The sequence below is a fragment of the Symphalangus syndactylus genome, chromosome 12 (genome assembly GCF_028878055.3).
Source record: "Symphalangus syndactylus isolate Jambi chromosome 12, NHGRI_mSymSyn1-v2.1_pri, whole genome shotgun sequence".
NCBI classification, from domain to species: Eukaryota; Metazoa; Chordata; class Mammalia; order Primates; family Hylobatidae; genus Symphalangus; species Symphalangus syndactylus.
In genome coordinates this window covers 137,180,433-137,313,552 of record NC_072441.2, presented here as the reverse complement: position 1 = coordinate 137,313,552, position 133,120 = coordinate 137,180,433, and the positions used below count along the sequence as shown (strand labels likewise).

Here is a 133,120-nt window from a genome sequence, read left to right as displayed (position 1 = left end):
CATAGTGGCATAATCTCAGCTGACTGCAACCTCCACCTCCTGGGCTCATGCAATCCTCCCACCTCAGCTTCCCAAGTAGCTGGGACTATAGGCATGTGCCACCATGCCCAACTAATTTTTGGTATTATTAGTAGAGAGGAGATTTCTGCCGTGTTGCCCAGGCTGGCCTCAAACTCTTGGACTCAAGTGATCCACTCACCACAGCCTCCTGAAGTGCTGGGATTAAAAGTGTGAGCCACCACACCCGGCCTCAACCACTTCTTTTTTTTTTTTTTTTGAGACAGAGTTTTGCTCCTGTTGTCCAGGCTGTAGTGCAATGGTGCGATCTCAGCTCACTGCAACCTCTGCCTCCCGGATTCAAGCAATTCTTCTGCTTCAGCCTCCCAAGTAGCTGTGATTACAGGCATGCCCCACCATGCCCTGCTAAATTTTTGTATTTTTAGTAGAGACTGGGTTTCTCTATGTTGATCAGACTGGTCTCGAACTCCTGGCCTCAGGTGATTCACCTGCGTCGACCTCCCAAAGAGCAGGGATTACAGGTATGGGACACCATGCCCGGCTGTCAACAACTTCTTTAACAACCCATTCAACAGCCTGCGTTCTCAGTTTCTTGACTACTTCATTTCTAGTGACCATCTCCTCAACTCTTCTTCAGCAGTATTTTTAAAGAAGGCTACGCCTGGGGTTTGGTTTCCTCCAGAAGTGTCTTACCTCTGAAATATTAAAATCAAACAAGAGCCACTATGTAAGACATCTGACAGCTGTGTCGGGGAAACCACATGGAGAGGCCCTGAGACTACATGGAGAGGGAGAGAGGCCAAGCTGAGCCCTGCCTTCCAGCTGTCCCCACCAAGGCACTAGCCATTTGACTAAAGCCATTTTGAACCTTCCTGACCAGCTGCATCACCAGCTAAATACCTCCGAAAGCCTGAGTTGACACCAAATGGAGAGAAAGGATCGCCCAGCCAAACCTTGCCTAAATTCCTGATCCACAGAATAGTGAGGTATTAAAAAATGTTTTTAAGTTTTTATTTTGAACTAATTATAGATTCATAGGAAGTTTCAAAAATAGTACAGAAAGGTGCTACAGAGCTTTTATCCAATTTGTCTCAGTGATAGCTTCTTTCATAACTGTAGAGCAATTACAAAACCAGGAAATTGACAATACAATCCACAGATGGTATTCAGATGTCACCAGTGTTCCATGCATTCGTATGTGCTCGCATGCATGTACAGTTCTAAGCAATTTTATCACATGTGACATTAGTATAGCCACCACCACAATCAAGACACAAAACTATTCCATTTCCACAAAGATCCCCCATGCTACCTTTTTCTGGTGGCAACTCTTTCTCCCCCACTTGCCCCTTAAACCTTGGTGACCACTACTTTGTTTCTATCTCTATAATTTTGTCCACTATGATAATATTACAGAGATGGAACTGTACAGTACACATCCTTTAGAAATTGGCTTTTTTCACTCACCATACTTCCGTTGAGAAACACCTAACTGTCGAGTGTATCAATAGTTTGTACCTGTTTACTGCTGAGTAGTATTCCATGGTATGGATGTACCACAGTCTGTTTAACCATTCACCCACTGAAGGATATTTGGGTTGTTTCCAATTTGGGGCTATTAAGAATCAAGTTGCTATGAACATTCATGTACATATTTTTGTGTGGACCTAAATTTTCATTTCTCTGGAATAAATGCCTGAAAGTACGATTGTTGGATCATATGGTAAGTGTATATTAAGTTTTTTGTTTTTGTTTTGTTTTGTTTTGTTTTGTTTTGTTTTAGACAGGGTCTTGCTCTGTCACCCAGGTTGGAGTGCAGTGGTGCAAACACAGCTCACTGCAACCTTGACCTCGCAGGCTCAAACAATCCTCTCACCTCAGCTTCCTGAATAGCCGAGACCACAGGCATGCACCATCATGCCTGACTAATTTTTTTTATTTTTTCTGTAGAGACATGGTCTCACCATGTTGCCTAGGCTGGTCTTGAACTCCTGGGCTCAAGTGATCCTCCAGACTAGTCTTGAATTGCTGGGCTCAAGTGATCCTCCAGCCTTGGCCTCCCAAAGTGAAAATGCTGGGATTATAGGCATAAGCCACCATGCCCAGCCTATATTGTTTTTGTTTTTTTGTTTTTTTTCTTTTGAGATGGAGTCTCACTCTGTCACCCAGGCTGGAGTGCAGTGGTGAGATTTTGACTCACTGCAACCTCCGGCTCCCAGGTTAAAGTGATTCTCCTGCCTCAGCCTCCCAAGTAGCTGGGATTACAGGCCTGTGCCACTACGTCCACCTAATTTTTGTAGTTTTAGTAGGGACGGGGTTTCACCATGTTGGCCAGGCTGGTCTTGAACTCCCAACCTTAGGTGATCTGCTCACCTTGGCCTCCCAAAGTGCTGGGATTACAGGTGTGAGCCACCGTGCCTGGCCTATAGTAAGTTTGTAAAGAAACTGCCAAAATGTTTTTCAGAGTAGTTGTGTTATTTTATATTCCCACCAATGATGTATAAGAGATCCAGTTTCTCCATATATTTGCCAGCATTTGTTGTTCTTACTATTTTTATTTTAGCTGTTCTATTCTTTTATTTTATTTTTGAGACAGGGTCTGGCTCTGTCACCCTGGCTGGAGTGCGGTAGTGTGATCTTGGCTCACTGCAACCTCTGTCTCCTGTGTTCAAGCTATTCTCCTGTGTTCAAGCTATTCTCCTGCCTCAGCTTCCCAAGTAGCTGGGACTACCGGCACGCGCCACCACGCCCAGCTGATTTTTGTATTTTTAGTAGAGATGGGGTTTCACAATGTTGGCCAGGCTGGTCTCGAACTCCTGACCTCAGGTGATCCACCCGCCTTGGCCTCCCAAAGTGCTGGGATTACAGGCATGAGCCACTGTGCCTGGCCTCGTTCTATTGTTTTAAATGTGTGATAATATCTTGCCATGATTTGAACTTGCATTCTCCTAATGGCTATTAATACTAAACATCTTTACAAGTGCTTATTTTCCATCTGTATATCCTCTTTGTTTGAAATGTCTGTTTATGTCTTTGCCTATTTTCTAATTGGATGCATTTGTGACTTCTTTATATATTCTAGATATGAGTCCTTTGTTAGATGTATAGTTTGCAAATATTTTCTCCTATTCTGTCACTTGGCTTTTTATACTCTTAAAATCAGGCCTTTGGCAAAGCAAAAGATTTTAATCTTGATGAAGCTCAATTTATTGATTTTTTTCTTTTACATATTTTGGTTTTGGTATCATGTCTAAGAACTTGCTGAGCCCTATGTCCAGAAGATGCTCTCTGTCTTAATAATTTATAGTTTTAGGCCGGGCGCAGTAGCTCACACCTGTAATCCCAGCACTTTGGGAGGCCGAGGCAGGAGGATCACCTGAGGTCAGGAGTTCGAGATCAGCCTGGCCAACACAGGGAAACCCCGCCTCTACTAAAAATACAAACATTAGCCAGGCATGGTGGCGGACGCTTATAGTGCCAGCTACTTTGGGAGGCTGAGGCATGAGAATCACTTAAACCTGGGAGGCAGAGGTTGCAGTGAGCCTAGATCGTGCCACTGCACTCCAGGCTGGGTGACAGAGTGGGACCCTGTCTCAAAAAACAACAACAATAAGCAATGGTTATATATATGGGGAATATCATCTAGTCTGTGGCTTGTCTTTGTGTGCTATCTTTTTAAACTTGTTATATAGAAGTAACACATTTTAATACAGTCAAATCTAAATATTTTCCCTTATGGTTTGTGCTTTTCTGGTCTATTAAGAAATTCTTAGCCGGGCGCGGTGGCTCACGCCTGTAATCCCAGCACTTTGGGAGGCTGAGGCAGGCGTATCACCTGGGGTCAGGAGTTCGAGACCAGCCTGATCAACATGGAGAAACCCCGTCTCTACTAAAAATACAAAATTAGCCAGGCATGGCGGCGCATGCTGGTAATCTCAGCTACTCAGGTGACTGAGGCAGGAGAATCACTTGAACCAGGGAGGCGGAGGTTGAGGTGAGCTGAGATCGCACCATTGCACTCCAGCCTAGGCAACAAGAGCAAAACTTCGTCTCAAAAAATAATACTACTAATAACAATTTATAGTTTTACGCTTTACATTTGAATTATGATCCTTTTGGGGTAAATTTTGTATAAAATATGAGGTTTATGCCATGGTTCATTTTTTTGCCTATGGATATCCAATTATCCTTCAATCACTAAATTATTTTTCAATTTAAATGGACCCAGTGGTAGATGGATCTCAAGGTAGGCAATTCCTCCCACTTTATCATTTTCCAACTGGCTTTAGATATTCTTTTTTTAATTATTCTTTTTTTTTTTTGGTTTTAGATATTCTAGTTCCTTTTTGCCTTCCTATATAAATTTTAGAAAAACCTTGTCTGTTTACAAAAAAAATCTTGTCTTGATTTTTTGATAGGAATTGTGTTAAACCTGTAGCTCAACTGGTATCTTTACTATATTGAGTCTTCCAATTCATGGACATGGTAGATCTCTCTATTTATTTAGATTTTCTTTGATTTCCCTCACCAGCATTTTGTAGTTTTCAACATATCAGTCCTGGACATTTTTTTGTTAGTTTTGTCCCTAAGTATAGCATTTTCAGTGACTATGATGGTATTTTAAATTTTGTTTTCCACGTGTTCATTGCTAATATACAGCAATAAAATTGATTTTTGTATGTTGATCTTGTGAGGTTTTTGTTTTGTTTTGTTTTGCTTTGCTTTTTTTTTGAGACAGGGTCTCATTCTGTCATGCAGACTGGAGTGCAGTGGTGCAATCACAGCTCACTGCAGCCTCAACTTTCCAGGCTCAGGTAGTCCTCCCACCTCAGCCTCCCAGGTAGCTGGGATTACAGGCGAGCACCACCATGTCCAGCTATTTTTTTTTTTTTTTGTATTTTTAGTAGAAATGGGGTCTCACTATGTTGCCTAGGGTAGTCTCGAACTCCTGGGCTCAAGCGATCCATCCACCTCGGCCTCCCAAAATGCTGGGCTAACAGGTGTGAGCCACCACACCTGGCCATTTTCTGTTTTTTTGATAACAGCCATCCTAATGGGTGTGAGATGGTGTGTCATCATAGTTTTGATTTACATTTCCCTGACAGTCTACCTAGAAGTAATATTATGTCACCTGATACATAATGTAAGAACCTTCCAACAGTACTATTCCATTGCCACCCCTCGTTCATTGCACTGTTTCGGTCATATATTTTATTTCTCTATGTGCTTTCGAGCCTACAATACAGTATTAATATTTCTGCTTTAAAGAGTCCATTGACTATTTTTAAAAAGAAATAAACAAAAATGCTTTATTTTTACAGGAACCTATAACATTAGTATTTTTAGAATTAAATCCCAATAACACATTTCATACTGTCTTCTATTCCCATTTCAGCATGGCTACTATTGGTTTTGTGCTTGCCTGGAATACCATGATTCCTTAAGTTGTTTCTGGAGTCCTCATAACGGCTTTTTGGACTATATGTTGTTGTTAACTCAGTATCTCTATGGGAGAATGAAGTCTGGGGCTTCCTATTCCACCATCTTGCTGACATTATGCCCCAAGAGTCCACTGACTTTTAAAGAATTTAAGAAAGTAAAGAATAGCATCTTTCACATCAACCTATGTACTATTTTCAGTGTTCTTCTTTCCTGGAAATCCAAAGTGCTATTTGGTGTAATTTTCCTTTAAACTGAAGTCCTTTCTTCATCATTTCATACATTTGGTTCTGCTGGTGACAAATTCAACTTTAATTTATTTGAAATTTCTTCATTTTGTCTTCATTTTTGAAATACATTTTCACTGGATATTAAGTTCTAGGTTTGTAGGTTTTTGTGTTTGTGTGTGTGTGTTATGTTTTTACTTGAGCACTTTATTTTATTTTGTTTTATTTTTTGAGAAAGAGTCTCACTGTGTCACCCGGACTGGAGTGCTGTGGTGCAATCTTGGCTCACTGCAGCCTCTACCTCCCAAATTCCAGCAATTCTCATGCCTCTGCCTCCTGAGTAGCTGGGATTACAGATGTGCACCACCATGCCCAGCTTGTTTTTGTATATTTAGTAGAGACAGGGTTTTGTCATGTTGGCCAGGCTGGTCTTAAACTCCTGGTCTCAAGTGATCCTCCTGCCTCAGCCTTCCAAAGTGCTGAGATTACAGGTGTGAGCCACTGTGCCCAGCCTACTTGAGCACTTTAAAGAAGTTGTTCCAGTGTTGGCTGGGCTCCACTGTTTCTAGTGACAAGTCAGCTATTATTCATATGTTTGGTTCCCTGTAGGTCTTCTATCTCTGGCCACTTTAAGGTTTTTCTTTTTTTTTTTTTTTTTTTTGAGACAGTCTTGTTCTGTTACTCAGGCTGGAGTGCTGTGGCACAATCTCGGCCCACTGCAACCTCCACCTCCTGGATTCAAGCAATTCTCCTGCCTCAGCCTCCTGAGTAGCTGGGATTACAGGCACACACCACCACGCCTGGCTAATTTTTGTATTTTTAGTAGAGACAGGGTTTCACCATGTTGGTCAGGCTGGTCTCAAACTCCTGACCTCGTGATCCACCCGCCTCAGCCTTCCAAAGTGCTAGGATTACAGGCATGAGCCACCGCACCCAGCCTAAAGTTTTTCTTTATCCATAACAGTTTGACTATTATGTATCCCAATATGGTGTTATTTGTACTTATCAAATTGTGGGTTTCTGATCTTCTGGTCTATAGATTGCTGCTTAGAAAAAATCAAAATTGGAAAATTTCAGCTAGTATTTCCTCAAATATTTGTTGTTCTCCACAATCTCTTTCTCTTTTATCTTTGTGGAACTCCAATTATACATATATTAGATCTTTTAACAGTGTCCAATAGGCCATAAAGATTGTGATCTCTTTTTTTTTTCTTCAATTTTTTTCTCCCTCTGTGCTTCAGTTTGGTTGATCCTATTAACTTGTATTTACACTTATGGGTTATTTCTTCAATTATGTCAAATCTACCCTTAATACATCCAACACATTTTAAATTTCAGATATTGGCTGAGTGTGGTGGCTCATGCCTGTAATTCCAGCACTTTGGGAGGCTGAGGTGGGTAGATCACAAGGTCAGGAGATTGAGAACAGCCTGGCAAACATGGTGAAACCTTGTCTCTACTAAAAATACAAAAATTAGCTGGGTGTGGTGGTGTGTGCCTGCAATCCCAGCTACTTGGGAGGCCGAGGCAGGAGAATCATTTGAACCCGGGAAGTGGAGGTTGCAGTGAGCCGAGATTGTGCTATTGCACTCCAGCCTGGGCGACAGGGTGAGACTCCGTCTAAAAATAAATAAATAAATAAATACATAAATAAATAAATTGTAGATATTATATTTTTCCTTTTTAGGATTTTCATTTGGTTCTTTTCTACTACTTTCAACTCTCTTGATAGTCTTCATTTTTTTTATTTTTGTAAATTATTTTATTTCTTCCTTGATGATTTAGAGGCACTATCTTCAAACCAGTACAAATATTTCATACATAATACCTGGCCATTTTCTAACCAATTGAGTAATTTGTTGCACAATAAGCTACCTCACGTCTTTCAGCAAGAAATACATTAAATTTGAATAGTAAAGACATTGCATAATGAATTAGGACACAATTAAAATTTGCTTTAAATATTTCTTTGGGGGAGAGGACACCACACTTCTGCTCAGTGAAGAGAAACATTTTTACAGTCCAGAGGTCTTCTATTTTATTTAACTCCTATTATGCCATGAATTCATAGGGAATAGTTTCCAGCAGCTCAGGCTCCTTCTCATTGGTTCTCACAAAGTGTGCTCCTCTGGGTGGAGCAGGCTGGCGCTTCAGTTGAACCCAGGTACCTTTCTCTTTGGCTTCTTTCTTTTTCTGACCATTTCCCTTCAAGCGTTTCAGGAAAGCTATCTCGGCTTTTAGAGTGTTTAGTGTGCTCAATACACACATTAATTCCCTTGGTAAGAATCTTGCCCTTAACGTGTTTGTTTACAACAATGCCAACAGCCTGCTAGGGAACATTGCAGACTCTTCAAGTTTTGCCACAGTAACACTTGTGGGACATTCCTTTTTGAATAGTACCCATTCCCTTGATGTCTACAATATCACCTTTCTTATAGATTTGCATATACGTGGCCAAAGGAACAACTCCATGTTTTCTCAAAGGCCTAGAGAACATACAGCCAGTGCCTCTCCTCTTTCCCTTTGTGTTCGTCATTTTGGCGAATTACTGGAAGATGGCGGTTCCAGCAGAAAGGCTTGTAGTCTTCATTTTTTAAACCCAATATAACCATCCTTTCCTGTAGACTCTTGACATTTGTCATGGTTACTTTAAACTTTTTGATTCCGAATTCTGATATTTGAATTGTCTGTGGCTCTGTTTCTACTGACTTTTTTTCTCTTGTCTATGGAACACATTTTTTTTTTTTTGTGGTGGTTGTTGTTTTGCATGTCTAATAGTTTTTATTGCACATTGACCATGAGTGATACGTTACAGAGATTCTGAATTCTGTTATACTCCTCTGAATAGTGTCTTTTTGTTTTTTTTTTTTTTGCCAGCAGTTAAATTACTGGTGGATCATCTCAAACTTGTGGGTGTTTGATTTTACTCTTTGTTAGAATAAGTCTACTTTATTTATTTATTTATTTATTTTGAGACAGAGTTTCACGCTTGTTACCCAGACTGAAGTGCAATGGCGCGATCTCGGCTCAGGGCAACCCCCATCCCCTGGGTTCAAGCGATTCTCCTGCCTCAGCCTCCTGAGTAGCTGGGATTACAGGCGCCCAACACCATTCCCTGGCTAATTTTGTATTTTTAGTAGAGATGGGGTTTCACCATGTTGGCCAGGCTGGTCTCGAACTCCAGACCTCAGGTGAACCACCCGCCTTGGCCTCCCAAAGTGCTAGGATTATAGGAGTGAGACACTGCGCCCGGCCTAAGTCTAGTTTTTATTTTGCTCCTAGTCATAGCCTATATCTCTTAATCTCAGGATACAGGGTTTTCTCCTTAGGTATAGTCCTTTTGGGGTTTTGATGGACTGTCTTTTACCAAGCCCTGATAATGTGGCAGAATTTCAACTTCAAATTGTCTTCCTTGCAGTGAGCAGCAGCTAAAATCTTTGCTTAGTATTTTCATCCTTCCAGCTATTCGTTTCCCCGCTGAGTGACTTGGAGTCTTATTTGTGCATGTGCGATTCAAGGCTTAGCTCAGGATTTGAGGAAGTTTGTGTGCAGATTTTTGGTTATTTTCTCTGGATCTTTTGTTTCTGGGGTTTCTCCCTCAATTTTCAGTCACTGTAACGGCCTGAACTCTATCCTCTGATTTAATTGACAAATTAAGTTCTGAATTTCTGCTCGAATTCTAGCTTTCTGTGCTGTGAAAACTGAAGAATTTTCCTTGGTGGAAAACCCATATAAATGTGGATCATACCCAGTGTGGTTCCCTTATTTGAAACACTGAATCTACTTCCAGCTTATGCCTGGTTTTCATCTCTTTACTATTTCTTAATTCAGTTTTTATTTTTTATCATTGCCAAATATTTTTAGCAGAATTTATAGTTGTTATCTATGGGAGGGTTAGTCAGATACAATCTACTCTGCCATTACCAGAACTAGAACTCAGCCCAATTTAGGAACTAACGAAATTTAGTGAGCACCTTCTTTGTACTAAATATGTACAACATTGGTCAAAATAGATACAGCCCCTAGCTTCACAGAGTTCACGCTTGGGGTAGGGGTTCAGATAAGACAGAAGTGTGCTGACAGCTACATTAGAGGAAACCTGTGGGACTGTCGGGATCTAAAGTATATTGATATCACCTCTCTAAGAAACATTTTGGGCCAGGTGCGGTGGCTCACGCCTGTAATCCCAGCACTTTGGGAGGCTGAGTTGGGTGGATCACCTGAGGTCAGGAGTTCAAGACCAGCCTGGTCAACACAGTGAAACCCCGTCTTTACTAAAAATACAAAAATTAGCTGGGTGTGGTAGTGCACACCTGTAATCCTAGCTATTCAGGAGGCCAAGGCAGGAGAATCGCTTGAACCTGGGAGGTTGTGGTGAGACGAGATTGCGCCATTGCACTCCAGCCTGGACAACAAGAGCGAAACTCTGTCTCAAAAAACAAACAAACAAAAAAAACACGTCTTGCTAGAAATCCTATTTGTAGCCTGTCTCAGAGATCCTTAGCTCAAATTTAAAACCTCCTTGATGAGTTTCAAGTGAAGGCTAAGTTTTAAAGGAAAAAATCTTAAGGTTTTTGTTGTTGTTTTGTGTCTTTTTTTTTTTTTTTTTTTTTTTGTAGAGATAAGGCCCCACTATGTTGCTCAGGCTGGTCTTGAACTCCTGGGTTCATGTGATTCTCCTGCCTTGGCCTCCCAAAATGTGGGGATTACAGGCGAGCGTGAGCCACTGTGTCAGGCCCTTCTTGAGCTTTTCTTTCACTCCTCTTTTCTTCCTCTTCCTTCTTTTCTCTCTTCTCCCTTTCCTTTCTTCCTCTTTCCCTTTCTTCTTTCCAAAATGTTTACCGAACACTTTCTCTGTATCTAGGCACTGTTCCGTTTAATATAGAAGGTGCAATTATCCTCAGCAAACTCCTGTTGATCCTTAAAGACACCACCTCCAGAAAGTCTCCCCAGGATCAACAAGCTGAATTAACAGAGAACATGACTGAAAACTATTTTTATTTTTTTATCCTACAAATATTTGTTGAGGACGTTATGTGTCAGACCTGTAGTGTCAGAAGATAATTAAATGATGTCATCATGAAGGCGGCAGCTAAGAACTACCATTTATTATTATTACTACTATTATTTTCATTATTTGGGGACCAAATCTCACTCTGTTGCCCAGGCAGGAGGGCAATGGCACGATCTCGGCTCACTGCAACCTCCACCTCCTGGGTTCAAGCGATTCTCTGCCTTAGCTTCCCAAGTAGTTGGGACTACAGGCCTGCACCACTATGCCTGGATAATTTTTGTATTTTTAATAGAGATGGGGTTTCACCATGTTGACCAGGCTGGTCTTGAACTCCTGATCTCAGGTGATCCACCCGCCTTGGCCTCCCAAAGTATTGGGATTAGAGGTGTGAGCCACTGTGCCTGGTCGAGAACTACCATTTATTATTAATGGTGATCATTAATTTTTTTTTTTTGAGACGGTGTCTTGCTTTTGTTGCCCAGGCTGGAGTGCAATGGCGCGATCTCGGCTCACTGCAACCTCTGCCTCCTGGGTTCAAGCAATTCTCCTGCCTCAGCCTCCCGAGTATCTGGGACTACAGGTGTGTGCCACCAAGCCCGGCTAATTTTTTGTATTTTTAGTAGTGATAGGGTTTCACCATGTTAGCCAGGATGATCTGGATCCCCTGACCTCGTGATCCGCCTGCCTCAGCCTCCCAAAGTGCTGGGATTACAGGTGTGAACCACCGCACCTGGCCTATCTTCAGAACTTCTATCAGATTATTTTGAAGATGCGTGAACATATTTTTGTTTGTTTGTTAAAACTTGAGGGTGGATTGGATTTGAGAAATAGCTACTAGTTGTTCAAGACCAAGTTGGGTGAAAGATAATGGGTCAGAAATTATAATCTGGCAGTCCTCAATTTTCTTTGATTTGCTTATAATGTTTTTTGAGATGGAGTCTGTTGCCCAGGCTGGAGTGCACTGGTGCGATCTTGGCTCACTGCAACCTCTGCCTCCTGGGTTCAAGTGATTCTCCTGCCACAGCCTCCAGAAGAGCTGGGGTTACAGGCACCCACCACCGTGCCTGGCTAATTTTTTTTGTATTTTTCGTGGAGACGGGGTTTCCCCATGTTGGCCAGGCTGGTCTTGAACTCCTGACCTCAGGTGATCCTCCCGCCTCAGCCTCCCAAAGTTTTGGGATTACAGGTGTGAGCCACCACGCCTGGCAGTGACTGTTAATTTTGTGTACTGATTTTACCTGTCATCTTGACTGGACTAAGGGATGTTAACTGGTAGAACATTATTTCTGGGTGTGCCTTTGAGGGCGTTTCTGGAAGAGTTAACATTTGAATCAGTAGACTGAGAGCAAAGAAGATCCACCTTCATTTGTGTGAGTGAGCAGCATCCAATCCGTTGAGGGCTTGAATAAAAAGGCAGAGGAAGGGGGAATTCTCTCTGTCCTTGAGCTGGAACATCTATTTTCTCCTCCCCTTGGACGTCAGAGCTCCTGGTTCTTGAACCAGTTTCCCTCCCCAACCCCACTCTCAGGCCTTCCACTGGGGACTAAATTACACTACCGGCTTTCCTGGTTCTCAGCTTGCAGACGGTTTATCATTGGACTTCTTGGCCTTTGTAATCACATGAGCCAACACCCATAATAAATTTCCTCTTACGTATCTATATATATCCTATTGGTTCTGTTTCTCTGGAGAATCCTGACAAATACAACAACGTTTATCACTTAAATATTTATATTATCATAATTATTGTGTTTATAACAATATTAAGCACTTGCTATATGACAGATATTGTATCAGTGTGGTACATGCATTTTGTCTTTAACTCCTCACAACCACTCAACAAAGTAGGTCCCTTGATTATCCTCATTTTATTTATTTATTTAATTAATTAATTTATTTTTAATAGAGAAGAGATCTCACTATGTTGTCCAGGCTGGTCTTGAACTCCCACCTTGGCCTCCCAAAGTGCTGGGATTACAGGCGTGAACCACCGTGCCAGGCCTATCCTCATTTTATTTACAAGAAGACTGAAGCTTAGAGGCGTGAAGTGATTTCCCCAAGGACACACACCCGTTTTCCCACAGTTTCCAGCTCTGGATAGGTCTCAGTAACATACAAGTCCCCCATTTTCCACTAAGGCCACAGCGTAGGGTTGTGTATTTTAGGATCTGCACAAAAAGGGAGGACAGAGGAGTGGGGCTGAGACTCAGCCTGGTGACGTTTGCCACAATATTTTATTTTGCTGGTTGTAGCCTTTCTCAGAGAAGTCTTAGGATCTTCTGTTTGACTTGAGCCCTGGGCTGCTCCAGTTTACACGCCTCAGATCTCTAAATTTATTTATCTACTTACTTATTTATTTATTTACTTTTGAGACCAGCTCTGACTGTTGCCCAGGCTGGAGTTCAGTGGTGCCATCTCGACTCACTGCAACCTCTGCCTTCTAGGTTCATACCTCAGCTCCTGCCTCAGCCTCCTGAGTAGCTGGGATTATAGATGTGCACCACCACGCCCGGCTAATTTTTGTGTTTTTAGTAGAGACGGGGTTTCACCATGTTGGCCAGGCTGATCTCCAACTCCAGGCCTCATGTGATCCACCTGCCTCTGCCTCCCAAAGTGTTGGGATTACAGGCGTGAGCCACCACGCCCGGCCAGATCTCTAATTTCTAACCTTCCAATATTCCAATCGTTTCTTCCCACCTCCGATAGGAAGGAGAGGTGGGCTGGAGGGCAAGAAGAAAAGGCCCGGCTCCCTTCCCCACCAGTTGCTCCTTTAGACCGACTCCAGGTGAGCAGTAAATCAGGCTGGCTGGTGCTCTGGCGGCACCTAGTGGTCCTCTGCGGCAGCACACCATGATGACAGCTTGACAAGACGAATTAAAAGCCCCGTTCTCCAGGAGCTCCTAGCCAGATGAAACAGGGATAGAGGCAGATAAAGCACTGTGGGAACCCAGCGAGGGAGCAATCGTGGTTTCTGGGGAATTCGAATTTGGATTCAGCTAGGCTTGGATCCTGGTTCTACCACATACTGACTGTGACCTTGGGCAAGTCATTTCATCTCTTTAAGCCTCAGTTTCCTCAGTTGTAAGATGGGAAGAATGTCAGTGCCTCTTGATGGCCATGAAGTACTTAGCACAGTGCCCAGAACGCTTTGGATATTTGTTTTTGGCAGAAGGAACTTTGTTTTGTTTGTTTGTTTGAGACATAGTTTCGCTCTTTCGCCCAGGCTGGAGTGCAGTGTCGCAATCTCTGCTCACTTCAACATCTGCCTTCTGGTTTCAAGCGATTCTTCTGCCTCAGCCTCCCGAGTAGCTGGGATTACAGGCGCCCGCCACTACACCCGGTTAATTGGCAGAAGGAACTTTGTAAGAAAGGCAGGGAGTGGAATGAATGTTCAGAAAACAGAGTAGGTGACAGATGATCCCCCTTCCCTGCTAGAGAAGAGCAAACACAGCTGGTCAGTCCCGTGGAGCAAGTTGGGGCAGGGGCTCAGTCTCTTAATTACAGCACAGTGAGAGGACCTGGAACCCCTTCCTGGGAACAGCTGCCCATTCTGGGCTGAGCCGGATCCCTAAACAGGTTTGTTCACCTGGCCTCTGGCTACCCTCATATGCCTGGCAGAAAATACCAACCATCAGCTTCCCACAGGTGCTTCTCTCTCCAGCTAGAACAAAGTGCCTCCAAACTCCTCAGAACTGCCAATCCTGACCCTGGTTTCATCTGACCTCTCACTTGTTCCATCTGCTTCCTTCCCAGTGCTGGTCCAACACTGATAAGCTTTAGTGTCCGCTTACATGAGCTACACTCTCCTGGCTTTCCTCCTACCTCTCCAGCTGTTCTTTCTCAGGCCCCTTGCAGATTTCTTTTCTCTGCACACCCTTACTTAGCACTCTACAAGGTCCTGTCCTATCTCCTTATTCTTCATACTCTTCCCGGGCCATCTTATCCATCGGGTTGACTCTAACTACTACTTATATGTTTTCCCGAGTCTCAGACCTGCTTATCCAACTGCTTCTCAGATGTTCCACAGGCACCATCAACCTGACATGTCCCAAATGAAATTATCTTCTTGCCCACAAACCTGTTCCTCTTCCTGTGTGGCCTACAAAGCCAGTGGTCCCACCCTCTGCCCTATTGCATAAGCCAAAACTGTGGATGTCATCCTGGAGAAGAGACTTCCCTCTCTCCTCCCTGAGAAATATTATCTCCTCGTCCCAGTGACTATACCTTATAGGTGTTTAATCCATCCACCTCTCTCCATCCCCACTGCACCCACCTTATTCAGCATACCATCCTCTTTTGCTTGGGGTATTGCAACTGCCTCTTATTTTAACTCCTTGCTTCCAGTTTTGCTGCATTGTTTTTCCTCTGTGTTCATTTCTGGAGGCTCAAGGAGATAATTCATTGCACAGCCTTTCCCACCTTCTAGAGGCTTCCCACATTTCTTGGCTTCCCCTTCCTCCATCTTCAAAACCAACAAAGTTACATCTAACTGACCATACTATAGTAAAATCTCCATGTGCTTCTCTCTTCTGTCTTCCCCTTCCACTTTTTTTTTTTTTTTTCTTTTTTTGACGGAGTTTCACTCTTGTTGCCCAGGCTGAAGTACAATGGCATGATCTCAGCTCACTGCAACCTCCGCCTCCCAGATTCAAGCGATTCCCCTGCCTCAGCCTCCTGAGTAGCTGGGATTACAGGTGCTTGCCACCACGTGTCTGGATAATTTTGTATTTTTAGTAGAGATGGGGTTTCACCATGTTGGCCAGGCTGGTCTTGAAATCCTGACCTCAAGTGATCTGCCTGCGTCAGCCTCCCAAAGTGCTGGGATTACAGGCATGAGCCACCGCGCCCGGCCCCCTTTTCCACTTTTAAGGACGCTTGTGATTATATTGGGCCTATTAGGTAATGTAGGATAATCTCCCTGTCTCATAATCCTTAATCAATTCTTCAAAGTCCCTTTTTGCCATGTAATGTAACAGATTCACAGGTTCTGGAGGCATCTTTGGTGGGTCATTATTCTGCCTACCACAGACCATTCTCTGGCCCCAGTATTCATACCTGTCTCACAAACAAAATGCATTCACCTTATTCCAAGGTCCCTAAAAGTCTCAGCCCATTAAAGTATCAACTCAAAGTTCAAAGTCTCATTTAAATCTCATTAGCTCAAGAGTTTCAAATTTATCATGGATATTATCTAAATTAGGTACTGAATGAGACTCAGCATAATCTATCCTGGGGCAAAGTTTCTCTCCATCTGTGGACGTGCAAAACTAGAAAATAAGCTTCTGCTTCCAAAATACGATACTGGGTCTAGCATAGGATAACACTAATAGACATTCCCATGTAAAACGAGAGAAAGGAAGAAATAGAGGGGTCACCAGTCCCAAGCAGTTTCAAAATTAAGTTAGACAAACTCTATTAGGTTTCAAAGCCTGGAAATAATACTTTGTGGCTCAAGGCTCTGCCCTGTGGGCTCCCAGCTCAGTCCTCTGAGTCATTCTTCCTTTTTCATGAAAGGTTCAGCACATGGCTGCAGCCGGGTGGTTTTATCAACTTGTTTCCTGCCTGTAGAACTTGGCAGGATCTTATAGCCTTCTTTCATTTCATACCCTCTCTATCCTGTTCAGTCCAAGCTGTAGTGTTTCTGCTGGTATAAAATTCTCAAGAACCCTATGGGTCTGTCATGTATGTCACTCCATTAGACAAAATGCTCCTTTGCAGATCTTCGCTTGATAAGCCCGTTTCTATTTCTGTCTTCTGTTGAGGTAGCTGAGGGGATATATGAGTCTCACACTTAATCTCTTCAAAAAACCTCTTATGTGACAGAATACTCTGAACTTTTTTTTTTTTTTTTTGACAGTGTCTTGCTCTATTGCCCAGGCTGGAATTCAGTGGTGCAATCACAGTTCACTGCAGCCTCGACTCTCCAGGCTCAAACAATCCTCCCACCTCAAGCTCCCAAATAGCTGAGACTACAGGCACGCACCACCTACCCAGCTAATTTTTTTTGTTGTTGTTGTTATCTGTAGAAATGAGGTCTCCCTATGTTTCCCCAGGCTGATCTTGAGCTCCTGGGCTCCAGCAATCCTCCCTTCTCAACCTCCTAAATTGCTGGGATTACAGGCCTGATACTCTGACCTTTTGATCTTTCTGAGGTATTAGCAAAAGGTTGTCCAGCCACGTCCTTGGCTTTTTCTCTAAAGCACACTTTCCTGACAGTGAATTTCATCATTTTAACATCTTTTGCCATCTGAATAGGCTGAGAATTCCCCCAGTCATCAAGTTCTGGTTCATTTTTTATTGAACATTTCTCTCAAATTATCTATTTCCTCTCACATTTTACTATAAGCAGCAAGAAGAAACCAGACCACACCCTGCAACTCTGCCTGGAAATCTCCTTAGCTAACTACCCAACTTCACTGTTTTTTTGTTGTTGTTGTTTTCTTTTGTTTTGTTTTTGAGACAGGGCCCCACTCTGTCACCCAGGTTGGAGTGCAGTGGCATGATCTCGGCTCACTGCAACCTCCACCTCCGGGGTCCAAGCAGTTCTCCTGCCTCAGCCTCTCTAATAGCTGGAACTACAGGTTCCTGCCACCATGCCTAGCTAATTTTGTATTTTTAGTAGAGATGGGGTTTCTCCATGTTGGCCAGGCTAGTCTTGAGCTCCTGACCTCAGGTGATCCACCCGCCTCAGCCTCCCAAAGTGCTGGGATTACAGGCGTGAGTCACCGTGCCTGGCCTCAAGTTCATTGTTTATAAGTTCTGTGTTTCATATAACTTCAAGGAACTGGCTAAGCTTTTTGTCACTATGTACCAAGGATCCTCTTTCCTCCAGTTTCCCCTAACATATTCCCCATTTCCTTCTCAGCCGTCACCCATAGCACCTTTAACAGCCATATTTCTTCCAAGTCCGTTCATGTTCTCCAAATTGGTTGATATATTCTTGACTCTGCTCATTACTGATTTCGGAGTCCTCACTGTCCAAGCTGTTAGCATTCACATTTCTCCCAGCGGTCTGATCAAGGCCATACAGGCTTTTCCCATCATGCTCCTCAGTGTTTTTCCTGCCTCTTCCCAAAGTTCAGTTCCAAAGCCACTTCTACATGTTTAGGTATTTATTACAGCAGTAACATCATCTGTATTTGTTTTCTGTTACTCCTGTAAGACATTACCACAAACTTAGTGGCTTAAAACAATACAAATTTCTGGCCAGGTGTGGTGGCTCACACCTGTAATCCCGGCACTTTGGGAGGCCAAGGCAGGTGGATCACAAGGTCAAGAGATCAAGACCATCCTGGCCAACATGTTGAAACCCGTCTCTACTAAATATACAAAAATTAGCTTGGCGTAGTGGTGGGCACCTGTAATCCCAGCTACTCGGGAGGCTGAGGCAGGAGAATCGCTTGAAACTGGGAGGCAGAGGTTGCAGTGAGCCGAGTGCAATCTGAATAGGCTGAGAATTCCCCCAGTCATCAAGTTCTGCCACTGCACTCCAGCCTGGTAACAGAGCGAGACTCCGTCTCAAAAACAAAACAAAACAAAACAAACAAAAACAAACCAACCAACCAAAAAAAAAAAAACCCACAATACGAATTTGTTACTTCTAGCTCAGTAGGTAAGAAGTCCGAATGACACAGGGCTAAAATCAAGATGTGAGCAGGGATGCATCCCTTTCCTGAGGCTCTAGAGAAGAGTCTGTTTCCTTTCCTTTTCTCTTTTCTAGAGGATTTCTGCATTCCTTGGCTTGTGGCTCCCTTCCTCCATCTTCAAAGTTAGCAATCTGACATCTCCTTGATCACTCTTCCACAGTAAAATCTCCTTTGCCTCTCTCTTCTGTCCCCACATTCCACTTTAAAGGACCTTTGTGATTACATGGGGCCCATCTAGTTAATTCAGGATAAACACCTCATCTCAAAATTCTTAATGACACCTGCAAAATCTCCTTTGCCATGTAAAGTAGCATATTCATAGGTTCCAGGGATTAGGATGTGGTCATCTTTGGGGGGTCATATTTCTGCTTACCACACCCCTCTAAATCTTGTAGCCAATGTGGTCTGTCCAAGCAAACTCAGTCTTGTTAGCCTACCGCTCAAAACTCTCCAGTGGCTTTCCATGGACTCTAGGATGCAGAACAAATTCCTACCATGGCTGTTATGAAGCAACGTTTGTGAGTTGGCCCTTCTTTCCTGTGGAGCATCATGTCTCTCCTTTCTCCTCTCTGCTGCCTCCAGCATCCTGCATTGCAGGCATACTAAACTGCCTGCAGCCTCACGGTGTCAAGGCTGCCATCACCTCTCCTTTCTAATATTGCCCCTACTTGCTCTTCATCTAGTTCTCTCTTACTTGTTCTTAGATGACATCTAAACTAGACATCTAAGCTAGACATCTAAACTCTTCTGGAATCCTGCCCTGTCACTCTCCCCCCGAGCCCTCTGGTCCCAGTCTGGCTATGTGCCCCCTCCAATGTGCTCCTGTCAGGGTGTATTGTATGCTACTGGAACGACCCATTTATTTTTCAGTCTCATCTACTAGATTATAAACTTTAAGAGGGCAGGGACTGTATCTGCCTCACTGCTGTATCCTCAGTTGCTTAGCAAGGGTCCAGTATGAAATAGAAGCTGAGTATTTGCTGAGAAAATAAATGGGCAAGATTCCTTCAAGTTCACACAGTCTCTTCTGTGAACCCTCATTGCATGATTTGCTGGAGGGTTATGGCAGAGACGTCCAATGCAATCATGATAGAGGAAGTGACTTGGAGCTCAGGGTGGGGGCGGCAGAGGGAGAGAGTCGAGCAGCCAGACCATTGCCTCACTAGTGAACGGCAGTGATTCCAGTTCATTCCTAGCTCAGAAAGCAACGTTTTGAGCCACAACTGTCACAACTCCAGGTTAGTCCCTAAGGAGATTTCTTTCTTTCTTTTCTTTCTTTCTTTTCTTTCTTTCTTTTCTTTCTTTCTTTTCTTTCTTTCTTTCTTTCTTTCTTTCTTTCTTTCTTTCTTTCTTTCTTTCTTTTCTTTCTTCTTTCTTTCTTTCTTTCTTTCTTTTCTTTCTTCTTTCTTTCTTTCTTTCTTTCTTTCTTTCTTTTCTTTCTTTTTTCTTTCTTTCTTTCTTTCTTTCTCTTTCTTTCCTTCTTTCTTTTCTTTCTTTCTTTCATCAGGTGTGGTTGTGAGAGGAGTCCTTTCTATTGATGCAAAAGAGACAACTCAGCTCTAAAGACTGACATTTATTTGCTTTTATTTTTTGTTGTCATTTGTAAAAAGCAAAATAAGGGCTAGGCATAGTGGTTCACACCTGTAATCCTAGTGCTTTGGGAGGCCAAGGCGGGAGGATCACTTGAGACCAGGAGTTTAACACCAGCCTGGGCAACATAGCAAGCTCCATCTCTACAAAAAATTAAAAAATATATCTGGGCATGGTGGCACACACCTGTAGTCCTAGCTACTCCCTGGAGGCTGAGGAGGGTGGAACAGTTTGAGGCTGCAGTGAGCCATGATTGTGCCACTGCACTCCAGCCTAGGCAACAGCAAGACCTTGTCTATAAGGAAAAAAAAAAAAAGTAAACAGCATCTACACTTCCATCTCTTAAGAACATTCTATCAATTCATCCACACACACCTCCACCACACACATGCACAATTTTCATTTTTCTTTTCTTTTCTTTTTTTTTTTTTTGAGATAGGGTCTCACTATGTTGCCCAATGCCCAGGCTGGTTTTGAACTCCTGGGCTCAAGCAGTCCTCCCACCTCAGCCTCCCAAAGTGCTAGGATTATAAGCATGAGCCACTGCACCCACCATTTTATTTTCATTTTTAAATCTTTTTTCACAATTTTCTTTTCTTCAAACATATCGTGAATTTATTTCCTGATCAGCATATAAAGATCTCTCTCATTGTTTTTTAATATTTTATTTTAGAATACGTCTATTGTGTATTATAATATAATGTTAAATTTGCATCTGGCTGGAGGAGAAAGGAGGGGAAAGTATTATCCTGGAGTTTCTTTTCTATATTATATTATATTATATTATATTATATTATATTATATTATATTAAAGTAGTCTTCAGACCTGGTATTTCTATCACCTTTTTTTTTTAAGAGATAGGTCTTGCTATGTTGAGACCCAGGCTGGTCTCAAATTCCTGAACTCAAGCAATCCCACCTAGGCCTTCCAAAGTGCTGAAATTGCAGATGTGAGTCACTGCACCTGGCCACAATATACTTTTAAAGTCACTTTTATGTCTGTTAGTAGCTGATATGCCCACCAGAGTCAATGAGCTAGATGATGATGAAAATGCAATTGGTTTCCCTGCTCTCACCCTTCACCCCTATATAAATACATTATTTAACCAGCCCCTTTGTTTACAAAAATATGTATAATGCTGTGAAGAAAGTTACTACACATAATGCATTGGGCATTTATTAAATTGTGTCCTTTGGACACTGCTAGAATACGTTCTCAAAGACAAGAATAGGATTTTTTTTTTTTTTTGAAACAAAGTCTAACTTTGTTGCCCAGACTGGAGTGCAGTGGCATGATGACAGCTCACTGCAGGCTCAACCTCCCGGCCTCAAGTGATCTTCCTGCCTCAGTCTCCTGAGTAGCTGGGACTACAGGTGTGCACGACCACACCTGGCAAACTTTTTAATTTTTTTGTAGCCATGGGGTCTTGCTATGTTGCCCAGGCTAGTCTCAAACTCCTGGCTTCAAGAGATCCTCCAGTCTCAGCCTCCCAGAGTGCTGGGATTACAGGCATGAGCCACTGCACATAACCAAAAGTGTGATTTTTTAAAAAAAATCATTTAATATATTGCTGGTGTTTTTCAGAAAAAAAAAATTTTAACCAATTTAAACTTCAAAGTATATGAAAATGCATAGTTCCCTGTATACTCAACAACATTAGGTATTATAACTAAACTTCTTTTGCTGGTTTGATAAGTTTTTTAAAATCTTGTTTCATTTATTTTTAATTTTTTTAAAGAGACAAACTGTTGCTCTGTTGCCCAGGCTGGAGTGCACAATCATAGCTCACTGCAGCCTGGGACACCTGGGCTCAAGTGATCCTCCCGTCTCAACCTCCCAAAGTGCTGAGACTACAGGCGTGAGCCACCTGGCCTGGCTTAAAAATCTCTTTATTTATTTATTTATTTATTTATTTTTGAGACACAGTCTCACTCTGTTGCCCAGGCCGGAGTGCAGTGGCACTTTGGGATCTAGCTAACCTGGATCTAGAGTCTGTTCTGAGTATAAATTTATTCTGGTGATGAATGCAGAATACAATGATTAACTCCTTGACTCCTTAAAGAAATGATTCTTTCATTTTTATTTATTTATTTATTTTTCGAGATAGAGTTTCACTCTTGTTGTCCAGGCTGGAGTGCGATGGCACGATCTTGGCTCACTGCAACCTCTGCCTCCCGAGTTCAAGCGATTCTCATGCCTCAGCCTCCGGAGTAGCTGGGATTGCAGGCATGCACCATCACGCCCAGCTAATTTTGTATTTTTAGAAGAGATGGGGTTTTACCGTGTTGGTCAGGCTTGTCTTGAACTCCTAACCTCAGGTGATCCACCCACCTTGGCCTCTCAAATTGTTGGGAGTACAGGGGTGAGCCACCGCGCTCAGCCTATTTTTTTTTTTTTTTTTAATAGAGACATGGCTTTACCATGTTGGCCAGGCTGGTCTCGAACACTTGGCCTCAAGTGATCTGCCCGCCTCGGCCTCCCAAAGTGCTGGAATTACAGGTGTGAGCCAGCGCACCCAGCCAGATTCTTAAGCTTCTTTGGGTTATGCACATCCTTGCAAATCTGGGGGCCCTCTCTCCCCAAGACTGCACACACTCACACATCCATGAATTTTTTTTTTCTTTTTGTAAAGTGAAAGCAAGTTTATTAAGAAAGTAAAGAAACTAAAGAATGGTTACTCCATAGGCAGAGCAGCTCCATGAAATTTTCCTTACAATTTCAGGGGGTTGATATTATAAATGATGTTTAAAATAAATAGTGTTGGTAAGGTGCCAAAGTCCATCTGTGGACCCAGGATAAGATGCCCTCCAAGCTTTAATGATATTAGGAAAAGGGTGGAGTTCAACCTTCTCAGCACAGCATACAAGGCCTTTCATGATCTGGCCCTCACCCTCTGTCCAGCTTCTGCCAATGCTTACCACATGTAACCTCTCTAGCAGCTCACAGTTCTTTCTCACTTCCGCATTTTCATGCATATTAATCTCTCTGTAATGTTCTCCTTGATTGCTCGGAAAAGAACTCAACTCTGTCAAGGCAGACTTCGTCACTTCTTTCTCTTCTTCCTTCTTTGTTGTTTCCCTTGCTCATTTTTAAATATTTTAATTAAAAAGATTTTATTTTTATTTTTTTTTACTTTTAAAGACAGGATCTTGCTCTGTCATCCAAGCTGGAGTGCAGTGGCATGATCATAGCTCACTGCAACCTTGAACTCCCAGGCTCAAGCAATCCTCCCACCTTAGCTAGGACTACAGCAGCAAGCCACCATTCTCTGCTAATTTTTAAAAAAGTTTGTAGAGACAATGCCTCGCTATGTTGCCCAGGCTGGTCTCAAACTCCTGGCCTCAAGCAGTCCTCCCTCCTTGGCCTCCTAAAGCTCTAAGATTACAGGTGTGAGCCACCACGCACAGCGCCTCCTGCTCATTTTTGATGGGAAAGGATTCTTTCAGCATGATGAGTAATGATCTCGACCACAATTGATAGATATTAACAACAATGAAATTTCTATGTCTACGTACTCCCATCTGAAGAATCTGAAAGTTCTAAGACTATGTTTGCAGATGGAGTCAGGCATGATGTTTTCCATGGTCCTGACCACCATGGATTCTATGGCAGACATTGTCCGGGGCTGCCCACAGCCATGTCCGGCACCCATCTCTCTTGCTGCCTCCTGCCATAGGGGCTTTCCTGGTGTCTTTTGCAGTTAGAGGCTGAGCCATGCAACCTGGTTTTGGTCAAGGAGTCTTAAGGGAAAGACTGCTGTGAGCTTCTGGGAAAACTTAGGTTTTCCTGATAAAAGAAACAGCTAAGACTGGGGACATTCCTTTTCTCTTCTTCCTTCATTGGAAGATGACGCGATGTTTAGAGCTGTGGTGACCGTCTTGTGACCATGAGGTGATCTGCATGAGCAGCAGTTCTCAAACTTGAATGTGCACCAGAATAATCACCCAGAGGGCTGCTTTATTTTTTTGAGGCAGAGTTTTGCTGTTGTTGCCCAGGCTGGAGTGCAAAGGCATGATCTTGGCTCACAGCAACCTCCGCCTCCCGGGTTCAAGCGATTCTTCTGCCTCAGCCTCCTGAGTAGCTGGGACTACAGGCATTTGCCACCATGCCTGGCTAATTTTTTGTATTTTTAGTAAAGATGGGTTTTCACCATGCTGGCCAGGCTAGTCTCGAGTCCCTGATTTCAAGTGATCCACCCTCCTTGGCCTCCCAAAGTGCTGGGATTACAGGTCACCACGCCTGGCCCAGAAGGCTTCTTAAAAGAGACTGCTGAGCCCTATCCTCAGAGGTTCTGATTTATACATCTAGAGTGGGCTGGGAATTTGCATTTCTCTCTTTCTTTTTTTTTTTTTTTAACAGACAAGTATCTTGCTATTTTGGCCAGGGTGGTCTTGAACATCTGACCTCAAGCAATCCTCCCGCCTCAGCCTCCCAGAGTGCTGGGATTACACGTGTGAGCCAGTGTGCCTGGCCAGAATGTGCATTTCTAACAAGTTGCCACGTGACACTGATGCTGCTTGTCTGGGGACCACACTTTGAGAACCATAAAACATCAGGATAAAAATACAATAGTTGAGGATGGCAAAGCAGAATGATAAAGCCTGGGTGTTGATGGCCTTGTCCAGTAGCTGAATCAATGTAAACCACTACCTTGCCTCTGGATTTCTTGTTCAGTGATAAAATAAACCACTCTTTAAGCTACCATTAGTTGGGTTTCTCTTGATTCTCATTCAAAGGCCTTCTGAACTTACAGAGAGCTGGGCTCTGTAGGAAGGGCACGAGCAGAGAAAAATCAAGAGGGATGCTCATCCAAGGGTGACTTCAAATGGAATAAAGCCTGCCTCAACAGGAAATGTCTCAAATTATCTCCTAGAGTCCATGGGTGTTGATAATAGTAAGATTGTGAGTTTTTTTTTTTTTTTTTTGAGACGGAGTCTGGCTCTGTCGCCCAGGCTGGAGTGCAGTGGCGCAATCTCGGCTCACTGCAAGCTCCGCCGCCCGGGTTCACGCCATTCTCCTGCCTCAGCCTCTCCGAGTAGCTGGGACTACAGGCGCCCGCCACCATGCCCGGCCAATTTTTTGTATTTTTAGTAGAGACAGTGTTTCACCATGGTCTCGATCTCCTGACCTCGTGATCCGCCCGCCTCGGCCTCCCAAAGTGCTGGCATTACAAGCGTGAGCCACCGTGCCCAGCCTAGATTGTGAGTTTTTGTTTGTTTGTTTGTTTTGTTTTTCTTGTGAGACGGAGTCTCCCTCTGTCACCCAGGCTGGAGTGCAGTGGCGTGATCCCGGCTCACTGATCTCCGCCTCCTGGGTTTAAGTGATTCTCCTGCCTCAGTCTCCCGAGTAGCTGGGACTACAGGCGCCCACCACCACACCCAGCTAATTTTTGTATTTTTAGTAGAGACGGGATTTCACCATATTGGCCAGGCTGGTCTCAAATTCCTGACCTTGTGATCCGCCTCCCAAAGTGCTGGGATTATAGGCATGAGCCACCGCGCCCAGCCAAGTTTTTTTATATAAGGTTAGTTAATTTTTTTTTTTAATGAGAATTGTTTTGGATTTTATTAGCTTTAGTAGTATAACTTGTGACCAACTAGTTTGGCATATCAGAGCAGTGAAATGAACCAAAACATTGAATTTTTTTGTTTGTTTTTTTGAGACAGAGTCTCACTCTGTCACCCAGGCTGGAGTACAGTGGCGTGATCTCGGCCCTTAGCTCACTCTAACCTCCACCTCCCGGGTTCAAGTGGGTCTCCTGCCTCAGTCTCCCGAGTAGCTGGGACTATAGGCACCCACCACCACACCCAGCTAATTTTTGTATTTTCAGTAGAGAGGGTGTTTCACCATGTTTGTCAGGCTGGTCTCAAACTCCTGGCCTCAAGCCATCTGCCCGCCTCACCCTCCCAAAGTGAGGCCTGAGGTGCACCTGGCCTCATTGAAGGTTTTACAGATCACCCTTATGCTGATACTGATAAAGAGATTTCTCATGCAGTTATGTTTTCCATACTGAAGTACAATATAAAAATAGTTGGGGAAAATGTTGCTCAGTTAAACATAGTAATATTAGGTTAATGCAAAAGTAATTGCGGTTTTTGCCATTAAAATTAATGGCCATTAATAGAAACTGACCAGAGTTCTATTCTTGCTTTGCCACCTTCAGCTGTCTTCTGGCCTCTACTCAGGATATGATAGTGGTGCTTTTGCCTCTGACTAGTTTTCAAGGATAATGATGAATATCAGTTCCTGTTTACTAAGAATTTTTGTTTTGGTCTCTTTTTTGCTTATTCCTCGTTATCACTATACTATTATACTTTCAATATGTATTTATAATTGCTTATTTTTAATTTTTAATTTTTGTGTGTACATAGTAGGTGTATGTACTTATGGGGTACATGAGATATTTTGATACAGGCATACAACGCATAATAATCACATCAGGGTAAATAGGGTGTCTCAAGTATTTATTCTTCGTGTTACAAACAATTCAATTATAGTCTTTAAGCTATTTTAAAATATACTGTAGTCACCCTGTTGTGCTATCTAACACTAGATTTTTTTTTGAGATGGAGTCTCACTTGTCTCACTTTGTTGCCCAGGCTGGAGTGCAGTGGCACCGTCAGGGCTCACTGCAGCCTTGACCTCCCAGGCTTAAGCGATTCTCCCTTCTCGGCCTCTCAAGTAGCTGGAACTACAAGCATGCGCTAATTTTTAAATTTTTTGTAGAGACGAGGTCTCACTATGTTGCCAAGATTGCTCTGGAACTCCTGGGCTCAAACGACTCACCTGCCTCAGCCTCCCAAAATGCTGGGATTATAGGTGTGAGCCACCGCACCCAGCAAATTCTAGATCTTATTCATTCTAGCTAACTATATTTTTGTACCCATTAACCATTCCCACTTTCCCCCACCCCCATTACCCTTCCCTGTCTCTGGTAACCGTCATTCTACTCTCTATCTCCATGAGTTCAATTGTTTTAATTTTTAGCTCCCACAAATGAGTGAGAACATGTGAAGTTTGTCTTTCTGTGCCTGGCTCATTTCACTAACATAATGACCTCCAGTTCCATTCTTGTTGCAAACTAGAGGATCTCATTCTTATGGCTGAATAGTACTCCATTGTATGTATGTACCACATTTTCTTTATCCATTTGTCTGTTGACAGACACTTAGGTTGCTTCTAAGTCCTGGCTATAGTGAACAGTGCTGCAATAAACAGGACAGTGCAGATATCCCCTCGATATACTGATTTCCTTTCTTTTGGATATACACCTCGCACTGGGATTGCTGGATCCTATGGATGTTCTACTTTTAGTTTTGTGTGTGTGGTTTTTTTTTTTTTTTTTTTTTTTTTTTTTTTTTTTTTTTTTTTTTGAGACGGAGTCTCACTCTGTCACCCATGCTGGAGTGCAGTGGCGTGATCTCGGCTCACTGCAAGCTCCACCTCCCGGGTTCACGCCATTCTCCTGCCTCAGCCTCCTGAGTAGCTGGGACTACAGTGGCCTGCCACCATGCCCGGCTAATTTTTTGAATTTTTGGTAGAGATGGGGTTTCACCGTGTTGGCCAGGATGGTTTCGATCTCCTGACCTTGTGAGCCGCCTGCCTTGGCCTCCCAAAGTGCTGGGATTACAGGCGTGAGCCACCGTGCCGGGCCCCTATTTTTAGTTTTTCGAGGATGCTCCAAACTGTTCTCCATAGTGTTAGTCTTAATTTACATTCCCACCAACAGTGTACGAGGGTTCCCTCTTCTTCACGTCCTCTCTAGTGTTTGTTATTGCCTGTCTTTTGGATAAAAGCCATTTTAACTGGGGTAAGATAATGTCTCATTGTAGTTTTGATTTGCATTTCTCTTATGATCAGTGATGTTGAGCAACTTTTCATATACCTATTTGACCCTTGTGTGTCTTCTTTGGAGAAATGTCTGTTCAGATTTTTTGCCCATTTTTAAATCAGATTATTAGATTTTTTCCTATTGAGTTATTTGAGCTCCTTATATATTCTGTTTATTAAGCCCTTGTCAGATGAATGGTTTGCACATTTTTTCTCCCATTCTGTGGATTGTCTCTTCATTTTGTTGATTATTTCCTTTGGATTGTTGAGTATTTCCAATGGACCCCATTGTCCATTTTTGCTTTGGTTTCCTCTGCTTGTGAGGTATTTCTTGAGAAATTTTGGATCACCTGAGGTCAGGAGTTCGAGACCAGCCTGGACAACATGGTGAAACCCCATTTCTACTTAAAATACAAATATTAGCCAGGCATGGTGACGTGTGCCTGTAGTCCTAGCTACTCAGGAGGCTGAGGCAGGATAATTCCTTGAACCTGGGAGGCAGAAGTTGCAGTGAGCCGAGATCACACCACTGCACTCCAGCCTGGGCCACAGAGCAAGATTCCATCTCAAAAACAAACAACAACCACACACACACAAAAAGAAGGAAATCTTTGCCCCATCCAATGTCCCAGAGAGTTTCCCCAGTGTTTTCTTTTAGTGGTTTCATAGTTTGAAGTCTTAGATTTAAGTCTTAGATCAAATTTTGGTTTGATTTTCGTATATGGTAAGAAGGGTCTAGTTTCATTCTTCTACATATAGGTATGCAGTTTTCCTAGCACCATTCATTGAAGAGACTGTTTTTTCCCCAGTCAATATTCTTGGCATCTTTGCTCAAAAAGAGTTCACTGTAGGTGTATGGATTTGTTTCAGTGTTCTTCATTTTGTTCCATTTGTCTATATGTCTATTTTTGTGCCAATGCCATGCTGTTTTGGTTACCATAGCTCTGTAGTATAATTTAAAGTCAGGTAATGTGATTCCTCCAGCTTTGCTCTTTTTGCTCAGGATAGCTTTAGCTATTCTGGGTCTTTTGTGGTTTCATATAAATTTTAGGATTGTTTTTCCTATTTCTGTGAGGAATGTTATTGGTTTTTTTTAAATAGGGATTGCATTAAATCTGTACATTGCTTTAGGCAATATGAATATTTTAACAATATTTATTCTTCCAATTCATGAACATGAAATACATTTCAATTTTTTGTGTCATCTTGATTTAGTTCATCAATGTTTTATAGTTTTTATTGTTAAGATCTTTCACTTCTTGGGTTAATTCTTATGTATTTTACTTAATTTGTAGCTATTGTAAATGGGATTACTTTCTTGATTTCTTTTTCAGATTGTTTGCTGTTGACATACAGAAATGCTACTGATTTTTGGCTGGGTGCAGTGGCTCACACCTGTAATCCCAGCACTTCGGGAGGCCAAAGTAGGCGCATTACTTGAGGTCAGGAGATCGAGACCAGCCTGGCCAACAGGGTGAAACACTGTCTCTGCTAAAAATACAAAAAATTAGCTGGGTGTGGTGGTGGACACCTGTAATCCCAGCTACTTGGGAGGCTAAGGCAGGAGAATGTCTTGAACCCAGGGGGCCGAGGTTGCAGTAAGCCAAGATCGCATCATTGCACTCCAGCCCAGGCGACAGAGCAAGACTCCATCTCAAAACAAAACAAAACAAAAAACACACAAAGTGCTGGGATTACAGGCATGAGCCACTGCACCTGGTCTTGAATTTTTAAAGACTTATCTTATGGCCTAACATATGCTCTATCCTTGAGAATGGTCCATGTGCTGAGGAGAAGAATATGTATTCTGCAGCTGTTGTATGAAATGTTTTGTATCTATTACGTTCATTCGATCTTTAGTGCAGATTAAGTCTGATGTTTCTTTGTTGATTTTCTGTGTGGATGATCTGCCCAATGCTGAAAGTAGGGTGTTGAAGTTTCTAGCTATTAATGTATTGAGGTCTATTTCTCTATTTAGCTCTAATAATATTTCCTTTATGTATTTGGGTGCTCCGGTGTTGGATGCAGATATATACATCCTCTTGCTGAATTGATTCCTTTATCATTATATAATGACCTTTTTTGTCTCTTTTTATAGTTTGTATCTTGAAATCTATTTTGTCTGTTATAAATATAGTTACTTCTGTTCTTTTTTATTTTCATTGACATGGAATGTCTTTTTCCATTCCTTTATTTTCAGTCTGTGTGTATCTTTTTTTGTTTGTTTGAGACAAAACCTTGCTTTGTTGCCCAGGTTGGAGTGCAGTGGCACTATCTCAGCTCACTGCAACCTCTGTCTCCCAGGTTCAAGCAATTCTCCTGCCTCAGCCTCCCAAGTAGCTGGAACTACAAGTGTGTGCCACCATGCCTGGCTAATATTTGTATTTTAAGTAGAAATGGGGTTTCCCCATGTTGTCCAGGCTGGTCTCGAACTCCTGACCTCAGGTGACCCACCCACCTCAGCCTCCCAAAGTGCTGGGATTGCAGGCATGAGCCACTGCACCCCTATTTGTGTCTTTATAGGTAAGTTTCTTGTATGCAACAGATCACCAGCTCTTGTTTTTTCATCCATTCAGCCACTTTATGTCTTTTCATTGGAGAGTTTAGTCCATTTACATTCAGTGTTTTTATTGCTAAGTAAGGACTTATGCCTGCCACTTTTTTATTTGTTTTCTGGTTGTTTTGCGGTTTTCTCTTCCTTTTTTCCTTTCTACTTGTCTTCATTTTAGTGAAGGTAGTTTTCTCTGGTGGTACACTTTACTTTTTTGCTTTTTATTTTTTGTTTATCCGTTGTTTGTTTTTTATTCGAGGTTACCATAAGAACTGCAAATCATCTCTTATAACCCATTATTTTAAACTGATGACAACTCAACACTGATTGCATAAACAAACAAGCAAAGAAAAAAATAATAACAACTCAACACTTTATCCCCCTCCTTTTTAACTTTTTGTTGTTTCTGTCTATATCTCATTGGACTGTCTATGTCGTGAGAAGTTGTAGTTATTATTATTATTTTTTTTTTTTTTTTGGAGACGGAGTCTCGCTCTGTCACCCAGGCTGGAGTGCAGTGGCGCAGTCTCGGCTCACTGCAAGCTCCGCCTCCCGGGTTCACGCCATTCTCCTGTCTCAGCCTCTCCGAGTAGCTGGGACTACAGGCGCCCGCCACCACGCCCGGCTAATTTTTTTTTTTTTTTTTTTTTGTATTTTTAGTAGAGACGGGGTTTCACCGTGGTCTCGATCTCCTGACCTTGTGATCCGCCCGCCTCGGCCTCCCAAAGTGCTGGGATTACAAGCGTGAGCCACCGCGCCCGGCCGGTAGTTATTATTTTTGATCGCTAAGCAATCACAGTGCCTGGTTTTAACTTCGTATTACAGAAAGAGGCACTGAAGAGTGTACAAAAGACAGTCTTTTTTCTTCTTCTTCTTTCTTTTTTTTTTTTTTTTTGAGATGGAGTCTCGCTGTGTCACCCAGGCTGGAGCGCAGTGGCGCGATCTCGGCTCACTGCAAGCTCCACCTCCCGGGTTCACACCATTCTCCTGCCTCAGCCTCCTGAGTAGCTGGGACTACAGGTGCCCACCACCACGCCCGGCTAATTTTTTGTAATTTTAGTAGAGACGGTGTTTCACCGTGTTAGCCAGGATGGTTTCGATCTCCTGACCTCATGATCCGCCTGCCTCGGCCTCCCAAAGTGCTGGGATTACAGGCGTGAGCCACCGTGCTTGGCCTTTTTTTTTTTTTTTTTGAGATAAAGTCTTACTCTGTTGCCCAGGCTGGAGTGCAGTGGCAAGATCTTGGCTCACTGCAACCTCTGCCTCTCAGGTTCAAGTGATTCTCCTGCCTCAGCCTCCTGAGTAGTGGGATTACAGGTACCCACTACCACACCTGGCTAATTTTTGTATTTTTAGTAGAGTCAGGGTTTTGCCATGTTGGCCAGGCTGGTCTCAAACTCCTGACCTCAGGTGATCCACCTGCCTCGGCCTCCCAAAGTGCTGGGATTACAGGCGTGAGCCACTGCACCCAGCCCAAAGGACAGTCTTGAATTGTTGATGGCACTGCTCCCCCATTCCGCAGCAACAGCTGTGTGGCTCAGAGAGAGAATCAGTGTGCTTGGGGGAAGGAGAGCACAGTGATTGTGGGACTTTGCATTAGAACTCAGTGCTGCCTTGTCACAGTGGAAAGCAACCCTGGACAGAACTCAGCCAGTGCTCCAGAGGGAGCATTTAGATCAATCCTCACCAGAGGGGAATTGTCCATACCAGTGGTTGGAAACAGTTCACATTAGTCTCACCACCCCAGGCCAAAGTGCTCTGGAGTTTAAATAAACTTGAAAGGCAGTCAAGGCCACGAGGACTGCAATTCTGGGGAAAGACCTGATGCTATGCTGGGCTGGAAGCCAGTGGACATGGGGGGCACTTGACCTAATAAGACACCAGCTGGGGCTGCCAAGGTAGTGCTTGTGCCATCCCTTCCCCAGTTGCAGGCAGCATAGCTTGCAGTTCCAGGAGAAAGTCCTTTCTTCCACAGGAGAGGAGAGAGAAAAGAGGGCTTTGTCTTGCAACTTGGATACCAGTTCAGCCACAGTAGGACAGGGAACCAGGCAGAGTCCTGAGGCCCCTATTCCAGGTCCTAGGTTTTGGATGACATTTCTAGACACACCCTGGGTCAGAAGGGAACCCACTGCCTTGAAGGGAAGAACCCAGTCCTGGCAGGATTCTTCAATTGTTCACTCAAGAGCACTTGGGCCCCGAATAATCAGCAGCAGTACCCAGGCAGGACTCACCATAGGCCTTGGGTGAGACTCAGAGATGTGCTGGCTTAATGTGTGACCCAGCACATTCCCAACTGTGGTGGCTGCAGGAATGGACTCCTGCTTGAAAAAGGAGAGGGAAGAGTGAAGGGAACTTTGTCCTGCAGCTTAGGTACCAGATTGACCAAGTGGGCCCTTGAGGTCCCCAATTCCAGACCTTCCTCTTAGATGGCATTTCTGGACCTTCCCTGGGCCAGAGGGGAGCCCACTGCCCTGAAGGGAGAGTCCCACACCTCGCAGCATTCACCACAAGCTGACTGAAGAGCCCTTAGGCCTTGAATGAACATCAACAGAAGCCAGGGAGTACTTGCTGTGGGCCTGGGGCACTGGTGGCCACAGGGAGAGACTCCTCTGCTTGAGCAAAGGGAAAGGAAGAGGGGGAAGGACTTTGTCTTGTGGCTTGGGTGCCAGCTCAGCTGCTATAGAATAGAGCACCAGGTAGATTCCTAAGGCTTCTGACTCCCAGCTTGATTATGCTGTCATTTTTGACAAAGTGTGCATGGGAGATAAACTGGTTAGGATTCCAATAGGAAGCCTGTGACCAACGCAAAAGAGGCCAGTGAGGAGTGTTTAAAGAAGGGACTAGTTTGTAAAGTGTGGGAAGGGTGAAAGAAAATCAGCCAAGGGCATGATGTACCTTGGGGTGAGCAAGTGCAGATGGCTATTGCTCTCAAAGCCTGAAGAGGCCAGGGGAGAGAGTATGACCAGAATGTGATGTGAGCCCTCGCTGTAGGAGAGGGCCACCATCACAGTCACGAGGGCCACTGTCGCAGACACTTCGACTGTCACTGGAGGGGGGCAGTAGCTGTGCCAGTAGGGAGAAAGCAGAGAAAACAAATAACTCGACTTCTCTCTCCTCTTGCCCTCTGATTTCCCACTGTTCTTCCCATTGGTTGAACACAATCAAAAGCTGGTGTGCAGAGGAGCCAGGTTGATGCCATCTATCAAAGTTGTCTCTTAGACCTCAGAGCCAGGTGAAGGGCTGAGAGAGGATGTGGAAGCCAATGGAACACAGCCAACGCAAGAGGCAAGATTTTGAAATCTACGGTATGTGAAACTGTCTTTATTCAACACTGCCTCTAGAATAGTAGTTTGGCTGGTACAGAATTCTGGGTTGGCAACTCTTTTTTTTCTCAGAATTTTGGAGGCAAAGTTTCATTGTCTCCTGGTTCCAGTGCTACTGTTGAGAACTCCATGCTATTCTCATTCCCGATTCTTTTTCATGTGATTTGTTTTTCCTCTCTGGAAACTTCAGATCTTGCCTTTTCCCCCAGTGTTCTGCCATTTCACATTGACATGCTCTGGTGTGGGGCAGTTTCCTGTCATTACACTACAGAGTTCTTGGAGTAGGCCTTGGTCAGTTATACTTGCTCTGTCCCTCGTAAGCACCAAATCCAGAAAATAGAGCATTCAACACAGGAAAAAGAGGAAGGCTATTCCCAGGATGATAGTGAAGGGGAATTCCAGGGTGATGATTACACAGCAGCAGGCCTTCTCCAGTTTGGAGCAGCAGGGCAGAAGCTTCAGGATGGACAGTGCCAAGAATAATGAAATTTATAGCTTAGCTGATGTGTTAGAACTCACTAAGAGGAAATTCTCTTCTGTCAGAGAATTAGGAGATGAATTAATCATAGATTCATAGAAAATTAAGCACTCCAAAGTGGAGCAATTATTGACTCCAGGAAAAACAAAAAGTTTAACCAGGAAAAAATTGCAATCAATGAATACAAAGCACAACTGTCAATAATATTAAGTCATAATATTATAAATATTGAGCATCAATTTAACAAAATATTGTCATTTAACTATACTAGGAAAATGTGGGAAAGGACGTCTGGGAGAGTATATATAAAGAAATCTAAATCCTCATCTTCCATAGCAGGAAGTGAATAAACAAAGCTGGGAAGGTAAATCATGGTGATAATAAGCATGTTATTTGGGCAATACATAAATTGTAGAAGAAACAGCTATAAGAGTTGAAAATGGTTGTCTCAGAGGAGTAGGGACCAGTGTGGGCAGAGATGGGGCAGAGGATTACTGTTTGTCATTATAACCCTTGTATAATTACTTGACTTTTAAAACTATGTGCATGTTTTACTTTGATTTAAAACTTAAAAAAATATATATATACGAAGGCAGAGCAAGATGGCCAAAAATAGAAGACCTCACCAATTGTCCTCCCCACAGGAACACCAAATTGAACAACTATCCACACAAAAAATCACCTTCATATGAACCAAAAATACAGTGAGTAATCACAGTACCTGGTTTTAACTTCATATTACAGAAAGAGACACTGAAGAGAGTACAAAAGACAGTCTTGAACTGCTGATGCCAGTACTCCCCCATTCCCCACCAGCAGCTGTGTGGATCAGAGAGAGAACTGGTGCGCTTGGGGGAAGGAGAGTGCAATGATTGTGGAACTTTGCATTAGAACTCAGTGCTGCCTTGTCACAGTGGAAAGCAACCCTGGGCAGAACTCAGCCGGTGCCCCCAGAGGCAGCATTTAGACCAGCTGTAGCCAGAGGGGGAAACACGAAGCTCACTAAGCTTAGTCTCACTAAGCTCATTTGCACGTGACAAATAACACAGAGCTCATAGTAAAACAGGGAGCATAATTATTCAGCTTTCTAAATGAACAAGTCATTCTATGAGTGTTATCCGGTATAGGTAAAGTGACTGGCCAGTGAATCAGAAACTGATGAACATACGGCTTAAGCGATTTTGATCTCTTAGCTATAAGATACACTAATGAGAGTTTCCTGTGGCAATAGTCCAGAAATGTTCACCACGCCTCTTTCTTGGTAGTAATGTGGGCATGTTACTACTGTGGCTTCTCTAGTATAGTGGTTTTTATTTTGTCCTTATTTATGTGAGTTAGGGTTTCAAAATACTCGGATTTAAAGAAAAAAAAGAGGCCAATCACGGTGGCTCACACCTGTAATCCCGGCACTTTGAGAGGCTGAGTGGGGAGGATTGTTTGAGGCCAGGAGTTTGAGACAGCTTGGGCAACATAGCCAGATCCTATTTCTACAAACAGAAAATAATTTATTAAAGAAAAATAAGATGGGCCAGGCTCAGTGATTCATGCCTGTAATCCCAGCACTTTGGGAGGCCAAGGCAGGAGGATCGCTTGATTCCAGGAGCTCAGGACCGACCTGGGCAACATGGTGAAACCCTGTCTCTACAAAAAATAACAAAATTAGCTGGACATGGTGGCGTATGCCTGTAGTCCCAGCTACTCAGGAGGCTGAGGTGGGAGGACTGCTTGAGTCTGGGAAGTCGAGGTTGCAGTGAGCTATGTTCGAGCCTCTGCACTCCAGCCTGGGTGACAAAGTGAGACCGTCTCCAAAAAAAAAAAAAAAAAAAAAAATGGTCCAAGGCTGTGGACATCCTCCACAGGGACATCAAGGTGCTGAAAAGCTCAATAAGAATAATAATTGGTCAAACTGCTGTCAAAGAAGTATGATGTCTTTTTAGCCTCAGAGTATCTGATCAAGCAGATCTCATGAATCTTGGCCCAGGCCTAAATAAGGTGGGTAAGTTCCCTTCCCTGCTGACACACAACAAAAACATGGTGGCTAAAGTGGATGAGGTGAAGTCCACAACCAAGTTTCAGATGAAGAAGGTGCTATGTCTGGCTGTGGCTGTTGGCCATGTGAAGCTGACAGACGATGAGCTTGTAAATAACATTCACCTGGCTGTCAACTTCCTAGTGTCATTACTCAAGAAAAATTGTCAAGACATTCGAGCTTTATATATTGAGAGCACTGTGGGCAAGCCCAGGCGCCCGTATTAAGCCACATTCTAGGCTCATGCCTGTAACCTCAGCACTTTGGGAGGCTAAGGTGTGAGGATCACTTTAGGCTATGAATTCAAGACCATCCTGAACAACAAAGCAAGACTCCATCTCTATTTCAAATAATTTTGTAAAAGGCACATTCTAATAAATTCTACTGCCACCAAAACAAAACAAAACAAAACAAAACAAAATAAAAACAATAAAGAGAAATTATCTGGAAGCTGAGTATGAAATGTGGTATCAGGATTCTTCAATTCATTCCAATTTTCTGAAATCCATTAGATACAGTGCAACCAAACTATGCTCAGTAGCCACTGGGACAGATAGAAAATTCTATAACTGGCCGGGCGCGGTGGCTCATGCCAGTAATCCTAGTACTTTGGGAGGCTGAGGTGGGCAGGTCACGAGGTCAGGAGATTGAGACCATCCTGGCTAACAGGGTGAAACCCTGTCTCTATTAAAATACAAAAAATTAGCTGGGATAGGTGACACGTGCCTGTAGTCCTAGCTGTTTGGGAGGCTGAGGCAGAAGAATTGCTTGAACCTGGGAGGTGGAGGTTGCAGTGAGCCGAGATCGCACCACTGCACTCCAGCCTGGCGACAGAGCGAAACTCAGTCTCAAAAAAAAAAAAAAAAGTCTATAACTAATGTGGAAACAGTTTTATGGTAAGATAACATGTGCATGATGGAACAGAGTGAACATTTTTGCAAGACTTGTCAAAGCAAAATTCAAGACTTCAAAAAAAATGTGTACTTGGGAAGAGCAGTTTGCTTTGTTTATATCCTCAGACCCTGGGCTATGCACTCACTTTACTCTGCTATTAGTAAAGATAATAAAAAGAGCTAATACTTGATGTATCTGTTAGGATAGGCTAGCTTATACAGTGGTAAACAAACAAACAAAACTCAATGGAAACACAATGCTTATTTCTTGCTTATGCTAAGTTATCCTCTATGGGCTGGCAGAGAGCTCTTGTTTATCAGCTACACAGAAATCCAGGCTAATAGAGCAAACAACATCTTCAGCGTCAATAGTTGCTATGCCAGAGGGAAAGAGAAGCAGAAGAGTCTCAAAGCAACAAATAAATGCTTCAGAGACAAAGTAATCCATCCTTTCTGCTCAAACTCATTGGTCTTTCCCAGTCACTTGAAGGCCAGGAAATAAAATCCTACCACGTGCTCGGAAGGCAAAACGCCAGAAATATTTAGTGAAGAGTGCTAATTGTCTATCATTCACTATGTGCCAAGGGCTGTTCTAATTATATTACAGGCATTATCTCAGCTAAGCCTCATAATAATCTTGTGAAATAGGTATTATTAATGTTAGCATCATTCCCATTTTATAGATGAAATAACTGAGGCACCGAGAGGATAAGTAACCTGCTCAAAGTCACACAGATAATAGGTGGTAAAAGCTGAGGATTTAAACTTAAAGCATTCTTGCCCGAGAGTCTGTGTGCTTAACCACAAAGCCATGAGATCTCTCACTAGATGGAAAAATTTGAGAAACACTGCCATAGGCAATGGAGAGCCACTAAAGGATTTTTTAAGCAGGAGAGTGTGAGTCAATCAGAATCGGCATTTAAAAGCTCCCTCTAGAGAGCACGGTGAAGGATTAATTTAACCAGATTTAGACTAAGGCAGGAAGGCTATTTGCAGAGTGAGGAGATGAAGATGGGGAGGGCTTGAACTAAGGTACAATCACCACTCACCACAATTAACTGGGTTTTGTTGTTGTTGTTTGAGACAGGGTAATGGGGTACATTGGGGGTTGGAGGGGTGGTTCTTACTGTGTTGCCCAGGCTGGATTCCAACTCCTGGGCTCAAGTGATGCTCTGGCTCCGGCATCCTGAGTAGCTAGGACTACAGGTATGTGCCACCACACCCAGTAACTAGTTAATCTTGACTGTCTGTTTCAACTGAAAAATGGTTATGGTAATACCTATTTGGATGGGTTTTCTCAGGAAAAACACCCCGATGAACTTGTGTGTTTTTAAAAGTCAAGTCCCCTAGGCATGGCTAGAAGGGAAGAGGCTTAGCGAGAAAATTCAATTGTTGTGATTAATAAAGTAATAGAAATGTTTAGTTTTCCTCTGATGAGATGAAGCTTTGAGGGGATCCTGGTCTTGGGAGAAAGTAAAGAAATGGAAGAGAGGGTTTCACTAGAGTTTAGATGACTCTTAGCATCTGCTTACTATCATCTCTGATTAATTATTTCCATGGCAGCCAGAGTGACCTTTTAAAACCACAAATCGGATCGTGCTGTTTCCCTCTCCCCTAGTACAGTGCCTGATACTTAGAAATTTCTCAGTAACATCGTGCTCAGTGAATGAATGAGTGGATGAAAACACAAGCCAGATGGCAGGTGGATCCCTAAGGAAAAGGACAGCCAATGATAAATTATCTGTAGCAAGGGTGGCTTTGGACAATGATGTTTAATAATCATTTTTAAGGAGTTGCCTGTTCTGTGCTATGCTTTAATCACTGTCCCCCACCCTTCCCAAAGAACGTTCAGTAAAAGTCTGCCACGCAAAACTCGCTGTTTTGTGAGAATTTAAGAAATGGAAGAAGAAACAAACTGTCTGGGCACCAGGCCAAACAATATCCAAAAAGGCAGGAGTCACCGAGGAGGGCTAATGAATATCAGTGGGAGCAGGTATTCCAAGTGAGAGGTGACCAGAGTCCTCTGAAAATTTGGGGAGGGGGAGACGTTCCTATATCCTGGGTTAGGGGCTTGCACACTTCTATTTGGCTGCTGGAAAAAACAAGCTGGAGGACTTTGGGGTATCAACAACCCTCAGGTTACATAAGGATGATAAGTAATTCATAGGGTTGTTGTGAGGCTTATGTTGGGATAATTCACGCAAAGCGCTTAACACAGTGCCTAGCACATAGTAAGAGCTCAGTAAATGTTAGGTGTTGTCTTCCTTCACTTTCTTCCATTCCCTCCACTCCCTTTCTACCAGGCTCCATTCATTCTCTTCCAAGGACACGCAGGGGGCGGGCCCACCCCTTCCCTCCGCCCCCACCCAAGCCCCGCCCCCCGCTTCTCCACGGATTGGTTCCCGAGAGGCGGAGCTGAAGGAAGAGCCCAGTGCGGCGCGGTGGGGGCGGGGCGCATGCGCGGGCTGGGCAGGGTGGAGGTGGGGAGGAAGAGCTGCCGGAAGTAGGCGGTGGAGGTGGTAGCGGAGCTGACGGCAGCTGCCAGGGAAACCGAGGCGCGGGACGCAAGGCCAGCAGACAGGCCGGCCAGAGGGTCATTTCTGCGTCCGGTACCCAGGAGGCTTGTGGTCTGCCTTTGCCTGGGCTGAGGGTCTCTGGCCCCGCAGCCTCTCTTGGACGCGGGCCTGTCCCTAAGCCCGCCAAGGGGCGCCGCGCCGAGGGGCTGCGGAGTGGGGAACGGACGCCCCCGACCCGGGAAGGGGGGTCCGGCGGGGCCGGAGGAGAGGGCTCTCCCCGCTCAGGAGGTGCCCCTGGGCGGGGGACCGGGAGTCCTCACCCCCGGACTGAGGCAGGGGTCTCTGGGGGCGAGGAGGGCGCGTCGCCCTCTGCCCCCGCCGGCACCCTGGCCATGACAGGCAAGTCGGTGAAGGACGTGGATCGGTACCAGGCTGTCCTGGCCAACCTGCTGCTGGAGGAGGATAACAAGTTTTGTGCGGATTGCCAGTCTAAAGGTAGCGCATCCCACCTGGCGGGCCAGGGGTCCAGCCGCGCCGGGGTGGTGGGGCTGGGCTGCGTGAAGAGGAGGTGTCTGAAGCTTAGGCCGCCCAGCTCGGCTTATAAGTGGTAACGCGTGCTGCGCTTGCAATGAGCCTGCTGGGCTTTCTGCAGCTGGGGGATTGGTATGGGGAGAGCTTGCGAGGGCGAGTGTGTGTGTGTCGGGGAGGGCGGAGGTGATGGTGCGGGTGGAAGTTGCCTGGCGTGTTCAGGTGAGAATGTCTGTATTTGAGGGCTCTGAATGAGTTCTGGGCCGGCTGTCCAGAGCTCCCAGCATGTCCCCAGCTGGGGATGAACTGCAGTGCGTGTGTGTGTGTGTGTGTGTGTGTGTGTGTGTGTGTGTGTGAGACAGAGAGAGCGAGAGAGAGAGAATGACGAGGAGGAGGAGGGAAGTGAGATGGCGGAGACGAAAACTGCTTAAATGATTTTTAAAGGTGGTGATTGTTGCTTTCTGCTATTTGGTTAGCAACTCCTGTCATTTTGCAGCCTTGCTAAGATCTGACAAGAGTGCTTAGGTAACTTTATTCTTCCCGGATGTGTGCAGTGGGAAACTGCCTTATGCAGTGACACAGTGCGGATTTCTAGGCAGTGTAGCCCTGGCTTGTAGAGTGCGTTGGAGGCCTATGTATGAGTGGTGGCAGAAACTAGCCGATTATGTCTGTAGTGCAGGATCCGTTTAATCAGTGGAGAGAGAAAGATGAAGTCGATGAATTCATTGCTTCCATGGTGATTACACTTCTAAAGGTGAAATATCATTGTAAATTGGCAGAGCCATTTAGTCTGTTTTCTGTGCCCTAGAAGATTCATGATTTGATACAATTAAAAGTCAGTACAATAGGAAATCTTGGTTATTAGTGAAATGTTGGCACTAGACATTTATACACGCTTCTATGAATCTTTTTTTTCCTGTATTTTCTAATTCTTTTGGCATATAATGGGAGGATTGGGAAAATTATTTTCCCTTTGGTTGGGGAGAAATGGATAGTTATATTTTGAGGGCGACTGTTAATTTACTTTTGTTCATAATGCAGTGGATTTGCCATGGTTGTTTGCCGTACAGCGTAGTGGGCATATACTATAAAACAAAGATTCAGTTATATTCGTATTTATCTATTTTGAGAAAGGAAGGACATATTTAATTGATGCTTTCACTTAATTACCTTCTATTTTTGAAGAATAAGGTTATAAAAGGAGAACAGGAGAGGGATACATAGACACCTAGTAATGTATTTTAGTGACCTCTACCAATAGATAAATGGAATGTGCCATTAGGAAAACAAATTCCTAGACTTCTTTCCTGAATTTTTGCATTAGCAATAATTCATTTTAAAAAGTATTTTAGAATCAATTTATGTTGAGTAGGTTAGTTTGCTGATTCTTGTTACATCTTCTGTTAGGTCTATTGGAAGATTCGGTTTATTTTAGGAGTGTATCTTGGCTTTATTCAAATTCCCTTATGTCCTCATTTGACAGATCTTGATTCACAGTGAAGCAACCCACTGGAGTGAGCATTGCTGCATTTGGAGAGTCAGATGCCATTTTGGTGACTAGAACCCCCCCCCCCCATTTCTCATATTACCCTTATACTTACTCATATTCCAATAAAATACAGTATATGGAAGAGAGAGGCTGATTCACTACTTCTTCCTCCAAATTTCCATTGCTTTTTATTTATTTTATTTTTTATTTTTATTTTTTGAGACAGAGTTTCGCTTTGTCGCCCAGGCTGGAGTGCAGTGGTGCAATCTCGGCTCACTGCAACGTCCGCCTCCTGGATTCAAGTGATTCTCCTGCCTCAGCCTCCCGAGTACCTGGGATTACAGGCGCCCGCCACCATGCCCAGATGATTTTTGTATTTTTAGTAGAGACAGGGTTTCACCATGTTGGCCAGGCTGGTCTCGAACTCCTGACCTCAGGTGATCCACCCTCCTCAGCCTTCCAAAGTGCTGGGATTACAGGCGTGAGCCACCGTGCCCAGCCCAAAATTTCCGTTGCTTTTTATTAATAAGCTTACTGGGGATCAGGTTATGAAATGTCAGTTAATTCTTAATGAGAACTAGTAACAGCTGGCTTGTAAACTTTATTAACTACTGTTGATGGTAGAATCCTGGATCCTCAAACAATTTCTTTTCAAAAGTTTGTTTTACATTTTACCGGGTGGCTTCAGGGACTTGGTCATTGTATTAAAAATGAGATGACAATGGGTCAGTCATCTTTCAATTATGACAAATAGGAATTTGTTGAGGCCTCTGTTTATCCAATTTATGAATTGTCTATCCCATTCCACCCCTCCAAGCCCTCTCACTCTTCTTTCCCTACTATTTTCTAATTTTGGTTGTCATAATGATCATTTGGACAACTATCAGATTGTTGAAGGAAAAGATGTTTGGATCAATAAATTGTTACCTGTTAGCGCTGATAAAAAATACATTTCATTGGAGGAGGAATTTAAAAAGTGTTGGCTAAAATGAGAATTGGGTTTCAGTTTATTTACCTGTATTCCTGTGTCCTTTCCTAAAAAATTGGAAGTTAATTGTATAGGATATGGTGAGTGATTGCTCATCTACTAATATCCAGTTAGATGATGTGGCATAGACTATCGACCTATGAGCAGGTATTTTTGCAATGTTCCAAAATATAACTCTTTGGCAATGACTTTTATTTTTAAATTCTTATACTTATTTAGGAACATTTATTAGATGACTTTTAAGGTAGGTGATTTAAACTTCAGAATAGAGGCTGGCTATGGTGGCTCAAATCTGTAATCCCAGCACTTTGAGAGGCCAAGAAGGGAGGATCACTTGAGTCCAGGAGTTCAAGACCAGCCTGGGCAACATAGTGTGACCTTGTCTCTACAAATAATTAAAAAAATAGCTGGGTGTGGTGGTGTGCATCTGTGGTCCCAGCTACTGAGGAGGCTGAGGCAGGAGGATCACCTGGGCACCTGAGCCCGGGAGGTCGAAGCTGCAGTGAGCCATGATCGAGTGCCACTGCACTCCAGCCTGGGTCAGAGAGCAAGAGCCTGTCTCAAAAACAAAACACAACAAATAAACATCAGAACAGAGAACAAGCATGTGTTCTTTTTACTTCGTACAAGTTTTGTTGATCCTGGGGTTTTTAACTCTCCTGGGCACAAGTCTTACCAGTTTCTGGGACCTCTAAGCCATTCCAGTAATTTCACTGTGGGAAAGGAAACTGCTTTGGGGCTGCCTATTGAAGAAATGCTATGATTTGCTCTAGGCTCAAGATGTGATTTCTTCATTACCCAAAACCCTGGGGTTAATGTGACTTTTAGGGTGAACTTTTGGACTGACTTAGGTAGTGATAGAACAGAGGACAAAACTACTGAAAATTCCGGTTATGTCAATGGTAACTCTGGCTGATTGAGGCTGGGTTCCATTTTTGGGTATGGATCATACGTCCTTTGTACTTGGGGTCATATTGGTCCAAGTTTTAACTTCTAGCTCAGCAGTTCCAGATTTTATCAGTGTGTCAGGAACAACTGCTAAGCCACCCCTTCAGAGACTGTTTTAAACTGGACACTATCTTATTTACCATGAAAGGATCTACGGTTGTCCTTTGGTATCCATGGGGGATTGGTTCCAGGAACCTTCTGGGGTACTAAAATCCACAGATGCTCAAGTCCCTGATACAAATGGTGTAGTGCTTGCCTGTAACTTATACACATCCTCCCTTATACTTTAAATCGTCTCTAGATTACTTATAATATCTAATATAATGTTAATGCTATGCCAGTAGTTGTTACTCTGTATCATTTAGGGAATAATGAGAAGGAAAAAAGTCTGCACATGTTCTGTACAGATGCAACCATCCATTTTTTACTGAATATTTTCTTTCCTTTTTATTTTTCCTAGAGACAGGGTCTTGCTCTGCCGCCCAGGCTGGAGTGCAATGGTGCGATTATAGCTTACTGTAGCCTCAGACTCCTGGGCTCAAGCTGTCCTCCCGCTTAGCCTCCCAAAGTGCTGGGACTACAGGCATGTGCCACGGGGCCCAGCCATTTTTTCGAATATTTTCAATCTGCAGTTGGTTGAATCCACAGATGCAGAACCCATTTCTAATGTAGAGCCGACTATACCTTTCTGATGACCTAAATATTTGTGTCCACTATTGGGACACTCCTTTCTTAGTGTCAAGGTTTGTGAGAAATTGAGAGCTGTTTGATGGGCAAAGATTTATTTATTTATTCATTTACAAGATATGGTGAGTGACTGCTTATCTATTAATATCCAGTTAGATGATGTGGCATAGACTATCGACCTATGAGCAGGTATTTTTGCAATGTTCCAAAATATAACTCTTTGGCAATGACTTTTATTTTTAAATTCTTATACTTATTTAGGAACATTTATTAGTTGACTTTTAAGGTATGTGATTTAAACTTCAGAATAGAAGCTGGGTGCGGTGGCTCAAATCTGTAATCCCAGCACTTTGAGAGGCCAATTGAGACAGGGTCTCACTATGTTTCTCAGGCTAGTTCTAACTCCTGGGCTGAAGCAGTCCTCCCATCTCAGCCTCCCAGAGTGCTGGGATTACAGGTGTGACACACCATACCTAGCAGAGCAAAGAGTTAAGAGTACAAAACATTTGATCATCTTGAGGAGTATTTACTTCAGACTGAAGCACCACATGAAATTCTAGAGTCCGACAGAAAGTGTAATAATTTTTTGCTTTTCCCTTCTTCTGCTACATCCTATCTCTGAAATGTTTCACCCCACCCAACCATTGCCTCTGTTCCAACTCCTGTTATATATTTTTAAATTTACATTTAAATGTACTTTTTGAATAGCACTTTCATGTAGTTCAAAATCCAAAAGGTCCAAAGGGGAATATGTACGGTATAAAATCATTCTGCTGTCCCTCATCTCTGAGCCACCATTTTCACTCCGTGGAAGTAACAATTGTTGGCAATTTCTTTTCTTTTCTTTTCTTTTTTTTTTTTTTTTGAGACAGAGTTTTGCTCTTGTCGCCCAGGCTGGAGTGCAATGGCGAGATCTTGGTTCACTGCAACCTCTCCCTCCTGGGTTCAACTGATTCTCCTGCCTCAGCCTCCCAAGTAGCTGGGCGCCCACCACCACGCCCAGCTAATTTTTGTATTTTTAGTAGAGATGGGGTTTCACCATGTTGGTCAGGCTGGCCTCGAACTCCTGGGCTCGGGTGATCCACCAGCCTCAGCTTCCCAAAGTGCTGGGATTACAGGTGTGAGCCACCACACCTAGTCCATTGCTGGCAATTTCTTACATGACTTTTAAGAGATAATGTATGCATAGACAAACAACTACATTTAAATATATTCCTTTGCAGTGCTTTTATGCAAATGGTAGAATATTACCCACAGCTCTTGGCATCTGCATTTTTCAATCAACAGAACATGGAGAGTGTTCACTTTCCATGCACACTGAGGAGTGCTTTGTTCTTTGAAGGTATTTGCTAAGGCTATGACCAAGTTATCTTGACTAAGTTGAAAGATATTCTTAAATGATTTGGAAGACACTGCTGTCTCTCTCTTTTTTTTTTTTTTTTTTTGAGGAGGAGTCTTGCTATGTGCAGTGGCACAATCTTGGCTCACTGCAAACTCCACCTCCCGGGTTCAAGTTCTCCTGCCTCAGCCTCCCGAGTAGCGGGGATTACAGGCACCTGACTAATTTTTATATTTTTAGCAGAGATAAGGTTTCACCATGTTGTCCAGGCTGGTCTGGAACTCCTGACCTCAAGTGATCTGCCCACCTTGGCCTCCCAAAATGCTGGGATTACAGGCATGAGCCACCATGCCCAGCGGACACTGCTGTCTTTGAAGGCATCTTAGAAAGTGTCCTAGGCCCATAGACACATATAAGCCTACCGTTAAGATGGCAGAGAGGCAGAGTAATGGAAGAGCCTGTAGACTTGGTATTGGAACAGCCAGTTAAATTCCTTTACTTTGCTTATTGCAGCTTGGTGACCTGATTCCACATACCACCTAACTTTCTCAGCTTAATTTTCCTAGTTTGGAAAATTAAAGTGCCTTGTAAACTAATGTGTTACACAAATGTCTGCATTATTTATTTTTACCATTGCCGATCATAAATTTTTTAATCTTGATTTTATTAGTTTTACTTTTGACTTTATTCCCTTTTAAGATAATCTGGTTACTGGAAGCCACAGTTAGAATGACTCACCCAGTAATTCCCTAGTCTTTAAGCCAAAACCATTTCCTATATATGGAGTTCTGGCATTTTTGCAAATGTGCTTTATGGTACCCTTGAGGATGGTCTCTGGATGTTTCCTGATTTCAAACTTGTATGAAAGATTAGACCAGGGAATTTCTTTTTTTTTTTCTTTCTTTTTTTTTTTTGAGACGGAGTCTCGCTGTCGCCCAGGCTGGAGTGAAGTGGCGCGATCTCGGCTCACTGCAAGCTCCGCCTCCCGGGTTCATGCCTTTCTCCTGCCTCAGCCTCCCGAGTAGCTGGAACTACAGGGGCCTGCCACCTCGCCCGGCTAATTTTTTGTATTTTTAGTAGAGACAGGGTTTCACCGTGTTAGCCAGGATGTTCTCGATCTCCTGACCTTGTGATCCGCCCGCCTCGGCCTCCCAAAGTGCTGGGATTACAGGCTTGAGCCACCGCGCCCGGCCTGGGAATTTCTTTGTGTAGAAATTTTCTCATAGTTCTCTTAAATTTTAACTCATGTACATTAATCTTTAGCTTTGCTTTACATTTGTTTTCTGTTGATAGCCAAGTCATTGCTTGTTAAATATTCCTTAGAAATGAACTTTCCTATCAATTTTAAATTATTTTAGCTGAATCTGTGGCACTTTTTATTTCTCTTTTGAGATGGAGTCTCGCTCTGTTGCCCAGGCTGGAGTGCAGTGGCGTGGTCTTGGCTCACTGCAACCTCCGCTTCCTGGGTTCAAGCGATTCTCCTGCCTCAGCCTCCCGAGTAGCTGGGATTAGAGACACCTGCCACCACACCCGGCTAATATTTTGTATTTTTAGTAGAGATGGGGTTTCATCATGTTGGCCAGGCTGGTCTCGAACTCCTGACCTCAGGTGATCGCCCACCTTAGCCTCCCAAAGTGCTGGGATTATAGGTGTGAGACACCACACCCAGCCTGTGGCACCTTTTAAAAAGTAAAAATTTCAGTGGCGCTAAACAACAGAAGGAGTTCTGCTTCCATTTCTAGTTGTTGAATGCCTTTCTCTTGCCAAGATCACATACATTTCTGGGTTTTTACAGCTAGTGCACTATAACTCTGACAGTCATGGTTAGATTGATAGTTTCACTGAAAGTGATTTATCAAAATCCCCATTAGATTGTCTTTTAATATCAACATATTAAACTTGTTCCCTGAGAGGTACTTTCCTATTTGTTCTCCTTGCCCTTTAAATATCATTTGGTGCCAGTGAGATGAAGAATGGAAAATGTAGTATCTTTTAGGGGAACTTTGCAAGCCTGAGATCCCCCACTACATATAGTCATTCAGAAAATGTTTCTTAAGCACTTACTACCTACTTTTTCTCAGACATTGTACCGGGACATATAGATTAAAAGAAAGGGTCTTTGGTCTCAAGGATTTTACAGTCTAATGGGGAAGCAGATGTGTACAAATATAAATGATGCAATATAGAAATTATTGTGGCATGGTATACAGGGAGAAATGAAAGCATTGAAGAAGGCAAAGACGTCTTCCTCAGGAAGTCATGGCTTCAAAGAGAAAAGTAGGCTGTGTCTTAAAGGATAAGCATGACTTTGCCAAGCGAATTTAGGGAACTTTGCATTCTAGGAAGAGGGAACAGAATGTGCAAAGCCTCGAAGGTGCACTGTTTTGTGTGTGTGCGTGTGGGGATTCTTTAGTATATTTTGACTGCATGTTGAGGAGTGATGAGGAGCAGAGTTTGACAGGTAGTCAGGATCCTGTAAGGTTAAAACCTGAGCTCTGTGGTTGACTTGCTTCGTGGCATTGAGATTTTGAATATGCACTATGCTTTAGACTTCCTGTTGTGTAAGAAGCCCAGAGTATTGTAGGTCCACCTGCTATTCACATGGGGTTATAAATATTGCAGGCATGAAACGCTTCCTGATCGCTGAATAGTAAGAAGAGTCTGAGCATGGTGCCCATTAAATTCTCCATTGAAATGTACCTTTGTGGGTACATTAAATTATTTTAGCATAAGTCTAGTGAAGTGCCAGCAGTAGATATTATGTTATTTCTGGAGCTCTTGATGTTGATTTTTGAGGCTGAACATGCTCTTAGCCTCAAGCAGGTCATATTTGGAATACCTGATGTGTGCTCCTGGTTGCTCAGTGCTTAGGATGCATAAACAGGCAGCTGCAGTCTCATCTCTCAGTATATATACTTTTCAGCAAATCTTTTTTTTCTAGATAAATCAGAAAACTACCTTTTTTCTGCATTTTTCATCTGATGTCATTATGGTATGTAGGTGGCAGCTTTCTTGGGCACAGTTGTCTATATAACTGTTCATCACATGAGTCATTGTCTGTTTCTGTTCTTCTGCCTGAAAATTCCATCTTGGAAATCGTGTCATGCAGTCGGTGACTGCGATATTCTACTTGTTATGTACACTGCCACTGGCTTTGTATGTTACGTTGATGGACTCTACCTGTGCTACAGAGAAGGGATAAAGTGACTTGTTAAATTGAGTCAGACTCAGTTCCTCCAAATGGTATTTCCTGTAAAAATGATGCCAAGCAAGAATCTGCAGAAAACATGCATATGCTTTACACTGTAAGCATACAGCGCCTATCTTTTGTTATTGGGTCTGCTTAAATCCTTATCACAGTTGTACTCCTGTTTGATCAAGTGGCCAGTTTAACTAGATACTAGCTTTGAAGAAGTTCTGTATTGGCCCCTGGAATGTGACAGTTCATACCACATTGAAAAGGTAAGAACCAAGTCTTTGTAGAGTAGAACACCTTAAAGTTAATCCACTTTTACCAAATTCCTCTATTGTTAAAGCAACAGTCCTGTATTGGCTAATTTTTAAAATCATAATGTGCCACACTTTATACATCCCTAGAATGTAAGCTAGAGGGCAGGGGCCTGTGCCTGTTTTGTTCACTGTAGTGTTCCCAGCACCTAGAACAGTGCTTGGCACAGACCAGGCTCTCAGTAAATATTTGTTTGAATGCATGAATTGATTTTGTCATCTGTAAATGTTTTGTTTCATATTAGAAGAGATCTTTTCTAGGTTATCTGAATAATTGTTTTAATTCTTAGGAAAGCTATTAATTTTCTGAAAAATAAGTTTTAAAATATGTTTGGAAGGCCCTATGTCAGTCAAGGACCAGTCAGAGGAACAGAAGCCACTGTTGGTCTTATAAGCAGAGGGAATTTAAAATAGGGAGTGGGTTACAAGGCTGCTAGAAGAGCCAAGAAGCTGAACAGGGGCTGGTGAGGCACCCAATCGATTAGCAATGCCTGGGAACTACTATGCCCGCAAGGAAAATAGACGGTGCACTGGTGTCACCAAGGGCTGGAAGTCCGAGTGGTCTGGTGTGAGCGGAAGCATGGAAAGAGGAGCTGTCTGGTGGCAGCTGGAAGTAGGCTGAGTGAGAGAGCGTATTACCCCTGGCTGCTCCCTGCTCCTGCCTCTTATCCTCATCAGTGCCTCCCATTGATGGAACTTATCCCGAAATCAGTTGGCAAAGGGAGCCTGGGAAATGTAGTTCTCTGTGATCAAGCGGAGCAAGGGAGGGATCCCAGCGCAAACAGGTAAAGACACAAAGGCGCTGAATTCTCCAAGATGTAATTTCTTTCCCCTTATAGTATTTGAATTATTTTGGACAAGAGAACAGAAGGGTTTTCCAGCAGATACAACATTGCGCGCTTCTAAAGGATCTCGACTGTTGCTGAAACAATTATTAGTCCCAGGAAGTAATGTAACAACTCAGTCATAGTTTATATACTTAGGGGGTATGACTAGGCAAATTGGCTCCTGTATTGAATATGTATTTGACTGTTGGCTGCTGCCAGGAGCAACTTATCGTTTGGTTACTCAGAAAATAAGTTCCCACCCTGTCAATTCTGGGAAGTCCTAGGTATGGTGTATCCACATTGAGTATATCTACAACTGGACAGCTTGAGTTAGTAACACAGAAGCCATACACAGAGAATGTTGAGGATTGCAGCCTTAAAACATGGTATAGCTCACTCCTTTTTTTTTTCTTTCATTTTTTTGTAGACAGAGTCTTGCTCTGTTGCCCAGGCTGGAGTGCTTTGATGCGATCTCAGCTCACTGACACCTCTGGCTCCCAGGTTCAAGTGATTCTCATGCCTCAGCCTTCCAAGTAGCTGGGATTGTAGGTGTGTGCCTCCATGCCCAGCTAATTATTTGTATTTTTAGTAGAGACAGGGTCTCACCACATTGGCCAGGCTGGTCTCAAACTCCTGGCCTCAAGTGAGCTACCCTCCTTGGCCTCCCAAAGTGCTGGGATTGCAGACGTGAGCCACCAAGCCCGGGCCTCAGCTCAGTGTTTTCTTTATAGTTAAGGTAACTGCAGTGTGGCTGTTTTATCTTGTGCTGCATGTCAGTTTAACTAGTCTTATTGATTTGTTTGTTTTACCCCACAACTTCAGATAAGTTTGCACTGGGTGAGGGAGGCAAGATCACTGGGTCTGTTTTCCTCTACCCTGACCTGAAAAAATATTTTGTCTTGTAAGGAATGTTGCTGCTGCTCCATTTAAGGGCAGAGCTTTCCAAGTCATGGCTACTTGTTTTCTACTTGATTATAAAAGTGTCTAATGAGTTATATGAGACAAGTTCAGCCCTTTCTAGAAGTGCTTTTTTTGTCAATCAGGTCACCTGCATTTGGGCCCTTGCTATATTAATGGAATTGGTGGAAGTAGGCCAGCAGTTTTCAGTGCAGTGTGAGTATGTTTGCTTTTAGGCTGTTACTTCCCACAGAGGCCACAGATAAAGGACTCTCGTTGTTTGAGTGAAGTTACCAACTGTAACAATTGCATAGGTTTCCTTGTTTCTTTCTTTTCTCCAAAAAACTCATTTCCTCTTGGCAGGTGTTACTGTAATTCACAGGTGTAATGAAAATGTAATTTGGGATTTGAAAAAGCCATCAGACTGCTTCCCAGAGTACTGGTTCTTTTCAACTGGTCCATTTCAACTTAAGAGGTCCATCTATGCATTTTTGAAGCTTCATATTTAATAAATATAATATTTCACTGCTGTATTTGACTATTCCATTTCCCACACTTTCTCCTTCCCTACCCTACTCTTCTGGATCCTGTGTTTCCCCACAGGCTTTGTGAATGCCGGTCCACTGATGGCTGAACTGCAGGTCTCTCCCCAGTGGAAAGCCCCAGAGATGAGCCAGATCTGCCTCAGCTGTGGCCATCCGTCAGCGTAAGGTTGCTCTGGTGGTCGTCTTCAGTTTGTGCAGCTCTTCCCCTTATCCCCCATCCTCCCTCATGTGTGGCTGAAGCTTGCCCTGGAATCCCACCTTTGTAGCATGTCACTGGGTAGTAGTAGAATTTTATTATTGTTGCTTTTTTTCATTTTCAATTAATGTTAAGTGATTCTCTGACAAATTTTGTTGACCATAGCCCTCTTTTCCCTTCAGTTTATAGATTTCCTATAGGGATTCTGGTTTGCTTTTAAATACATATAGAATACAGTTTATTTAAGTTCTGGATTTCATAAGCTTACTTGGAAAATACCTTTTTAAAAGAACATTTCAGGTCAAAGCTTCCAAAAAGAAATTTCTTAATCTGAAACAATGAGAACTGGGTTCCTCAGGCCTCATGTCATTTCCCCTCACCCACAAACCAAATGTGTAATGCTCTCATTTTATGGTGTATTGAAACAGTGAAGCAAATGTGAGAGGGAGAGGGACCTACCCTCAGCTGTAGCTGATAAGTGTGTCCTAGCATGGTGATTTGAGCAAATACAGCACCTTTTCTTTTCCTTTTCTTCAGATAGCCATGCTGTCTTTTACAGCAGTTGCTGGTGAGGGAAGACCATAAATCCCCAGGCCTCTACCACAGAGCTTACATCTTTAGATGTGGGTTTACATGTTAATCCTACAATGTTACTTCACCTCAGTGGTCTGAAGTGCATACACAGTACATTTTGTTGTTTAACTTCCTCTTTTCTTGTCAAACTGGAAGTCCCCAAATGTGTGGATTTAGAAATGAGTTCTCTAGTGTTTCTAGTTTTGAGTTAAGGAAATTTTGTCTTAATATTATTTAGGTGGTTGTTTTTGTTCTATACCTTCAAAAATAATTTCTTACAGAATTTTCTGTGTGAACTGGTGACATCATATGCTGTAGTGTAAAGCTTGTAGAGAAGGGGGCATTGGTGTCTTTTTGTTGTTGTTGACACTTTATCACTCCTTATAACTGACACAAACCCTGAGAAGAGAAACAGGAAGGAAACTCCCCGTTCTTACCATGATGCTTTTGTTCAAAATAGCTGAAAACAGCAGAGCTGACGGAAACCAATTTGAGTGTGACAGCTGATTTGAGAAAGAATGAATTAAGAGATTCAGGCTCTTCTGCTATGTTGAAATCATTTTTACTGAAAGATTAGCTGTTTGGAACAGGGATTGACTTTGTCTCCCTGAAAGTAGGCATGAAGAGTTCGGTTAGAGGAACCGTTACAGATGGAGGAGAAACTTAAGGAAAGGTCTTTCCTGTAGTGTGACTACAGTATTAACATTCCCAGATTATATGAAAGAGAAAGGAAGCTTCATTAAATGAAACACTGGAATCAGGAAGACTCCGGCTTGGCTCCTCTGAGCATTCTAACTTGTTCTGAGCCTAGTCTCAACAGAAGTAGTGTGACACAAGTGGCTCAGATCAAGGGTCCATATTACGGGCAGAGTAAAAATAGGTCCCAGTTTCATTAGACTTCTCATACATTTAAGGAAAAAAAGATTTGTTGCCATAGGAACAGACCAGTTGTTTTCTGTCTTGTGGGATTTTAGGAGCTGGGGAGATGGGGGGATCCCTGTGCTTATAATCTAAACATCAGTAAATGCTGGTTTTTTTTTTTTTTTTTGAGACGGAGTCTCGCTCTCTCACCCAGGCTGGAGTGCAGTGGCGCGATCTCGGCTCACTGCAAGCTCCGCCTCCCGGGTTCACGCCATTCTCCTGCCTCAGCCTCTCCGAGTAGCTGGGACTACGGGCGCCCGCCACCACGCCCGGCTAATTTTTTGTATTTTTAGTAGAGACAGGGTTTCACCGTGGTCTCGATCTCCTGACCTCATGATCCGCCCGCCTCGGCCTCCCAAAGTGCTGGGATTACAAGCGTGAGCCACTGCGCCCGGCCTAATGCTGGTTTTTTTAAAACAACAACAACAACCACTTTATCTTTTATGATTTTGAAACCTATCCATGATAAAAATCATTGGAAAGTATGAAAAATATAATGATGCTGGAGGTATTTTTCATAATTTTTTTTTTTTTTGGAGACAAGGTCTCTTGCTGCGTCGCCCAAGCTGGAGTACAGTGGCACGATCTCAGCTCACTGCAGCCTCTGTCTATCAGGCTTAAGCAGTTCTTCTGTCTCAGCCTTCATAGTAGCTGGGACTACAGGTGCACACCACCACACCCAGCTAATTTTTGTATTTTTAATACAGACAGGGATTTGCCATGTTTCCCAGGCTAGTCTTGAACTCCTGAGCTCACATCATCTGCCTGCCTCAGCCTGCCGGAGTGCCGGGATTACAGGCATCAACCACCATGCCCAGCCTTATTTTTCATAATTCTTATCACCCATTTACTTGAGCTTATACCATAATGATTTTATATCATTTTTTTGCTTAACATTTATTATAAGCTTATTTCATGACATTAAAAACATTTAAATACCTTTATTGTATCCCATCATTGGAATATGTCATTATTATCACTTGTCCAATTGTTAATATTTGAGTTTTCAATTTTTTAACAATACAAATAAGGAAGTATAAATTTTTGTGTTGTTGTTAGAGTGATGGGTTATTTATGTGTTCAGATTTGAGTAGTCAAGTGGGCCCTCTAATTTAAAAAGTTACCAAGGGGATTCTCTGGGTTGAGCCCACATGGAGATGGCTTTGCTATGGGCGTTATCATTCTGAACTGCTTCATTGCAGTAGATGTCTGCTGAGGCAAGGAATGGGGAATTCAGGAGAACCCTGGTTTCCCCATAAGGGACATAAGGAACAGCTTTATGGGTCATATCACAGCAAGATGGGCCGGCATTTTGACATTATATACCTGATGTGCGGAAATACCCTTGGGCCGTTGACTAGCATCTTATGTTGTTCATACGGTCCTCATTCACTTAAACTTAGTCCTCTAGGAAGGTGGATTAGAGGTCCTACATTAGTAGAAAGGAGGTAACAGCTACCGCATTATTATTTGTTTTGAAGAAGGGCCCTCCTTAGACTGGAGATGAGGACAGGGACTGTGTTTTCGTGTCTATCTGCATACCTAATGCACAGTGTCTGGCACATGGTGTCTATGTCCCTGTCATGAGCAGCATTATTCTATTAATGTGTGTTCAGGTCATATGCTTTGTTTTATTTTTTGATAGTCACCCTCATACTATTAGCCCAGATAGCTGAAGATCTGTGACACTCCAGGAAGCTGAGCAGGTGAATCTCATGGTTGCTTTGTGGTAATTGCTTCTCTGTGCCATTTCATTTCTGTGCTTCTGCCACCTGTGCTGCTTTGAACGCTGGAGCTAGACATGAAGCGAATCCTCTGCCCTCTCAGTAGGAGGTTTTGGTGTGACACATCATCTTGGGAAAAATGTAGCATGAAGTGTGAAACAGGAGGCTGAAATAGCAGTCCTTTAGCCCTTTTGTGGCATGGGAGTAAATATTTAGACATTGTTCTCAGGTGCTGTAGAATTTAATAACCTTGCAGCAGTTTTAGAAACTCTCCTTGTGCCCACTGGAACAGGTTTGTTTACTTTAAAGAATCTTACTTGGGCTCTTTTGAAATTGTGATGCACCCCCTCCACCCACTCCCCGCTCCCCCCTGCCCCCCCCCCCCACCAGACCTGCCCTGGGTTCATCTGCCTAATGTTCCCTCTGCAGGATCTTTCTATTCGCATGGCTGGTATCTTTGCCCCACCCCCTTGTGCCATATCTTTTGACCTCTACCTCATTGTGTTCTATTCTGAAACGCCTGGGTTTTGAAACATCGTGGTGAATGTTTTCTTTTTCAAAGGGCAAATCTCCATCTTTTGCTCTCCTCCCTTAAGCCAGGGCTGTTTTGGTGACTGCTATTCCGCACACCACTGGACTAACCAACCATCTGTACTTTGATCCCAGAATTCATTTTGATTCTGCTGTTTGTTTAGAACTGAAAACTTTCTAGCTTGTTTGGATGTGGTTGTGATTCAGTGAAACTGGCACTGATTTTCCATCTGTTTGCCATTGGTTGGGACTTCTCCAATGTGTTAGAAAAGCTGCTGTGCTGAGTTGTGAAAAGAAATTCACATGTCCGTGGTCTTGCACAAGGGCTCATTTGCTCACTTAGAAGGTTTTGTGTAAAGCCTCTGCCTGGGTGAAAGACATGAGCTTCCCTGGAAACAATTGAAAAACATTTTCTGCCTGGCCACGCAGTCTTGAACTCTAGTAGGTTACGCTGTTTTTCCCTTCTGGGCTTCTTTTTGAGGAAGGGGAGTGTGGCTGGGAAGAAGTCTTCATAATCAGTCTCAGATTCCCAGCAGCAGAGAGTGAATTGTATGTTGTAATAATAAAAAAAAGAACACCTAAAGAACAAGATATCAATTTAGTGACCATTATTGAGCATCTACTATGTATAACACACATTTGGGTGTGTAAAGGTGATTCTAATTTCAGTCCAGCTGATCCTTTCTTCTGTGAACTTGGGCAAATGACTTGACCTCTCTAGGCCTTAGTTTCTCCAACTGTGCTTACACTACATCATTCCTAAGGTTGGTTACAATTTTAGAATTTTGTACTCTAAACGTTTATCTGTTTGTTACAGAACAAGAGAAGAGGCTTTTCCACAAAATTGACCTATTCTTATGTCTCACTTCAAACTAAATGGCTTAAAAATGGTTCCTCTAGAGCAGGATTTCTCAACCTCAGGCTATTGACATTTTGGGTGATTCCTTGTTGTGGGCACTGTCCAGGGCATTTTAGAATGTTTAGAAGCCAGCATTCCTGTCCTCTGCCCACTAGATGCCAGAAGCACTTCCCCACCCCTCTGCCAGTTGTGACAACCAAAAATGTCTCTAGACATCAGCATTGCCCCTTGAGGGGAAATTGTTTCTGTTGGGAGCCATTGGTTTAGAGGGACAAAGATGGGACTATTTGAATATGGGCTGTTTTTAATATCAGTTTTCATATTGTTACACTATTGCTTATTACCTGTTTAATCAGTAAGCATGCATTAAGTGTATACTATACACAGATGAATGCCGACACTTGATTATGAGGGACTTTAATGACCATGTCAAGTTTTTAAATGTTGAGTCCACCTGGCCAACTTTGAAATGATTGCCCAGCTGTTAGCTCAGCAGACCCCACACGCCTACACCCACCAGCCTGCTGTTAGCCTTGGTCAGGTTAATGATTGAAATGTATGAAAGCATTCACTGGCAAAGGCTATCAGGCAGCAACCTAGGAAGGCCCTGGGATTGTGAGTTATGGATCAGGACTGGGTCTTGTGCATCCAGAATCTGGTGTTATGATAGTTATCCCTTCAGCTTCCCAAAGGAAAAAAATCCCTCGTCAATGTGGTGGAGTGAGGAATCTATCCTAGGGATGGAGGATGAAGAGCAATCTCACTGGACAATGACCACATCACCCTTTTTAGTAGCTTCTTCTAAACATAGGCCCCTTCCCTCCTGCAGTAGGCAGGCTCACTTTGCACCTTTAGTTTTTGTTTTGTTTTTGTTTTTAAATATATGAGTAGATACTGGTTGTTGCAAAGAGGCAGTTAACCTGAAGTAACCTAAAAATGTAAAGAACTGAATGTCCCCAGGAAATGAAGACAGTAACTTGAGAACCAAGTTTGCATATATTACCTGAAGTGAGGTCACTAGGAAATTGGTTTAATTATAATATCAAGTTTTGAAATATCAGGTCCACCTGGCTGACTTTGAAATGATTTCCCCAGCTGTTAGCTCAGCAGTCCCTCTCTGCACACCAACTCCACCCAGCCTGTTGTTAGCCGTTGAAGTGGTGATTGAAATGCATTAGATTGCCCGAGAAATCTAATCTTTGGACTTGCTGCATTTGCTATAAAATATCAGTTTAGGTTTAATGACTTTGAATTTGCTTCCAGTACCCCGAGATTTTCTCATCTGTTTCAAATTCACATTCTTCACTCGGTTGGGTGCAGAATGGTGCTTCTCGCTGATTGGGGTAGAGTGTGTTCTGTGAGCATCTTTGCTGGGATGCTCTGGGATTCCAAAGCCATGATTCAGACACTTGAGCCTGTGTCAGTCCCTATCCTTAGGTCCTGGCAGGCTCCGTGTTCCATTCCAGCTGAGCCTTTGCTGGAGTAATTACCCACATGGAGTCTTCAAGCCAAACAATTGTTTGTACTGAGATAGTCTCACTGTTTGGCTCCTAATGAAATAATCTCTTTCCTGCCCTCAATGAAAGCAGCTATTTTTTGTGTCCTCCCTCCCCTATTCAGAGAAGCCATGTCTCATCCACCACTCTTCCAGCTTATTCATAAATGCTTTAAGCAGGGTCTTTGTGTAAAGGAAATTGGCTAGAGTTGAAATATCATAGGCTAACCAGGAGACAAGGAGCATTAAGGACACCCTTTCCCTTGACTTTCTATTTAGGGTATTTAAATTACCTTTGTGTGATTTTCTGTAATAAGTGATCTAAAACTTAAATCCACATAAGCAAAATACTCATACTAGGTTTTTAAAAAGTATACTAAATTAGGCCGGGCACAGTGGCTCATGCCTGTAATCCCAGCACGTTGGGAGGCCGAGGCGGGTGCATCACTAGGTCAGGAGACCGAGTGAAACCCTGCCGTCTCTACTAAAAATACAAAAAATTAGCTGGGTATGGTGGCATGCACCTGTAGTCCCAGATACTCGGGAGACTGAAGCAAGAGAATAGCTTGAACCCGGGAGGCAGAGGTTGCAGTGAGCCGAGATCACACCACTGCACTCCAGCCTGGGTGACAGAGCGTGAATCCATCTCAAAAAAAAAAAAAAAAGTATACTAAATTAGTATACTTTTATTGTTGTTGTTACCTAAAGGAGCTCTCAAAAATAAAAGCTGGCCAGGTGTGGTAGCACATGCCTGTAGTCCCAGCTACTCGAGAAGCTGAGGTGGAAGGATTGCTTGAGCGTAGGAGATTGAGGCTGCACTGCACTCTAGCTTGGGCAACAAAGCAAGACCCTATCTTAGAAGAACAAACAAATCCAACAATAGAACAACCACAAATGAGTGAGTACAGCAGGAGAGGCAGCAGAGTGCTGTGGGAGTTGGAATAGGAAGGAGAAAAGGCTTCATGGGGAAAGTGGGCAGAGCAAGATTTGCACAAAAAGATATTTTGCAAATAGAGGAAATAGGCCCTGTAAAGCTATTTGTGAGAGACTGTAAGTTGATCAACAAAGTGTAAGTAGTTCTTCTGTTTTTTTTTTTTTTTTTTTTTTTTTGAGAGAGTCTTGCTCTGTCACCCAGGCTGGAGTGCAGTGGCTCAATCTTGGCTCACTGCAACCTCCGCCTCCCAGGTTCAAGCGATTCTCCTGCCTCAACCTCCCGAATAGTTAGAATTACAGGCGTGAGCCACAATGCCTGGCTAATTTTTGTATTTTTAGTAGAAATGGGGTTTCAGCATGTTGGCCAGGCTCATCTTGAACCCCTGACCGCAGGTGATCCACTGGCCTTAGCATCCCAAAGTGCTGGGATTACAGGCGTGAGGCACTGTGCCCGGCCTGTTCTAACCTTTCTAAGGAGTATTTGCGTGAACAGAACCAATGAGTTTCTTCAAATTAACTTCTGACAATAGTCTAAGTGGTCTCCATTTTCTGATTCACCCTTTTTTCCAATTCCAAGTTGCCATTATCCATGTAATTGGCTCTAAAGAGAGCAAGCAAATCTATCTTCTCCAGCAGTTTCAGTCATAGATTTTTAGCTGGCTCTCTATCATTTGTAACTGAGTTCATTCATATGTTCATTTTCAAGAATTTTTTCCTTCAGTTCCAGAACTCTTTGCTTCCATCCTGTGGTTTCTTGGGAGCACAGTTCTAAGCTTTCTTAAGATAAGTGTTTCAATCACACCATCTACCATTTGCCTCAGAAGTTGTTCTCCTCTTGTGCAGTGTGTTTAGGTGTTTGGGGCACCAATCACTAGGGATTGGAAGGATTTTGATGAATCTTCAAGTAACCATGTCTTGAAGGTTAGCCATCATCAGTTCACTCCATGAAATGAAAACTTAAGGGGGTCCACTTTTGCTCTTTTTTGAAGAAGTCTATTGTCCTCAAAGGAAGAGGTGGACCTGTTCAGATTTTTAAGTTTTGTCTTATTCAGTGTTTGTAACATCAAGGGACTGGCCTCTAACGGAAGCAACTGGGGACTTCATTGGCTTATGCAATCAGTCTCATCTCACTGACTTTACAAGGTTCTTCAATACTGGCAGAAAATCTCTTGGCTAGCCCTTTCTCCCTCCTTAAAATGTGTTGGCTCTTTACTATAAAAACAATCATAGCAGCACATACCAGAATCTCCTAGGGAAACCCCCAAAGACTTGGGCCTTGTCTCAGCTCTCAGACATTACCACCAAGAGAACTGCATAGCTTCCCCAGGACCTACTGGAAAGAATTCTTTTTTATGACGATAAAATTGACAGATGAAAATTGTATATGTTTACAGTATACAATGTGGTGTTTTGATATATGTGTACATTGATTTTTGTGGCAGTCAGGAGGTCCTCTAGTTGGAACAGGGACTCACCACACCCAAGAGTCCTTCTGTCTGTATCCCATCCCCAAATCAGAAAAAGGCCTGTGGGTCTCTGCGGGTAGTAGTCACTCTCTCAGATTTCTCTGTGAGTCAGGAACATGACAAGTGGCATCTATACACAGTTTAAGAGGAAGTGATGTCATTGTTGGTGTATAGAAGTGAGAAGAGGAGTAATGAGAATTAAAGACCCAGATCACGGGAGAATTTAAGCCATACTTAGAAGTTTGGAGTTCAGATGATGGTGGGGGGTCCAGTGACATAGCTTTGAATGGGGTGATGACATTATCAGAACATATGTTGGCAGAATGTCCTTTTCAAAGCCAACACAAAGTCCAAACTAGGATCTCATTCTTTCCCTCCTGAAGTCACCTGGGGAATTGAGTTGATAATAATGATACAGGATGACTGATTGATAGTTCTTTATTCCCAGAAACATCACCTAAGTGTACACTAGGTACCTTCCACTGCTGGGAGAGACAACAAGGAAGAGTCACAGTAAATCCCTACCTGTTAATAATAAACCAATGGCCAGGCCCAGTGGCTCATGCCTGTAATCCCAGTACTTTGGGAGGCCAAGGTGGGAAGATCACTTGAGCCCAAGAGTTCAAAACCAGTCTGGGCAACATAGCAAGACCTCACCTCTACAAAATAATAATAATAATAATAATAAAAACCAAGAAAGTAAGATTAATGTGGAGCCAAATTTACTGAAAGTTAATTGCCTTCCCTTCAACCTTTTCGGAGTAGTTTAATGAATTTTTGAGATACAGTTACTATCTTTTAGAAGAGGTAGATTTGAGATAATCTGGTTAAGGTATATTGACTTGTCAGAGAGGTATATTGACTTGTCTAAAGTCACACAGGAAATTAGTGCTGTAGTTTAGATAATCCGTATCTTTAGCTCTGTAGATAAGAAGGGCCAGTTAAATAACATGAGAAAGATGAAGAGTGCCTCCTTCCTGTCTCCTAGTAGACCTCAGTCTGCTTTCCTGTTGATTTCTTTGTGTTACAGGCTTTAATGTTTTTTGAGAAAAGCCATTTTAAGTTAACTGCTGAATTAGTTTTAGACATAGATTGACTAATCATTTCATTAGTGAGTACTTAGCAGTGTTCTACTTCCCTTAACGTCCTTTTTCTGGTTACCCGGTAGGAAGATAATGTTGCTTTGCTTCGTCTCCGTTGATAATCACAGCAGTCTGTCTAATTGCTATGTCTGTTCTATCATTGAGCTCCTGGATTAAGTTGGTTCAGCGGGCTTGTATTTTGGTTGAGTATGTAAGTGGCTGCTCTCTTCTGCTAGAATCTCCAAACCTCCATCTTTATCTTGCATACTTTGATATATTATATAAGTATGGGGGGAGTAAAAAGCAGCACCAGGATATCAAAATTGTAGGAAGACAGATTCATGGGACTCCGTATAAGGAAGGCCTCGCTAATAGTCGGTGCCGTCTAATAGACAAACCGACTCCCTTTTGAAATGGTACATAACTGACTTAGCATTGGACAAGCCAAGTGATCACCCCTAGAAGGAGGCTGCATTCAGTGGGAGGCTGGACCCAAGAGGACTTCTAAAGTCCTTTCCACCTCTGATTTTCTAATTTTAAATTTCTTGGTGTAGGATTTACCTTTATTCTCTAACCAGTCTCAGACATGTTTTAATTTTCTTTGTCTCAGACATTTTTAAGCTTAACTTACGCTCTTTTTTCAACTGTACAAATGTGGACAGTGTTTCTTTTTTACAAACGGAAACAACGTTATTGCAAGATGGCCCAGATGGAAAGCGACTTCTCCTGCAAGTGTTCTGAAAGCAGAGGTTGATTGCGTAAGCCTTTATTTTGGTCTCATGGTTCCTTAAAATGTTTATACTTACAGAAGTTCAAAGTTACTGTTATTGTTATTTTGGAATAAGGAACTTGATGAACTCTGTTTTGTGTAGATGAAAACATAGAGGTAAACATACCTCTCAGCAGCCCTACATAATTTTTCCAAGATCCCACTGGTGTTCCTGTGTATTCTTCCTTTTCAGTGAATCAGAGAATGGAGGGATGTAATGAGTGGAACTGAGGTAACTGGCACTAGATTTGTTCTTAAAACAAATACTGCTGCTTTTTTTACTTTGACTTCCAAATTTTGGGTCAGAGTTAATGACAAGCTCTGTCACGTAGAATTAATCTCTTATAAAATCTGAGTTTGTTGATTTAGGTTTTTCTTTATGTGTATGTTGCATTTAACCAGTTTTCAGTGCCTAGTGTAGGCTCCATGAACCGAATTTGATTCCGTGTTTTAGGTTCCTCCAGGCCTAACATCTTCATAGATTGTTTATTTCATTTTACGTTTTCAGGACCATTGAACGGTAAGCAGAAAGGGACCTAAAAATTACTGCAAATTATCTACCGTAGTAGTAGGACTGTAGTAGTAGAAAGAACTGTAGGGCTCATTGTTCACCCAATTCACCACATGGGGATCATTTCTCTACCATCCCTGAGAACTGATTACCAAGCCTCTGTTTGAACACTGCACTAACTGAGATTTTACAATTTCTGGATATGCTGCATTGGTTTTTACATAACCTTAATTGTTAGAAAATTTTTCCCCAGAGGGTGCTAAAATCAACTTCTACTCCTTGGTGCCAGTTCTGCTTTTGAAGCCTTTCCAAAGTAACCTAATCCATTTTCTGCGTTATAGCTATCCTTTAAGGCATTTGAAAACTTCTCCCTTCATTCTGCAAAACAGGAAAAATATATACATTTATGTTGCTTATTGATGAATTCATTTAACACACATTTATTGTGTACCATCTTCTGTTTGCTAGCATTGTGTCAAGTGTTTGGGATAAATGATGAAGGAACATGGTCATTGCCTTCCAGAGCTCATAGTCTATTTAGGACAAGAGAGACCTGTGGGCAACTAGAACAAGATATTAAGTATTAGAAGAACAAAGCATACCCTGGGCTATTAGCGATAGAGAAAGTTAGGGTTTATTCCATTGGAGGGTGTCACAGATGAACTGGATTTTTAAGTTTGTCAAGCAGGGAATGAGGGAGAAAGCCATTCCAGGTAGAAAGAATGGTGTAGTCAAAGAGATTTGAGTGTGCTGCGTATTTCCGAATTATGACTTCCTCAGCATGTGTAAAGTACAAGGCTCTCAACAGACTTTATATATCATGTTAAGGAGTTTCAACTTATCCTGCAGCCAGTAAGGAGCCCTGGATGCTTACATTGTTTTGTTTTTACGATATCTGTACTGGTTTTTCCCATTGCAAAATTAATAGAAAGCTCATTGCAAACAATTCAGAGAGGATATATAGAGAAGAAAATAAATGTTTCACAACCCCATTATCCAGATATAGTAATAATTTACATATATTCTAGATTTTTTTTCTGTGCATACCTGTACATTTATTCTTTTTTTTTTTTTTTTGACAAGGTCTCACTCTGTTCCCTAGGATGGAGTGCCATGGTGCAATCATAGCTCATTGCAACCTTGAATCCTTGGGCTCAAGCCGTACTCCCACCTCAGCCTCCCAAGTAGCTAGGACTACAGAGGCATGCCATCACACCCAGCTCATTTATTCATATTTTAAACAAAAATGGAATTGTTTCATGTATACTCTTTTAATACTGGATTTTTAAAATTACTATATCATGGAGATACTTTTGTATGAAATAGAGGCTCCAAAATTTTTCCCCGTTAAATGGTGATACCATAAGTCCTTAATGTAACCTATTGATGTTTCTAATTTTCATAAAGATGTAATAATGAACATTCTTAACATATTTCTTTGTGTACTTGACCTGTTTTTTCCCTGATGAATTCTTACGAGTGGGGTCAAAGGATTTACTTAGTTCTTTTGTTTTTTTGAGATACGGTGTCAATATGTTGCCCAGGCTGGCCTCAAACTCCTGGGCTCAAGTGATCCAACCTCAGCCTCCTGGATAGCTGGGACTACAGACATGTGCCACTGCACCTAGCATACTTAGTTTTAATTAATCTTTAAACAAATGTTGCTTCCCTGCTATGTTCAAGGAACCATGCTATGCCGTGAGTATATGATAGTGAATGTCACAGGTCTGGTGTCAGCTCTTGTAGCACGCATAGTTTAGTGGGAAAGAAATCTTAAACAATCAAATAATTAGACAGTAACAAAATGTGGTATGATTTAGAAAAAGTAAAGGGTGGCCAGGCACAGTGGCTCACTCCTGTAATCTCAGTGCTTTGGGAGGCCAAAGTAGGAAAATTACTTGAGGCCAGGAGTTCAAGACCAGCCTGGGCAACATAGTGAGACCCTGTCTCTTTTTTATTTCATTTATTTATTTTTATTTTTATTTTTTTTCAGACAGAGCCTTGCTCTGTTGCCCAGGCTGGAGTGCAGTGGCGGGATCTCGGCTCACTGCAACCTCCACCTCCTGGGCTCATGTGATTCTCCTGCTTTAGCCTCCCAAGTAGCTGGGACTACAGGCACGTGCCACTACGTGTGGCTAATTTTTTTTTTTTTTTTTTTTTTTTTTGTATTTTTAGTAGAGATGGGGTTTCACCATGTTGGCCAGGCTTGTCTCAAACTCCTGACCTCAGGTCATCTGCCCGCCTCTGCCTCCCAAAGTGTTGGGATTGCAGGCATGAGCCACCGTGCCTGGCCCATTTCTTTTTTTTTTTCTTTTCTTTCTTTCTTTTTTTTTTTTTTCCTGACTCTTAACACCACTCAATGACCCATCTCTACAAAAATAAAAAATTTAGCTGAGCGTAGTGGCTCATGCATCTAGTCCCAGCTACTTGGGAGACTGAGGTGGGAGGACTGCCTGAGCCTGACAGCCCAAGGCTGCTGTGAGCTATGATCGCGCCACTGCACTCCAGCCTGGGTGAGAGAGCAAGACCCTGTCTCAAAAAAAAAAAAAAAAAAAGAATGAAAGAAAGAGTAAAAGGTAAATGAAAGTTCATAACCTTTGAAAAAAAGTCCTTATCTTTTAGAGATACATGCTGAAGTATATACAGATGAAATGGTATGATATTTAGGATTTGCTTCAGAATAATCCAAGGTTGGAGTTGAGGGGCAGTGGGTGAGAGTATAGCTGAAACAAAATTGGCTAGGAGTTGATAATTGCTGAAGCTCATGGTTAATTATGCTCTGCTTTTGTTTGTTTGAAATTTTCTGTAAGGTAAAAACCAAAAGAAAGGGTAGAAGAGACTTTACAGTCGGGTTTAGACTGGGGAGCCAAGGAAAGACTCCTTTGAGGAAGAAACATTTCAGCTGAGACCTCGTGATGTATAGGAGTTGGCCAGGCTGCAAGTGGCATTTGGCAGTTAGGGAAATAATTTTTTTAGGCAGCAGGAGCAGCATGTACAAAGGCCAGCAAGCCCTGAGGAAGGAACATGTTGGTGCCTTGAGGAAGTGAAAGAAGGCTGCTATCACAGGAACTGAGAGGCTGCAGAAGGAGGCATGGGCTAGACCTTTAAGACCTTGGAAACTATGTTAAGGATTTTGTTGTTTAATCCAATAGTAATAGAAGAATTTTAAGCAGCACAATGTGGCTTTGCTTCTTTAAGAGCTCAAGTTGGCTGTTTGGTGGAGAATGGTTTTGGTTTGGGCTCAAGGGAGAAGAGAATGTAAAAGTGGAGAGAGAGCTATTAGGAGGTTATTGCAGTGGTCCAAAAGAGTCTGGTGGCTTTAGATTACAGAAATAGTGATACAGATGGAGAGAAGAGATACTGATTTGACAGATATTTTTGTCTTGGTGATGTGGGGGCTGAAGGAGAGAGGTTTCATGATGCATAATTTTCTGACTGACGCAATGGAATGGATGGAGGTGTAGTTGACTAAGATGAAGAAAAAAGGAAGAGGAGATTTTGTAGCAAGAGATTGAGAGCTTAGTTTGGAATATGCTATTCAGAAAATGTGCACCAATTTACGTATCTACCTTTGTGTATGAGACTACATGGAAGGTTTATATGTAGAGGTGTGATCTGTACAGATTTGTGTTTTAGAAAGATTATTCTGGTGAAATTCTGGAGACTAATTGCTTGTTAGTCTGTGAGCTTTTTGAATTGAGGAATCTCATCTTTATTTTCTCTGCCTTTGTATCCCCAGTACTTAGCAGGCAAATTGCTTTGCACATAGGTACACGGTAAATAATGTGAAGAGAACCAATGCTGGTCGGGCACGGTGGCTCACGCCTGTAATCCCAGCACTCTGGGAGGCCGAGGCGGGCGGATCACGAGGTCAGGAGATCGAGACCATCCTGGCTAACACGGTGAAACCCCGTCTCTACTAAAAATACAAAAACAAAATTAGCCGGGCGTGGTCACGGGCGCCTGTAGTCTCAGCTACTCGGGAGGCTGAGGCAGGAGAATGGTGTGAACCCGGGAGGCGGAGCTTGCAGTGAGGCGAGATCGCGCCACTGCCCTCCAGCCTGGGCGACAGAGCGAAACTCTGTCTCAAAACAAACAAACAAACAAACAAAAGAACGTATGCTTATAGGTGAGACATGAGGAGGTCTAGGTAGAAATGGATAGATTCTGGAAAAGTTTCCAAGATAGATTCCACAGGATGTGGATGGAAGATGGGAAAGTTCTCTCCCTTCGCTTAGCCTGCCCGTTGAACTTTTTGACAGGTCCATTATGCCAGCAGGTCTAAATATAGGTGGCCATCAATTTATCAATGTTTTTTCCTCCTCAATATTTGTTTGTTTGGAACTCCATAGATTAGAACTCAATGATGTAATTATTATAATATTAATAGTAGCTTGAAGTCGTCCATCATGCTAGTTCCGCTTTTCTGTCTGCTGAGTTGTCAATCCCGGAGCCCCTCTAATCCTGGCAGCTTTGGTGGTGGAGGAAGTTTCAGCAGCAAGAGGAATTTGCAGCAGTAGTTACTCGGTATGTAGAAGCTGTCCAGACGTTGAATATAAGTTGGATATTACGTATATGCTTTTCATTTTACAAATGGAGACATAAGCCCTAGAGAAACTTGTCAAAATACAGGCAACAGGTCCATGTAAACCCAGGTTTTTCCGATACTTAGGACAGTTGATTTCTTGAGTGATTAACCAAATCCATCTCCATCTACTTTTTTCATTTTCCCTGATCCCTTATTGCAGAGTGATTCTATATTAGTTTTAGTATTGCTTAATGCTGCCCAAGCCTGCTCTTAGGCTCCTTTTGAATATGTTCACTTATGTGTGACCTTGTTCTTGTGTTGTGCCAATCACTACCAGTTTACATCACTTGTCTATCCTCTTTGCTTTCAAAATTGTTTGGCATATTGCCTCTTAGCATCTCTTTTCAATTTAAATTTCAAAATGGTATCTGTTATATTTTTTTCCTTGATTGCCATGACCAATGTGTATTAAACAATTGGTTTATCTCTTTTTATTGATACATAATTAGATGTACATGTTTTCAGGGTGCAAGTGATATTTTGATACATTCACATAATGTGTAATAACCAAATCATGATAATGCTATATCCATCACCTTAAACATTTATCTTTTCTTTATGCTGGGAACATTTGAATTATTCTCTTCTACCTATTTTGAGATATATGGTAGATTATTATTTACTATAGTCACTGTACTGATTTATTGAACACTAGGTCTTATTTCTTCTAATTGTATTTCTGTATTTTTTTTTTTTTTTTGAGACAGGGTCTCGCTGTATCGCCCAGGCTGGAGTGCAGTGGTGTGATCTCGGCTCATTGCAACCTCTGACTCCTGGATTCAAGCAATTCTCCTGCCTCAGCCTCCACAGTAGCTGGGATTACAGGCGCGTGCCACCATGCCTGGCTAATTTTTTGTATTTTTAGTAGAGATGGGGTTTCACCATGTTGGCCAGGCTGGCTAACTGTATTTTTGTGCCCGTTAATCAACCTCATTTATTCCTCCATCCGCCTACCCTTCCTGGCTTCTAGAACACCAATTTACTGTCTCTTCATGAGATCCACTTTTTTTTTAACTCACTGACATTTGCAGCAACATGGATGGAACTGAAACAATTGGTTTCACTTGCATTTTTGCAAGTTTACCAGATTCAAGTAGGCTGCCTTGTAGCAGCAATACCAGGTACTGTGGAATCCAAGTACCCACCACTTAGGCTGACAGCCTTGGGCCTTCTTTCTTTGCCTGTATAATGGGGGCATATGCAAGCACAAGGGCAGGGTGGGGATGTGTATCAGAGAAAGGGAACAGGTGAGGGTTTAAAAAGTGCATTTTCAAGAAATATTTTAAGAGAAATAAAGGAAGCTGCTTAAAATTTCATGTTTTCTAGAAGACTTTGAAATTGGGTCTAGGGTAAATTTCTTCTCTCTGATATTCAGTTCATTTTGGTTCTGATATTTTGGGACCAGAACTCATATTCCTTTCTAAAAAGAAGCACTCTGGCTGAGCGTGGTGGCTAACGCCTGTAATCTCAGACCTTTGAGAGGCCAAGGCGGGTGGATCACCAGAGAGGTCTGGAGTTTGAGACCAGCCTGGCCAACATGGCGAAACCCTGTCTCTACTGAAATACAAAAATTAGCGGGGCGTGGTGGCACGCGCCTATAGTCCCACCTACTCGGGAAGCTGAGGCAGGAGAGTTGCTTGAACCCAGGAGGCGGAGGTTGCAGTGAGCCGAAATCACACCACTGCGCTCCAGCCTGGGCGACAGAGCAAGACTCTGTCTCAAAAAAAATAAAATTAAAATAAAATAAAAAGAAGCACTCCATGGTGTTGCATAGAGTGTTGGTATATATTACATATATGAATGAGTTAACTGGCCCTTATCAGGAAGATGAATGGGAGGTGGGTTCTGGAAACCTCATTCTATACCACGTCCTTATATATAGTCCTCAGTCATTATTGTCCCTCTGTGTTCTAGGCACTGTGAGGTGAATGCTATTGTACACATTTTATAGATGAGGAAACTAAGGCTCAGGAAATTTAAGTATCTCTCAGAAGGTCACACAGGTAATCATTGAAGGAGCTGCGCTCAAACCTAAGTCCTACAACTGGCAGAGCGTGGTTGCTCACGCCTGTAATCCCAATGCATTGGGAGGCTGAGGTGAGAGGATTCTTTGAGGCCAGGAGTTCACAATCAGCCTAAGCAACATAGGGAGACCTTGTCTTTTAAAAGATTACAAAATTAGCTGGGCATGGTGGTGCATGCCTGTAGTACCAGCTACATGGGAGGCTGAGGTGGGAGAATCGCTTGAGGCCAGGAGTTGGAGGTTACAGTGAGCCATGATCTTGCCTCTGCATTCTAGCCTGGGCAACAGAGTGAGAGACCCTGTCTATAAAAAATAAAATGAAACAAAAGTAACTACACCGTTTCCCCATGTTTTCAGCCATATAAGTAACATTTGTCTCTTTTATTTTTCTTTTCTCTAATTTCAGAATCTTTTATGAAACATATAGTTATTCACTAACCTAGTGGCTCAAAACTAAAAGAGACTGAGTATCTGGGATATAACTGTCACTATATTCACTGGGAAAAGGTTTCAGAAGGGATGTCAGGTAGGGATTTGGCAGGGAGAAGAGGCTCTTCTCTGGCTTTTCATGAAAATATAGTTGCCTGTGTTTCTGTACTGAGGCCTTGTCAGTGGCTTCAGAGTCACCCCAAGGCTCCAAGTCTTAGCCTTGCATTCCTCAGAAGCAAAAAGACTTTAAGTACTCTGGAGTGGGAGCTGTGACAGTGGCTTAGATGATTGGGAATTGCCTTTTCCCATCTTAAGGCCAGGAAGCAAACAGTGTAACATTTCACAGCTGACTTTTAATTTTTAATGAATGTGTTTGGCTTCTAACTTTGTTAGCAAACAAATACATCTTAACTTGTCTTATGAGTTCTAGACTCTGGAATCTAGAGCAAAGGAAAAATGCTTTAAGAAACATGAAATATTAACTTGGTGCCATTTTAAATCTTATATAACTTAGATCTTATTGGAGTTCCTTTATGAAAACCGTAACCTAAAATGGATATACAGCATGCTAAGAAACCCCGTTTACATCAGTTTAGGGTTTTCATTTTGTGTTTGACGTGACACTCTCCCACCTGAAACAAGTGTGCAAATCGTTTTTGTGTTTATTAGATACATGGCGGACCAACTATGTAAATCCATCTAGGAATGTGAAGGGACTAAATATCTTTTTAGAAGGTAAATCTGAGCTTGTGATAACAATAAGGTATTGGGATAAAATTTCAGGCAGAGAGCACCACCTGGTGGTAATAAGGAGAATGTGAGCCTTCTGTTGCAGTATTTGCCATAGTAAAGAAGTGATATCTTTGTCAAAAAAATTACATTCTTATTTGTAATAATCATGAATTCAAATTTCTAAAACTAATTTTCTGCCACACGATTCTAGCATTCCTTCATTAAAACTGCTGTCAAAACCTTCAGACTGGCCAGGCACAGTAGCTCACACCTGTAATCCCAGCACTTCGGGAGGCCGAAGTGGGAGAATTGTTTGAGGACAGGAGTTCAGGACCAGCCTGGGCAACATAGTGAGACCTAGTCTCTACAGTAAATAAAAATATTAGCCAGGCAGGGTGGCACATGCCTATAGTCCCAGCTACTCCAGAGGCTGAGGCGGGAGGATCGCTTGAGCCTGGGAAGACGAGGCTGCAGTGAGCTATGATCGTGCCACAGCACTCCCTGTCTAGGTGACAGCGAGACTGCCTCTAAAAATAAAAAATTAAAAAATTAAAAACCTGCTAGCTAACCAAATAATTGTCTGTGTCCCAAAGAACTGAAGTCTTGTGCTCGTTGTCGTTCCAAGCATAGGCCCTGTTTATCTCTGTAGAAAATCAGTGTCTTTTCACCTCTTTATTGCATCCTCTAATTTTTATGTCACACTTATTTTATGTGGTAAATTTCTGCCAAGTGGGATATGGAGAAGGAAGTATTTCTGATTTTTTAGTAAGTTTTTGGCAGGTTTCTTATGAGTCATTTTTTTTTCCTGGGTGAAAATTATGAAGAGGAGTGTGATAAGTTTTCAGAGTCATTATTAGGATGAGTAACACTGGCAGGGGATGGGAGATTCTGTAACAGTTTTGAATTAAAATTCGTATTTGAGATCCCTTTTTTGTTGCTATAAGCATCTTTATTATTTGGCAATCTTGAAACAAGATACTTCAGTAGTTGAGTAAAGTAGGAACATCAGCCTAAGGGGAAAGGATCCTGTTAAGTTAATGCGCATGCATATTTTATAGGCCTGGGGTTGGGGGAAGGATAAACACAGTTTCAGTTACAGGTTGAGCCACGGACAAGCATGCCTTATCTATCTTTTTTCCTGGTAGGAAAACCAAATACAGGCCACCACTAAAAAGTGGTGAATACAGGCCCATCACCACTAAAACGTCTCTTGGGAGAGGACTGTTTATGCAAGGTGCTGGGCCAAATAGAATATGACATGGCTTTGCACTCCTGGGACTTTTCTTAATATAAGTAACAGTCTTATAACATCTGCGTTTGAACACTCATATTAGCAGACACTGTAAAGAAATTGTACCATGCACAGATGCCCACGTATTATATAATTCTGTTTATAGTAAATGTCCAGAATTGGCAATCCATAGAGATAAAAAGTAGATTCATAGTTGCCAGGGGCTGGGAGGAAGAGGTGGGAGAAACTGGGTAGTGCCTGCTAATGGGTTTGTGATTTCTTTTGGACTAATGAAAATGCTCTGGAATTAGATAGTAGTGATCATTGCACAACTATGTGAATATACTAAAAACCACTGTATTGTACACTTAAATTTAAACTAAAGAAAAGCTGACACATTGAGGAATGAGCAGAGTCAAAAACAGGTGGTTATGGTAAAAATTCTTTCACTTACGTTCTAGCAGAAATGTCTGATAATCTAATATTGTAGTTTAGGCCTTGAACGTTGTAATTTGTACTTTATTGCCCTGTTCCTGACTTTCACAGGGCCGCGATGGGCCTCATGGAACATTGGTGTGTTCATCTGCATTCGATGTGCTGGAATCCACAGGAATCTGGGGGTGCACATATCCAGGGTAAAGTCAGTTAACCTCGACCAGTGGACTCAAGAACAGATTCAGGTACTTAGCCCGAGAGTGAGTCAGCTGCTCCCATATATCTATGTAAAAGGAATTCCAGATGAATTTCAGTCAAACCTGGCACAAAGGTGAAGACAAAGGAAAATTTAGTTGTTAAACACTTAATGTCAAATTCTTGTACCTTAACAGAAGTTTTTATTCTTTCTATTTAAGATACCAGTTATTCTACCTTTATTTTACTTCCTTAAAAACAGAAATAGTCTATGGTCTAGGATTCCATGGGTCCACGAAAGTATTAAGAGGGATCTTTGGGTGATTTTCTAAGACTCTTAGCATTTGCAGGTCTAAAATTTATAGTTTCAGATATTCACTTTTGGTCGGGCACGGTGGCTCATGCCTGTAATCCCAGCACTTTGTAAGGCCGAGGTGGGTGGATCGCTTGAGTCCAGGAGTTCAAGACCAGCCTGGGCAACAGAGTGAGACACCTGTCTCTACAAAATAAAGAATTAAAAAATTAGCTGGGCCTGGTGGTACGTACCTGTAATCCCAGCAGTTTGGGAAGCTGAGGTGGGAGGATTGCTTGAGCCCAGAAGTTGAAACTGCAGTTAGCCGTGATCGTGCCATTGCACTCTAGCCTGAGCAACAGAGTGAGACCCTGTCTCAAAAAAAAAAAAAAATAATAAAAATTCACTGTTTAAAAAAACCTCCAAATCATAGACTTATAGAAATATTTATTGCCAAAATGCATACATGAATCTTTTTTTTTTAGACAGGGAAAATATTTTAATGGTACATAATATTAAGATATATCCATTTTTGTAAACTCATCACTTCTGATTGTTAATATATCTTTAGACACATACAAACGTGGAATTAGATAGCATTTAAAATTTCAAAGATTGTAAATAAATTTAAACATAATTAACCTTAAAAGTATATTAAATAAGACAACGTATATATTATATTTATTGTTATCATCTTTAAAAAGCTGTAACAGCTGGAATGCATACATGAATCTTGCATGCTGTTAGCTTGGTGGGCTTGGAGTGAGACTCCTAAGTTAATGAGTCTGGCTGGCCTAAGAGCTGTGCCTTGATATAGCTTCATTATTTTTTATTCTCTTCCTACATTGAAATGCTTTAATTTTAATTTTTTCTTTCTTGGGAGTAAAAGGGAAGCCCCCCGCCCCCCAAGTCCAGTTGCTAAAGTTGGTAATGGAAATAAGAGGTTACTCTTAACCAGAAAATGGCTTTAGAAATTGCTTTAGACTGTATTTATAGATGTATTAAAGGTCTAAAAAGGTGAGTTACATTTTTCAGTTACACTTTACTCTGTTTTATGAAGGAAATTATATGCTGTGGAGATATTTGGGAATTTGGAGATTTAAAAAGCTCTTGGGATTTATCCCTCCCAAGTGTTAAGGAGTCTACTTAAAAGCCTAGTGGGAAACACATTTATTGGAATTGATTAATAGTATAAACTCAGAATGATAACACTGATCATTGCCTGCCAAGTAGACATTTTAATTGGTAGCTGTGTATCTAAGACTTTCAAATGAGATCTTGATTTATTACTGAATTAAATCTATCTTGGTACACAAATATTTCAGTAAAAGGAACCTATGGAGTAGGGGGAAAGACAGCTTGGGGCAAATGACTGGGAAATCCTAGTGAGGCAGAGAGAATCATGAATTGGAAATCAGAATACACAAGTTTAAATGTTGGTTCTGACACTCTCTAGGTTGGTTCTTCAATTGTATAGTAGTGGAATTGGATGAGAAGTTTTTCAGTTCTTTCTTGATCTGACGTTCCATGTTTCTACGTTCTCTTTGGTCACAGTGCATGCAAGAGATGGGAAATGGAAAGGCAAACCGACTTTATGAAGCCTATCTTCCTGAGACCTTTCGGCGACCTCAGATAGACCCGTATCTTTTCTGGAGCAACTTAGAAGGCTGAGTGGTATTTTGATGTTTGGGGAGAGTCAGACAAGACTCCAGTCCTGTAATGTGACTGGGTCGTCTCTAGTGGATTAGTCAGTGTCCTTGCTTGTCCTCTGTCCTGCAACCAAGGTGCACAAAAAGCATATGTATTTGTGGATGTCAGAATTGTCATATGGTGTCACTTGAAGAAGACTCACTGGAATTAAGACTGCGGTGATTTCACTGTGAATTCTTCCATAAAGTTATATCTCCACTAGTTTATTATGGATCTCTGAAACTATTGTTTGATTAAAAAGAGTAGTTCATTATGCTCTGTTAACCCTGGCAGTCAGCAAAATTGCCATTCATTTTTATCATCTTTTTATGTCTTGGGTGAAAGAATTAACTGTTTACCAGTTTATTAGTAACCAGTAACTTTCTTCCACCATCTGTTCAACAGAGGATAGCAAAACCAAATCCCTTAAAGGCAGTGCTTCTCAAAATGTAGTTTGTAGATCATCCTGTTAAGGTTCTTTTTTTTTTAATGGGTTCAGGTGGAACCTGTTAAATGCAGATTTGGGGCCTTGCAGAAGACCCACTGGTCAGAATTTGGCAGTGGGGCACAAGAGTTTATGTTTTTAAGGGGCACTTACGTGCCTTTGTTTGAGGCCTATTGACCTAAGTGCTTTAAAATAGACATTTGACTGCTTTACCTATATTCTAGAACAGCCACAGATGTATAGCCACCTCTAATGTCAATTTGAAGGTTAATTCCACTTGCTGCTATCATCACACTGAAGGGAAAGCAAAGGAAGTAATGATTCCCTGCTCTAACTGTGAAGGAGGCATTTTAAGGTTTTGGTCAGAGAAATTGCATATGAAGAGGCAGGAGCCATGTGGGGAAACCAGGCAAGAGGGAAGGAGGAGAACAATGCTTCCTGGAACACAATTGACCTTCTATCTTCTTGCCGTTTGAGAGGCTTGTTGGATTCATCCTTAATAAGCTTTTTGCAGAGCCGTCGAAGGATTTATTCGAGACAAATATGAGAAGAAGAAATACATGGACCGAAGTCTGGACATCAATGCCTTTAGGGTTGGTTATACATCTTTCAAGTTTTGTCCATAATAAGTAATGTGCTTATTAAATCAGGCCAGAGAACACGTTGAAGAACTGCTACCAAAACACTCCAAAACCATCTTTTAAAAAATGCAAAAGTAGACCAGGTGTGGTGGCTCATCACCTAATCCCATCACTTTGGGAGGCTGAGGTGGGAGGTTCACTTGAGCCTAGAAGTTTAAGACCAGCCTGGGCAACAAAGCAAGACCCCCATCTCTACAAAAAATTTAAAAATTAGCCAGGCATGGTGGTATACATGCCTGTAGTAACCAGCTACTTGGGAGGCTGAGGTGGGAGGATCACGTGAGCCAGGGAGGTTGAGGCTGCAGTGAGCTGTGATTGCACCACTTCACTCCAGCCTAGGCAACGGAGTTTGACCCTGTCTCAAAATAAATTTTTAAGCAAAAGTAAAAAGTGCCAGTTACTGAGTCAAGACCATGAGATATCATGAAACAAACTCTGCCTATCAGTGAATTCTTGCCTTAATCTGTAGTTAGAAGGTGTTAGTGATGATTCCCAGTTTTGCATTATTTCTTGGGATGGACATGTTGCATCTACTAGATCAAATAAAACAGTATATGTGTATATGTACTGCAGATATATCTATCTACATAGATATATACACACACGTATACTTTTTTTCCTGTAAATGAAATCAGCAAAAGTAGGTGTAATTAAATCCCCAGAGTTTCCTTCAGTTTGACCAATGTATATTTCCAGCATTACCTGCTGATAACCAGTGTGTTGGTGGACTGATTGCCAATGGGACCCTTGTTTCTGAGAAGGGTTTCAGAGGCAGACTGAATACCAGTTGCCAAGAACACATTCCTTCCTAGGCATGTTTAGAATCTGCAATACAGTGTATGATAACTAGGACAAATGTAACACAGGGGGACAGACAGCATGGTTTCTGAAAGAGGAAAATATGCCTAACTAATGACAACTAATGGAGAACCAATAGATACGACTATTTAGACCTTTAAATAACCTTTGACAAGATTCTACAGAAAATTCTCTTGGGAATGATTGGCTATTTATCTAGTCACAGAAGTATTGAGAGTAAGGGATTCTCCACTTCCCGCGCAGGTCCTACCTATCTATCATCTATTCTGGTTATGTAATCATGATATAATAGCCAGTGAAATCACTGTTTGCACCGAGCTCCAAGCCCTTCTGGGTAATTAAAAGTTAAGCTAATTGGAATCCACTTCAGACTGATCTTATGAAGCTGTGTGAAAGGAGCATTAACTGGTAGGTGAATTTCAACACAGGCAAGTAAGTGTAAGGTAATACATGTAGTTAGGCAAAAATGATTCCTTCTCAACTGTGTATGAAGGACTCTTACCTTGCAGTCATCCAGAAAAGGGACTTGTCAGTATCATATCTGTGCCAGGAAAGAACCCAGTGTGCAGCTACAGCTTGGATGGCATCATCAATAACAGTTTAGAACCCAAGCATACACATTTCCTTTTATTTGTAGAAAACTGTGGTCTGTCTGCCCAGCTCTGTTCATTGTGCCTAAGGATATGAACTCAGATGAGGTCAGAAAAGGGTATCTGAGATAATTCAGATGATGAAGGAGTAGAGTTGCTATTTGTACACAGCTATTGTAGAAACAGCAGCTCTGCCCTCAGGGTATTCGTGATTACGTTGCTAGTATACTGTACCCATGAAAGCAAGCCTGGTTACTGGATGTTTTTCTTAGGAAGGAAATAACCTCCCATTTACCAAAAAGCGATTTCAGAATTTGTTATTTAATGTACTTAGATTTTTTTCATATTTTGTGAAGATTTTTATGCCAATAATTAGTATTTGCTAAGTGAAGACGTTTAGTATCAAATGAAAAGCAACTGGCTTTGTTAAAAACTATTCTTTTTATAATGGACAGATAAAACATTTTTAACTTAAATGAAATGTCTGTGTTAAAGACATACACTTTGTATGAAAAAGACAGCTGCATGTATTAATTATAAAATTATTTTAGAGAAAATGAAAATTAAAGTGAAATATCCATGCATACTCTCACTATCTTTGCTAATAATTATCTTCTTGGTGTGTTCCCCTTTTTTTCTGTATAGTTTCTTTTTGGAGGCATAATTATAATACAGTTATGTAGACTTCTGCCTTCATTCCACTTAACATATATTTCTATGTTGCTTATGTAGTGTTTATAATTTTTAATTGTTGCATCATCCTCCAGTGAGTAGCTAAATCACTAAAAGTAATAATTTATTTTACCATTCCCCTTATGTGGCATAAATGTTATTTAATTTTTTTTAGCACAAATAATTCTGGGGTGAACTTGGTGCATTTAACCTTTTTCATATTTTGGACTATTTTCGTAAGATACATTACAAGATATGGTATCATCTAGGTCAAAGGATTTCAACATTTGTCTCTTCCTAGTTTTGCCAATATACTTTCCAGAATTTGTACCATTTTACTGTCTCTTCTCAGCATTGTATAAGAGTACTGGTTTCACTTCATCCCTCCCACCATTATAGAAAGATCTTTCTCCCTGCATAAAGTGCATTTTAAATTGCATTTTTTATCACTGGCAAGACCAAACATGTTTTTCATATGTATGCTATACTCTGTATTCTTAAGGTTACTTTGTGGTTTTGTTTTACATTTAGATGTTTATTTGATTTTAAAACTTAATTTTTGTTCTTCTAATCTGTAAACTTGAAATTAAGGTTTATTTTCTGACTATTAAAAAAAAGAATATTGAGAGGACCTATGGTTGAATTTATGATATCACAAAGGACATAAGCTGAGTAAGATGAACTTATTCACTAGTATACCAACAGGAGGGGAGACCTCTCAAAGCATGGGCAAATTAAATTTGGGGCACAGATGGGCAGCATACTGGTAAAATGTTTTAGCGTCTGTACATAGCCTCGACTGCAAATGTCAACAGTCATGAGTGGGTTAGGAGGGCGGGCGCCTAAGGTGTTTGGAAGACGCCTTGTACAGCATTGAGGCTAATGTGGAAGAGGTCACCTCTCATGCTGCACACCAAGACACCGCCCCCCAAGCTTGTCAGTCACTTATGTCAGAATCAATGGGGATTGGAGGTGTCCTTTTCAGACACTTGGAATTAGGATTTATCGAACTATTAGTCACCTTGGGCCCTGTGTTCTTTGTCTTGTTAAATCATTATAGAAAGAAAAAGATGACAAGTGGAAAAGAGGAAGCGAACCAGTTCCAGAAAAAAAATTGGAACCTGTTGTTTTCGAGAAGGTGAAAATGGTAAGTTGGAAAGTATTTGCACTGTATGGACAGCCTCAGGTATGTGTATATTTGTGAAAGGGAGAGTAGGAGGCCTCATGGTGAGTACCATTGCACCATCACAGCTGGGGCTAAAGGGTTCTGCATCTGGATTGGATTGCCTGCTGTCATTTCTGCTGTCTCATTACCAGTTGCTGCCTAAATCTGCTCTGTAAGAGCTTCTCTTTGGGGCCAGATGAGAACTCAGGAAGTGCTTCTGTTCCATCTAAGCAAGAGGCACATTCCAAGCCAGAATGCCGAGGCTGGGGGACACCTTCTGAGCAGTTGCTATTTCCACATTAGTCCTTCCCTTGTTAGACCTTCTGTGCCCCATTTTCCGATTTCAATGAGGAACAGTCCAGAAGTGAGGCCATACGAGTCCATTTTAAATGATCCCTTCTTATATTCTTGCTTTGTCATGTTGAAACAGACACCCTTCTTTTTCCACAGGACATATTGTGGCTGTAGTAGTAGAATCTCTAATATAAAAGCTTGGAATCTTGGGAGAGAGGACTTTACTTACTATTGCTTAAGGAAGAGTCTTTTATCATCGTTCTGAATCACATTGTCTGTGGACACAATCACTAGTGCTATTGGCAGAGTGAATTAGGTAATCTTTAAACCGACCTCCCTTTTGGTGTTAAAGTAAAAGGTTTTCTAACCACTGGGAGATTTGTTGGCTCTTGGCTCTTGTACCATCAGATACCTACCTTTATTCTTGGCTTTTCCTGGGACCAAAAACTGCTGCTTCTGTTGGATCCCCTGTTCTGTGACTGTCTTGGTTTCAGAAAGATCTGTCTCTTTAGGACGCCAGACAATCACAGGCAATATCTTTGTTTTTCACTTTAGGTTTGGTTTATGCACTTCTGCCCCCTGACTTGATTCTTTCACCTAATACTTCCTGAGTTTCGTTTCTTTGGTAACTGTCTTTGAATAACAGCAGCCCTACCCACAAGAACACTGTGGCTTTACAGTGGAGATGGGAAAAGAGTTCAAAACCACCTGCTTATTTCTTTCTATAACATATTTTCACCTTAGCCACAGAAAAAAGAAGACCCACAGCTACCTCGGAAAAGCTCCCCGAAATCCACAGCGCCTGTCATGGATTTGTTGGGCCTTGGTAAGAGTTGGACTTTTCAGCTTCCATGTTCTTAGAAATTTTGATAAATTCTCAGTGACCCTGGAGGATAGGTAGAGATGGGATTCTCCAGTTTTGTCTTCATTGCTGGGACTGTTCTCTCACATTCTTCCTGATCTGTTTTACATCTGAGCAGTTGCTCTAAGGAAGTGTTTACTGTGACACTTTTCAGAGCGACAGTGTGGTGTAGTGGTTAAGAGCATGGCCTTTGGAGCCAGTGTCCCTCTGTGTTACTTACTGTCTGTGTGACCTTGGGTAGTTTACTTAACCTCTGAATGTTGCTTTCCTAATCTGTGCAGTGAGAATGAGTCTCTACTTCAAAGGTGTTGTTGGAAGGATTAAATGAGATAATGCCTCTAAAGGTCTCAGCGCCGTGCCTGGCACATACTGAGCCCTCCATAAATGTTAGCAGTTTTGGGAAACAGCACCTTTGAGCCTCATGTCACTTCCCTGTACTCCCCTCCCTGCCCCCATTCCTTTCATTTTTCAGATGCAACCTGTTTCTGAGATGGCCTGTGGTCATTTTTCTCCAAACCTTTGAAATCCTGAACTAGTGATTCTGCCCTTTCAGAAAGAAAGCCTGTTGTCTGCCTTTCACAGCACTGATGGTTGCACTTTGTTTCCATCCGCTTCTGCTGATTGAGGTTATTGGCTACTTAGGCTTCTAATTTCTGTACCTTTCCTTGCTCTCTGAAAATGAACCCTCCATACCTTGCCCTTCAAATAGCCAGAAGGGAGCCAGCCAGCCCCCAACTGTGGTGCTGAAATACCCTTCAGGCCTGGGCGTCTGCTGCCCTGTGCCTGATAGCTGGGCTACAGGCTTCCCCAGAGCACTCTGGGAATGTGGGGTGAAGCCTCTTTTGAGAAGCCCTGTCCATGCTAGATGGTTCCAGAAGTCTAGATTTCTAGGTCCATGAGCTTATGGGCCACGTTTGCTTTTTGTCTAGAATAGAACGAAGGCACGGGCTTAATAAGCAGTGCTGCATCTTAACTTCGATCTCTCTTTCTAGATGCTCCTGTGGCCTGCTCCATTGCAAATAGTAAGACCAGCAATACCCTAGAGAAGGATTTAGATCTGTTGGCCTCTGTTCCATCCCCTTCTTCAGGTTCCAGAAAGGTGAGTCTTGTGGGCTCCTCGGGATTAAAGAACATTCTGAAATGGGTGATTTTGATATCTTAATCATGGTACCACTTCATGCTTCCTTGGTGGAGTTGGACTTTGGTTTTCTTGATTCTTCATTCTTCCCTTAACATTGTGTCATTTGTGTCACAGTCTAAGATTGCTGTTCATGCCATTTTTTCTCCTGCTCAAAAAGGGTGGGCCCTTTGAGTTGCCTCTCTGGAAAGTGTGTGATACTGTGAAGGCTGATACTTGAGGCTAGCTCTTCGGCCTGAGTTACTGCCAGAAAATTGTAGGTAGGAAAGACTTGAAACCTTTAATGGTTACCATTCGTGAAATGGCTGCTGTGTCTCAGGCACAGTGCGAGGTGGTTTTTGTATATCATTTTGTATATCTCATTAATAATTTCACTCCTTCACCACAAACCTGCAAAGTGGAAATTTTACAGATGTGGAGACATTAGTTCGTAAAAGTTATGTGACTAGCCTCTGGTTATACTAGTAAATGGTTACACTGGAATCTAAACTTAGTTCCCTCTGCTGCATCGTTTGTGGGTTGTTTTGTTTGTTTCTTCCTACCAAATCACATGTTTTGGTGAAAGGAAAGAATTGTAACAGAGTTTAATTATCAGGTGTGTTCAGATATTTGAATGGTAAAAATGTCAGGAAGCTATTAACTTGAGCCATGAATTCTTATTGCAGATGTTAGGAGCAGCAGAGAGGGAAGGGAGACCCTTAAAGAGACCCCCATGAGAACCATTTCAATTCTCCCCCTGCCCTCTTTGTCCTAAGGTTGTAGGTTCCATGCCAACTGCAGGGAGTGCCGGCTCTGTTCCTGAAAACCTGAACCTGTTTCCAGAGCCAGGGAGCAAATCAGAAGACATAGGCAAGAAACAGCTCTCTAAAGACTCCATTCTTTCACTGTATGGATCCCAGACGCCTCAAATGCCTACTCAAGGTAGAGTTCCTGGGTGTCATGGCCGTGTGCCAGATAGAGACATGAGGGCTTCCGTGCAGGAATTATTTATTGTGACAGAGGACAGTTGCTTTGGGGGCCAGGATGTCATACACCAAACAAACCTGAACATGACCAACGTATCAGCAGATTGAAATTAATATAACTCAGAGTCATACTTCTGTGGAGTCATACTTCACACTTTGGTGAAGTCTAGCTCGAGGTCTGGATCTGGACCCTAAAGGGAGAATGGCTCAGTCAGCAGCCCATTGGTAAGCCATAGCAGGCCTTGTAGGGACTCTAACTACTTTGCTGTGTAAAGAGCATTGTGAGTAGAGTAATCCTGAGGAATTCCAGCTGGAAAGGGGTAGCTAGGGAGAGTTTGGGCTGACTTTATGTTTTTCCCTCTTTAACAGACCTGTATGTGTGTTTTCTTGGCAGCAATGTTCATGGCTCCCGCTCAGATGGCATATCCCGCAGCCTACCCCAGTTTCCCCGGGGTTACACCTCCTAACAGCATAATGGGGAGCATGATGCCTCCACCAGTAGGCATGGTTGCTCAGCCAGGAGCTTCTGGGATGGTTGCCCCCATGGCCATGCCTGCAGGCTATATGGGTAGCATGCAGGCATCAATGATGGGTGTGCCGAATGGAATGATGACCACCCAGCAGGCTGGCTACATGGCAGGCATGGCAGCTATGCCCCAGACTGTGTATGGGGTCCAGCCAGCTCAGCAGCTGCAGTGGAACCTTACTCAGGTAAGCTACCCCATTTTACTTGCAGCAAGAGTTTTGAGCCTTCTTCAAGTTTTTCTCACTTTGTACCTCTCCACTATCCTTTGAATCCTTTCCATGTAGATGAGGTAATGCCAGAGACATTGTTAGGTTTGCTTTTTTTTTTTTTCCTAGAAGGTCTGTCTAAAATCAGACTTTCTGAGGAGTTCTGGGCTCCTGTAGAATAAGCCCAACTGCCTAAATCTGAATCTCTCCACACATTCTCTAAAGCAAAAACACACACACACACACCCACAAAAACCCTATACAAACAATTAATGCAGATATTCTCACAACAATCTCATTTGGTAGACAGAATACTACAAGGTTCAAATGGCATGGCGATGGGCATATAAACACCAAATCTAGCAGAGCCAGCATCACAGAGGAGACTGTAAAAAGAGAAGATGGAGCAGGGGCCTAGCAATAACACCACAGATAAAGTAACCCCCCAGAAGGAGAAGGACCTACCCTCATCAAAGACGTACTGAGAACAGGTCTGAGATGTGGTAGATTAGAACTCTGTTTACTTGGAGGATCAAAAATAAGAGACTTGAGATATATAGGAGTATAGGTAGTAACCTTGGGAAAGCATTGCTTCTCGGGGAGATGGGCATGGCCTAAAAGGAGGAGGTATCCTTTGGAGGACTGTTGGTGAAGGGAAAGAAAGATGCAAGAAATGGAAATGAGAATCACAAAATCAAATACACACCTTCTTCCCTCTTCCAAAATAACCACTTCACTAATAAAAGATGGTGCTCTTAATCTAAGAAATTTAGTAAGCCTCCCCAGACTTTCACACCTATTATTACTGATTGAGAAAAAAATTAGACCTTACAAAATAAACCAGCATGGCAGCTGACATTTGTACCAAACTACTACAAGAAGAAAATAGAAAATGAAAATCAAAACATTTCACGTAATGAATATTCTCCCTCAAAAAACAGTCATGAAGCAGAAGAAAATTGTTACACAATCTACCAACAATCTGAATTAAATGTCCTAAAACAAACATTTGCAGATGAGACAAAACACCTTAAATCAGAAATTCAAAAACTTAAAGCCAAAATGGATGAAAAACTGAATGTTGTGAAATGAAAGTTTACTAAACTCAGAAAAGAAATTGAAGAAAAAGCCAAAATTTTCATATAAAGACTCAACTACAAGTTAGCTAAAGAACAGTAGATTGAGCTGAAAATATATTCAGCATTGAGGAAAGGCATGAAACAGCTGAGAGAATGAAAACTAAATATAGAAAGGAGTAAAAAGAATCAGATGGAAATTAATATGGAAGTTAGGCAAAGAAAACTTACATATATTTGGAGATGCCCAAAGAAATAAAGACAAAATAAATAAAACATGGGACAGAATTAATGTGTTTAAAACTATAACACCAGAAAACATTCTAGAAATAAAAGACTTGGATATAATATGGAAAGAGCCCACTGTGTGTCTGGGAAAATTGAGCCAGAACAGTCAGCTCTAAAACATATCCCAGCAAACCTACAGACTTTAAAGAACATTCAAAATGTTTAGGGCTCCAACCTTTTCCATACCTCCTGCCCGCAAAAATCTGTCACTTAGAACAAACACAAAATACCCAGGTTGACATCAGACTTCCTAATAGCAAAATACAAAAAGAATAACAAGGAGAGTAGTATTTTAAAGACACTCAAGTGTATGCAAGACAAGACAAGCATTTTACAGCCACGCCAGCCAAGCTATCCTTCAGTATCAAGGCTGTAAAAAATAAATAAGCAAGAACTCAGGGAATATCACACTTACAAGACTTTCCTGGGGAATCTAACAGAAGATAAGCTTCATCCACCCAAGAGATGACTGGGGTCCTTTTCATTTTTGGCAAAAGAACTGATGGTGAGAATTGAATGTTTAATTGAGAAATCTAAACTAAAACAAAGGTGGTGACAAGGGTTGCAAAATATACATTATATTCTGACAAACAAATACAACTAAAAATGGAAGGAGGAGGGAGAAAAGTTGAATAATAAATATTGTATGGGAAATAAGTAGAAATCAAAGGATGTAATAAGCTGACAAACCAAATCATGGAAGCTTGAATAAGGAAAAAGGAGACCAAGGACATTGCTAAAAAGTATTACTATAAAGGTAATCACTAGAACAAACATGTGAAATGTTCTGAATACCAAGATAATTTTCTTCCTTTCTTTTTTTTTTTTTGAGACAGAGTCTCACTCTGTCGCCCAGGCTGGAGTGCAGTGGCACAATCTCGGCTCACTGCAACCTCCACCTCCTGAGTTCAAGTGATTCTCCTGCCTCAGCCTCCCGAGTAGCTGGGATTACAGGCACCCACCACCACACCCGGTTAATTTTTTTTGTATTTTTTAGTAGAGACGGGGTTTCACCATGTTGGCCAGGCTAGTCTCAAACTCCTGACCTCAGGTGATCCACCCACCTTGGCCTCCCAAAGTGCTGGGATTACAGGCATGAGCCACTGCGCCCAGCTGAGAATTTTTAAAAACAGACTACAAAGTGCAGCAAATACAATAAACACAGTAAAAATCTAATATGATGGAATTGAGACCAAACATACCAGTCATATCAGTAGGCAACTCTTCTATCAAAAGAAAATGATGTCTAAATTGGCTCACAAAGCAACACTAGTTTTGTACTAGGTACAAAGAAATACAAAGTGATTTAATGTGAAAACCAAGAGACAGGCAAAAGAATCCCAGAGAGGTGGTATGGTGCATGTGTACTGCACATGTGCATGTGTGTGCTGTCTTTATCAGGGTTATACTTATTTATAAAAAGTATTTTTGTGTTTTTGTTTCTCTGTGGTCCGGAATAATTTATGTAGTACTGGTCTTTGAAGGTTTTGTGGAATTCCCATGTGAAGTTTGTGGGCCCTATTGTTTTCTTTTGTAGCAAATCTTTGATACTTTTCTCTGTTTCTTCTATGGAAGTCAATTTTGGAAAACTGTATTTACCTAGATTTTCCATTTCACCAAGGTTTTCAAATTTATCAAAAGTTATGCCAAGCAGTCTCATTAATTTTTTTCAAAGAACCAGGAGTTCGATTTATTGGTGCTACATTTTTCTGTTTTCTACCTCAATTTCCATATGCTTTCTATGGGTTTACTTTGTTATTTTCTAGCTTTCATAGTAGAGATTTTAATTCACTTATTTTCGTTGTTTCATTTTTATTTATATAAGTAATGGAATGCTGTAAGTCTGATGGGAATATGTCAGAGGGACACATGAGCCAACTTACAGTGGCTCTGACTGGCCAAATGTGAGACAATTTGAACATCAAAAGGAGTAACAACAGTAATGGATTATGACACATTGAATGAAAAAAAAAAAAAAAGAAAACCATGAGTCCATGGTGATATTTTTTAAAAATCAGGTGTGGAATGGAGGGAGGAAAAGCCTTCTTTACAGAAGAATGATAGTAATTGTAAAAAGAGCAAAGGATGGACACATTTGCAAAGAAATGCCCTTCAGATTATTTATTAATTATAATGAAAGAAATATAGCCACTACCTCAGCCAAGTGATCAAACATAAAATTACTGACAGTGGAACAAAGTAATATCATATGCTTCCTGATATTTTGTACTAAGAAAGACATGTATCACCTCCATAGAATCTTGCCAAAAATATTGAACCTGGATCCAATTATGAGAAAACATGAGATGAATCCAAATTGAGGGATATGCTACAAAATAACTGTCCTGGGTTCTTAAAAATGTCAGTGTCAGGAAGAAATGGAAGGAAGTGTTAGGGAAACTGTTCTGGATTAAAGGAGACTACAGAGATCTGAAAATGAAATGCCATGTACATTAGAATATTGTGTTAATGTTAAAATTCTTGAGCGTGTTCATTGTTTTGTGGTTCTGTTAAAGTGTTCATTCTTATGAGGTGCCTCCTAACTTAGGAGTGAAATGTTGTGATAGCTGCAGCTTTTTTTTTTTTAATCTGCAACTTTTGATGCTCATCAAAAAAATGTAAGTTTTTTTATAGGGAGGGAGAGAAAATATGGCAAATGTTAACAGTTGGTGAATTTAAGGAAGAAGATATATGGGTTTTATTGTACTATTCTTTCAACTTTTATGTAAGTTTGAAATTTACTTTAAAAGTTGGTACAAGAAAATAATACTTTCTCCTAAAGAAAAAGAACTTATATAGAAAATGTACTAGGCTCAGGAAATTCAAGGCATTTTTCTCTATAAGGTATTTTTCTGTTCACTGCTAGGGGCCAGTCTTTCCATCAGGTTCATGAAGGACCCCCGCCCCATCCTGCCCCAGGCCTTATTCCACTGTTTTCTCTCCACTGACTGTTTTCTCCCAGCTCCTTCCCTTCTCAAACACTGAAGACACATTAGTCTTTTTCCCCCCCGCCTTTGTTCATTCTGAACGGTCCAGTTCCTTTTCTCCCCCCTTCTGCAAACGAGCAAGCCTGCTGTCCCTGACACTGACAGTAATAGCTGTGCTGGAGATGAGGCGGGAGCACTGGGGAGGGGCTTTCCTTTCAGCTTTTAGGATTGGCCAGGCAAGTTAACAATAGGCCCCTTCTATTTAGGATGAGGGACTGGAAAGGAAAAAGAGAGGAACTCATGCTGACTTTCTGTCGACTAGATCCGGATGCCAGGATGCCTTCTTTCCCTCCCTGAGTTTTAGTCTCCGTCAGCATTGCACTCCCAAAAAGTCATTCATGTACATGGCCTTGAAATGATCTGACTGCTAAGGTCCAGGGTTTACTATCCATAACAGAGTTTCCCTTTGTCTCATTCTCCCCATCCTGGCAGAAAAAGGGACTCCCACCCTGCCTTTTGCACTAATTGGCAGAATGCCCACAGCCTGGTCTGAAAGTCTCCTCTCTCCCTTTCAGATGACCCAGCAGATGGCTGGGATGAACTTCTATGGAGCCAATGGCATGATGAACTATGGACAGTCAATGAGCGGCGGCAATGGACAGGCAGCAAATCAGACTCTCAGTCCTCAGATGTGGAAATAAAAACAAAACACCTGTATGGCTGCCGTTCTCTTCAGCCCTGGCTCTCCCCTTTCCACAGCCTCCACCCCTGACCCCCATCCTCTTTTCCTACCTCTCTGTTTGGTTTAGAAATTGCTCAATAAGTCATTTGGGATTTGGCATCCTGCCCAGCCACTTCCCAAACATGAAGACCTCTCTGTTGCTTTATGTTGTACATGCCCCATAGCCATCCCAACGTCCTCCCCAGTCCTCTCTTGGCACCAGCACCTTCGAAGTTGTTGGCAGAAGGCACTTAAACTGTGGGAGAAATGTGCACACCCTTCAGTCCCTTCCCTCAAGGTTAAAGCTCCTGTGAGACTCTCAGAAAGGTCTGTAGGTGTTGTGTATTAGGCAGCAGGGGAAAGCTTAGAGGTCCTTCTACATGTGTTAATAAGCTGTTTCTAAGTGTTTGAATTTTAAGAGGAAGCATCATGTTCTCATGATTTATGGGAATGAAGCAAGTACTGAAATCAAATTAAATACTCCCTGGGTCCTGGGTCAGTTTGACCCTAGCCCTGGGGTGAGGCAAGCCCCCTCCTATGAGGATGAGCAAAAATACTACTCTCTTTGCCCTGAGTTGCTTTCCGGATCTGGGGCTTCAGGACTTGCTGCTTGGGTCAGCCTTTATTAGCACCAAAGACTTTATGAAGATTCCACACACAGACACACATCCCTTCCCGCCTCCCACCTGCCTTCAGTAGGATCTGGCTCCATGGCTGGAGGACCAACCCCTACAGTGGGAATGCAGAGCTTAACGTGTACTGCTTGTGTGTGCGCGTGAGTGTGTGTGTGTGTGTGTATGGGTGTGTGTTCCGCCTCCCACCCTCTCCCCATCTGCTCTGGGTATTTTTGTTTTCGTTTAGTTTTAGGTTTACAACAGAGAGGAGTTAATTTATCAGCAGCCTAAAACTGTTGTGTTTTTCTTATGGTTTAAAAAAACGCCATGTCATTGATAACTCCCTTTCTCCCTTCCCCTCTCCCAGTCTGCTGATCACTCTTTCACGCCTGTGTATCCAGGGTGCTCTGTTTCCCCACCGTTCCCAGGTGTACGAGGCAGAGGGCCGGGACAGCTTTCCTCTCAGTCACTGTTCACCCCACTTGAAAATTCAGACAAGAAAACTTTGCTTAAAAGATTTCGTGTGTGGGAACCACAGTTCCTGGCTGCCTTTCTCCTGTGTATGTGTAAATTCCTTAATAAATATTGCAGGGAAGGACTGTTTGCTTGGCCATTACTGTGCGTCACTCTTGGAGGAGGGTGCGTTACACTTAGGTTTTCTGTTTTCCAAAGGCAATTCTTTCACTTCCTGTATTTTAGAAAATTCTGTACTTCTCATACCCAAGGGTGAGGCCCAGGCTCCAGCAGTCAGAAAGGGGGCCTCTCTCCCCTGGCATCTAGAGCTGTGAGCTGAGGGAACTCCGGAGATGAGCACCTGCTAGAGCCACAGAACATCAGAGCGGCATGCTTTCCCCCCACAGGTGGAGAAACTGAGACACGGAGAAGGGACATGGTTGGCAAATGTCCACTAGAGAACCCTGGCCAGAGCCAGCAGTAGCCACCAAGTGTCTGGATTTCCAGCCCCTTGTTCTTTCCCTATACGGGGCAATTAAGTAGTGAGTTGAAATTCATCTCTGCCAAGAAAGCAGTAGCTTTGGCTGGTAAAGGTAACTCACCCCTCTCTGAGCTATCAGAACTGGACCTTCCGTATCAGTGTCAGGAATTAGAAACAGGACACTCAATCCTGGGGGCAGTACAAAATTCAAAAGGCAGAAGACTGTCTTTAGTCTGTTTCCTTCTCCCTTTGACTCCTTTTCTGCTCTCAACAAATGTGATCATTGGACCCTTCCTCCCTTCCTTCCTTTGAGTACACCCTTTTGAGTCCTTGCAGATGTAAGTGGGAGGACAGCACAGTGTCTAGGAAAGTTGGTTCTGGGTCAGGCTGCCAGTGTTCCTATCCCTTCCTATGCTGGGAGCTGAGCAAACTACTAAACTCCAGTGTCCAGGTAAAACGGGGACAATGGTAATACTCAGGAGAAGAAGCAGCAGTTCCTGTGGTATATTTAGCACACTATTGGGCACTGAGTGAGCACTCAGATATTAGCAGGTATTACGTGCCAGATCTGTGTTAGGCAGTAGCTCATTTGACAAACATTTAGTAAGTGTCAGTAATGTGCCAAACACTGTTTTAGGCTCTAGAGGCAAAGCAGTGAATAAAAACTCTCCAATCTCATAGGATAGTGTGGTAGGAGAAGTGCATAATAAATAGATTTAATTCAGACAGCATAAGACAAAGGGAGAGAGTGGGTACGGGGCCATTTGGATGGAGTGGTCAGGAGGAAGTTACATTTGGACTGAGACCTGAATAAGCAGCCAGTCCGTAGAGATCTGTAAAGAGTTGGAAATAGTTTGGGGACATCATTTTGGGAGTCATGAGGTTACGGGTGTTATGTAAAGCCATGAGACTGGTTGAAGTCACTTGAGAAAATAGAAGAGAACTGAGTCTTGGAACCCATCAGCATTTAGAGTTTGGGAAGGGTAAATAGATGAATCTGAGATAGTTTCTGCTTTTAAGAAGCTCATGGTCTCATGGGGCAGCAAATTCATAATTTCTTTTTTTCGTTTTTGTTTTTGAGACAAGGACTCACTCTGTCGCCCAAGCTGGAGTGCAGTGGTGCGATCACGGCTCACTGCAGCCTTGACCTCCTGGGCTTAAGCAATCCTCCAACTTCAGCCTCCCCAAGTAGCTGGGGCCAAAGGCGTGCACCACCACACTGGGCTAATTTTATTTTTTTTGGAGAGACACGGTCTCTCTATGTTGCCCAAGCTGGTCTCAAGCTCTGGGGCTCAAGTGATCCTCCCACATTGTCCTCCCATAGTGCTGGGATTACAGGCGTGAGCCACTGTGCCGGGCCTGTAATTTCCTATACAGGTGGATTATGGGAGCTGAGGTGACAGGGGACCTAGCCCAGTCAGGAAAACTTCCTGAAGAGAGTGGCACTAGAGCTGAGTCTTAAAGGGAGAAGTAGCAGTTAACCAGTGAATTGGTGTGGAGAAGAATATTCCAGACAAATAGTGTCATGTGACTAAAGATACAGAACCCTACAAGAGCATGGAACATTTTGGGAGGCACAAACATATTTCTAGGGTATGATGTGAGTGTGGTGTGCTGTGGGAGAGGTGGAGCTGGACCAGGTCGGGGCCCTTTCCACACCCTATGAAGGGGTTTAGCCTGACGTGTGAGTGGTGGAGAGACTTGGGAGGTTTGAGTTTTAGGTTGCTCACTCTTGCGTCACTGTGAACAGCACGTTTGAGGAAGCAAGACCGGAGCTAGGGAACCAGATGGGAAGAGCTGACCTAGGGCCGTGGTGGCGGGGGTAGGGGAGAATGGAGGGGCTTAGAATAGCAGTTAGTGATTGATCATGAGGCATGTGAGATGCTAAAAGGTGTTCCACAGAAATGCTAAAATAAGCGTGGAAAAGACTGTTATATCACCTCATATCTATAATAGCTACAGAGTAATCTCTTTGAAAAGTCCTGTAGTAGACTTTGTTCGTAGTTTTCTAGCACTTACCCACACTTATTTTACCATGGAGTCAATTTTTCTGGTATATCTAATAACCATAGAATACTATTTGTGGGAAAAGCAACCAGAAGAATACTTTAGGACAGGAGTGTCCTATCTTTTGGCTTCCCTCGGCCACATTGGAAGAAGAAGTGTCTTGGGCCACACGTAAAATACTGATAAAATGTGATATCTGATGAGCTAAAAAAAAAAAAATCATAATTTTTGTTGTTGTTTGTTTTATTTGTCTGTTTTGTAGAGATGGAGTCTCGCTCTGTCACCCAGGCTGGCTCTCGGCTCACTGCAACCTCTGCCTCCCGGGTTCAAGCAATTCTTCTGCCTCAGCCTCCCGAGTAGCTGAGACTACAGGTGCACACCGCCACACCCGGCTAATTTCTTTTGTATTTTAGTAGAGACGGGGATTCACCGTGTTGCCCAGGCTGATCTTGAACTCCTGAGCTCAGGCAATCCGCCCACCTCAGCCTCCCAAAGTGCTAGGATTACAGGTGTGAGCCACCGCGCCTGGCCTTCATAATGTTTTACGAATTTGTGTTGGTCCTCATTCAAAGCCATCCTGGGCCGAATGTGGACTGTGACCGAGGGCTAGACAAGGTGCTTTAGGAGGTAGAGTTGGGAGATGTCAGTATTGGACAAGATGTGGGATGGAGAGGGAGGAAGCAGTCAGATCTCCCCTGTTTCTAGATTATGTGAAAGAATTTACAGAAGGAAGAGAAGCTGGTTTTTCTCTCTAGGAGGGGAGACGTAGATAATTAGGAGTTTGGTTTTAGGCTTGTTGAAATTGGATTGTCTGTGCTATATCCAGGTCTGGTTGACCAGCTGGAAATTGGATTTAAGAATCTGAAGTTCAAGGAAGAGGTCAGGCTGGAGAAATTAATTTGTGAGTTAGCCCATGGGGTGGTAATTGATACCACAGGAGATGGATGGGAATCACATACAGTGGATTTGTAAAATAACAGCAGTGGGCTGGGACAATTTGTGGGGAAATATTTATTTTTAATAGAAGCTAAGGAGACAGCGAGACTCTGTCTCAAAAAATAAATAAATAAAAATTTTTTTAAAAAGAGTAGAAATAGAGTATGTAAATTCCAAGCCAATAAAGAGGGAAAAATGAGAATAAGAAAATGCAAATAAGCAAAAATATCAACCATCCTCCTATCCCCCAAGAAAAAGGCAGGGTAAGAATTTTTTTTTTTTTTTTTTTTTCAAAAAGCTCAGAAAAGTGGACCAAACTGAACTAAAAAGTAAGATGATTGAAACAAGTCTAAATACAAAAACTACAATGTAGATGGAATAAATACAGTCGGATTACTGACATTGTCAGATTGCCGTGTGCGGTGGTCATGTCTGTAATCCCAGCATTTTGGGAGACCAAGGCGGGTGGATAAGGAAGTCAGAGGTTTGAGACCATCCTGGCCAAGATGGTGAAACCTCATCTCTACTAAAAATACAGAAATTAGCCGGGCATGGTGGCAAGTACCTGTAGTCCCAGCTACTCGGGAGGCTGAGACAGGAGAATCGCTGGAACCCAGGAGACAGAGGTTGCAGTGAGCCAAGATCGCGCCATTGCACTCCAGCCTGGGCAACAAGAGCAAAACTCCGTCTTAAATAAATAAATAAATGTAAATAAATAAAAAAGGCCAGGTCTGTAATCCCAGCACTTTGGGAGGCTGAGGTGGGCAGATCACGAGGTCAAGAGATGGAGATCACCCTGGCTATGGCCAACATGGTGAAACCCCATCTCTACTAAAATTACGAAAATTAGCTGGGCGCGATGGTGCGTGCCTGTAGTTCCAGCTACTCAGGATGCTGAAGCAGGAGAATCGCTTGAACCTGGGAGGCGGAGGTTGCAGTGAGCCGATATCGCCCCACTGCACTCTGGCCTGGTGAAAAAAAAAAAGGCCGGGCACGGTGGCTGACACCCGTAATCCCAGAACTTTGGGAGGCAGAGGCAGGCAGATCATGAAGTCAAGAGATCCAGACCATGCTGGCCAACATGGTGAAACCCTGTCTCTAATAAAAACACAAAAATTAGCTGGGCGGGGTGGCGGGTGCCTGTAGTCCCAGTTACTCAGGAGGCTGAGGCAGGAGAATCGCTTGAATCTGGGAAGCAGAGGTTGCAGTGAGCCAAGATCTCGCCACTGCACTCCAGCCTAGGTGACAGAGCAAGACTCTGTCTCAAACTAAAATATAATAATAAAATAAAATAAAACAAAATCCATTCCTAGCCAGGTGCAGTGGTTCACACCTGTAATCCCAGCACTTTGGGGGGCTGAGGCAGGCCGATCACTTGAGTCTTAAGAGTTTGAGACCAGCCTGGGCATCGTGGCGAAAACCGTTCTCTACAGAAAATCAGTTGAGTGTGGTAGCGTGTGCCTGTGGTCCCAGCTCCTTGGGAGGCTAAGGTGGGAGGATTGCTTGAGCCCAGAGGTCGAGGCTGCAGTGAGCCGAGATCTCCCCACTGCATTCCAGCCTGAGTGGCAGAGTGAGACCCTATCTCGAATAGAATAGAATAGAATAGAATAGAATAGAATAGAATAGAATAGAATAGAATAGAATAGAATAGAATAGAATAGAATAGAATAAGAATAGAATCCATTCCTTCTGGCATCTCAGACCTTTCCTTAAGATCACTTTCCTTCACCTGAAGTATATCCTTTGGAGGTTTCTTTAGTGAAGGTCTCTTTGAGTCATTCCTGAAGCATAGGGATAGGAAAATGTTTAAAATAAAGGAATATAACAAGCAAGATCAGGCAAATGCTAACCAAAAGTAAATGGGGATCCTTTATATCATTTATATTTATATTTTCAAAATAGACTTTCAGACAAAAAGCATTACAGTTGAGCATCCTAGCCTGCAAATGCAAAATCCGAAATGCTCAAAATATCAGCACTGACACGACACCACAGGTGAAAAATACCACAATTGACCTCATGTGGTGGGGTCACAGTCAAAGCTTTGTTTCAGGCACAAAATTATTTAAAACATTGTATAAAATTACCTTCAGTCTATTAGTATAGGGTGTATATGAAACAAATGAATTTTATATTTAGACTTGGGTCCTGTTCCCAAGATATCTCATTATGTATATGTAAATATTCCTAAATATGAAAAAATCCAAAATCTGAAACACTTCTGGTTCCAAGCATTTTGGATAAGGGGTACTCATCCTGTATTAGAAAGAGAAAGGAACTCTATGTAGTAATAAAAGGTTCAATTCACAAGGAAAATATTACAGTTCTAAACCAGTATGCATTCTTAAAGCCTCAAAGTACAAATTTATAGAACTTCATGGGAAAAGAATCCATCATCAGTGTGTGAAAATTCTGCACCAGTTTGTGTGTGTGTGTGTGTGTGTGTGCACGTGGAAATTGAAAAGCTGATTCCTTGCCGGGCGCGGTGGCTCACACCTGTAATCCCAGCACTTTGGGAGGCTGAGGCGGGCAGATCACGAGGTCAGGAGTTCAAGACCAGTCTGGCCAACATAGTGAAACCCCATCTTTACTAAAAATACAAAAAATTAGCCAGGTGTGGTGGTGTGTGCCTGTAATCCCAGCTACTCGGGAGGCTGAGGCAGGAGAATTGTGTGAACCAGGGAGGTGGAGGTTGCAGTGAGCTGAGATAGTGCCACTGCACTCCAGCCTGGGCAACAGAAAGAGACTCTGTCTCAAAAAAAAACAAAAAAAAAGAAAAGAAAAAAGAAAAGCTGATTCTAAAACGTATATGGAAATGCAAAGGATCTAGACTAGCCATGACAATCTTGGAAAAAGAAAGAAAAAATTTGGGCCGGGCATGGTGGCTCACACCTGTAATCCCAGCACTTTGGGAGGCTGAGGCAGGTGGATCACCTGAGGTTGGGAGTTCAAGACCAGCCTGACCAACATGGAGAAACCCCGTCTCTACTAAAAATACAAAATTAGCTGGGCGTGGTGGCACATGCCTGTAATCCCAGCTACTCAGGAGGCTGAGGCAGGAGAATCGCTTGAACCCGGGAGGCGGAGGTTGTGGTGAGCCAAGATGGTGCCGTTGCACTCCAGCCTGGGCAACAACAGCAAAACTCCATCTCAAAAAAAAAAAAAAAAAAAAAAGAATAAATGTGAAGGGATTACACTACTAGATTTTAAGATTTCTTATGAAACTACAGTAATTAAGACAGTGTGGAATCAGTGCAGGATAGACATATAAACCACTGGAATATAATACAGGACCCAGAAACAGACCCAGGCACATATTGATTTATGAAGGTGGCAATGCACGGACACTAGGACATTAGATAAGCATAGAGAAAAAGTGAAAGTTGACCCCTACCTCATACCATTACAATAAATTAATTCTAGGCCAGGCACAGTGGCTCACGCCTGTAATCCCAGCACTTTGGGAGTCCAAGGAGGGTGGATCAGTTGAAGCCAGGAATTTGAGACCAGCCTGGCCAACATGGTGAACCCACGTCTCTACTAAAAATACAAAAATTAGCCAGGAGTTGTAGCATGCGCCTGTTATCCCGGCTACTCAGGAGGCTGAAGCGAGAGGATCGTTTGTACCCAGGAAGCAGAGGTTGCAGTGAGCTGAGATCATGCCACTGCACTCCAGCCTGGGCAAGAGAGCAAGACTCCATCTCAATAAATCAATAAAATACATAAATAAATAAGTTCTACATAGATTGAATATCTAGTGTGAAACTTAAAAAAATTAAGCTCCTAAAAGATAATAGTAGAGAATATCTTCATGTCCGTGTGAAGAAGCCTTAGGAGTTAAAAAGCACTAATCATAAAAGAAAGATTGATAAAGTTGATTAGATTAAATTTAAGAACTATTTATGATTCCATTAAGAGAGCAGAAAGGCTTGCCACAGAGTAAGATAAGATATTTGAAATGCATATGATAAAGGCATTGTATCCAGAATATATGAAGAATGCCAGCAAAATAAGAAAAAGACATATTAGAAAAATATGCAATGGAGACCAGAATAGGCACTTCGAGAAGACTAACAATGAAGACTACCTTTGAAGACTGACTAACATTGAAGAAATGCTGAATCTCATTAGTAGTTGGGGAAATTAAAACAAAACAAAACAAAACATGAGACATCATGAAATACCTACCAGAATGGCTAAAATAAAAGATCATTCTAAGTGTTGACAAGAATGTGGAGCAACAGAAACTAGTAGGAGTGTAAATTGACATGACTACTTGGAGAATGGTTTAATAGTATCATTTGCTAGAAAGACAAACCTAGGACCCAACAATTCTACTCCTAGGTGTATACCAAATGGAAATATATGTATTTGAGCATTAAAAGACATGCACAAGAATGTTCTGGAAGCATTCATAATAGCTCCAAACTGGAAACAATCCAAACGCCCATCCGCAGGAAAATGGATAGATTATAGTATATTCCTACAATAGAATACTATACAGCAATGGGAATGATCAAACTACAGTTGGCCGAGTGTGGTGGCTAAACATAGGACATTAAATCCAAAATCTGTGGTAGGTGCATTCATATCAGTAAATACCACCAGACCTTAAGTGACATCTTTCCCTTCTTGAATGAACACTCAATATTTTCCTAAGAATTCCTCATGTTTTTTCCGATGACTGTTTAAGTCTCCTCCTCTGTGTGCTTCCTGTTTGCTTCCTAGTGTGATATGTTATACCCAAAATAAACTGAGACATTCTTAACAAAAATATTTAACCTCAACCTAATCAAGTTTCTAGACGGAGCTTCCAGCTTCTAGGAAGATTAAAAAACATTTTTCTTTTTTTCTTTTTAGACAGAGCCTTGCTCTGTGGCCCAGGCTGGAGTGCAGTGGGATGATCTCAGTTCATTGCAACCTCTGCCTCCCGGTCTCAAGCAATTCTCCTGCCTCAGCCTCCTGAGTAGATGGCATTACAGGCTTGCGCCACCACACCTAGCTAATTTTTGTATTTTTAGTAGAGACCAGGTTTCACCATGTTGGCCAGGCTGGTCTCAAACTCCTGACCTCAAGCAGTCCACCCACTTCAGCCTTCCAAAGCGCTGGGATTACAGGCACGAGCCACCGCACCCAGCCTGCATCCTTAAATTTTATATCACCTAAAATCTGTCCATTTTCAATTTTGCCATTTATCCCAAGAATGTCTTTTGATGCTTTTCTTTTTAAACCAAGATACAGTCTAGCTTTATGCATTGCATTTGGTTATTATGTCTATTTGGTTTCCTTTAGTTTGGAACAGTGCCTCTCACTTTTTTTTTTTTTTTCCTCGTGAGAATGACTTTTTGAAGGGCTCAAGCCAATTAGTTGGTAGAAAGTTCTATGTTTTTTAGTCTTCCTAGAAGCTGGAAGTTAGGTCTAGAAACTTGATTAGGTTGAAGTTAAATATTTTTCTCAAGAATGTATCAGTTTATTTTGGGTACATCATATCACACTAGGAAGCAAACAGGAAGCACACAGAGGAGGAGACTTATACAGTCATCAGAAAAAACATGAGGAATTCTTATGAAAATACTGAGTGTTCAATCAAGAAGAGAAAGGTGTCATTTAAGGTCTGGCGGTATTTATTGATACTAATGCACCTACCACAGATTTTGGATTTCATGTCCTATGTTTAGCAGCTGGGCATGTTTTTCATAGAGGAAGCTGAACATAATATTGGCCTATCCTAAAAGCTGAGATGACAGAAATGCCTTTGTATAATGTGGAGAAAGGAATTTAAGAAGAATTCTGGAACAAATTACCAAATATGTTATCCCTTTTCCCAACCTATCCCTGCCTGGCAGGATCCTGAAGACATTCCCTTTACCAAAGTCTTGAAGCATACTCTGTTCACAAGAGTACTGGGATCATTACAACATGATTTAGTAGGAGTTCATAAAATGTTGGTGAAGTGTATTTCCTTCTTTTTTTTTTTTTTGAGATGGAGTCTCACTCTGTCTCAGTCTGTCACCCAGACTGAAGTGCAGTAACTCACTGCACCCTCCAACTCCTGAGGCTCAAGGGATCCTCCCACCTCAGTCTCCCAAGTAGCTGGGACTACAGGTGTGGGACTACATGCCCATGCCCATGTATTTCCTATTTTCAGTGTAATTGTAATGATTCCAACAGTAGCCTTTAATGATGACCCCCCATGGAATTTATGGTATTCAAAATGGATACCGAGATCTTTGGAGGTGGTTAATTGGAGATAGGGTCCTAGATAAATGGCAGATCGCTGAAGCCCTACTTGATCTGTATAGCCAAAAATTTCTCCAGGTTTGGAGGCAGATATCAAGACAGAAATGCAGCTCCGGATTCTCTTGCTAGACTTAAGCTAGTTTACAGATTCAGAGCCTATTCAATAATGGAGAGGCCATGTATCCTGAGGAGGGAGCTTGTAAAAGTGCTGCCAGTACAGAATGTGTATCATTACCGTTTTATGGATAAATGTGTATTACCATTTTGTCTGGATAACTGTACACTAGGGAAACTACACAAACACTTGGGCAACAAGTGGACACTGGCTGTTAGCTATTACTAATTCCCAGATACCCACGGTGTCATTGTCCCATTGTCCCCTTCTCAGAGTTCATATGGGGACCAGGTAATTATGGAGTTTTGTTTTGTTTGTCTGTTTGTTTGTTTGAGACGGAGTCTCGCACTGTCGCCCAAGCTAGAGTGCAGTGGTGCATTCTCGGCTCACTGCAGTCTCTGCCTCCCAGGTTCAAGTGATTCTCCTGCCTCAACCTCCCCAGTAGCTAGGATTACAGGTGTGTGCCACCACGCCTGGCTGATTTTTGTAGTTTTAGTAGAGAACAGATTTTGCCATGTTGGCCAGGTTGGTCTCGAACTCCTGACCTTAGGTGACCCACCTGCCTTGGCCTCCCGAAGTGCTGGGATTACAGGTATTAGCCTCTGCACCTGGCCATGATGGAGTTTTTACCTAAGTCAGCTGCACCATTGGTCCAGTGGAAACTTAAACCTCTCCTAACATAGTTCCCCAAATTCCTGAGCATCTAGTCGGAAAAGATGTTCTTAGCACGTGACAGAATCGCCACATTGGCTTGCTCACCTGTGAAGTAAAGCCTGTTAAGAAAGGAATGGATTCAGTGAGTCTTCTATAGTTGGTAGAAAGAAAAAATAAAAAAAGAAAGCAATGGAGATGAGGAAGCTCCTGCAGCTCTTCCACATCAAAACAGTAAATGGATCTGGTACTGCATCTCTAGGGGAATTGCAGGGATTAAAAGACTTCACAGATGTAGTGGTGATTGCTATCACATGGCCTTTTAACTTGTCAGTCTAGCTGGCGCAGAAGATGGGGGGGTTTGGGAGAATAACAGTAAATTATCCTTAACTTCATGAAGAGAAGATACCCATTGCCATTGCTGTTCCAGAAGTCATTTCCTATTTAATCAAATCAGGATAGTGTGGGACACCTGCTATACAGCGATTAACATGACAGTTTGGGTGGGGGACAGTCTATCCTGATAAAAATATCAGAAGCACTTTGCTTCCACTTGGTAGAAAAGCAGTGTGATTTCCATCCCCTCTGGGGAATATGTCAGCTCTTGGATCTATGCCATAATTCAGTCTATGGAGGCTCTGGTTGTCTCACTATGGTACATTGTATTTTCCATAGATGGCCACATCAATATATGTCTCATCCTTCATACTCATAATGTGACATTGGCATTCTTCCACTGAAACGTGGGGTCTATTTTCTCTCCCCCGAGCATGAGTAGACCTTTGTAACTGCCTTGGTCAATAGAATGCAGCAACTATGACACTGCACGACTTCTGAGGCTAGGCTATAAAAGGGCAGTATGGCTTCTTCCTGCCTCTCTCTGTCCCGGGACTCTTGCCTTTTTCTTTTTTTTTTTGAGACAGAGTTTCACTCTTGTCGCCCAGGCTGAAGTGCAATGGCACAATCTCAGCTCACTGCAACCTCTGCCTCCAGACTTCAAGCCATTCTCCTGCCTCAGCCTCCTAAGTAGCTGGGACTACAGGCACCTGCCACCACACCCAGCTGATTTTTTCTTTTTCTTTTTTTATTTTTTAGCAGAGACGAGGTTTCACCAGGCTGGTCTCGAACTCCTGACCTCAGGTGATCCACTCACCTGCGCCTCCCAAAGTGCTGGAATTATATCATGAGCCACCGCACCCAGCCTGACTCTTGCCTTTGAACCCAGCCACCAGATTCTAAGAGAGCCCAGACCACAAGGAGAGGTCATGTGTGGGTGTTCTGGCCAACAGCTGTAGTAAGGCCAAGATGGTAATGAATAAGCTTTCAGATTATTCCAGCTCTTTGCCTTCGGGTCTTCCAGCTAAGCTTCCAACATCACGGAGCAAAGACAAGCTGTCTGCACTGTACCCTGTCTAATTCCTGACTCATGGAAACTGGGAGAGATAATAAATGATTATTATTTTAAGCAGGAAGTAATGGGCAATCTATGACATATCGTAATCTATAAGGAGTCCTGTCACATCAATGACTGATTTTAGGCATGTTAGGATAACTCCTTTAAAGTGAGGGACAAGTTGCTGAATTTTTATTCCTTTCTGTTAAAAAAGAAGTACAGTACGTGGTGAGTCTTTTTTGTGTGTGAAGTACATGTGTCATATTCGAGTGTGTTGACTCAAACAATTTTTTTGGACAACTGGCCTACTTCAAGTGGAGCACAGAATAGTGGAAGTCTCTTCTTATTTAGGCAACAGGCAGCTGTGCCCCAGCCCTTATGATTCAGTAAGTTAGTTGCAGATTTGGACGCTGTAGAGACTCTTACAAGCCCCAAAGAAAGAATCACAAAGGAGGCAACTATGGTTTCTGAAATTATGCCCTCTTTGGCAAGTAACTGCTTCCCCATCTGGCCCTGGGGAGACTGAACTGCAGATCATGACACTCTTGGTGCCCTGGGACCAGAGCTGCCCATAGGAATTGGGTGGTGATCTGCGCGTTCCCGGGGAAACCCCAGTGTCAGCGTGGTTAGGTCTTTTCTCTGGGGCCACCTGGAGTCACTGGAGACGTTTCTTCAAATTTGCTGCCCAGAGAGTGTAGACCTGAGTGGGAGTTCTGGAAAGGAGGTTGGGAGTCTTAAGTGTGTAAATTTTCATTTATCCTCACCCCATCCCATCCGCCATTTTCAGCATAGTAACCTGTCCTCAGCTGTGCCTGGTGTCCTGCTGTTCAGAGATTCCTCTGTGTTATCGTCTCCGGGAACTACTGGTTCAGTCTTCTGCAGAGGTAAAAGAACAACAGTCACCTACAGAGTAGTGGAGGGACGCTGGGAATATAACTGCTTCTTCAGCAGATTTGCCACCGGCATTCAATTTTTATTTTATTTTATTTTGTTTATTCATTTATTTGGAGACAGAGTGTCGCTCTGTCGCCCATGCTGGAGTGCAGTGGCGCGATCTCGGCTCACTGCACCCTCCGCCTCCCGGGTTCAAGCGATTCTCCTGCCTCAGCCTCCCGAGTAGCTGGGACTACAGGTGCCCGCCACCACGCCCGGCTAATTTTTTGTGTGTTTTTAGTAGAGATGGGGTTTTACCGTGTTAGCCAGGATGGTCTCGATCTCCTGACCTCGTGATCCGCCTGCCTCGGCCTCCCAAAGTGCTGGGATTACAGGCGCGAGCCACTGCGCCCGGCCATTTTTTGTGTTTTTGGTTGAGATGGGGTTTTGCCATGTTGCCCAGGCTGGTCTCAAACTCCTGAGCCCAGGCAATCTGCCCGCCTCAGCCTCCCAAAGTGCTAGGATTACAGGCATGAGCCACTGGGGGCGCCTGGCCTATATTCTATTTTTAGCATTGCTTTCACCCCGCATTTTTAGGGAGTACTCCAGGCAACCTCTTTCTCTGCTTTTCAGGATTCTGTAAGGGAAGTTGGGTTCCTCTTGGCCTTCCCCTCTGCCCACTTAGGATTCAGCCTTTTCAGGACTCAAGTCCATCACCATTCATCTATTTTCCAGTTTCCAAAAGTTTTTGTTATTTTTCTTCTCTTCCATTCGATGTGTCCTTGTGGGTTCATGCCTCTGGCTTTAAATCTCTCTTTCTATTGTAATGATTTTTGATGAGGGAGCTAAATGCATATGTTCCAACTACTCCCTTTAAATAGAAGTTAAGACAGAGACTAGGGAGGAATAAAGTCCAGGGAAGGAGGCCCTTCTTTTGCCAAGGAATTCAGTTTTCCAGGGAAGGGAATTGTAGACTGAAAGTCTCTCAAAGAAAAGGGCACCTGTGGGATGAGGGTGGGGACTGTCATCCTTGTGAAGCCCTACATCGTTGCGTACTTTCTCTTTAGGAAAGTCCAAGTTAACTCAGCTTTAATTCTGAATTTCCCTGATTCGCTCCTAAAATTAGCATAAAAACTGCAGTCTGGTTTATTAATTTTGTGGGAGCTTAAGGCAAGAAAGATGAGTGTGGCCTTGATCTGTCCCATTGTCTCCCAGGAGAGAGAAGGGGTATTAGCTTTGAGTACCCATTCCAAGCGAAACCAGTAGCTGAAAAGTGACCCAAGATCCTGGAGGATTGTTCCAGAGACGAGGACAAGAGAAGAGCAATCACTTTCTGTTTACCCTCATGTGTTAGTGAAGGTTGAAGGTTGTTCTTTGAAAAGATTGCAGCAAAATTCTAGATAAAGTGGGGTGGCAAGATGATTGATAAACTGAATGAACTCACTGCAAGCAGAAGCTCAGAATCAGAGGTGACTGTGACTCTGAAGGATGATTTCAATTATTGTGCATTTATGTCTTTAACCTGTAATTGAAGTGTATTCTACATATAGGAAAGTATACAAATTATAAATGTATACTTTGATGAATTGTCTGTTTATTCATTTTTAATGTGTACTGAGAGAAATGTAACTGTCACATTAAAGATGAAATTTCAAGGATGTCATTCCTTGGGATGAGGGTAGTGTAGGCTGGTAAGACACGATAACTCACCTTACAAGAACCCCATAACTTACAGGCTTATTGTTCATGCATTCAGTGACTGCCTGGTTTATGTTATCTCAGAAGCAGACCCTAAGACAAGGATTGCAGTGCAAATAGTTTATTTAGGAAACACAGGAAATAACAATAGGGAGAGGGGGAAATGAGATAGGAAAAGGAAGATAACCAATAAAGGACACACTTTGAAGTTAGCTACCATCTCAGGAGACTGGAGCTTAATCTCAGTGAAACTGGGAAACTGCAAAATACAATATTCAGAATTATGCCACCTAGTGGTGAGCAGACCAGGCATTCTCATACCAACTACCAAATGTCATTGGTTGAGGGCTGTTGGTGAGACTACGGTGGAATGGTCAGTAATAATTCTCAGATATTTGGGGCAGCCCAGCTTCTGGCAGAGAGATGCAGATACTGGCCTCTGGCATTTGCTGGAGGCACAGGACAGAAACAGCATTGGCTACTCTAACTAAACCTTCCATGATACATGCTCAGAAGTATGGATAGTATAGATGATGCCGAGTGCTAGTGTGAATCCCTCCTGCGTTGTTTTCAGCATTCTTCTGCTGGAAGTTGACAATCATTAGTTATGGAAAATATGTAGGAGGATATATAATTGCAAATTGGAACTGGACCTCACTGTCAGTATTGATAATGTTAATTTCCTTTTGATTCTATCATGAATCAGTGATGAAAATGGTATTTCTAAAGGATAAGGCTGGAGATTGCAATGGAAATGTGAACAGTGGTGGTGATTTGAATAAAGTCTACTGATTACGCACAGGAAGAAACTGGGCATGAAGGTTTAAGACAAATACCTAACAAAGCTGTTAAAATTGCCAATCATATAAGAGTGGGTCACTGAATTCTCTGTTTCTCAGTTCTATGAAGAGATGGGGAATGATTTCAAGCAGCTTCTCGTTTTGTTCAGAAGCTCGTTGGTTTTCCCTCAGAAGAATCCCTATTTATCTCTTCAAGACGCTAAAACGTCTTCATCTTTCCGAATTACATACCCTTTGTAACAGCGCATGCCTAACTGGCACTGGCTATATCACGTGAACAATCTAAATTCAGTCCTGCAAGGCGAGGTTTAAACCAGTTTTCCACTTGAGAGATCAACTGCCTTAAATTACAGTGTTGTGTAACTGGAGTTGTGGGGCATGCCTCTTTATAATGGTGAGTCAGGCTCCTTTTGCTTGAATGATATGACTATTAACTCATCCGAACTGAAATGATACGGTTATTAACTCCCTGAAACTATATTTTTGAAGATTATGATGAGACACTTAAATGACTTGATAAAATGTCTTCATTGGGCTAGGCGTGGTGGCTCACGCCTGTAATCCCAACACTTTGGGAGGCCGAGGTGGGTGGATCATGAGGTCAAGAGATCGAGACCCTCCTGGCCAACATGGTGAAACCCCATCTCTACTAAAAACACAAAAATTAGCTGGGCGTGGTGGCGCACGCCTGTAGTCCCAGCTACTTAGCAGGCTGAGGTAGGAGAATTGCTTGAACCTGGGAGGCGGAGGTTGCAGTGAGCCAAGATTGCACCACTGCACTCCAGCCTGGCGACAGGGCAAGATTCCATCTCAAAAAAAAAAAGTCTTCACTGGGGTTTTCAGAATCCAATGGCAGAGACGAGTAGATAAGGAGCCCTTTCCTCACTACCTTTGGAGACATGACCAAATAACTCGACATATTTTGAAGAACAGATTCTAGATATTGTATTAGAGGTCCTATTGAAATATAGTTTATTAAACAAAAATTTCTCATAATTTTGATTAGTTTATAATTCCATCAGAGAATACAGTTAAGTTTGTTGCCTCTACACACACTATGCATACTTATAAATTAGGTTTCCAGTGGTGAAAAATAGAAATATAGAAGCTCTTTTTTTTTTTTTTTTTTTTTTTGAGACAGGGTCTAGCCCAGGCTAGAGTCCAGTGGCACAGTCTTGACTCACTGCAGCCTAGGCCTCCTGGGCTCAGGCGATCCTCCCACCTCAGCCTTCTGAGTAGCTGGGGCTACAGGCATGTGCCACCATTCCTGGATAATTTTGTTTATTTTTTAAATTTAATTTAATTTAAATTTTTTGAGACGAAGTTTTGCTCTTGTTGCTCAGGCTGGAGTGCAATGGCGCAATCTGGGCTCACTGCAACCTCCGCCTCCCTGGTTCAAGCAATTCTCCTGCCTCAGCCTCCTGAGTAGCTGGGATTACAGGCATGTGCCACCACACCTGGCTAATTTTGTATTTTTAGTAGAGATGGGGTTTCTCCATGTTGATCAGGCTGGTCTCGAACTCCCGACCTCAGGTGATCCGCCTGCCTCAGCCTCCCAAAGTGCTGGGATTACAGGTGTGAGTCACCGTGCCCAGCCTTATTTATTATTACCACTTTTTTAAGATGGAGTCTCCCAATGTTGACCAGGCTGGTCTCCAACTCTTGGGCTCAAGTGATCCTCTCACCTCAGCTTGAGCCCATCTTTTTTTTTTTTTTGTAATAAGGCCTATCTTTTTTTTTAATAATTGATAATAAACCAACTATCTCTCCCCCTTTTAAACTGATAAAGATTTTGTTTTGTTTTGAGATGGAGTCTCGCTCTGTCGTACAAGCTGGAGTGTACAGTGGCGTGATCTTGGCTCACTGCAACTTCTGCCTCCCACCTCAGCCTCCAGAGTAGCTACAATTACAGGCATGCGCCAACATGCCTGGCTAATTTTTCTGTATTTTTAGTAGAGATGGGGTTTCACCATGTTGGTCAGGCTGGTCTCGAACTCCTGACCTCATGTGATCCGCCCTCCTCGGCCTCCCAAAGTGCTGGGATTACAGGTGTGAGCCACCACACCTGGCCTTAAACTGATAAAGTTTTATTCTTCCCAATGAGAAACTTATTTTCAGATACATGCTTTTGTAAATTGATTGGATTTATTAATACTTATTTTCATTATTTTATTTACAAGTTGAGCTTATTGGATTTATTTTTTTTATGTCATGTAATGGTTTCCTATGTACAGTAGACAAATTGTTCTCTTTTGAATACATTTACTAAAATTAAAAAGGGAATCCAGAGCTTCATTATGATGCAGCCAACATCATTTGGCATAAATCCCTTGTTAAAGTCAGTGTTATGAGAAAATAATCTGATTTCAGATAATGTTTTTTTTTTAATTTGTGCATGTTAACAATCTAGTTTGTATTTGCCTCTGTATTCAGATAATCCACACCACACACACACAAATAACAAATAGACTTATTTGTGGGGTAATTATTAGGCTGAATCACATGAAGTTGTCCCTTTTGTTTTTTTTTGTTTTTTTTTTGAGACAGTCTCCCTCTGTCGCCCAGGCTGGAGTGCAGTGGCACCATCCAGGCTCACTGCAACCTCTGCCTCCTGGGTTCGAATGATTCTCCTGCCTCAGCCTCCCGAGTAACTGGGATTACAGGCACCCACCACCACGCCCGGCTAACTTTTGTATTTTCAGTAGACGGGGTTTCACCATGTTGACAAGGCTGGTCTCAAACTCCTGACCTCAAGAGATCTGCCAACCTCGGCCTCCCAAAGTGCTGGGATTACAGGCCTGAGCCACCACGCCCAACCCCTTTTGTATGTTAAAATTGATCGAATATTAGGAAGTCCATATGATTTAATCTAACAAATTTTTTGACAATTTGATTTTCTCACTTGGAAAAGATCTTATGGAAATCCTGCCAAGTGATGGCATAGTTCTAATGGATTCTTTTGAAAGGCCTTTTTAAGTCCTTGGTGTGGCTGTATCATTTATTCAGCAAATCCCTTACAGGTGGGCATTTAATTTCCTATTTTCTGCTAGAAGAAGCAGTTCTGTAATAATCACCTTTGTACAACTGTCCTTTGAAACAATGCTTTTATTTCCAAGGGATGCATTTTTAGGAGTGGGATTGCTTTGTCAAAGGTACTGTATTCAGATAATTTTTTATCTAAATAAAAGTACTGTATTCAGATTTTTTTTTTTAGCTGGGTGTGGTATCACGCACCTGTGGTCCCAGCTACTTGGGAAGCTGAGGTGGGAGGATCGATTGAGCCCGGAAGGGGGAGGTTGCAGTGAGCTTAGTTTGCACCACTGCACTCCAGCCTGGGTGACAGTGAGGCCTGGTCTTAAAAAAAAAAAAAAAAAAAGTACATATTTTTTGGCTGGGCACATCTATAATCCCAGTACTTTGGGAGGCTGAAAAGGCAGGATCACTTGAGCCCAGGAATTTGATACCAGCCTGGCCAACATAGTGAGACTGTGTCTTCACAAAAAATAAAAAAATTAGCCAGGCTTGGTGGCATGTGCCTGTAGTCTAGTTACTCGGGAGGCTGAGCTGGGAGGATTGCTACAGCCTGGGAGTTTGAGACTTAAGAGAGCCGTGATTGCACCACTGCACTCCAGCCTGGGTGACAGAGCAAGATTCTGTCTCAAAACAAAAAAAAAAGTTACAGGGTGATTTGACATTACAATAAAAAAAAAAGATCATGTACATTAAATGGCACAGAAGCAGAGCAGCATGAGACGTGATAAAATTTATGCCCAAAATATCCAAAATAGCTCTTTTGTTAAGTGTAAAACACTTAAATTGTAAGAAAACATTGTGCATTAATTAAATGGTAGCATTTTTAAAATTTACTATTTACTTATTTATTTGTTTATTTATTTATTTTGAGATGGAGTCTCACTGTGTTGCCCAGGCTGGAGTGCAGTGGTGCAATCTCAGCTCACTGCAACCTCTGCCGCCTGGGTTCAAGCAATTCTACTGCCTTAGCCTCCCAAGCAGCTGGAATTACAGGCGCCTGCCACTGCGCCCAGCTAATTTTTGTAGTTTTAGTAGAGACAGGGTTTCACCATATTGGCCAGGTTGGTCTTGAACTCCTGACCTCATGATCCACCTGCCTCAGCCTCCCAAAGTGCTGGGATTACAGGCATGAGCTACCGCGCCCCGCCTAATTTTTTTTTTTTTTTTGAGACAAGGTCTCACTCTGTCACCCAGACATGAGCCACTCACTGTGCCCAGCCTAGCATTTTTCTTTTTTATTAGTACATAAAATAATGACGTTTCTCAAATTAAATGTTTTAAAGTCAATTAAATACTGATTTTGTCTGTCATCTGCATTACGGATTTTTTTTTAGGTGTGTCATCTGTATGTTGACTTTAAGACATCTTTTGCCTATAAAGATTTTTAATTTTTAAATAGTCAAGTACATTGACTAGGTGTGTAGATTTGGTTAAAAGCATCTCTCCCACTAGATTTTCAGGATTTTGATCTATTTTTATATTTTATATTTTAGAGTTTAACCTAGCTGGAATTATTTTTGAATATGGTTTAAGATGAGGACCCATGTCAAAACTTTATTTTCTTCTAGATTGATAAATACTAGAATTCAGTAGTCTTCGCTTATTAAGCAATTCATCCATTTCCTACTGAATTGAGCCTCCATCTTTGTCATTTAATAAATTCTCACATGTACTAGAATCAGTTTTGGATTCTCTAGTCTGTTTCATTGATTTCTTTGTCATTCCTCATGCCAGAATCATAATTATATGGCTATGGTGACTGCAACGGTTTGAATGTGTCCCCCAGAAAGCAGGCGTTGGAAATTTCATCTCCAGGGCAACAGTGTTGGGAAGTAGGTCCTAATGGGAGGTGTGTATGTCCTGAGGGCTTTGCCCTCATGCATGGATTAATGCTTTATAAAAGAGCTTGAGGTCTTGAGTTCAATCTCCTGCTCTCTCCAGCTCTCTTGCACGTCTGCCATCTGTCATGGATGACACAGCAAGAAGGCCCTTGCCTGATATGGGCCCCGCAATCTTAGACTTCCTAGACTGCAGAACTGTAAGAAATAAATCTCTGTTCGTTATAAATTACCAAGTCTCAGATATTCTATTATAGCAGTACAAAATGGACAGAGAAAGTGACTTTTTTGTGTGTTGTGCTATCTGGTAAGCCAAGTCCCCCATCACTGTTCTTTTCTTGACTTTTCTTGTCTCGTCTTGGACCTTTATTCTTGCATATAAATTTTAAGATTTTAAAATCTAGTTCCAAAATCAAAACAAAACCCTGTTGGGACTCTAATCAGAATTATAATCATTTTATATTATCTGACATTGTTATGATAGCAAATCTTGTCTATGAATGATATACATTTTCATTTACACAAATCTTGTTTTATGCCTTTTAATGATTTTCATTTGTATTTTCTTCACCTTTACTTTGTTATTATTAAATTTGTTCTAAATATTTTATAGGTTGAATCACTCCTTCTGAGGATGGAATATATCCCACTTCCGTTCTATTCTAGGTGCTCATTTCTTTTTTTTTTTTTTTTTTTTTTTTTTGCGACAGAGTCTCACACTATTGCCTGGGCTGGAGTGCGGTGGTGCAATCTTGGCTTGCAGCAACCACTGCCTCCTGGGTTCAAGCAATTCTCCTTCCTCATTCTCCTGAGTGGCTAGAATTACAGGTGTCCATCACCACACCCGGCTAATTTTTTATATTTTTAGTAGAGATGGGGTTTCACTATGTTGGCCAGGCTGGTCTCGAACTCCTGACCTCATGATCCACACAACTCAGCCTCCCAGAGTGTTGGGATTACAGGCGTGAGACACTGTGCCCAGCTCTACTAATTTCTACGTGCTCATTTCTAAAGCAAGGAAAATATTTATTTTATGTGTATTTCTTATGAGGCAACTATCTCACATCAATTCTCCTATTAATTCTAGCAGTTTTTATTAGAGACTTTTTCTAGATATTGTATCATATCATCAGCAAAAAGATATAGCTCTACCTCTTCTTTTCTAATATTTGTGCTAGTTTTCTTTTTATTTGAAATACTTTTTATTTCACTTTTTATTTATTTTATTCTTTTTATTTGACAAATACTCTAAGACAATGTTACAAACTAATATGATGGCAAGTTTCTGATTTTATTTGAAATTGTTTTATTGTTACACCATTTAGGGTACCATTTACATTTTTTATTTTTGTAAATAGTCTTTCTTAGAAGTAATGTCTTAGTCTGTTTGGACTGCTATTACAGAAGACCATAGACTGAGTGGCTTATAAACAACAGAAATTTATTTCTCACAGTTCTGAGGTATGGGAAGTCTAAGATCAAGGTTTGAGCAGATGGTTCCCAGAGGCCATCTTCTGGGTGTGTCCTTATATGGTAGAAGGAAGGGACACGGAGCTCTCTGGGGCTTCTTTTATAAGGGTATCAGATACAAAAAAAGTTCCTCTTCAAAGGTTTGGCTTGTTCAATGTCCCGTTCTTTGTTCCCTACTTCCAAGGCCAAACCAACTTCCTTATCCTTTGGCCTCTCTATGTTAGTTTCAGTAAACAACTTTCCCGCCAGTCCTTGTCTACAGAGACCACATCTGCTAGCCACTCTGTAAATTACCCCTCCCGTTGCAATGGCTCTTCCCGCCAAAACTGCCCTTCTCACCAGTGTAACCATATTCCGAATTAGCCAGTTGGGTTCAGCTTAGATTGTGCGGTCCAACTCCAGCCAATGGAGGCAGGACACAGTGACAGGGACAAGCTGCGTTAGGGATAAAAACCCCTTCCCTCCTTTGTTCAGTGTGCTCTCGTGGTGACCAAACCTGCGAACAGCACCCTTCTACAGAAGTAAATTTTGCCTTGCTAAGAAATCTTTTGTTTAAGTGCTCGTTTTCTTTGCAACTCCGAGCTTTACTTCCAACATAAGGGTAGCAATCCCACTCATGAAGGCTCCACCCTCATGACCTGATCACCTCCCAAAGACCTCACCTCCAAATACCATCACATTGGGAGTTAGGATTTAACATATGAATTTTGTGGGGATGAAACATTCGGTCTATACCAAGTAATCTCCTTCTATTCCTATTTTGCTTAGAGTTTTTAGTATATGGATTAGAACAATAGTTGACAAACAGTAAATGCTCTTTGCTTGTTAAGCAGATAATGATGTACCAGAAATGACTGCTAAAGTTTATTAAAGTCTTTTTCACTGACTATTGACATGATCATATAGTTTTTCCTCTTAAATTTGATGTTATAGGTTATGTTAATATGTTTCCTGGTATTGGAACACCCTTATATTCCTGGGAAAAACTTGGTTGGTTATATATATTTTTAAAAATTTGGCCGGGCGTGGTGGCTCACGCTTGTAATCCCAGCAATTTGGGAAGCCGAGGCAGGCAGATCACGAGGTCAGGAGATCGAGACCACGGTGAAACCCCGTCTCTACTAAAAATCCAAAAAAAAAAATTAGCCGGGCGTGGTGGCGGGCGCCTGTAGTCCCAGCTACTCGGAGAGGCTGAGGCAGGAGAATGGCGTGAACCTGGGAGGCGGAGCTTGCAGTGAGCCGAGATTGCGCCACTGCACTCCAGCCTGGGCGACAGAGCGAGACTCCGTCTCAAAAAAAAAAAAAAAATTCATCACTAGTTCTATTTGTCAATATTTTATTTAGAATATTTGTACTTACAGTCATAAATTAATCTAGTTTTCTTTTTTGTACTTGAAAAATCATGGTTTAGTATTCAAGTTCTACTTCTGTTATGAAATAAATTAAGGAGCATTCATCTTTTTCCTGAGTCTGAAACATTTCCCCTTTGTTGGGAACTGCTAACTGTTCATGGGGTGGGTGCCCAAGAGCCAAGTCTTTCTACCATGACACTCCGTGGCCCCTGGTCACAGCCGAATGATCAAATGATCCTGCCAAAATTTGGAATTCTGAACTGAGTAACACAACTGAAAGTTGCCAGAGCTGAATCATGTTAAGGGTGGTGGTTTAGAGGGCATCTCTCTAGGTATTTGCTTTGTGGTGCTCAGAAATCCGCTGGTTCCTAACCTTTCACAGACTAGGCTAACCAGTTCTTCCTCGAATTCCTGAAGACTCCAGAATCCTTCCAACAACAACAATAATAATAATCATTTTAACTTAGAAAACAATTCTGGTGAGCTAGTTACTTGCAAATAATAGGACCTTAATCACAAAACTATGTATAGAATAGTTTCTTATCCCAAAACTATGTCTAGAATCACCTTTATGTGAACACGTTAACAGTTGTGCTTTTACTTTAAAACAAAAGTTTACTTTGACTAGGATATGGGGTAATTAAAAAAATTAAAAAGTGAAAAAGAAAACAAAACTTTACTTTCTTGAAATTATACGATGTGTAACATGTACAGCAGGAACCCAACTTGATTTGTTCTTGCTATGGGCCGAATGTTTGTATTCCGCCACAGACGAATATGTCGAAGCCCTAACCCCTAAAGTGACTGTATTTGGAGATGAGGCCTTTATAGAAGTAATAAGTTTAAATGAGGTCACAGGGGTGGGGCCCTGATCTGATAGGATTAGTGTTCTTAAAAGAAGAGACATCAGAGAGCTCACTCTCCTCAAGCACACAAGAAGAGGTCTTGTGAGCATACAAGGAGATGGTGCTGCCTACAAGCCAAGAGAAAAGTCCTGATGATATTTGTTGAATAATCCATCATTACCCAGCTGCTTTGAAACACCAGCTTTACAATATACTAAATTTAAATAAAGTGTCAAGACTGTTTCTGAGTTTCCAACTTCATCTCACTGATTTCCGAGTATATTTTGGCACTAGTTTTATTTTGATTATTTTGCCTCCATAATACAAGGTAATATCTGGTAGGGCAAGTCTGCCTTCATTATTGTTGGAAAACATTATTGGCCATTCTGGAACACTTGCCATACTAGCTAAACTTTCGAATCATTTAGTTTAGTAAAAAGAAAAGTTGATTTTTTTTTTTTTTTTTTTTTTTTTTGAGATGGAGTCTTGCTCTGTCACCCAGGCTGGAATGCAGTGGCACGATCTTGGCTCCCTACAAACTCCACCTCTCGGCTTCAAGCGATTCTTTTGCCTCAGCCTCCTGAGTAGCTGGGATTACAGACACACACCACCACACCCAACTAATTTTTGTATTTTTAGTAGAGACGAGGTTTCGCCATGTTGACCACGCTGGTCTCGAACTCCTGAGCTCAGGTGATCCACCCGCCTTGGCCTCCTAAAGTGCTGGGATTACAGGCGTGAGCCACCATGTCCAGCCGAAAAAGTTGAAATTTTGATTGGGATGCATCACAGTTTATGTGAACTGGAGGAAAAGTGACATACTTAGAATGTACTATTTCAACTCGTGAATGTGTTATATCACTATTCTTACCATTTAAACAAAAAAATTGGAGTTTTATTTATAATTTCCTGCATAATTCTTGTTGTTTATTCTTAGCTGTATTTTTCTGACATTTTATTATGAAAACATACACATATACAGAAAAATTGAAAGAATTTTACAGTACGGCATCCCTGTACCACTACTTAGATTCTACCATTAACACTTTATTGTATTTTATGCGGTATTTTTGTTGAGTAGCAGATAGGAACATAGACTGCCTGTGTTCACCACTTGTAAGCTACATGATCTTGGGCAAGTTACTCAACTTCTCTAAATCTCAGTTTTCTTATCTGTAAAGTGGGAATAATAATAGTACTCACTTCAAGTGGTTTCTATGATGACAAAATAAGTTAAAATATGAAATGCACTTAGGACAGAGCCTCATATTCTGTAACTATTATATGCTAGTGTATTCATCAGCTTGGGCTGCTGTAACAAAATACCATTGACTGGGTGGCTTAAACCACGGAAATCTGGCTGGGCGCGGTGGCTCATGCCTGTAATCCCAGCACTTTGGGAGGCCGAGGCGGGCAGATACCGAGGTCAGGAGTTTGAGACCAGCCTAGCCAAAATAGTGGAACCCCGTCTCTACTAAAAATACAAAAAATTAGCTGGGCGTCGTGGCGGGCGCCTGTAAGCCCAGCCACTTGGGAGGCTGAGGCAGGAGAATCGCTTGAAGCCAGGAGGCGAAGGTTGCAGTGAACCGAGGTCACGCCACTGCAGTCCAGCCCAGCGGACAGTGCGAGACTCCATCTCAAAAAAACAAACAAACAAACAAAAAAAAACACGGAAATTTGTTTTCTCGGTGTGGAGACTAGAAGCCCCACGTAAGGTCCAGTTGGGTTCGTTTCTGACTAGGACTATATTCTAACCTTAATTACTTCAATAAAGGCCCTATCTCTAAATACCCTCCAAATACAACCAAAGTTAGGGCTTCAAGATAAATTTGGGGGAATCCAAACATTCGGTTCATAACAGCTAGCAAGTACTATAATTGTATTCTATTTCCTAATTTGTTGTTTTTGTAAACTATTGATGTAGAAATGTATTTGGAATGATGTACTCAAATTTTGTTGGAGGGAGAAAACTCAGCAATAAAACAGCATTACAGTATAACCGCTTTTGTGGAAAATATGTAACAATATGCATGAAAAACGTTGTGTGTGTAGGAAAGGCTGTACACCAACTGTTAGCAAGGTTACCGCTGCTTGCTGAAATTACAGGCAATAATTTTTTTTGTTTTTGTGTATTTTCTGGCATTTCAGAAATACAAGATAAGCAATAAACATGAGAACTTTTATTGAATACTAGAACAGAAAACTGTTGTGGTATTCTTTTAACAATATACCGGAATTCATTCAACTGTCTGCTTAGAATAAATAACTGGCATGTACATAATATTTAGGGACAGTGCTATGGACTATTTTACACCAGTGTCGTTTCACCAAAAAACGTGATGCGGATGGCTCCCTTTTGTCAAGGGTTTCAAAGGCTCACCCTAACGTTCACGTGCATTTTCCCAGCGGAGGAAAGATGGTTGTTCTTCATCAGAGTCTGGGGCCTAAGGACGCAGGCTCCGTCTCCTCCCGCAGGAGCCAGGCTGATGATGCTCGCAGGGATCGGATACTGGGAGCCCCTGAATGCAGCCAACGCGGCGCGCACCGGTGGGGGCGTCTGCGCTGGCGGAGCGGCTCCCCGGGAGGACGCTGGGAACCAGGCTTGGGCAGCCGCTGCGCAGGCGCACTGGGCCCCGACTGCCCGCCGCAGCGCTACGTGGGAGCGTGGCCGCGCAGTGCCGGGACCCGGCTGCAGCGGTGGGAAGGCGGGGGCGTGCCGGCCCAGCGGGGAGAAGGTGAGCGGGTGGGTATCCCGGGCTTGGGGAGCTGGGCGAGCCGGGAAGCGCGAGTTCCGCCCGCGGCCCCCCTGTCGCGCGCGGTGCTCTCCGCAGCCCCGGAGTCGTGCTCAGACAAAGGCTGGGAGGCTGGGGCCGGGCGGGTCCGGCTCTGTGGGGAGGACTAACCCTCTGATTGGGGGAGGAGGAGACGGAGTCTAGAGGTTTCGCGGTTTGCTACAGCCAACTAGTGAAAGAGCTGGGATTCCTAATCCCCGGCTACTTTACACATAATTACTGCCCCAAAGAATTGGGTTGTATTCGTCTCTTTGTGCTTCCTGACACCTGCGCGGTGCTTTGAACTTTGTGTGCTGTGTCTGCCCACCGCCTCCGTGTATCTTTTGGAAACATTTTACAGTGATTCATATACGTTCTAGCGTTCTGCCCTATGACTGAGCCTCCTTGGGCCTTTGCTGATTCTAATGTCTTCTGCCCAGCATCGGCAGGGGCTGCTGAGAGTAAATACTTGGCGCCTCCAGCTGCTGGCCGAGGAGACAGATGGAGCTCAAGTTGGGAGATGCGCCCTGACAGCCGATGATAGACACAAGTCCAGATCTCGGATTTTGATACTGTATGTTCCCTGGGTTCCTGAGAGAGGACATTGAGAAGTAGGAGTTGGCGATTAAGGAGATCGGTACAATTGGGAAGCCTCCTGTCAGAGCTTCCAGCAATTTCCTCATCAGAGGTGGGCAAGCCCTATGGGCTAAGACAGAGGGTCCTCAGAAAGGAGTGCGGACGCCGTCATGCTGCAGCAGCTCCTGATCACCCCGCCCACCGAGGCCGGCACCTGGGCGAAGTTGCGTCATCCAAAGGCGGCCACGGAGCGGGTGGCCCTGTGGGAGGATGTGACTGAAATGTTTAAAGCAGAAGGTGAGAATAAACTGCTGGGTGGGACGGAGGAAAAGCAGTCTCCTGTAGTGTGAGAAGGAATGAGTCACTTGAGTGGAAGCATCTCTTAGGGAGACGAGTGGGTGGAAGGTTTCCGGAGTTCTTGATTGTGGCTCCTAGTCTGGGGTTTTCCTAAGTAGTAGTGGTCAGTTCAGCTTAGGACCAGTATTTCAGTGTCATGGTTACGTATGTTATTTATTTTCATCTTTCCTGTGGCCATGTGGGGCAGGATGGACTTAACCTGATTTTTCTTATTCTAACAGTGGGGAAATGTAAATCAAATGGGAGGCCTGCCCAGGGTCACACAGGAACTTGGTGGCTAGGTCAGAAGAAGCAGCAGCAGGGGAAGTACCAGGTGAGCCTGGAGTAACTTGTGCTGGAAAGCAAGGAAGAGCTTAAAGACTAATGGATATGTGTCAGAAGAGGCCAGGTTTAAGGGTCTCTCACTCGACAGATTTGGGAAAGCTGAAGTATCCAAACTGATGGTAACACCTTGAATAAGTAAAATTCCACATGATCACCTTGACACTTAAAATAGAGAAAGATGGGGGGGAAATTCATTTGCAAACATTGGAGGTAATTAATACACTGATTCCTTACTTTGAAAAATAGGTTGTTATGGGAATGAAAGATGCATTTACCTTGCCTTTTAGATCCTCTTCAGTTGGTGAGGGAAAGCTTTTCACAGAAAATGCCTGCCAATAATGAAGTTAGAAAGAGGCCAGGTGTGGTGGCTCATTCCTGTAATCCCAGCAGTTTCCTTACTTTGAAAAATAGGTTGTTATGGGAATGAAAGATGCATTTACCTTGCCTTTTAGATCCTCTTCAGTTGGTGAGGGAAAGCTTTTCACAGAAAATGCCTGCCAATAATGAAGGTAGAAAGAGGCCAGGTGTGGTGGCTCATTCCTGTAATCCCAGCAGTTTCCTTACTTTGAAAAATAGGTTGTTACGGGAATGAAAGATGCATTTACCTTGCCTTTTAGATCCTCTTCAGTTGGTGAGGGAAAGCTTTTCACAGAAAATGCCTGCCAATAATGAAGGTAGAAAGAGGCCAGGTGTGGTGGCTCATTCCTGTAATCCCAGCAGTTTGGGAGGCCGAGGTGGGCGGATTGCTTGAGACCAGGAGTTTGAGGCCAGGAGTTTGAGACCAGCCTGGCCAACATGACGAAACCCCATCTCTACTAAAAATACAAAAATTAGCTGGGTGTGGTGGCACATGCCTGTAATCCCAGCTACTCAGGAAGCTGAGGCATGAGAATCGCTTGAACCAGGAAAGCAGAGGTTTCAGTGAGCTGAGATGGCGCCACTGCACTCCAGGCTGGGTGATAGAGCAAGACCTTGTCTCAAAAATAAATACATAAATAAATTGAGATGGCGCCACTGCACTCCAGGCTGGGTGATAGAGCAAGACCTTGTCTCAAAAATAAAGAAAGAAAGAAAGAATGATAGAATCTTTTACCGTAAATAAAATAATTGAAACGTTAATGGAGAACAGATACTCACATGATATCAAAGTATTATCCCCTCAAATTACTTACTAAATGGCAAGGAATGAACATAATTTTTCAATGGTGAGGTGTGGTGGTCACAGTTTTAATCAAATGTCTCAGTAATGGGATAGCTGGGTATTTTATACTTTGCAGATAACTGTAATATAAAGCACCTGGTACCACCTACAAGGTATTCCTACCAAAAATGTTGAATGTGATCCTAAATTAAGTTTAAAGACTGAACTGCTGGTTTACACAAAATACAGTGGATGGAGAAATAAGATAAACCCCACATTGAGGATACAGTCAGACTGTTCTTGTATCTTAAAAAGACAACATCATGAAGAAAGGGGAAGTACTTATTCTAGAGTAAAAGGGATTAGAGGTAACAACCACTTTGAATGGGTAAGCCTTGATTAACTCCTGGTTTGGAAAAAAATCCAGAATAAAAGTTGAGGAAACAGTTGAGGAAATCTGAATAGGGACTGAATATTTAGATGATACTATGGAATTATTGTTAATTTTCATAGATATAATGTTATTGTGGTTATACAAGAGAAGATCCTTATTTGAAATATTTAGGGATAAAGTATTATGATGCAGACAACTTTGAAATGCTTCAGAAAAAATGTAGATAGGTAAAGCAAATATGGTAAATATTAACAATTGTTGAATCTAGATGTGGATGTATGGATGTTCAATATTCATGATAAAAAGTTGGAATAAAATACAAAGACAGTTATTCATGTGCCTTAATTCCTAGTGCTTTTTTTTTTTTTTTTTTTTTTTTTTGAGACAGAGTCTCACTCTGTCACCCAGGCTGGAGTCCAATGGCGTGATCTTGGCTTACTGCAACCTCTGCCTCCCGGATTCAAGCGATTCTCATGCCTCAGCCTCCCAAGTAGCTGGGATTACAGGTGTGCACCACGACATCCAGCTAAGTTTTTTGTATTTTTAGTAGAGACGGGGTTTCACCATGTTGGCCAGGCTGGTCTTGAACTCCTGATCTCAAGTGATCTGCCTGCCTCGCCCAGCCTCTAGTGCATTTTTTTTTTTTTTTTTTTTGAGACAGAGTCCTGCTCTGTCACCCAGGCTGGAGTGCAGTGGGGCGATCTCGGCTCACTGCAACCTCTGCTTCCTGGGTTCAAGCAATTCTCCTGCCTCAGCCTCCCGAGTAGCTGGGATTATAGGTGCCCGCCACCATGCCCAGCTAATTTTTATATTTTTAGTAGAGACGGGGTTTTACTATCTTGTCCAAGCTGTGCTCGAACTCCTGACCTCATGATCCACCCACCTCAGCCTCTGAAAGTGCTGGGATTACAGGCGTGAGCCACCGCACCCGGCCTGTAGTGCATATTTTTAATACTTCAAATTCAGCCAGTATTACTTAAATTCTAGAAAGCTGGCAGTGTGTTATGTATAGCACTTTAGCAGATGGAAAAAAATGAGCAAGATACAGTTTCTAGCCATAACCTCATTAATACTCAATTGAGAGAGATAATTATACAAATAAAGTAAAAAGCTGCCTGAGAGAGATACTAGAATAGATATAAAAACCAAGCTTTTGGGAAGCATAGGAGAGAATAAACTTTCTTCTCATTAAGGGTGTCTGGGGAAACTTTACTTGAACTGGGCCTGGACGATATCTCAGTTTTTCACCAAGTAGGATTTGGGTGGGGTACTATCCAGATGTGTTCAAAGAATGGTACTAGGATTGTGTGGGTAGGTGTGTCCAGTGGATGAAGGATAATGTTTAGAGGAGATAATACTTGGAGAAGCCATGGACTGGTTGTGGAGGATCTTGAAATCTATGTTGATTAGCTGGGTATGGTGGCACACGCCTGTAATCCCAGCTACTCGGGAGACTGAGGCACGAGAATCTCTTGAACCTGGGAGGTGGAGATTGCAGTGAGCCAAGATTATGCCACTGCCCTCCAGCCTGGGTGACAGAGCAAGACTGTCTCAATAATAATAATTTAAAAATAACAAAAAAGAAATCTATATTGAAGTGTTTGCATTTTTCTTTCTTGTCAGTAGGGAAACCTTTGAGGATTTTTGAACAACAGATTGGCCTGAGAGATCTCTAAGACCACTGGGAAATATTAATGGTGAAAGCAGCTTGCAGCAGGTCCTCCTTATTAAGGAGGCTTTGGGCTGCTCTTGGGTCGCTCTAAATGTCCCTCTTTGTGAACGTTTTTGGGGAGAAGCCGCACTGAGTGGGTCTGTAGGCAGTTTCTCTGTTTGGGTGATTTGGGGAGATGCAAACCTCATGGCTCTTTTCCTTCCCCAGCTCTGCTGTCTCAGGATGCTGATGAGACCCAGGGAGAAAGTTTAGAGAGTAGAGTGACCCTTGGATCCCTGACAGCAGAATCCCAGGTGGGTTGGAGTTTCTGGTCACTTTCTTGACATCGCTTCTCAGATTTTAAGAGCGCAGGAGTTTGATTTTCTTTGACTCAACCTCCTGGATTGGCTTTTCTTTTTTTTGTTTTTTTCTTTTTTTTTTGAGATGGAGTCTTGCATTTCGCCCAGGCTGGAGTGCAGTGGTGCGATCTTGGCTCACTGCAAGCTCCGCCTCCTGGGTTCATGCCATTCTCCTGCCTCAGGGACTACAGGTGCCCGCCACCACGCCTGGCTAATTTTTTGTATTTTTAGTAGAGACGGGCTTTCACCGTGTTAGGCAGATGGTCTCGATCTCCTGACCTCGTGATCTGCCCACCTCGGCCTCCCAAAGTGCTGGGATTACAGGCGTGAGCCACCGTGCCCGGCCAATTGGCTTTTCTTAGCCTGTTCTTCCTCAGAAAACCAGGCCACATCAGTTGATTTCACAGGTAATCTCCCCACCAGTAGTAACCCTCCACAGGAAACCTCTTGTCTTTGCAAACCTCTAGCCATTTATCCAACAAATATATTGTGCTGAGGCCGCATGTGTGTGTGAGAGAGAAAAAGAGATAGAGAGGAGAAGACGTAATGTAATGTAGTCCTTGCCCATGAAATTCACATATCATCTGGGAGAAAGACAAACATGAGTCATTTTAAGCAACATTTAAAAGTCAACAGAATCAGTTTCTGATATTCTTGCAGATGTATACACTTCATTGATGACCTTTAAGTGAGGATTTTTGGTCAAGTCCTAGAGCAGGACTGTAACTGAAAAAAGAAATGAGTAGAGAAGATACTGGCAGGTCATGAAGAGCATGAGCTAAATAGGCGAAGCAGAAAAGGAGGGAAAACTTCTAATGGCAGTTTAACAATGTGCCGTGTGTCCTAAATGAAGTAGTCAGAAAACTGATAGCATTGGCAAAGCTCTGCACTACCAAACCCCAGACGCATAGGGAAACTCAAGAAAATTAGAGAGTAGTCAGAGAAACAGAAGAGGGTATTATTAGAGAACAGAAGAGTTTTAAAGTGGAGTGATCTTGGCTCCCCAAATCACATGGTTTAATCATGTGTTTAAATCATAGGGTTTAATCCTATGTCTTTAACTTTTCTCAGATTCAGCTTTCTCATAGGTTAAATGTGGATGCTAACATCAGCCTAATAGGCCTGAAATGCATTTCAGAATTATTTACAATACAAAAGCATTAAAATATTCTCTATACTTAGGGGATTTGTTGTTATTTCAGCCTTCCAGGTTCTGAATTCCCTTAGCTTTTGGGAGATTTTTGTTTGTTTGTTTGTTTGTTTGTTGTTTTTTTTTAAATTATACTTGAAGTTCTGGGATCATGTGCAGAATGTGCGGGTTTGTTACATAGGTATACATGTGCCATGGTGGTTTGCTGCACCCATCAACCCGTCATCTTCATTAGGTATTTCTCCTAATGCTATCCCTCCCCCAGCCCCCAGCCCCTGACAGGCCCTGGTGTGTGATGTTCCCCTCCCTGTGTCCATGTGATCTCACTGTACAACTCCCACTTATGAGTGAGAACATGTGGTGTTTTGTTTTCTGTTCCTGTGTTAGTTTGCTGAGAATGATGGTTTCCAGCTTCATCCATGTCCCTGCAAAGGACATGAACTCATCCTTTTTTATGGCTGCATAGTATTCTGTGGTGTCTATATGCCACATTTTCTTAATCCGGTCTATCATTGATGGACATTTGGGTTGGTTCCAAGTCTTTGCTATTGTGAACAGTGCTGCAGTAAACATACGTGTGCCTGTGTCTTTATAGTAGAATGATTTATAATCCTTTGGGTATATACCCAGTAGTGGGATTGCTGGGTCAAATGGTATTGCTGGTTCTAGATCCATGAGGAATCGCCACACTCTCTTCCACAATGGTTGAACTAATTTACACTCCCACAAACAGTGTAACAGCGTTCCTATTTCTCCACAGACTCCCCAGCATCTGTTGTTCCTTGACTTTTTAATGATCACCATTCTAACTGGCATGAGATCATATCTCATGTGGTTTTGATTTGCATTTCTCTAATGGAGTATTTTTAAAAAATAATTGTCAAATGGTTATTTATTTTTTGTAGCTCATACATAATAGACCCTTATACTTCTTACCCCAGAATATCTATCTCTGTCCAGACGTCTTCATTACTAGGCAGAATTCATGCTCCCTCCAAAAATGTGCTGTTCTCTCATACTTTTATTATTAACAGAAAAACCTAGGTAAGGTTATTTTACCCATGCTAAAGTATTCTCATTTTAACCAATTATTTTAGCCCAACAAAAGTCCCTGTCATCTCTTGTGGCCTTAGCCCCTTCTGAGCTCCCCACTTTCTCAAATACTCCTGAACTTTATTGTCTTTAATCAAAATTACTGTAAATTGTACTGTGACCTTCTTTAATATTTCATGAACATTTTCACTTCAGCCAGATTGTAAGTTGCAGAGGTAACTTACATGTTTTATGCATTGTTTTATAACCTCCATTTTATGTAATCTATAATCATTAGAATAAATTAAATGATTAGCAAGAGAGTATCCAGGAAAACTTGACTAGAATCTCTTAGCATCTAGACAAGGTGAGAACAACTTCCTGAAGTCTGGCTGAAAAGGAACGTATTTGATGTTCTAGGAACTGTTAACCTTCAAGGACGTATCAGTGGACTTCACTCAGGAGGAGTGGGGGCAGCTGGCCCCTGCTCACCGGAATCTGTACCGGGAGGTGATGCTGGAGAACTATGGGAACCTGGTCTCAGTGGGTAAGGATGGGCGCCTCTTGAAAATAGAACGTACCTATTGGATGAAAACCTTTGTTTCTAAATTAAGTGCTTTGTTTGGGCTTTGGGTTCTGTATTAGAGGTTTTGTGTTTCCTTCTGAACACCCAGTCAGGATTGCTATGCTCTTTTCTGCTCTGTTCTTTCTACTCTACTCTGCTTTCTTTAGAAGGCCCGAATACCAAAGAACCATATTTATATTCTTGGGATGGCTCTGTGACCTCAGCACATGCAGTCTTTTCTTCCCCAAAAGCAGGATATCAGCTTTCCAAACCTGGCGTGATTTCCCAGCTGGAGAAAGGAGAAGAACCATGGCTGATGGAGAGAGATATTTCAGGAGTTCCAAGTTCAGGTAAGTGCAAGGCAGGTGGGGCCTTTGTGATGTTAGCCAGAGAATTCCCCTCAAGGCCTTCTCCAAGCCGTGGGGAAGACTGAGGCCATGTGGATGGTACATTCAAGACAGTTGATTCTGTTATCTCTGTCACCCTTTTCCCACACTTGCATCTTCTCATTAGTCTCTCTGGAATCAGAGGAAAAGAGATGCCTTTCTCATCAGGGTTAACCTTCTTCATCATTTCTTTTGATCTGACTTTCATGATTTTTACCTCTTTCTCCAATATTCTAAACCTTGTTCTGATCATAGTTTCTTTCCCATGTACATTTAGATTTACACAGGTCTCTCCTCATTAAATACAGTCCACTTCACTGGACTCTCATGTCATTTTACCATCAGTTTCACTGTCTCTCAATGATTTCATTTTCAATATTTTTCTAATCCTTATTTTGTGATCACAGTTTCAATTGTAACTCTCTCATTTTAACTTGTGTAATTTAACTTTTCATGCCAGAAAATTTATGACTCTTTGAGAAATCAACCACAGAATTCGTTCTTAGCAGATCCAGTGGCTTTTAACAGTCTTCTTTAACATTTAAGTACAGTAATAATGACAGGTATTTACCTGGGTTCTCTGTGAATGAGAGCTGGGTTCTCTGTAAGTCCCACATTACCTCTGTCTTACACATGAGGAAAAGGAGGCTGATTAAGAAATGTATACAGGGCAGTTAGCTACTACTTGGTGGACTCAATATCTTAATTCTAATCATTCTGACACCACAGTTTGTGTGTTCTATGGCACTATTTTACATGGCTGCATTAGATTATACATGTAGACCTCGCCACCTTAATATTCTTTCCTCTATCAACTAGTTTAATAATTTTTGTCTCCTCTATTTCTCTTATTGTTTTTTCAGTGTTTCTCATCAGTGTATTTTTTAATGGAGATACATGATTTCTGCCTATGTCAGGATAGGCTAAACGACTGTAATAAATTGACTCCAAAATTTCACAACAGATTTTGAGCTATAAGTTATCTCAAACAGAATATGAACTTATTCCTTGATCATATACTGATCTGGAGAAATTTTTTTTTTCTTTTTGAGACAGAGTCTTGCCCTGTCACCCAGGCTGGAGTGCCATGGTGCAGTCTCGGCTCATTGCAACCTCCACCTCCTGGGTTCAAGCAATTCTCCTACCTCAGCCTCCTAAGTAGCTGGGGTTACAGGTGTGAGCCCCTGTGCCCGGCTAATCATTTTTGTATTTTTAGTAGAGACAGGGTTTTGCTATGTTGGCCAGGCTGGTCTCGAACTCTTGGCCTCAAGTGATCTGCCTACCTTGGCCTCCTAAAGTGCTAGGATTACAGGCATGAGCCACTGCACTGGGCCCTGGAGAAATTGTTTAGGTCACAGGACAGTTCCTCTTCATCTGGTGATTCAGAAGGATTCTTCTGCCTTGTGGCTCCTCCATCCACTAGGGTTTCCTCATCATCTGCATTTAGACAGCATAGAATAAGCGAGGAGTTATAATAGAAGAAGCAAAGGAGTTCATTTGGGAGGGGTTTATGGGCCAGTCTAAGGTGGTTCACATCACTTTCACTTTCATTCTCTTAACAGGAGAGACCTTTGTGACTTCACTCAATCTACTTCAAGGGAGATTGGGAAATATAATCTATTCATATGTCCAAAATCAGGGTGAACAGAGTTTAGGGAATAACCAGCAGACTCTGCCATAATTTCTGAGGAATCTCTGTCTTTTTTACACTGCTGCACTATTTCTGTACAAACTCCCACAGATGTTTTGTAATGGTTTCAAATATTCCTTCCATGCCCATATTCTCCATAATTTCATCTTTGTTTTATACATCCATATGAACCCTATTCTTACATATCTCTGGCATTTAGGACATCTCCACATAGAAGCACTGTACTTCAAACCCAGTACATCCAAAAACAGAAGCCATCTCATCTAAACAAGTTTCTCATCCTAACCTCCTCTGTTCTTTCGGTTTCTAGAAATCATGGTATCAGCAAGAACATTAAGCATGTTTGCTACTCTGTTTTTCCCTGGTTCCCCACAGCTTCTTCCTTAATGTTACCTGTTAGATCCACTTCTACTCTTCATCTGTTTTGAGGCAACACTAAGGCACGTTTCCATCATTTTATGCCTGAGTTACTCAACTTTCTAGTTGCATTTGCTGATGTCTTACTTTCTTTTTCTGAATCCTCTTGAATGTTACTGCCAGGTTTGACCACTTGAAATACGACATTTATCTTGTTTTTACCTTAAAAAGAAAAATTAAACATCTCCCTATTCCCTGTAATCAGTAATCTAAACATCTCTGCTTGCTTTTTAAGCTGACTCCAAAATTTATTCAGCTATTTCTGAGCACTTTTTATGTGTTGTTACTAAAGTGAGGTTAGAAATACTAAGGAATAAGATTTTTTTGTGAACAGGAAGTATTGGTGCTTTAGGTTGGCAGAGCCCAAAATGGATGGATAGGGATAGTAAGGGTAAATATCAGAGAAACTCCTTCATCCAAAAATTTTATGCCAGGTATACAATGAATAAAATATATATTCTCTATCCTTAAAGATTTTACAGAGTAATTAACATTTTATCACAAATTGAGAAGCCATTTTCTACCTCTTATATTGGCAAAAATTATGAAGGTTGATCAAATCCAGTGAGTATGCAGGGAAAGGCACACATCCACAACCCATCAATTTCTCTAGTCAAGCCAATGAAATACTGACAGGAGTATACAAGCATTTGTGTATAATGATGTACTATGGTGTAATTTTATAACAGTGAAAAATTGGAGACAAGTGAAATGTTTTTCAGTAGGGACAAGTCAAATTATGTTATGTCCATGCAGTAGAATGCAATGCAGTTGTAGAAAAAATAAGATAGCCTAGCTGGGTGGCTTACACTGTCTTCCCAGCAACTCAGAAGGCTGAGGCAGGAGAATTACTTGAGTCGAGGAGTTGGAGACCAGCCGGAGCAACATAGCATGATCCCATCTCTAAAATATAATAATAATTTAAATTTTTTTAAAATAAAGAATGAGATAAAACTTAATGTACAGATATAAAAAGAGGCCCATAAAGATACAGACTTAAGGCCAGGTGTGGTGGCTCACACCTATAATCTCAGCACTTTGGGAGGCCGAAGCGGGCAGATCACTTGAGGTCAGGAGTTTGAGACCAGCCTGGCCAACATAGCAAAACCCCATTTCTACTAAAAATACAAAAATTAGTGGCTGGGCATGGTGGCTCAAGCCTGTAATCCCAGCACTTTGGAAGGCCGAAGTGGCCGGATCGCAAGGTCAAGAGATCGAGACCATCCTGGCCAACGTGGTGAAACCCCGTCTTTACTAAAAATACAAAAACTAGCTGGGCGTGGTGGCACATGCCTGTAGTCTCAGCTACTCGGGAAGCTGAGGCAGGAGAATCACTTGAACCCAGGAGGCGGAGGTTGCAATGAGCAGAGATTGCGCCACTGCACTCCAGCTTAGCAACAGAGTGAGACTTTGTCTCCAAAAAAAAAATTAGCCAGGTGTGGTGGCGCATGCCTGTAAACCTAGCTACTCAGGAGGCTGAGGCAGGAGAATTGCTTGAACCTGGGAGGCAGAGGTTGCAGTGAGTCAAGATCGCCCCACTCCACTCCAGCCTGGGTGACACAGCAAGACCCCATCACAAAAAAAAAAAAAAGACTTAAAACAGATGTAGATATGTATACCATGATCTTTTTTTTTTTTTTTTTTGAACAGATGTATATTTAAGACCATAGATGTACAAATGCATACATTCACATATACATTTTGGTGGGAAATGTATGAATGGAGACATTTCAGAATCCTCAGCGACTGGAGGGAATTTTATCCCAGTTAGGGAGATGCTATCCTTTGTTAAAAGTCAGTGCATTCCTACATTATTCAGTGTTTTATTTTAGTGTTTAAAAGTATTTGAGATACCTTTTAAAATACTTTTATTTGTAAATAAAGAAAATTTTTTCACAGAAATATGGGCTTGAGATGATATGATGTTAGAATCCTATCTTCCACCCAGGCATGGTGGCTTACACCTGTAATCCTAGCACTTTGGGAGGCCAAGGCGGGTGGATTGCTTGAGCTCAGGAGTTTGAGACCAGCCTGGGCAACATGGTAAAACCCCATCTCTACAAAAAATACAAAAATTAGCCAGGTATGGTGGCGTGTGCCTGAAGTTCTAGCTACTTGGGGGACTGAGGTGGGAGGATTGCTTGAGCCTGGTAGGTCAAGGCTGCAGTGAGTCATGATCACACCACTGCACTCCAGTCTGGGTGACAGAGTGAGAGACCCTGTCAAAAAAAAAATTCTATCTTCCTTGATCTTCTGATATTTACTCTTATTGTCTTATTAGTTTATTTCCTCTTGCAGTTCACATGGATGAGCTCCTCCTAATTTCTTAAAATCATTTTACATTTTTCTTTGAGGTAGAGTCTTGCTCTCTTGCCTAGGCTAGAGTGCAGTGGTGTGATTACAGGCTGAGATGTGAAGTGATCCTCCCAATTCAGCCTCCCAAGTAGCTGGGACTACAGGCACACACCACCATGCCTGGTTTTTTTGTTTGTTTGTTTTTTGTTTTTGTAGAGACAGGATCTCTTTATGTTGCCCAGGCTGGTCTTGAACTCCTGGGCTCAAGCAATCCTCCTGCCTCAGCCTCCTAAAGTGCTGGGATGATAGGCATGAGCCATCGCACCTGGTCCACCTTACATACTTCTAACAGCTTCTTTTTTCTACTTCTTCACTTGCATTCGTATCAGCTCTCTAGGTGACAGAATCACATTTGAAGACAATCCAAAACTCCTGTACCTAGTATATATATTTTGTCCTCCCATTCTCACTGTGGCAATTAATTTTTTAAAGTGCAGGGAATATGGGTTATTTTTATTTTTTTTATTTCTTTTAGACTTGGAGAGCAAAACAAAAACCAAAGAGTCAGCCTTACAGAATGATATTTCATGGGAAGAATTACATTGTGGCCTAATGATGGAAGGATCTACAAAAGGAAACACCATGTATTCCACCTTGGGAAGAATCTCCAAATGTAATAAGCTAGAAAGCCAAAAAGAGAACCAAAGAATGGATGAAGGGCAAATCCCCTTGATGTGCAAGAAAACATTCACTCAGGAGAGAGGCCAAGAATCTAATAGATTTGAGAAAAGAATTAATGCGAAGTCAGAAGTTATGCCAGGACCAATAGGTCTTCCAAGAAAAAGAGATCGTATATATGACACATCTGGAAAGAGAAGCAGATACAACATAGATTTAGTTAATCATTCAAGGAGTTATACAAAAATGAAAACCTTTGAATGTAATATTTGTGAAAAAATCTTCAAACAGCTTATTCACCTTACTGAACACATGAGAATTCATACTGGGGAGAAACCTTTCAGATGTAAGGAATGTGGAAAAGCCTTTAGCCAAAGTTCATCTCTTATTCCACATCAGAGAATTCATACTGGTGAGAAACCCTATGAATGTAAGGAGTGTGGGAAAACCTTCAGACATCCTTCATCGCTTACTCAACATGTTAGAATTCATACTGGGGAGAAACCCTATGAATGTAGGGTATGTGAGAAAGCCTTCAGCCAGAGCATTGGACTGATCCAGCATTTGAGAACTCATGTTAGAGAGAAACCTTTTACATGCAAAGACTGTGGAAAAGCATTTTTCCAGATTAGACACCTTAGGCAACATGAGATTATTCATACTGGTGTGAAACCCTATATTTGTAATGTATGTAGTAAAACCTTCAGCCATAGTACATACCTAACTCAACACCAGAGAACTCATACTGGAGAAAGGCCATATAAATGTAAGGAATGTGGGAGAGCCTTTAGCCAGAGAATACATCTTTCTATCCATCAGAGAGTCCATACTGGAGTAAAACCTTATGAATGCAGTCATTGTGGGAAAGCCTTTAGGCATGATTCATCCTTTGCTAAACATCAGAGAATTCATACTGGAGAAAAACCTTATGATTGTAATGAGTGCGGAAAAGCCTTCAGCTGTAGTTCATCCCTTATTAGACACTGCAAAACACATTTAAGAAATACCTTCAGCAATGTTGTGTGAAATATACTAAACATCAAAGAATCTATGTTGGAGCAAAAGATTCTAAATCAGTGGTTCCCTGATTTTTGGATTTCCAAAAACAAACATTTAAAAAAAATGGTTTGGCACAATGTTACCAACTCTTAATTTTGCCGTATTAAAAACACAACCGCCTATTATCAGCATTGTTTCAGAAAAGAAAGGACATTTTAATATTTTTAATTGTGGAACAGTTCCCCCTCCTTTTTTTTTTTTTTTTTTTGAGATGGAGTCGCTCTGTGCAGTGACTTGATCTCAGCTCACAGCAACCTCCACCTCCCAGGCTCAAGCAATTCTCCTGCCTTAGCCTCCTGAGTAACTGGGATTACAGGTGCCCACCACCACACCTGGCTAATTTTTGTATTTTTAGTAGAGACAGGGTTTCACCATGTTGGCCAGGCTGGTCTCGAACCATTGACCTCGGGTGATCCGCCCATCTCGGCCTCCCAAAGTGCTGGGATTACAGGTGTGAGCCACCGTGCCTGCCCTGCACCCCCCCCAAACCCCGACCCAGACCCTTTTTTAAAAGACAGTTTCAGTCTTGCCCAGGCTGGAGTGCAGTGATGAAATCATAGTTCACTGCAGCCTCAAACTCCTGGGCTCAAGCAGTCTTCCTGCCTCAGCCTCCCAAGTAGCTAGGACTACAGATGTGCCCCACTATGTCTGGCTAATTTATTATTATTATTATTATTATTGTAGAGACAGTCTCACTGTGTTGCTGGGCTGGTCTCAAACTCCTGGCTCCAAGCAGTTCTCCCTCCTCAGTCTCTCAATATGCTGCGATTACAGACATGAGCCACCATGTCCGGCCAGGAACAGCCTTTTATATTATGTCAGCTTTATGACAAACTTCCACATTTGTCTTTACTTTTCTCAGTTCACTATGTGCCAGTGAAATTTCGTGGCATGTTAATGATCTGTGGGTTGACTTTTGAGAAACACTGTTTTAAGTATCCCTTTAATAAATCAGAATAAAATACAGTACAGCCTTTTACTCTAGCCCTTTATATAGCTAGAAGAGGTAGAAATTAAAATGTTGATTCTCATTTCTGAAGAAAAAATGTTAAAGGGAGTGTTCTAGAATTGACAGTTAACTTACTGTATATGAGATACTTATTTATATTTTATGGTTTTCTGTAGAGCAAGAATTGGCAAACTTTCTGTAAAGGGCCAGATAGTAAATACGTTAGGTGTTGTGGGCCATGTGGTCCCTGTCACGACTATTCAACTTACCCATTTTAGTACAAAAACAGCCAGAGACAATATATAAACTAGAGTATCTGAACCTTGGCACTGCAAATATTTTGGACTGGATAATACTTTGCTACAGGAAGCTGCCCTGTGCATCCTGGGATGTTTAGGGGCATCCTTGGCCTCTACCCACAAGATGCCAGCATTCAATGCTGATAGCTGTCCCTTCCCCAGTTGTGACAGCCAAAAATGTCTCCAGACATTGCCAGGTGTACCTGGAGGCCAAAATTGTCCCTGGGTGAGACCCACTGGTGAATGTGTGCAATAGTGGTTCCCATAAACTGCATTTTAGCATTTTAAAAACAGCTGTTAGGTTTCATTTGGCTCAAGGGCTGTCATTTTTCACTCCCCCCCACCATAGAGTATGTAAAATGATTAGAAGTGACAACAGACTATCATTTAGTATCAGATTAGTAAGTGTATATGCCATAAATTATTTCCTTAGCAATTCCTTTAGTATTTTGTTGCAATAATTCTTTAAACACTGCATTTGTAATGCTGCCTTGGAGCCTAGGAGTTATTTTTGGAGATATTTATGCAGACTTCCATCTATAATGATGGGTTTTTTTATTGTCGTTAATCCATAAATATTTTGAGACATATCTCTAAAAAACGAGCACTCTTCAAAAACATAACCACAATGCCATTATTATACCTACAAAAATTAACCACAGTTCCTTAAAACATAATGATGCCTTTTTGAAGAGAGATATATTGAGACTTTATTCTGGGGAGAAACCTTTCGGATAGCTATATTTAACTTTTCCTTTGCCAAGCATACAATGTTAGATTTGAAATATGCTTTGTATCAAGTGGAAGTGTCTCTTAAGATCGCCCCTAGGACAACATATCAAGAGGCCCACCAAAGAGGACCAGAGAGAGGTGACTGCAGGAGCCATGCTCAGGCAGGGAAATATGGAAAGTGGAGGAATTGGCTCCTAATGCTTCACTGTACTTAATGAAATAGATACTCCATCCTTACAGACATAATTGGAAGTGAGTCAAGTTCAACTTCTTACTGTTTTATGTGGAAATAGAACAAAAACATGAGTGTTGTGTGAATTATCCAAAGTAAAGCTATAAATCCAGAATATATACCAGTGTCTCTAGAATTTTTTATATTACTACATTTACTTAAAAAAAAGCTGGCCTCTAACTCTTAAGTCCTGTATGACTTTGATGGGCAGAAAAAGAGTGGGGGTATACACTATTTCTTAAAATCGTCCTGCCATGTTTCTATGGTCTTAGATTTCCCAAGAATTTGAATTTCTCCAATTGCTTATTTCCCTGAAAGACATGACTATGAGTTTTCTCTGTAGTTCCTGCCTCAGTGATCTCATACAGTCTTTGGCTTAAAATACCATCTCTGTTTAACAACTGCCAGATTCGCATCTCCAGCCCAGACCTCTCCTGAACTCCAGTCTTGTTCTAACCTTTGGATCCATTCACCAGCTGTTGCAGATGCCCTATACCCTTACGTTTTCATCTTTGCTCAGTTGTTGCCTTCTTACTGAAGCCTATCCTGTGTATACTATTTAATACTGCAGCTGTCTACCTTCCAAATCGAGAAATCCCATATCCCTTTCACCTGCTCTATGTTTTTCATATCACCTATCACCTTCTAACACCCTAGATACTTCACATATTTGTGTTTATTGTTTACTGTTGTTTCTCCCGGCTATAATGTAAGCTCCATGGGCGCAGGGGCCTTTGTTTTGTTCACTGATGTATCACAAGTGCCTAAAACAGTGCCTGGCACACAGAAGGGACTCAATAAATATGTATTGAATGGTTTTGATTTGAACTGAATTGAACTATATCCATGATGAAAATAAATGTTATCCATATACTTTCCTACCTACATTTTATATGTGAGGAAATATTTTTTGTTTGTTTCCTTTTTCTTTTCTGTGCAAGTGGACCAATATTTGAGAATCATATACCTTTGAGAATCATAACTGACATACTTTAAGATAAAAGGGTATTTCCATGTTAATTTGGTTTGGTTGTTTTTGTTTGTTTGTTGAGACAAAGTCTCACTATGTTGCTCAGTTTGGAGTGCAGCAGCATGATCGTGGCTCACTGCGGCCTCAACTTCCTGGGCTCGAGTGATCCTCCCACCTCAACCCCCTGAGTAGCTGAGACTACAGGCCCATACCACCACACCTGGCTAATTTTTGTATTTTTTGTAGGATGGGGTTTTGCCATGTTTCCCAGGCTGGTTTCAAACTCCTGAGCTCAGGCAGTCACCTGCCTCAGCCCCCAAAAGTGCTGGAATTACAAGCGTGAGCCACTGTGCCCAGCCTAATTTGTTTAAAATGCATTTAAATATGGCTGATTAACAACATGAGTTTATTTCGTGAACCTGAATGCATAAGCAAAATGGAGCGTATAAAAGACAATAGAGGAGAATATAGAAGCAGACATGAGGTGTCAAGTTTTTGGTGGTGAGAAAATAGAAGAGTGGTGACTGACTTAGCAGAGCCTGCAGAAAAGTATACTGGCACAAAGATGTTCCTGGGAAGACAGAGGCTTTGGAGATAGTGGGCATTATGGAAGAAAGAGGGCTGAAAACGGGGATTCATTGAAATTCTAATGTCAGATCCTTAGACCCCCTCACCTACCCATACAGCTGGCTGTTACGCACACATTCCTCCCTCATGCCTTTCTTCATCCCATTATCCTTTCCTCATCCCAAAGGAGACCGGTCTCCCAATGTGCTGGGACCGGTCTCAATGTGCTGGGATTACAGCAATGTGCTGTAACCGGTCTCCCAATGTGCTGGGATTACAGACATGAGCCACCATGTCCAGCCAGGAGCAGCCCTGTATATTATATCAGCTTTATGACAAACTCCCAAATTTGTCCTTACTTTTCTCACTTCACCATGTGCCAGTAAAAATTTCATGTCATGTTAGTGATTTGTGGATTGACTTTGGTGTCCTTGATTGCAGAGCTGT

The 133,120-nt window shown here is 42.2% G+C and overlaps 2 protein-coding genes across 21 annotated transcripts; both read left to right on the top strand.

The window, feature by feature from the left end:
* Positions 1 to 19,455: 19,455 nt before the first annotated feature.
* On the top strand, positions 19,456 to 88,532 carry SMAP2 (small ArfGAP2). 10 transcript variants are annotated; one of them, XM_063627847.1, is made up of 12 exons: positions 19,468 to 19,582; positions 30,070 to 30,288; positions 33,485 to 33,621; positions 71,920 to 72,053; positions 73,850 to 73,935; positions 74,944 to 75,022; positions 78,212 to 78,298; positions 79,355 to 79,436; positions 80,465 to 80,571; positions 81,366 to 81,531; positions 81,970 to 82,286; positions 87,174 to 88,532. In XM_063627847.1, exons 3-12 carry the CDS (start codon positions 33,567 to 33,569, stop codon positions 87,297 to 87,299), a joined length of 1,239 nt encoding a protein of 412 aa, XP_063483917.1. In that variant the 5' UTR covers positions 19,468 to 19,582; positions 30,070 to 30,288; positions 33,485 to 33,566; the 3' UTR covers positions 87,300 to 88,532. The 10 variants fall into 10 exon arrangements, with proteins under 10 accessions (XP_063483916.1, XP_063483917.1, XP_055111052.1 ...); XM_063627846.1 differs by lacking the exon at positions 30,070 to 30,288 and having other exon boundaries at positions 19,456 to 19,582; XM_063627844.1 differs by lacking the exons at positions 19,468 to 19,582; positions 30,070 to 30,288; positions 33,485 to 33,621 and adding exons at positions 40,188 to 40,837; positions 41,567 to 41,636.
* Positions 88,533 to 92,516: 3,984 nt separating this feature from the next.
* Positions 92,517 to 132,023, top strand: ZFP69B (ZFP69 zinc finger protein B). Of its 11 annotated transcripts, none has more exons than XM_063627807.1 (6): positions 92,520 to 101,093; positions 115,330 to 115,762; positions 119,561 to 119,646; positions 122,294 to 122,420; positions 122,693 to 122,788; positions 127,723 to 131,255. In XM_063627807.1, exons 2-6 carry the CDS (start codon positions 115,636 to 115,638, stop codon positions 128,889 to 128,891), a joined length of 1,605 nt encoding a protein of 534 aa, XP_063483877.1. In that variant the 5' UTR covers positions 92,520 to 101,093; positions 115,330 to 115,635; the 3' UTR covers positions 128,892 to 131,255. The 11 variants fall into 11 exon arrangements, with proteins under 11 accessions (XP_063483873.1, XP_063483872.1, XP_063483879.1 ...); XM_063627804.1 differs by having other exon boundaries at positions 122,690 to 122,788; XM_063627808.1 differs by lacking the exon at positions 92,520 to 101,093 and adding an exon at positions 114,765 to 114,861.
* Positions 132,024 to 133,120: the final 1,097 nt, after the last annotated feature.

Excerpts from the sequence above, each read along its gene's own strand:
- SMAP2 (XM_063627844.1), top strand. The coding sequence starts at position 40,748 with ATGTCTGTAGTGCAGGATCCGTTTAATCAGTGGAGAGAGAAAGATGAA. Across the intron at positions 75,023-78,211 it reads TGGACATCAATGCCTTTAGG|AAAGAAAAAGATGACAAGTG; the intron begins GTTGGTTATACA and ends AAATCATTATAG. Across the intron at positions 80,572-81,365 it reads CTTCTTCAGGTTCCAGAAAG|GTTGTAGGTTCCATGCCAAC; the intron begins GTGAGTCTTGTG and ends CTTTGTCCTAAG.
- ZFP69B (XM_063627802.1), top strand. The coding sequence starts at position 114,605 with ATGATGCTCGCAGGGATCGGATACTGGGAGCCCCTGAATGCAGCCAAC. Across the intron at positions 122,421-122,689 it reads TGGGAACCTGGTCTCAGTGG|CAGGATATCAGCTTTCCAAA; the intron begins GTAAGGATGGGC and ends CTTCCCCAAAAG. Across the intron at positions 122,789-127,722 it reads TTCAGGAGTTCCAAGTTCAG|ACTTGGAGAGCAAAACAAAA; the intron begins GTAAGTGCAAGG and ends TATTTCTTTTAG.